This window comes from Cryptomeria japonica, chromosome 11, assembly GCF_030272615.1.
Source record: "Cryptomeria japonica chromosome 11, Sugi_1.0, whole genome shotgun sequence".
NCBI lineage: Eukaryota > Viridiplantae > Streptophyta > Pinopsida > Cupressales > Cupressaceae > Cryptomeria > Cryptomeria japonica.
The window spans coordinates 577,528,711-577,653,291 of record NC_081415.1 but is presented as its reverse complement, the minus strand read 5'-3'; the positions used below and the strand labels follow the sequence as shown (position 1 = coordinate 577,653,291).

The window sequence follows — 124,581 nt, the reverse complement described above, 5'->3', positions numbered from 1 at the left end:
AAATACAACTTATCATATCTTGTATCATTCAAAAGACAAGTTGCACCTTTGTCTTATCCCTCCTAAATCGGACTTATTTCGATTATGTTGCTCCTCATTATGTGACATTTACAACTCTATATGGGGGTTCATTGTCATTCATGGTGGTACAATCTCAAGTGCAACCATTATTATTCTAGGCTAAGCAACATAACAGCTTCTAGTGTGGTTGTACTTGTTGGACAACTTGTTTTTAAGCGAGCAGCCTTGTTAAAGGATCCCCTCTCCTCTTTTGTGCGTCCTTGTTTCAAGATCCCCTCCTTTGTAGAAATAGGTATCCTTAGACAAGGATCCTTTTCTCCCTTTGCCTCTTTTATAGTTATGTATCCTTAATAAGAATCCCTTTACCCTTCTTGCAAGATGTTTGTTTTACAATAATCTCTTCCTTGTTTGAAGATTTGCATCCCCTATAAAGATCTTCTCCCTAGCTTAGAACACATGCATTTTTGAAAATAATATATTCTTGGTGTTGAATGGATTTCCATCTTCCTTAAGATGTCAACATAGAAACATGTTAACATCTTACAAGGGAATTATGAGGCCCCCTTGTTGCTCGTAGTCATTCATTGATGTACCCACGAAGCAGTGGTATTATGTCGCATAACACCCCATAAGGTGTGGTTATCAAACTATTTCTAGCAACTTAGTGGCATATACCCTTTGTTTTTAAGCATCTAGTATAGTGTGGTTTATTAGTTTGATCCCTTGAAGCGTCAATGATTTATGGATCATCTAGCATAACACAACTTGCTATCTTGATCCTTTGATGAACATGTGTTTACGCTTCCTCTGTCATTGATCACCTAATATAGTAAAGTTGGTTAATTATGATAATTGTTTGCGCCTTCTCAATAATTGGTCATCTAACATAGCACGATCATTGTTGATTATGCTTTCTCGGGTGGTGATTAAGTAGTATAGTGAGGCTTGTTGGTGTAATAATTTGTTGCACTACATGAATCACCCAACATAACACAACTTGTTTGGCCAATGGAATTCATGTCATCTTTATGGACATCTATATAACAAAACTTGCTGGTTGTTGGACCATGTAACCTCCCTGCATCCTAATGATGTTTGCTCATCTCTATAAGTCCACTTGTGCTCTTGCATTAACAATATTAGAATGATAATGCTTAAGGCAACCTTTTACATCGAGGTTTCTTCACCTAGTTGACTTAGACCTTTTGTTTGCTTTAGTACTAACATTGTTTGTTTTGTATATATATCTTACTTTGAATGGTTTATGTGGACTGATAGGATCCTATGCTTTCTTTAGAGCTTACACATCCCTCAACTTACGGTCATCATATCCATTGTATGTCTTGCTCTCAACTCCTCTATATCTTTATCTCTACTTTATCATGAGTATGGGTGTAAAGTTCATATTCCCCCTAAAGTGAGGGCTAAAAATGTAGTTAAGAAAATTGTATCCCTTTACAATTTCACGCTACATTTAGGCCCCTACCTTATTGTTTTTTTCTAGATCATTGGAAGCCTATTTAGTCCATATTCTACAAAAAAAAATGTATTGTTAATCCTATAACTTAACTGTTGTCAAATACTCAAATTCCCTTTTGTGATCGTGTTATTGAATCAACACTTGAAGACTTGTCTAAAGAGTAATTTATCAACTTTATGTGAAGCTCCATCAAAGTGTTTCTTACCTAAAGTATATCATTTCATTTCAGCATTTCCATTATTACAAGCACTCTTTTTACATCATCATTGTTGTTCTGAGGTGGGAACACCAACACAAGGTTTGACTTGGGCAAACCTCTATACAGCACAACCATAATTCACTGTTTTCATATGTGCAGATTCAAATTCGACGACAGAGGAGGTTACAAGAGTGGAGAGTAGACTGAGATATACAAATCTAGATTTTGAACAAACAGAAAAACTAGGACTAGGGCACCCCCCAACAGTGTCTAATGCTTTTTGGCTGAAATAGGAAACTGGCTTGCAAGTCCTCTTGACTGTATTTACCTTTCTATCAGCTTGGACACCCTTAAGACTAGGGCACCCTCCAACGAGGAAGCAGTCTATACTTGTCACGTACCTCTTGTGCTGGCTTATATCATGTTCAGCCATTTTAATCCACACAATAACTTAACAAGCCTTGACCAAGAGACCAATTGAAGATTCATCAACGAAAATTGAATCTCAGTGGTTCAATATGCTTCAGGGTTTATTCAAGTTAACACGTCATAATTTTGCATCACCCTAATAATGAGAAATATCTCAAAAATGTAAACTGAAATTATTCCATGACCTTTTAAGGTTTAACAAGCCTTGGGAGAAATGCCAGGAAAATGAAAGATGAAATCTGTAAAGAGTCTCTAAAATAACCAAAACAGAGTAGCTACATAGCCTTTAGAGGCTGAAAAAGTTCACTAGTTTAAGTTTAAGGTCAAGCCTTCACTAAAAATATTCGTATCATGGAAACCTAATGAATCAATGAGTCATGTCTTTAAGAGAGAACACGTATTAGGCTCAGAACTGTAAGCATATAAGTGTATTATCAATCATACATTGTTTTGAATAAACATGAACAAAATTAACATGCCCAGAAAACAATTTCAACCTGCTGTACAAAATGCCAGGGAGAGCCAACTTGATATTTTCCTTAAACAAAGTACATAACCCAATTCTTCACTCCTTGATACTGTAGCAAGCATGCAATTGCAACAAAAGCAATCTGAATTTTACCCTTGGAGAATCTGCTCTATAATTTTTTCTTGATGCAGTAACATACCCAGTTAAGTCTTAATTGATTTCACTTAAATGGCCCATTATCATTTATTTTCCAATAGTTTAAATTTTAAAGGTACAAAAAATGAGGGTCAAAAATATTACTAGTCCCAACAGGCAAAGAGCAAAATTTGGTTTTCCTTCAATCTTTCAATATGAATGTATTTCATCCGACAAATGGTACACTCTTAACCCATTAATGATACAGCATACCAAGTAATTCACAGTTTTTAACTGCAAATGTTATGGTTACCAAAAAGGGATTAAATATATTAAAACACAAATATAAACTGAAGGGTCAGACAAGAAATAACCCTAACAAATGTGTGCCGTTAAAAATGGACCAACAAATACATGAAAAAGCCAGCACAAAAGATGGCTTTTTGATGAAAAACAAAGATCCATAATCTGAGCTCTCTACCCCTATGAAACCTTGCAGAAAAATAACAACAATCTCCTATGCAGCTGAAAAACAAAGGAGCAGGGACAAGAAATATCATGCTGCCTTTGGCTTGCGTGAAGGAGGACGACGAAAAATACTGATCAGATCATCCAAACCCTGTTTCAGGAATGCAAGACAATAGAAAAATTTAGCAATCATCAAAGACTGTAAGCTTCACAAAAGATGAAAGCCAGATGCAAAAGGCGAATTTCAAAACTTACCCTTGTTGTAACAACCAGGAAAATGAAAAGAACACTCAAATATGATGCCACTGCCAGCAAAACAAATAGGTCAAAGGTTACACTGGCTACCTGCAATCAAATAGAACTCAAAAATGTCAATAATCATTATAACACTTTCAAATGCTGGCCACCAAAAACTGGTATTATTCTCATATTTTTGGTTGGAGCATAGTTAGAAAACTCATTGAATTCTGGCCTGACTGGAACAAACTTGCAAGGTATTTTCACAGCTACAGACTCGCAAGTTCAGACTACAGACTCACATTAGTTAACACTGAAGACTTGCAAAGAGTTCTATACAGAGACCCACAAATATCGAGCCCAGGCTCAGCTGCATGGAAAAAGCAGTAATGGGAGTTTTAAAACCCAATTTTTTCATGTTTTCCTTATTTTGTGAAAACTGAGCAGAGCGAAGTGATTGTTTAGTGATTAGAGATCCAATTTGAAGATGAATCAATAATTAGTGTGCACTGGCAAAGGTATTTAACTTTTTTCTAATTCTTTTTTCCTTTTTATCAAAAATGCAAATGTTAAATGAAGCTGTACAAAACTTTATCCTTGCTGTTATGCTGCTAAAACTGCTGGTTGCGATGTCAAGTTGTGTCTTTCAGTGCTGAAAAAAGTGAAGAAAATCAATGCCCTACTTTCCAGTTAGAGGAAAAGAAAACTGAAAGGAGGACATTGGACAAGGATGAATCCCATGGCGAACCCAAAATTATCTGGAAATTCTTTTATTGGTCCATAGATTTGGCATCCCACAAGTTAAGAGAGTTATAGCATCTACATTCTCCACCAAATTTCCTTGATCCTCATAATTTCTCCATCTACAATATTAGTCCATTTTTTAGGAGCACAATTTCTGCTTTAAGCTACTGCTTCAAACCAAGGGAAAACCATGAGGCTACAATGTAAGCGACAGATATTTTTGGTACAAATATAACATACCATTTAATGTGGCTAACAGAAGATATTGGGAATTGTTGGTAAATGCATTAACAGTTGCTGGCGTGGGAATCAAGATCCAACTGCTAAGGACTTCAGTGTGGCACAAAAACAGCTGCAATATTTTGCCAAATGGCAAGAATATGACACCTATTAAAATTTTATGGCTTTGAAGGGATACCGGTGTTCTTCAAGGCTGTAGATGCCTCACACAAAATCAAGAATGATAAGACATGCAATCTGTTAGAGGGGATGATCCAAGAGGTTGGGGTGGAGAAACACCTTTTAGAGCCCTTGTGGTGGCAATTGCCTAGATTTAGCATTTGAGAATCTTGGTGAAATTGGATGGATAAGCAAGTGTTATTGAAAGATACTAAAGAAAGGAAACTTGTACAATCCAAAATTTTCACTGTTTTGTAGAGCCTTGTAAGTAAGCAATGCCTAGATGGACTCTCCATGTTCTAAGAAAAACAAAGGGAGGGAGAAAGCCATGAAAACAAATTTTGATGAGGCGTTTGTCAAGAATGGAAAGGAATCACTCAAGCTAAGTAATGATTACAAACTCAAGTTTGTTGACATGATTTCCAGAGTCCATAATGTTAGAGAAAAGAATTGAATGATTGTTAGCAAATCAGGCAAGATAAAAAGGAGAGGGTGAGAGGGTACGAAAACCAAGGTAACAGGAGAGAGGGTAGGTAAAGTGTCTATGGTTAATAACAAACTTCTGAAATAGGGAAATCCTAATGAATTAGAATAGAAGAATAGAATGGGAGGTAAAAAAAAAATCAAGCATGCAAAGAAATTAGGAAGAGAGCCAACCAAACCACTAAAAAAGAATCCAAATTAATAATAAAATTATAATAAAAAAACAAAGAAAAAGAAGAAAAAAAAGGGGATAATGACAATAAAAGAAGGGTCAATATTAAAGAAATAAATATATATACTAAAAACATTAAATTATAAAAGAACAAAAATTACTAAATTTTACTCAAAATCACTAAATACATAAAAGAATTAAAGAATACATTATAATATAATTCAAACATACATCTTAAAATTATACTAAGAAATACAAAAAACAAACATACAATATAATATATATTATAAAATAATTCAACCATAAATCTTAACATTATTATATATTTAAATTACTAAATTTTCAAAAATACATGCGTTCAATACTAAAAAATACTAAATACTATATATCTTTATTTTATTATAAATAATTAAACAATACAAATATACAATATTATAAACTAAAAATGTTGAATTAATAAAACACTATTATATATATGAATGTGAGAAGTGCTAACATAAATCTTTATATTATCAATTAATTGTGTGCGTGTGTGTGTGTGTGAGTGAGAGAGTGAGAGAGAGAGAGAGAGAGAGAGTACTAAAATAACAATAAATGTTATCAATTAATTAATAAAAGGTCACTAACAACAAAATCTAAAAGGAAAAAAAGGATAATAAAAATTGCTATAAATATGTCGAGGAAGAAGGAGAATGAAACCAAGAAATTAAAAGAAAAAAGGAAAGAAATTACTAAATTGAGACAAAACAACAAAAAGAACCATGGCGAAGGGAAATGGGATGCCAATGAAGAAGAGAGGAAAGAGAAAGGGGACAAAGCAAAGGGAAAGAAGTAAAGCAGGAAGCAAAAGGATGAGAAGGTGCAAAGCAAAAGTCAATAAAAAGGAAACTCAAGGTGAGGAACCCAAATCAAGCAGCAAGGATGGATCAATGGGTGGGAAAAGGAAAAGGATGGATTTTCAGGTGGGTTAATAGGGGTTTCTAAGAAAGACTACAACACCAACCAACATCACTGTTGAGGTTGGAAGTATGTTGGCTGATTTCAATGGCCTCTTTGAGCTTTCTCTTGAAGAAATTGCCTTCCTTGGCCAAGATTTGTGTTTCTTCCAAGGGTATATGGTGCTTGGTTAAAGAAGAATGTTTTGCAAGTGCCAACTTAAGAATACGCTCATGTGTAATGTTGACGTTCTGTTCCTTTGATCCTTGTGTTGATAGACCGCCTTGTTTCACCAATTTATGGTGCCATGAGAGCAGGTTACTTTGTAGATACTAGCATAGTGGAGATGATCAAGAGGGTCTTTCAAGGAGGGATGCAATGGCGAAGGGCACGAACATGCTTGAAAATGCAATGAAGGTCCGTATTTTAAAGAATCTTAGAAATTTTGTAGGAGAGACCTTCAATGAAGGGAAAGGAGGTGATGGGTAGGTCAACAGGGAAAGGTTTCATGGGTTTAGAAAACACTTTGGCTCTAGCTTGTTTGATTGCCTTTCGGATATGCTTTCTTTTGTACCCATTTAGTTCAAAGACTGAGGTAGGCAATTTCTTGGTTGATGTTGACAATATCACAAATCCTAAAGGCCCTAGTAAATAAAGTTTTGAAAAAACCAGTTTTTGTGCAAGGTGATGATGGGAGGAGGCATGCAAGTAGAGGTCAGTGTGGGTGGCTTTATGAAAGACCTGACAAGCAAAGGAACCATCAAGTTTTCTGGTAAGCACATATCAAGGAGGGCAAGTTGTTTGTGGGATTCTAATTCTTTGGTAAAAGAAATGCAAGGAGGCAATGTTTAAATGAAAGTGGAATTCCTCCAATATCTTGAGACCATGGGGCTAGCAAATGATAGCTTCCACCAAGCTTAAGGGGAAAGGAATTGAGGGCAATGCCTTCGAAATGTTTCATGTAAGGTTGGCTACCACGAGGGACAAAGGGGAACCCATGGCAAGCCCATCAACTTGCTCATAAACAATTCCTTGGAAGGTGAAGAAGGTGGATCTAAGGCATAACTATACCAAGGAGGCAATTTCACTATTGGTCTTCCACTTAATAATCTCAATTGAGTCTGGGATAGGAACATTAGTGAAGAGAGACACAACATCGAAGCTAACTAAGAGATCATTGTCATCTAACATTTTATCATTGATGAATTTCGCAAAATGGGTAAAATTATTGATAAAGAGCTAGATTACCCAACAAGGAGGTCAAGAAGTTTGGGAAGGAAGGAGGCTATTTTGTATTTGCTTGTTTTTTTGTTAATTCTCTTTAGTTTTCTATTAATTTAAAATTTTATATTCAATTTTTTTGTGACAGACTTTGATCGAGGTTCTATATTTGGTCAATTGGATGGCATGTCAACGGATAAAGAGGAGGCCATTATCCATTACTATGATGGTAACAAAAGAAAATATAATAGCATTTACCACTCCACCAGCCAATACATGATATGACATACTAAATAAACCCAATGTTCTACATCTCTAATACATTTAAGGAGGCCATCACAAACCTTGCTCATGCATAGAGAAAATCCCACCAAACGAAAAACCTCAGAAACACATTGTAAGACGAAAAACTGATACCTGGGTCTGTCTTTTAATTGCACATTTTTTGATATACACAATTTTAAATCCTAGCTTAATACTAGAAATTTGAAAATTTTAAGTTAGACATTTATAATTTTTTAAAGTTACATTTGAGATTTGTAGTGTACGATTTATCTTTTTGTCCCATCAAATCCTCAAAGGCCAGCTATATGTGTTAAAGCACTTTTAGATGTTAGCACAATTAGAACCTATTTGAGAGCATCAAACCATAAAGAGATATAGATTTAAACCAAAAGCACCTTGATGACCTTGTCTATGTCCATTACAACATTTGGCTTTGAACCAAAAAGTTGAAAGATGCCATCATCTTGGGTGACATTGATTGAATTTCAAATTGGATTGTCAATAAGGCACATAAAAAGTTTAATAATGAAGATCTCATTGAAGTGGGGAGAGATTCCAGTCCAATAGAGGCATTGGAGGAAAACATGCTTGAAAAATCATTCACTATTCATAATGATTCAGATTTACATTTTAGGTTGAGGACAGATAATACTAGTGCTAGGAAGGGGAAGATGTAGGGGGTGTTTGGCTATTAATGACATGTTGTACAATTATTATTCATAATTTTATTCAATTCTTTACTTTGAACTTTTGAATTTTGAGTGTTTGGGGGACATATGATATGTAATGTTTGAATAATGACAAATTTTGATTCATAATAGACTCATTTGTCCTCTAAATTCATTTTTTGTGCTTCTCATGCATTAATTAGTTTTTTCTGTAATGATGTATTTTTTGTTTTTACAAAGTTTTTTTCTGTAATCTAGTTTAAAATTTTGGGCTGCCGAGTCCAAGTTTCCAACTATAAATTTGAGTCTATGAATATATTTTCATGCCAGTTAATTGAGAAAAAAAATGAACTACAAATGATGTGCATGTGTGAATTCCTAGCAGGTTTTTATTGATGGCTTCACTTCAGACCAAAACTTGGTCAAAACATTTCTAATCGAATAAAAATGTCATGCTAATCTTACATGAGAGAGCTTCCACGATTTCAGTTACGGTGGAATTATTGTTTCCTTGACAAAAGTTGAAAAGCTTTTATCTCATTTCACGATTATGAATGATTCACAACAAACGAAAAGAACAAAATATCAACTTATCATAGTTCCTCTCAGCCTCTTCACTTTATCACAATCCTCTAAGTAGTCATCCAATGAATTTATGAGCATGCACCAAGAAGTTTACTACTGGGGGGAATCAAAGAAAATGTGCATAAAAGAGTAGAGGCCATTACCTGATATATACTAAGTTTGGCCTGTGTGATGTCATAGAAAGTGAACATGCCATCCAGTGATTCATGTTGCAAAGTGACATCAATGGTATGGTCCGACAATTCCTGTCATCAAAATCAGTTGTCTGTTAGACAAGGGAATTATAATTCTACAACTTTCAGTAAGCGACTTCAATACTTGCCTCATTGCATCCCAACATGAATATTAAAACCACTCAGAAGAATATGAATTTGAAACATGATCACAATACTGTAAGGAACAAAGTTAGTGGCAGAAATCAAGTCGAGAATTACAACAGACCCTTAAATAAAGCTCCAGATTTTACAAATGAAGGATATAACAAGATCAATATGGTACGAGAGAAGATATAACAAGATCAAAAGGATCTACAGGATATACTAGAAACATATTTTAATGTAGAATTCCCAACTTAGTTAAATAAGTGCTATCCTGGGAGAATTGATGAAACTCCATCCAGCATTTTTCTGTGCTACATTGCAACTTGGACATTTCCACACACAGATTTCTTGTTAAGTGCATGAGACATCATATTATCCAGATTAAATGGCATTTACAATGGCAAACTCTTGAATTCCCCCATAGAGTCAAATGCAAACAGGTTAGTTTTCTGGAAAACCAATTTGTTAAATGAATAATATCCTGAAGAATGGAAATCCAAAATGATTAAATTCCTTAATTTGACTATTTTTTAAATATGGATCAATCATGCCCCTCAAAGTAGTGAGAAAAATGACCACAGCCCACAAGAGCCAACGAAGTATGAGAACTTATTGATGGAAGAACACAAACAGTAGTAAGATTGAAATTTATATCTTTATTCTATGTTAAGTCACAGACAAAGAAGAATACAACACATCAGGTAACAGTTGACTCTGAAAAGCATCTTAATCTTTCATCAATAGTTGGGAAACATTTGTCTTCACTGCAACACTACACAACTCATGTAGTCCTTACAGTGAGCCACTCATGAAAAAAAGCAATCCCAAGATATCTGTTGTCCTCATAACCAAAATATTTTATATTCAATATGCCAAAGAAAAGAACTAACCATCAAATAAGTGAAGTTTTGTTGTTGGTGCACAAAATGTGAGCACAACATTACTATTAATGAAGAATCCAATCGATCAAAAAAATTTATCCTGTTATCATTGCATACAAAAGATACAAGCTAAATAAAAAGGAGAAAAAAGAATCACCAAATAAACTTTCTGCAATGAAAAGCAATGTCAATATGCATGAGAACTTTTTCATAAATAGAAACTGTTTCCAGTGTCCACAACTTCATTCATGAGCACATTGTATAGTTCCATATTATTGTTCTTGATTTTTAAGTCTAAGAGAAATACTTTGCCACATCATTGACATCAAACTTATAGAGCACTTTAAACCAAAAGCTAGGCATTCAGATCAATTAGGAAAAGATACAATGTTCTGCAATGAAAAGCAATGTCAAACCACATGAAAACTTTTTCATAAATTAAAACTGTTCCATGTGCATGTCATGTAGTTCCATATCACTGTTCTTCATTTTTATGTTTAAGAGAATTACTTAGCCACATTATTGACATTAAACGTATAGAACAGTTGAAACCAAAAACTAGGCATTAAGATTAACTAGGAAGAGAAAAATACTTTTACAAGCTTTGAAACTCAAAGTCATACAATTACATAGAATGCTATTTTTGCGTGCTTTCTTAGCAATTACAATGAATATAGACAGGAAAAACACCAACCTGAGGTTGTCACAAAAATAACTGACCTTTTTCAAAGCAATAATTATGGCATCATTCTTTGTGAGGAAAGGTGCAACTCGAGGAGTTCGTGAAAGTAGATCCAACCAAAGCTTCACATAGGAAGGATTTACAGCCAAAGTACTGCCATCTGCAAAGATGTCAATCTCCTTTCCATCATGACCATAAATATGCCTCTGTAAAAAAAATCAGATATATTACATTAGGATTCATAACAAAGTAAACCAACTGGTATAATTGTAATGAATAGAAAACATAGTGAAATAGATTTAGTTAAACATTTTTTAATCTCCCCAGCTAAAAATATCATAGAAGGAATCACAAAATAAAATGTGTTCACAACAAATAATAGGTACACAACAAATGGTTGTTTTATCATTAGCAGCATATTGGTACCAATATGTACACAACTGCAAATCAAATCTCAAAAAAGCTTCACTAGCTCAAAGAAGTCATTTTGCACACTAATAAAATGAAACGGGATACATGCAACAAGTGGCTTAAGGGAAATGCCCAAAGCATCAACAATTGCAAGAGGGAAGAAACACGACCAAATGATTTTATGGTTTACAAAACAAATGCAAATACAACCCTCCTAATAAGTTACAAGTCTCCATAAAAATAAACTAATATTTACAGAAGATCAGCCTTTATATACAGCAACCAACAACTTTACTATTCTCCAGTAGGAGAAAAGGGGATAAAATCTTAAGTGCACATGGAATCATAAAGTCACTATTCACTATTTACTAAAGTGACCATGGAAGTAGGTTGGCAGGATGTCCCAACTATTTGCAGAGGTAAGTCTATTTTGCTTTCTAACTTGTTATACAAAATCTGATATTCACAGGGAGTATCAGCTGTGCCCCTGTGCCAATTACAGATTCCACCAATAGTTTTGATTTCTCATGTATTATCTGTCAATATTGGGGATAGCACAAATCACTCTCTGTGACAAGGTTCGGCAAACTAGTGACATAATCAATCTTGAAGGCTTGGGAAGCCCTTGTGGTGCCCAATACCTCAAGTTCGCCATTTCCTAAATGTAGACAAGGGGCTGCAAAACAATTAACTATCATGTGTGATTAAATTAAGCACACCAAGTATGTAATCAATCTCACAGGCTTTGGATTCTTGGAAGGCAAGGCTCTCGCAGTGTCTAATACCTCAGGATTGTTATTGGCACCATATATGAAAGACTTGTTGAATAATTGACGATTTTATTTTGCTTGCCGACTTATTCAGGCAAAAACTTATGAGAAAATCTCACCAAGATTTGCCTGAAAACTCATCAAATTTTTGGTGAGCCTATGACAAAAACTCAGCTGCATCAATTAAAAAAAGCCTAGACGCCTCGAAAAATTATCTACAAAAAATTTGGGGATATAGATCCCTAACATTCACTTCCTACCCGCAAGGGAACGTTCCCTATACCCCCTCAATTGTTGGGATCTTCTCACATCTAACACCTTGTGCACCTTGCCATCACTGTCCCTCAATTCCATTGGGCTCTCCAATCCCAAACTAGTTATTGGGATCTCGTCATATAAGAAATTAGAATGGAGCTAAATCTACTCTCAATGATTCAGATTATGCACCGCTATCCCAAGTTGGACATCATCTTCAGCACACACAAGTGCCATATTGTTGACAAGGAGTCCAAGAAAACCATTGCACTTGGCATAGAAGATCATGGTTTGTATCGGCTTGTTAACACTAGCAAGGTTCGGGAGAATGCATTGACTACAAAGAGTTCATCTGCTATCAATACTTTTCGGCATCAACATTACAGGCATCTCAACCTTTCTTATTTCTCTCAATTGGACCAAAAGAATCTGGTTGAGGGTTTACCTAAGATCCAACAAAAAATTCAGGATGTTTGCAAAGCTTGCCAGGCAAGGAAGCCGCACAAAAATCCCTTTACAGAAGGACCTCAGGCTTGGAGAGCATAGAAGGTCCTTCAGCTAATTCACGCAGATGTCTATGGACCAATGAATATAGCATCAGTCATTGATGCCATGTATTTTCTCTTGTTTGTAGATGATTACAATAGGAAAATGTGGATGTTTTCCTAAAAGCAAAATTAAAGTGTTTAAAGAATTTCAGAAGTTCAAGTCATTAGTAGAAAAAAAGTCAAGATGTGCAATCATAACTCTTAGGTTTAATAATGGGAATGAATTCTATTCCAAACAATTCATTGACTTTTGTGTTAAACATGGCATCAAACGTCAATTCACAACACCCTATACACCTCAGCAAAATAGCATAGTTGAGAAGAGGAATCGTACAATTACGGAGATGGCTCGGTGCATGTTGGAGAACGGAGAGTTCCGAAGAAGTTTTGGGTGGAAGCAATTTACACTGCAGTGTACCTTCTCAACAGGTCTACAACAAAAGCAATGAAGGAGAACACCCCAAAGGAAGCATAGTCCGAGAGAAACCAAGAGTGAGCCATCTTAAGGTTTTTGGTTCTACTATGTACGTCTAGATTCCAAATACCAAGAGAAACAAACTCAACTCCAAGAGTCTAAAAGCTCACAAGCTACAGTGACAACCATAAAGTCTATAGGCTGATTAATGTGGACACTAACTGTTTGAGGTTCAGCAGGCATGTGGTGATTGATGAAGTTGGACCTTTTCAACTATCTTCTGACATCAAGAATTCCGAAGATCAGCCTTTTGAAGGCTAAAGATTTAGGTGTCCATCCTAACAACTTAATTGACCATTACAACTAAATATTACAATATTATTTTAATACCCTCCCTTAATGGTCAATCTCTGAACTACATTGAGTTTATCCTGAAATTTAACAAATTTGTTAAGACTCAAAGACTTAGTAAAGTAAGTATGTCTACAATCTGGTCCTCGGTTGGAACGTATTGCAATATCGCTTATCCATCTTCTACAAGTTGTCATATGAAATGACAATGAAGCTCCACATGTTCTGTATGCTCGTTGAAGACTAGATTCTTAGCCAACTTTAGCACTCCTTGTTTGTCACAATACAAGGGTGAAAGCCCTACTTGAGACATTTGCATGTCTGAAGGCATCCTATGTAGCCATATTGCCTCACATATTCCCTTGGCTATTCCCTAATGCTTTGCTTCTAGTCGAGGAAAGAGCCATTGCCTGCTACTTCTTATTGTTCTATGTGATTGCACCCGTACCAGCACTGAAAACATATCCAGAAGTGGACTTCCCACCACCAACAAAACCTACCCAATCTGAATCTATGAACCAAACTTGCCTAGGATATTTGCTTCTGTTATAGACAATGCCAAAGTTGAGTGTCCCTTTCACATATCTCAGCACCCTCTTCGCTACAACCCAATGTTTTGCTTTAGGTACTATCATGAATCTAGAAATGTAACTCACAACATAGCTCAGGTCAAATCTAGTGGTTGTAAGATAGATAAGGTTGCCTAGTAGTTGCTTGAATGCTAACTCATTGATCACAAGTGTGTTTGTTTTGGCTTAAAGCTTCAGCCCTTTCTCCATAGGTGTAGATAAGATCTTGCAATTGGTCATTTGGAACTTGTTTGTAAATTCTTGGCACATTTAGACTGAGAAATGAATATACCACCACCTGTTTGTCAAACCTCTACACCTAGGCAATAATGTAGGTGGCTTAAGTTTATCATATCAACCAAATGTGCCTCACTCCCTGTTATGATGATATCATCCACCTAAGCTTTCGATGTACAAGTTAGGATCTGAACGACTTCTTGAAACCCCTGTTCATCCAAATATCTGTCAATCTTTAAATACCATGCCCTAGGTACCTACTTCAAGCCATAAAGAGCCTTTATCAATCTTCATACTTGATACTCCGTTCCTGCAACCTGAAATCTTGCAAATGGATTGTAATATTTAGTTATGATGGTCAATTAAGTTTTTTGGATAGACCAGGAATTTTTTTTATTCTTTTAGTTTTTATCTAACGTTCTTAGATGTTGCTCTTATCCTTACCAGATAAATAATTTGTAACTATTATTTAAGGAGACTTTCACTCCTTTGTTAATATCAAGTATCTTAGTAATCATTCTCTGTGCCATTACTTTTTGTAATAGATCAAGGGCCTATTAAAGGCCCTTCTTTGTGCTCTAAGGCCCCTTTTAGAGCAGTTTTATGAAATCAGACATATCTTTAGACATATGGAGTCAAATTTTGCAAACAATTTTCGTCAAAAAGCTGATTCTGAGCTCTACGTAGTCATTCAATCCATTTTTCCATATTTTTTACTAGACAACTATTATTTATATCAAAAACTGAGATTCTTTTTTTGGTTTAGTTTTTAGAAATATTGCAGTAAGAGGGGGGAAATGGAATGAAGGGATTATTTTCTTGCAATGTGAGAGGTCTAGTGCTATTTCTCCTTCCATTTTTTGTATTTTTTAGTTAAACATCATGGATCAAAACCAAATTACTCCACTCAACCCATACAATTATTATGGGTGGAGAAAACAAATGGAGATATATCTAAAGAAATTAGGGTTGTATTGAATCACCATGGCTACAAAACTCAAACCAATGGCAACAACAAAAAGAAGAAAATGGCATAATATGTGTGATGAAACATGTGAAGCTTTATGCATGTCCATTTCCCCTTACCTACTTTTTCACACGGAGTCTTGCACTGCACCGGATTAGATATGGACCCAGTTAGAGAACTTATTAAGGAAGCAAGGTACTTTGATTTGAGAGATTATTAATTGGAAAATAAACTTTATTGGTTTGAATCCTACAAACATTGACAGCATCCAAGACTTTTTATTGCAACTGAAATGGTGTGTCATTGAGAAATAGAACCCCCAATTAATTCTTTCCATCACTTCAAAAACTTAGTCCTAACTACTTAATTTTTGTTTCTACATTCTATGCTATTAGAGATACTCTTGGTATTGCATTTGCGATACCTTCACTTGATGATTTTGCTAGATCACTCACCAGGGAGCAAGCAAAGTTGGTATAGATGGGCACCCTTGATGTCTTCCAAACCACAAGCTCTTATCGCTAATCAAAGCACAAAATATCAGAAGGCTTCAAACGACTAAGGAAAGAAATAGAAAAATAAAGACTTCGAGAACAATGAGCAAGCAAAAGAATCAGCACTATAGACTACAACCAAGTCCTCTTCCTCTTTTAAGGGGGAATCGTCTAGGAAGGTGAGACCAAAATGCATATTGCAAAAAGCAAGGACATGATGAGCATCAACGTTATGCACAACAAATTGATGAACTGAAACACCTTCAAAAGAGCAATATCTGATTGCCTTAGTCTATGTCATATGATGTATCCTCTTCTTCTTCGACATCATCATCACCTATGCAGTCAAGGATAGCTAGAGTTGAAAATGGAATAGAAAAGATGAATGGCAATGCATTCATTGCATCTACTAGTCTTCAATCAAGGAGATGATGACTTCTTGATTCAAAAGCCTCACATCTTATGGCTTCACCACAAGGTATGTTCTCTTCAGTTGAGCCTTGTACTTTACCACAAATCCTGATGGGCAAAACACAGATATGAGTGCAATAGGGTATTTCTCTTGCCTGGTAGGGTATTTTAATTGCAAGTGATCCTTGGATCACCATGGGAGCTCAATCATCAAATCCAACACTCAAAGCATCTAAAATTCAAACATTCAAAGTAAGTTTAGTGGTAAAGAACAAAGAGGACTTTATTTCAACAATTATCAATGTTCTCATTGTGGTAAATTTGGTAATATTTTCGACAGCAAATCAAATTATGATATTGCTATCAGGATTCAACTATGTAGTTTTTGAGTCAAACTCATTGACCCATGTTTCACAAGAACCCATCTCTCATGAGAATGAATGGTACACTTAATACTCATGGTATCTAAGTGATGCTTGCAGAGGTGAAGCATTGGGCCTTCCCAGGAGGTCACCCATCCCAATACTACTCCAACTCAAGTCCGCTTAACCATGGAGTAATACTGGGATGGGTGACCTCCCAGGAAGGCCCAATGCTTCACCTCTATGAGCATCACCTAGATGCAATGAATGCCAAGTGTACCATTCATTCTCATGAGAGATGGGTTCTTGAAAACCACTACTCATGAAACATGGGTCAATGAGTTTGACTCAAAAACTACACAATTGAATCATGATAGCAATATCATAATATAGAATGGTTACAAAAAAAGAAAAAAATTTAAATATTCAAGCCTTAGTAAGTATTTCATTTCTAATGGTTTTTTATATGATAAAGACAATAAAGCTTTGTTTGTTCAAACTTGAAAACATATCTATAAATGTTTTGTGCATTGCTTGTTTGGTCTCCTCAAGTAGAAAGGTAATATCATTGCTTTTTGCATTTCTTCCTAATCTAATTGATGAATGATCAAAGTTTTTTTTGTTAAATGTTCAAGTACATTACAACTTCTGCAGATGACTTTTTGGCTGCTAACAATGAGCTTCTTCTGCCATAGATATATAATAATATCCTTTACTTTGAGAAATTCCTTTGTTCCATGAGATAGCATCAAAAGATCATTAATAGACAGTAAAAGATAATTAGAACTATTGCAATGAGAATTAACGTGCATACAAACTTAAGGCAATGCAGAAGCATTAAAAAAATATTAATGGCATACATAATCACATTAATACCATAATTTAGAAAGTTTGAAGTGGTCTCCTATTGGCGCTCATTATAAATCATCTCATGCAAATAGACAAATGAAAACTAATTCCATTTAGCTTTTTTTAGCACCAGCAAATAACTAGAACTCACGTATATCAAAATAAAGCATAACAATATTTACAAGAACAAGCAATTGTTAGAAAGCTTACAGCAAGACTTTCAGCAATCAACTTGATGCTCTTAATAACAGCATCATCTTTCACATTCTCCCTATTAGAATTAGCACAAATAAGATCATCTACATTTGGAGTAGAAAGAATGCAACAGAAATTTTTAAGACTTAAAAAGCTGACTAAGTCTGGTGCATAGAAAATTTCATAGTTGTTATGATACATATTTACCCCTACCTTCCATCACATAAGCCACCTGTATGCTCCAAAAGTTCTGGAGGTGAGGAAAGTTCTGAAAGAGTGACAGCCGTAACTCTGTGTCTTGAGAACTGTTCATGCTCCCATGCCACCTGAACCATTTACGAGCAACATTAATACAGTAATTGGTTAAGTAGAAGCTACAGAACAGCTATTCAACACAATGAAGACAATGATATTAAAAAAAATGTGAAGTTCCTTGAGAAGAATCAATAACAGCTAACTATATTCTAGTATTGGCATGTTGTAATGGTTTAAATGTGGTGTTGATGTTCTTGCCACCAAGGTGAAAACCAGTTGGGGTGTTATTGTTGAGTGCTTATGTTGGGGATGAGGTCCCCCATTAGTGACCTCACTAGTTCATGGCTCTAGGTCAAAAGCATTTATATTAAATAATCTTGTAATATTTAGTTATAATGGTCAATAAAGTTGCCTTCTGCTTTTTCTTAGTTCGTGATCTTATCCTTATCAGATAAATTGTTTGTATCTCTTATTGAAGGAGACTTTCACTCCTTTGTTGATATTGAATATCTCGGTAATCATTCTGTGTCATTACTTTTTGTAATAGTTTACCCCTCTTTTAAAAAATAACAGCTTCAATATTCTCAGTTAATTATATATTAGTTCACAGCTAGTCAAAAGATGTGTCATAAATAGGAGCAAACACTTCATGTCATGCTTCTCTCCACGTAATCCTTTGTTGTTAGATTGTTTCAAACAAAAATGTGGACCTTTAAAAGGGTAAATAGGATGCGTGATTTTAAGATTTCCAATAAATAAACATTTCAAATGGTAGTCTGTGTGAAAATCATAATAAATTTGTGCCTTTCAAGTGTACGAGGGATAGATTTTTGTCATAATTGATGTGATGAAATAGTAAAATAAATCAAGTCACAGACTCACAATACTCTTCCTAAGTAACATAGCACCACAAATTTGGCTTCATGCGCCCAGGAAATGAATAGTCAATTACCTGATAATTTATTTAAGTTTTTTGACACCTTATTTTTACTCTTTAACTTCTCAAGTCATTTTAAAGAATGATTTGCATGACCATCATTTATAAATAAAAACATAAACACAATAGAATGTACAAAAAAGGATAATATATTTGTTTTGATGATGTGCTTCTGTATTATTGATGTTTTCTCATTCAACACATGCTTTTAGTTTTATTTGTAATCTACCAAGTAAATTTATTGTGGAATTAGAATTATCTCTCCTCATGAAATCTTGAAAATTTTCAAATGTTTAGTTTACAATTTTAAAGAGATTTTTTCCTGCATTTTTGTTTGCGAATCATGATTCATAATCAAACTGTTTCCCTTCAGTGGAATCATTAGTGATTCCAAATCATGTAATTTTCTCCAAATAGGATATGCATCTATGCTTGGAAGTTGAATAATAAGGTCACGTTGGTAGTTGACGTGTCAAGTGAAACCTCACAAATTGAACGCAAGTATGGCTGGAAATTGAATACTAAGTGTCAACTTGGTAGTTGAAGTGTCGAGTGAAATCTTGCAAATTGAATGTGAAATGTGGGGGGTCAAAGAACACTATAAATATATTGTTCTTCACATTTCAAGTTAGCTGGTTGTTGAAAAGTTATAGCTTGCATAGTGCGTATCTCTTCTCTTTATTTAAGTTGATGTGACATTGTGCTAACTTTGTAAAAATAAATAATTAAGCCAAAATATATTAATAATAGAGAACATTAACATCGCAAAGAATTCTACTGGAACAAAAACAAGATATCCAATATTCATTGTTGGATAATGCATAGAAACTATCATAAAAAGATGCAGCAGCAATAATCCATGAGGTGAAGCTCAGCATCAAAACAGAACATGATCACAACAGTACTAGTCCAAGTAGGCATCATTACAGTAGTCACAAGTAAAACTATCTAATCTAGATAAAGCTAAACTTCAATTTATCAAAGTCACCATAATGATAGAGTTAGTTGCAGGGAACAACAAAATTTGCTTGTGAAACAAATGGAATCTCATAATGATAAAAGTGAACGGTCCCGATAGTGCCATGTGCATGTTTAGATACAGTGAGAAGTGGTGTCATGTCCCCTCTTTCAGATTAAAATAATTAATAATATTATTTAAGTTGGACCTAGTAATTTCTAATTTTAGCGGTAACTTAAAAATACTGTCATAATTAAAATAAAAGCTATGTTCCAACAAGTTTCTGGGACACGAGGATGGGGGGACACGTTTTGAGGACAGGATTTTTTGAGGCCATTTTTTGGGACAGCAGGGGGCAGCAAAGGGGATGGCTGGATAACAACATACATAAATTATAGAATCATTCATCATATTGACATATACATTTAAAACCCTTTAAAAACAACAATCTTCATGTTATCAAACATTGGATGCATTCTTGTGAAGACAAAGTCTATATACTTACATTGAAACCTCAATAAATCGCTCAAAGAATGTATTGTTTACAGTGTTAGAACCCAGGACACATCCCCAAGCTGTCTTCGTCCCCAAGACGTCCCCAGTACAGGGACACGAGCAAAAAAACCCAGGGACATATCCCCATGATCATAGAATAAAAGGACTTTTGTTCACAGTGTTAGACCTCAGGAAACATCTACAAGCTGTCCACGTCCCCAAGACATCCCCAGTACAAGGACACAAGCAAAAAACCCTAGGGACATATCCCGATGTATCATAGAATAAAAGGTGTTTTTAAACACTACTACTAAAACTAAAAAGATATTAAATACTTAAAATAAAAATTGGAAAATAAGCATATTTTTACATACTTGGAGGGAAATTGAGGACCCAAGGGCCCATTTTGAAAAGGTATCAAGAAGGAACCTCACTCCATTTGATGAGCAATTTGTTCAATCTAAGGCATCTAAGAGCAAAATTTGGGGTTTGGGGGGTTGAAAACCTTCTTGGCTTTTGATTTCCGGAGGTGAGGACAAGAACTAACTAGTAAATTCCAATTCCACCTAGGGTTAGAATGTTGAGCTAATTCAGCAATTTGTGCAAAATTCCAACGATCTGTCAATAGGATTTGCAAGCAAATAACTGTTCATGATTTTGGAGATTTTTCTACAAAGGCAAATTGCTGTTTTGACATCATTGACGGGTTTATACACCATTTTGGTGATCACCTCAATTCACAGAAATTCAGAGATATTTTTCAATAGAGGACAAATCATTTTGAAGACATTCGTTACTGATTTTTTAGGGTTTCAAGACCATATCACTTTCCAAAAATTAAAGTAAACCTATCACCCAAGAAAACTCAGATCTAGGGTATTTCCTGTTATTTGAGATGGTTTTCAGGGCTGTACATCATCCATGAAATTCAGAAATAATTTTGTGAGTAGAGCAAGTTATAGATCTGAAGATTATGGAAAAGTTTCTCATGCATTTAGGGCAGCTGCATCATCCAATATTGCTGCAATTAGTTTCTGCACAAAGGCAAATCAGTTTGGAGGACTTAGATAGAAACCCAGCCTATATGTCAGGCCATACAGCTGTTTATAGGGTTTGTGAGTGCATTTACTGATTTACATCATTATACTTAATTTTCAGCAGTGAAATAAAATTTCAGAATTTATTTGTACTATCCAATCTGCTGCTACATCATTTATATGTTCAGATCTGAGTGAGTATCGGTCATAAAACAAGTATACGAGAGTTTGGTAATGTTTGCCATTAATTTTCAAGCCCTAGAAGCCATTTTATTTTGCTATTTCTGGTTATTTATTTGTTTAGAAATGAAGTAATACAAAAATCAGAATATTGCAAAAATCCTTGATTGGGGACATTACAAGCAGGACCACCATTCAAGCATTTGACAGATTACAAGCTTGGACATGCATAAAGGGAACTACATGTTCCCGGTCTTGGTCAGTGCTTCTGCAGAATTATTGGTTGAACAATGTGTGGGGTAAGAAATTGGATATATATGTTAGCTTCTGCAGAATGATTCACGAGGGAATCTAGGACAATCAATATTTAGAGCCATTCCTTGGTCTATGGAGTCCACACCAAAAATGGTTTTGGCTAAAAACTACGTCACAAGGTTTCTCGAATTTTCGGCTTCATGTTCGAAATTCGGTAAAACTATTAAAAAAATCAGATTTGCCTTCTAGTTCAACGCTTAATAGTGCTAGTACCAGGAGCTAGAAGAAAATGTTGCAGATTGCAGTTGGCTGTTACACAATTTACAGTAGTAGAAACTTTATTATCTTGAATTTTGAGCATTCTTTGTGTCGTATACATTAATTTGAGTTTTATTTTGTGTAATTATGTAGTCTTTTTTGTCGATTTTTTGCTGAGATCCGAGTCCAGCTCAACATTTTGAACAATGGTGCAAAGTAAAGAAGATGCTTTTCTTGTACGAGAAAGTGAGGAGGAACTTATATAGAGTAGCTAATATTGAGATGTTTCATTTTGGTAAATGATATAGGTAGAGTCCAGACAACCAGACTATAAACTGAATAACAAAGATGGATATCTATAGACATGAAATTGAACGTTTTGAAATGCATATTGTAAATGGCAAAGTGGGACCTATGCCTTATGGCTGGAAGAGTGTGTTGTCATTAGATGTAGGGGTGCTAAGTCACTTCAAAATGCAGAATGAAAAATCAAAAATGAAAGAGATTGAAGTATGAGGGGTAAAAACAAGAAAGATAATAAGCAGCAAAATGACAATTTGATAGGTTGTAACAGTGTTGTATCACAAAGGTTGTGACTATTAAGGGTCAAGTTGATAGGTTAAGTCTGGTCATTTTTTAAATAATGTTTGAAACTGTATTGACATATATGAAAAGATTATAAAAATCAGAACTCGGCAGCATTGCTAGAGAACTGAAAGATATACATCTCATAGAAAACTAACATCAAAGAAATCTAGGAAAGATAGAATACAGAAGCCTGAGACTCGAAACAGAAAAAAGCACCTAGAAACTATGCTAAAAAGGAACTAGGAGTACTAAGAATAGTGTACTTATTTCTGTCTTGGAAATTTTATTGATTGAAGGTATATGTAGCATTTCAAAATAGAGAACCCTCTTAGAAATTGATTGTCAAGTTTTGTTTTAAAAATGCAATGCAGTATGTTGGGAGTCAAAAGAAACAGTAAATACTGATGCACACAGCATTTCATTTCTACCTTTTCAATGAAACATTTCTGTTTGTATGGTACGTAATTCTATTGTTTATCCGTATTAGTCATTTGTATTAATTTAAAGCACCTATAAAGTTATCTTTTGTGATATTTCATTAGTAGTCTAGAAAATTTCGACAATAGAAACCTCATAAACCAAATTTCAGCAGATTTCCCGAGTCTTAGATTTGCCTGTTGTGTCAAATAACACTGTGGTTGGCTTTTGAAATAAATTCACAAACTGCAATTTCAAAAATCTTGAACTCCTGTAGGCTCAGGATTAGTAGAATATTTTAGCATATTTATTTATTTAATGGTCAATAATGTATTTTTGGTGTAATATTAGTTTATTTAGATTGTTTCTAATTTTGTTCTCAGTGAACGATTGTTTCATTTGGAAACATCATCTTTGTAACTGCCTATATATGTACTTTCAATTCCTTTAATAAAATATGCAATTACTTCGAAACTTTTTTGTTTCATGGTATTAGAGCAGGAATAAATAATTTTTTCTAGAAAAAAATTTTAATCCTAAAAATTTTCAGAGTTTTCCTAAGCTCGAAAAAATTATCCCTTGTGTTGGCATCTGTTTGTGAAGTTTTTTAGACTATAATTTGCGATTTTATATTGCGTGAGATTGAACACGTGCAAAGAAAAGTTTGGATTGCGTGTTTTTTCATCTTTCTGCAACTTGTGCGACGTCGTTTCTGCCGCCTACGTGTTCGCGGAAGGGTTTTGTGGCCTTTGAGTTTTTTCCTCGCAACACATTTTTGTCTGATCACGGGCTATGTTTCTCTCTTTGCAACAGCTTCCACGTGACCCTGTCCTCACGACTTTTCTCTTCATCTGCAAATCAGAGCGACTTCTGTCCAACCCGTGATGTTTGCATTTTATCCTGTGTTTGTGGCTTCATTTTTTTCACGTTTTTCAAAACAAAAAATGTGCAACAGCTCTCTGTTTTCTGTCGACGGTTCTTTTTTTGTGACATCATTTTTAGCGACTCTGTATTTTTGCGATGGCATTTTCTAGTTTCTGCAGATCAGAGGATGCGATTTGCAGACGTTTTTAAACCCAACTAGGGTTTCTGCATCTCAGCGACCAAGGGTTTTGGATTCTACACAATTTTTTTAAACCCTCTAAAATTTACAACGACAACTAGGGTTTTTGAGGCTAGGGTCTCTAATACCCTCTATTTCTGAAATTTTTGTACCGCATTTGAATCTGTGCCTCTATGTTGCCATCTTCAATGCATTAGGATTTGTGCCTTGAATTTCGTGCACTCAGTATTTGACTGTTTTTTCAGTTTTCAGCCTCTTTTGTTCACCTCATTTTGCATGTCTCGAAAAGCGTGCAAGATGGCATCTTTGACCAACATAATGTTGGAAAGCAATCAACGATTCAACGGCAGAAATTATAATACCTGGAAGCAACGAATGATGACCATTTTTTAATATCGCCACCTTGATGCTCTTGTTCTAGGTAAGGAAACTCATCCTACAACACCTAGACAGGACCTAGACAAATTTGATGAGCGCAACCGAGAAGCCGTGATGCTTATAAAACCCCCTGTTACTGATGATCAGCTACCGTAAGTGTCGTCCGGCAAGACAACTGCAGAGATCTGGACCTATCTAAAGGATCTCCATGAAACATCAGACAAGAGTCGTGCGTTCTTTTTGAAGAACCAACTGTTTTCTGTCATGATGCCTAAACAAATGTCTTTACAAGAGCATCTCACGAAAATCAAGGACATTTGTGATCAGTTGGAAGCGACTGGCCAGAAGATGGGGGAAGCAAACATGGTGATCATCACCCTGAAAAGTCTACCAGTCTTATGAGCACTTTATTGAGACGCTCAACATTACTTCAACTAATGTTGACTTAAATTTCCAAAGCTATGCAACAAACTTCTGCAGCAAGATCGGTGGAAACAGCAGTTCAAAAGAGGTGCCAGTTCATCCTCCACAGAACAAGCTTTTGCAGCCAAATCCTTTCACAAGGATAAATTCTCAGCAGAAGAACTCTGCTCCGTCATCAGAAGGCTCAAAGAACATTCAGTCAACTATTGTCACAAGTATGGTCACATGAAGAAAGATTGTTGATCACGCTTCGCTTCTGAAGAAAATAAGTCGGGAGGGTCTCAACCAAAAGCGAATGTTGCCGAGCACACTAAGCAGAAGGAATCTGCCTTTTACGCCTTCATGGCTAAAAGACCTGCAGATCATGTGAAATTCTCTACTTGGTATATCGATTTTGGTGCTTTCTCGACACTTCACTCATCGATGTGACTAGTTCATAGAATTTCAGCCTTTCATTGATTATGTGATCTTTGGAGGAGGGGAAGAGTATACCGTTGTCGGAAATGGCAACGTGCAGATTCAATCTGGTGGGAGGAATTTAATTTTCTTCAATGTATACTATGTTCTCGGCATGGAACTTAACCTTCTCTCTGTCAATCAAATTATGAGACTCTCTCCTCGATTTGATGTGGTTTTCAGTTCACACAAATGCAGCATCACTGATAGGGAGACTCGCATTACAGTTGATGTGGGTAGCGAGGATCACGGTCTTTATAGACTTGTGGATACTAGTGATTCTCAGGAGCACGTCATGGCAGCCAAAAGCTCTTCAATCCGCAATCTCTGGCATCAACGGTATGGGCATCTAAACATACACTATTTCTATCAGCTTGTTCGAGAGGATCTAGTTCATGGCTTACTTGAGATTCAAACTCAAAATCAAGGTGTTTGCGGAGCTTGTCAAGCTGGAAAGCAACATCAGACTCCATTCAGAGATGGTCATTCTTGGTGAGCTTCTAAGGTATTGCAATTAGTTCATGCTAACATTTGTGGTCCGATGAACACTCCTTCAATTATTGGTTCCAAGTATTTGTTGTTATTTGTTGATGATTTTAGTCGAAAAATGTGGGTGTATTTTCTTTAATAAAAATCAAATGTGTTTAGCATGTTTCAACAGTTTAAGGCCTTTGTAGAAAAAGAGTCTGGTCAACAAATAATCAATCTTAGGTCAATTACGGAGGGGGATTTTGTTCTTCTTCTTTCTCCGACTTCTGTGTGAAATATGGCATTAAGCGTTAGCTTACCACACCTTACACCCCTCAGCAAAACGGTGTTGTTTAGTAGAGAAACCACACAAAAATTGAGATGGCTCAGTCTATGAGCAAACATAGAAATGTTCCAAAGAAGTTTTGGGCAAAAGCCTGTCTATCTTCTAAATCAGTCTTCCACAAAGGTTGTTACGAACAAGACTCCAGAGAAAGCCTGGTCTAGCAAGAAGCCCAGAATTAGTGACCTGAAAGTATTTGGCTCTTTTGCATATGTCTAGATCCTAGATGCCAAGCGCACAAAGTTGGATTCTAACAGTCAGAAACTCATGTTCACCGAGTACAGTGATAACCACAAAGCTTACCAGTTGATTGATGTAGACACTGATCGTCTCATATTTAGTCAATATGTTGTTTTTGATGAAGAACGATGGCCTTTTTAGCTCTCTTCTCTTGTTTTGAGCCCTGAGGATCAGCCTTTAAAGGCTACGGATTTGGGTGTTCATCTTCCCTAGGTCCACCTGATGGGAGGAATTCAGCAGACTCTTGACTCTGAAGTTGTGGAGTCTGCTAGACAGGTAGTTGCACCACCCAACTTTCCTCAAGAAAAGCTTGAGCAACATCCTGATGACTTTGTTATTGACATTCCTGGTGATGTTAATCCACCTGTTTTAGATGTCAGTACTTCTACTCTCTGGCCTAAGTGGTGGGCCAAGACTATTGGTAATCTTCATGATGATGAGCTCATTGTGGGTAGATTGTCTTGCAACAAGAGTAAACAATAGCATACAATTTATTTTGCTCTCATGGCCAACATTCATAGCATTTGTGAGCCTCAAACATGTTGTGACATTTTCACACATTGCCCCATTGCAAATAGGGACCCCCTACTTTTTTGGTCCTCTTGGTCTTTTGGTTGTGTTTCTTTGGGTCTTTTCGCAGCAATCCCTTATTTGAGCTTACCTTCAATATAATTTGCAAGTCGTTTGAGCAAATTTGGCTAAGTTTGGAACTCAAACTAACTATTTTTAGCAATTTCTATTTTTAGTAAGTTTCTATTTTTAGTGAGTGTCATCTTGCCCCGCTTTGCCCTAATTTTGACATTTTGAAGTACTTACTATTTCTAGTAAGTCTATTTTTGGCAGATTCATCACAAGCAAAGGTCTCGACATTGAAGACAACGTTCCTGAAAAGATTTATCTAAATCCAGAAAGTTAAAAAGCAAGTTGTTGTTCACAAAATAACTAAGTAGAATTGGAAAAGCTTGAAAAATCTTCTAAGTCTAGCAGAGAAAATCACTTCAATCCTGAAATGACATCCCAATCCGGAAATGAGGAAAATTGGTTAAGTCTAGAGAAGAATCATGAAAATCCTTGCATTGGCAAAATGTATACCAAATCAGGATGGGTGCCAAAATGGGGTTTTGGAGGATTTTTCCTTCCAAGACCAAAATCCTCCACATGGTCTAAATGGCGCTCATTTATGGGAGTTAGGCACAAAATCGGGGTTGTGGAGGAATTTTCATCCCAACCCAAAAATCCTACACTACATGATTTTTGCACCCAAGTATAGGAAGAGAGTGCCAAAACTATGATGTTGAGGAATTTCCTCCTCCATGCACATTCCTCCACAGCATCAAATAGCGCCCATGTCAAGGTGGAGAGTGCCAAAGCTAGGTAAGGAATGATTTTTCCTTCCAAGGTAAAATTTCTCCATGCCTTGCAATCAACGCCCAGGTCAGGTATTAGGGCGCCAAACTGGGGTCCTGAAGGAATTCACTCCAAAGCCAACTTTCCTCAACAGCATTGAAACTCTGCCCAAGTCATGCATCAGGGCACCAAAATGGTGTAAGGAATTTCCTTCCAAAGGCAATAAAATCCTTTCCGCCCAATCCAGGAGAGGGGCGTCAAATGGAGGTCAGTCAACAAAAGTCAAATTGATCCATGAAAATGAATTAGCACCCAGTCAGAGAAATGGGACGCCAAATGAAAGTAAGGAAGGAATTGTCCTTCCAAGAAGAATTTCCTCCACCACATGAAATTAGCGCCCAAGTTGGAGATGAAGTGTTGGACAGGGGTAAGGAAGAAATTTCTTTCCGGATGAAGAATTCCTCCACAACATGAAATTAACATTGGAAGAGAAGCATGGAAATCCCAATCAAGAAAGAAATTTCAAAATTCTTTCTCAAAGAAGAAAATTTCGCCTAGGATGAAGAAATTTCAAGGCACAAAAAAATAAAATCGATCAAAGAGGGAATTTTCTCTCTCCTGGATTTCAGAGCTCAGAAATGAAAAAATTCCTAAAAAATAGGAAAAGTGACAAATTGATCAAAAACCTCCTTCAGAACAAGACGAACACAAAAACATGAAAAAATTCTTTCAAGATAAAATTTTCTCCAGAAATTTTCTCTCTCCAAAATCCAAGCGTACAGGAATCCTTCGGAAGTGGAAAAGATTCTTAAAATTCTTCCAATGCAAGAAAATCTTCCAAAATGTCTTCTGTGAGCCCAAAATGGAGAAATTCTTGTCAAGGATAGGCTGGTGACATGCAAAGAGAATATTCCATATTAATGAAACACAACCCGGAAATTATAGAAGTTCCTATGACAATAGGGTCTACTTGCATGGCGGGAATCAATCAAACGCATGGTGACGCATTCATTGCCGGAATATTTGACCAAATGGTGGCTGACTCAATGCATGGTGAGATATGGAGCATTTATTGCATGTGGCCAATTCTGGAGATGGTGGAGCATTATGGGCAATTTAATGTAATTAATTGTAAGTGGGTATGATGGGCATTTAATGTTTATTCCCACCTTGTTGCATCATATGTGGAATCTTTTGGGTCAAACCCTAATTAGGGTTTGCATGTAATCAAGGCCGAAGGCCTATATAAAGGGGTGACCCCTTCATTTCTAAAGAAGGGAGATTTTTATGAAATTGTTGTGATAAGTTATTGAGATAATAACAATGATGCATTGTTCTCTGATGGTGTTCACTTAAGTTATTTTTCAAAACTTGCATGGTTTCACCTTCCTCACTTAGCATAGATTTATTTCAAGCATTTAGACGAAAAAAATTGATTGTAGTATTTTAAGGTGAAGATCAATAGCTCATACCTTTTGTTGATAGATGATTTTTATCAACAATGCAAGGTAGGACTAAGCTATTTTATGTGTGCATTTAATCTTAATCATGGGATGAACATTGTTCTTTGATGGTGTTCATCAATGATTTAAAATCCTTCGAGAACAACCTTTGAAGATTGCACCCGCTTCATGTAGTTGTCTTCTAGTGGCGAAGTGAAGTGTGGTTGATCTCATCCAAAACATTGCTATCTATTGAGTTCTTAGATTTAGCTTCGGCTTCCTAAACCACCCTTTCTCCTTTAATTTCAATTAATTCCAATTGAGCTCGTTTGAAGCAGAAGCATCACAGAATTGCTATATCCAATGATGAAGTTACAGCCACAGTACAAAAGTGAAAGAACGATCCAAACGTAAGTACCCTTGGATTACCAGCAACATCACCATACAAGCCTATATCCACATAAAGTCTCTAGTACGCAGTCAAAACATTGGAGTCATCGTATGATCTTCCTGCAATCTTAGAATATATTTGACTTTGATCAAGAGAGGATAAGGTAGCCGTTGGGAAACTTTGTTCTGTGTTGGGTGTGGTCACAAAACACACGTCAACAAGACATATGCAGAGGCTAAATGTATACCTAAGTGGGAACAAGCTATGGAAGCTGAACATCATAGCCTTCGCGAAGAACAACACTTGGGTTCTCTCTGATCTTCCACCTCGGAAGAAGCCCATAAGCTACAAATGGGTGTATAATGTTAAGTATAAGGTTGATGGAGCCCTTGATAAGTACAAGACACATTTAGCTGCTCGGGGGTTCTCTCAAAAATAGGGCATTGACTATTGAGTACAATTCGGCTTGTCCTTGCCATGTCAGCCCAGTTTGGTTGGAAAGTCCATCAAATGGATGTCAAGAGTGCATTCCTCAATGGTGAGTTGCAAGAAGAAGTCAATATGACGTAGCCTCCTAGTTTCAAGGTAGCCAATAAAGAACACCAAGTATGCAAACTGGTGAAAGCACTCTATGGCTTGAAACAGGCTCCTCGGACTTGGTACATAAAAATTGATCAGTACCTCAATGATCAAGGCTTTCAAAGGAGTCCTTTTGATTCCAATTTGTATGTCAAAACTACTAGTGGTGATATTCTTTTGCTTGTCATCTATGTTGATGATTTGATTATCACTAGTCGTCCAGCACTTTTGATCGAGCAGATCAAACAAAGTTTGTGCCAATCCTTTGACATGACAGACTTGGGACTTCTGCATTACTGTTTAGGTGTTGAGGTTTGGCAAACTGATGACAATATCTTTATCTCTCAGTCGAAGTATGCCAAGAGTCTACTTGATAAGTTTCGGATGCGGAATTGCAAACCTAGCTCTACACCTATGGAGAAATGGCTGAAGTTGTCAGCCAAATCAGATTCACCCATGGTGGATGAATCTTTGTTCAAGCAACTAGTGGGTAGTATCATCTATCTCACCGCCACTAGACCTGACTTTAGTTATGCTGTCAGTTATCTCTCTTGCTTCATAACAACCCCTACCTCTGAACACTAGGTTGCAACAAAGCGTGTGCTGAGATATGTGAAGAGCACTTTTGACTTTGGCATTCTGTATGGCAGAAGCAAAGGTCCTAGACTCATTGGTTTTACAGACTAGAACTGGGCTGGTTTTGTTGATGACAGGATGTCTACATCTGGGTATGTCTTCAATCTGGGAACAGGTGCAATCACATGGACCAGCAAGAAGCAGCAAGCGGTAGCTCTTTCCTCGACCAAATCAAAGTATCGAGAAACTGTTAAAGCAACTTGTGAGGCAATTTGGCTTAGAAGGATACTTTCGAACGTGCAAATGTCTCAAGCAGGTCCTTCACACCTCTAGTGTGACATTCATGAGGTGCTCAAACTGGCCAAAAATCTAGTCTTCCATGAAAGAACAAAGCATGTTGAGCTTCATTGTCATTTCATCCAGAAGCTTGTTGAAGACAAATCAGTTCAGTTGCAATATGTTCCAACTGAGGATCAGACTGCAGACATCCTGACCAAGTCTCTAAGCCTGGACAAGTTTGTAAAATTTAGGGGGCAACTTGGTGTAGTTGACAGATTGACCATTAAGGGAGAGTATTAGAATATTTTAGCATATCTATTTATTTAATGGTCAATAATGTATTTTAGGTGTAATATTAGTTTAGTTACGTTGTTTCTAATTCTGTTATGAAACAATCGTCTTTGTAATTGCCTATATATGTACATTCAATTCCTTTAATAAAACATGCAATTACTTCAAAACTTTTCTGTTTCAAGGATTCACATTGCTGTGGCAACCTGCTACTTGTCCAAATTTAATACTTTCAGGATCATGGTTCATTGATTACAGATTAATTTATCCAAAATAGGTTCAACTACCATAAAGGGAACTTGGTGAAGATAGAAAATACCATACTAACACAAATGATATCTTATATTATGATCTAATTGAAGTTTGGTTTTGAGAAAGCATGAGTTATAGGATACAGTTTATTAGCTTTTAATCATTGAACATGCTTTCTAGAATGCTACACCATTTCATCTACAGTGTCTACTAATTGTATTTGAAAGAGAAAACACAAGGGTGAGGATTGCTATATAAAATGGCATTTATTGTCCAGACTAAAACTAGATATGGAAAATGAACAAACTTACACGTGGATTTGAAATATTTATTTTTTTGTGCTTAACACCTACAGTAATTCCTAACTCCTCTGCAACATCAGAAATACCCTGCATTAGAAGACAATTGTCAATTAGCTTGAAAAAAAACATCCTGCTTGTGAGAAGCAAAAGAAACAACAAAGAAATTTGCAAGGGGTGTTAGTTGATAAAAAACACTCATAACATACATCAAAAATTTGTTTTATGTAAACATTTTCAGGAGGCTTGGAAACATGAAGCCAGAGTTCATTATTCCATGATCCAACACTGTTTAAGCAAATAGCATAATCAATGCTTTCCTTAAGTCGTTGATCAAAACTCCCCAGCCACTGAAAATAGAACCACAAAACTTAAGTTCATTATTGTCAATTTGGATGAATAAACAGTACTTTTGAAAGGTCAATAGAATAGAGGGAACAATGCAAACTCGGGCATCACTCAAAGATTAGCCAACCTTGAATGTCCCATTGTAATTATAAGGTCCACCAGAGGTCAATCCGAACAACAAATTATATCTTCCTCTTGTTTTTGGATTTGCGTAGAGACGAGAAAACAATCTGGCCAGTTCTAATATAGCTACTGTTCCACTGCCATTGCTGTCAGTGCCCACAGACAAAGCCTGCAGCCAAAATAAATGTTAAAAGAATTACAAAACATTAAAACCTAAATTAAAGATTAGAATTTTGAACAAAACATACTGGTGCTGCACCAAATGTATCGTATGACGCCACAATAGCAATAGTTGGAAGTTGAGTTGAGTCTCCATCTCCTCGAAGTCCTGGCAACCATCCCTGCATTATAAAGGGTTTGTGGGATTCAAGTTCAATTCAAGTTAAGATGTCCCAGAAACAAAGATGTAACTTTAAACAAGAACTACCAAAATTGTCAAGCTAAACTATTAAAAGAAAAACAAATACAACAAAATTTCTAAAATGCTTCAGAAATTTATCATAAAATAATATGTCAACTATAATTACTTGTTTAAAAAACAGAAGCAGTTTTCCACTACCATCAATAGATTGCCATATATTTGAATGAACTTTGGAGCTCAAACTGTAGAGATAAAATAATAAAAACAAACAAATCTATGTTCTTCACCTTCTGGGAATGAAAAGTGGCTAGAACCTTTAAGAACGAACTAATAGAAGATAAAGCATGTTTTGAAGGCCTTTTGAGATTAAAAAGAAATTTACTGTTCTTTGGAAAGAATGTAAAATATATTTTTAGCAGATTGTTCTCCACTTCAGCTAGGCAAGTTCAATTCCCTTAGAAAATATAATGAATTTTTACAAGTGCAAAAGTGAGGGTCCCAACTCTCCTAGCATGGATTTTGAGAGAACATGGTATCAAAAGCAATTCCCAACAGAGAGTCCAGGTATCATGTCGACAGGTGCATGAAACAGTAAGAAAATTGTCAAGTGTATTACTTAAATAAACGTATCATAAACTAGGTTGATGGGGCTAGAAAGGAACTGAGCAACTACTCGACAAGGCTTTATCATAAAGCAACACACTGCTTTCCTTTGTTTTCGCAAGGACACAATCAGATTTTAATGGTGTCTCATTTTGGACCAATAAATACTAAATTAACCATGGTGTGAATTACCTAACACCTATCTAAGGGTTAGAAATATTGTAAAAATAAAATGAAAAATCTAATATAAGAAGTTGGGATAAACAAATTGAAAAGAGATGGGAAGTTTAGAATATTTGAAGTTTATTTTGATTCTTAGTTAGAAAACAACAGATTTTATCTACGTGGGCATTTAATTCACTGTGACAAGAAATTTAACCTCCCATAATAGACATGACAAAAGTCCAAATCTTTAAAAATCACTGGAAGAATCTAAATCAATGCATGAATCATTTATTTTATCACTAAATAACAGAAATTCAAACAATAATTGCAACTAAACTTCTCAATTGAATCACATATACTAAATCAAATAGCAAAAGCTGAAATGGTTAAAACTGTAAAACCCAAAAGATAAATGCATTGATTTACATGCTATGTTCCACAGCGTTTCAGGGATGGGGGGACAGCAGCGTACGACTTTCGAGGATGGCAGTCTAAGGCCATTTTGGGGGGACAGGAGGGAACGGCACAATATATATATATATATATATAGAGAGAGAGAGAGAGAGAGAATTATAATGATGCCCAACAATATCTGTAGAAACCTGTATGCACACAGTACAGCACTATACCAGACTATGGCAAATACACCTTTAATACATATCAAGAATTTTGAAGTTTGCAACTTTTTTTAAACAATGAAATCAGAAATCAAAATTATGCTTCACTGGCAGGTTATATCGTTCACCAGCAGTGATGATAACTTGTTATCATCTGGAGATCATTTGGTTATGTCGAAGACATGGATTGGATGTTTGGATCTGTTGTTTTGCTTATTGGTCTAATCAGGTTGACAGATTTGCTTTTACCGGCAAATAGGTCTAGGTTATGGACCGGTACATGATATCTATTCCAAATCAGCACGGCACGTTTTGGAAATGGTTTATTGATTTGTGTAAATGTATTGAGCCGACATATTGTATCGCATCAAGACTTATTTGTAATTGATTTAATTGTAATATCCTTAGTGAGATGACCTCATATATAGGTCTTAGGTTTTGTATATATGATTGTACGATCTTATTGAAGATTGATCATGATGAGTGTGTGTGAATATTGAAGAGCGAAAAAAAGTAGATCCTTGTGCGAATCACGCAGACATTATCTGAAGGTTGAAGGAAAGGTTATGAAGGTGTTTGACACTCATGTTCAGAGCTTAAACCGGTACTGAATCCAGCATTGCAGATGCTATTCCGAAGCAGTACATTGTTATTAGATTTAACCATCCAACTGTAGTCAATGTGACTCCTATTTTGTGATTGAGCAATGAGCTCTAGGCGGTTGGCCTTTCTGCATGTGCAAACCTCAATTGTATACACTTACTATCTGCAGTAGTATCATCTGATTGTGGGTAAGGTTTCCCACCGTGGTTTTTCTCCTTACAGGGTTTCCACGTCAAAATCTCTGTGTCATGTGTTGTGGATGTTGTTTCTCTTTCTGTTTCATGCATTAACTTAAATCGGTACTGCTATAACTGTTAATCTGTCTCACTGGCATTTAAGTTTGGTTTACCGGCACTAAGTTTCAAGCTGGATGAATTGGTTTTGATTTGTAATTTATTGATAACTGGTTGACAACTGACTCACCCCCCCCCCCTCTCTCAGTTGTCCTTCCCGGTTCCTAACAATGAGTGGCCACCAGGAGGCTCTTTGGAGGACCAAGCTGAGCTTTCTCAAATTCTTGCTAGAAGAGGTTGCAATTCCATGAGGAAAGATCTCTTGGCTTGGAGCCTTGATCCTAGGAGGGTTTGTTCTGTGACTATTAAGTATCAAGAATTGAATAGGCAAAAATATGGGAAGAATGAAGTACCTTGGTAAAAAAGTGTGTAGAACAAGATCGCCTAGCCGGAATGCAACTTTTTCCTTTGGCTTGCTACTCATAATAGGTGCCTCACCTAGGAGAATCTTCCGAAGTGGGGCTTTCAAGGGCCATCTATTTGTGTCCTCTGTGGTAAGGATGAGGAATGTGCTTCCCATTTGTTTCTTCAATAATCTTTTTCTAGATTCCTCTAGCACCAACAGTGCAGTGTTTGTTAGCAAGTTTGTGTTCGGGCTTCCTCTCTTATTCACCTTTGAAGGAGTCATGGAAGACCACCTGCTAAGTCTTTTTTTCTTCAAGTGGCTTGAATTATCAGTCAGGCATACATCCTTTGGTACATCTGACTTGAGAGGAACAGTAGGATCTTTCAGGATAGGAAGATGGGAGATCAGAAGGTTTGGCAGGGAATTGTTGGTATGATTCAAGATACTATCCAGACTAGATGTGAGATGGATATATCCTTGGAGCCTTTGGAGGTGGAGGTGATGCACTGGTTGAGTTAATCTGAGAATGGGATTGGGTCTTCTACTTTGAGGAGGTGGCTTCTTAACCGAAAAAGTCCAAGAGCTGACAGATGGTCTTCACCTCCTACTAGGATTTTCAAGATCACTATGATGTTTTTCAATTACTATTTGACATCTTGCTGTCCATGTAAATATATGTTTTGCTGATTGTATGATTTCAGATTTATGTTTTTCCGACACAATTCATAATTGCCAATGCGGGTAATATTTGAAGAGTACTCAGAATGGTAGACCGTAGAAATAATATGTGCAATAACTTCGATTCACAGAAGACATACAAAGAGCAGATTTGATTTAAATTCACCAGTTTATTAATCAGCAAAACTCATAATTTACATAGATCAAATTATAACCAGTTTGCTGCAAGCAGATGATTACAATGTGCACCTTAGCTTGTGCTGAGCTCAAACCTTGAATGCAGAACCTGAGGAAGGATTTTCTTCTCAGGTCGAGCTATAACAGCAAACAATACGCCTTCTTTAAACTTCACGCCCCCTCTCAGTCTTTCCAGCAAATAAGTAATGCATCCAAGGGAAGATTTCCAGCTAAGTCCAAATGATCTGATACCACCTTATACCATCACCAATCTACTACCGGAAGCTGAACATACCACAATGAAATTGCTTTAACAATACAGGACTTTTATTTGCCAAATATAATCTTACACAAATCTGACACCAGCTGTAGCCATATATAGATGTAGCAACAATACTATCAATGGTCAAATGCACAGATTTTCAGAATTTGACAGCAGCAGCACCCTTCTGTTTTCAGATGGAAGAATCCCTTAATCACTGAATCCATACTTAATTTGTTACAGCAGCAAGCAACTTCTTTTCATTCCAAATCAACTTAATTTGAGAACTCAAGGAAGCCTACGCATAGATGGAATTTGTGCCAAGAGAACTCCCTTCCAGTTTCCACGCCAAAGCTCAACCTTTTCTCACACCCATTGCAGCAGAACACCAAAATATAGCAGGTATTGCAATGGACAGGGTTAGAGAGCAAAAATGATCCTTATTCTCCTTCCACATGAAGTGAAAACACATTCCACAACAAGCTTAGTATCTCACAACTTCAAGAAAAATACCATGGGTCCCTCAACCACTGCAGCCAGACTTTGAAAAGCAATTCGCCCAAATATAATTCTCCAATATATTTTGAATTGAATTTCCCGGCTGTGCCCAGCAATGTCTTATTATATTTGAGTCTTCTTTCAACTATTAGCGCCCATATTAAAATATTGATCTTTGATTGAAAAGCTAAACATAAATAAATGGCCCAATATTTTGGCCTCCATCAAATAACTAATCTTTATTAAGTCCCACAATTTTTCCATTGTCCATGGCAAATATATTTGCCCAGCAATTTAACCTTATATATCCTTCATCCCCAATTCTTATTCCAAAATACAAGGCATCCACATAAAATAATATTGCCCCCAAAAATAAAATCAATTCAAGTGTTCACTGGCAAACTGAAGTATAAAAAAAAAATAAACCACCTTTCCTAAATAATTTTGCAAATAATCACAGCCCCACAAATTTGTTTCTAAGAGAGACAACACAAATTTGACAAAACTTATCTGTTAAAACCCCTATGTTAGATCTTCGGTTGAAACCTCCACAAACTGAACAAAAACGTGCAACTGTGAATCCTGAATTGAATCCACACCACAAATGGAATTGATTTTTCGTCCAACCCACCAAAACCCAAGGGTTTCCACCCTAGGCTTGCTGAACCGAAAGCCAAAAGCTCTCAAGCCCTCAAAGAGAAAATAGCAAAACCAACAATATCTGAAATGAGCATATCATTGCTCTTTTATAGCCAAGTGGAGAGACTCTTCAAATTCTCCTTTTAATTTCTTTTCACATTTCCCTCTCCTTTAAATTGTAACCTTAGCCAAGGAGATAATATAGTGGCCTTCTTATCATTTTCCATTAACATAAAAGAGGTCACTTAAAAGATTAGGAATTACTTAATTTTATGACCTCATTAAATAATTAAAATTAGTCATCATAACATTTACTTATTTTCGACAACATAATTTTAATCGTTTAATTATATTAAGTCAAATAAAGGGGGACATTACAAATCCTAGTGTTGGAGGTGTTGGAAGGGATAGTTCCGGTACTTCTCTCTTCTTCTTCTCCATCTATAAGGGTTATCAGATCAATAATCTTTTGGAAGCTTTGGCTATTCTTATTGCTTTGGAAAGGAGTTGTGCACTTGGATTAATTATATTTTAATCAAGATGTTGACTAAGCAAAATCTTGATGATGTAAATTGGCAGTTCACTTTAGCGGCTAGGCAGATTCTTTGCTTGAGTAGTTATTTGGACTTTGTTTCCATTGTCCACATCCCAAGGGAATGGAACAGTGTTGCTCACTGTCTAGCCAAATGGGCCTCAGATCGTATGGACGACTAGAATGTTGATGGTTGCGAGCAACTTTCCCTTGAGTGTTCCCATAGGTTGGAGAGGATGATTCTTGAGGATACGCATGGCTAATGTAGGGTGGGTTTGTTCTCTTGGTTGTTGGTTCTTTCTTCTTGGTTGGTGGGTTTCCCGCTTTGATTTAGGTTAGTTGGTTGTTAACCTCTGCCCCCTGGTGGCTGGAGGATGGTACTCTCATATAATGCTGGTTTCTTTCGACCAATAAAGTTTTACCCTTTTTTCAAAAAAAAAAGCCCCCGATGCATTATTTTGCCCTAATTTACCCCTATTTGTTGTTTGCAATTCATTTCACAAACTGAAAACACCAAGAACACCATTTTTCCCCCAAGCTGCCATTGTTGGGTTTTGAAGGTTGCCTCGTTTCTCTTTGAAGGTAAAGGCTATGAAGGAGTAAGATGCACACCAAAAGTTTAGAAATCATAGGACAAGGAAGATTTAGCCATCAAAGGTGAAGAAAATCTTTCATTTTTTTCAAGTTTTGAAAAGTTTTTTCAAGGTTTTTTTTAATAATTTTTAGGAAGTTTTGAAAAAAAAATGAACCTTTTTTGCATAATAAGGGGTTTCAATGCCATTTTTTTTTAATATTTTCACATAATGGCTGGAACTAGAAGTTCTAGTTCGATTGCCTGAGGCCGAAATGAAGAGACTCTTTTTAGAAGTCATTCAAAACCGCCTCTTTGGCGAAAAGAACAAAGATTAACAAATGTCTGGTGGTAAGAGTTACTATGATGGTGGGATCTCTAATTACTGAATTAAATAGTCTAACCAAATATTACTCAACATCCTATTTACCTTTCCATGCATCCAGAGATTCTGCCCAATCCTTTAATATCTCATAAGTATTCCTCCTATTTGACCACTGCTTGATAATTACACTCATATAATTAAATTTAGGACCAGTTGAAACCTAGCAAATTCCTAAAAAACTGAGCCTGAAAATTCTACTATTCTTATGTCATTTGGGGAAAAAAGGATTCTGGAATCTACCAAACATTCTTTACACAAATCCTTAATGGTATTGGAGCAGAGAAATACTTCTAGGTATGCTACAACACAACATGAGGATGCTCTGAAATTGACAACTTGTCGTGGAGTACAATTCTTGAAAGAGAAATATCAGTTGTTGTAGTTCTTGGCCGCAAAGAGATTAGGTAAAAATGAAGTAATTTTGAAGTATTGTTGTAGTTGTAGGCTTTGGGTGCCATGGTTGCTTCTTGTATGCTTTGTAAATTTGATGCTTCTGAAAATCAAAAATCTCTAGAATCTAAAAATGCAAACTTTTCACAATGCCTGATGACTTTGAATGCATACAGTATCATAATTGAGCCAGACTGTACACTAACGTCTCCTTTATATTTTATCCATTTAATAAGTTAGCACATCTGAAAACTTGTGCTCACCTATGCTTCATAACTCAAAGAATTAAATTACTTCGTCAGGAAATCATTACTACAGTGATTTATTGGTACCTGTGTTAATATTAGAATTTCAAGAAAATTAAGCTACCTCAAAATTTCAAGAAAATAAAAAATAGTTCCTGAGATGATGCCACATAGTGAAATCTCAGACACTGGGAAATTGGGAATCAGAGGTTTAAGGAATTGGAATAGTTTCAAGCTATATATTGCAAGCCAAATGAAACAAGTGCTTAGCTATTGGTAAGCATTTTGCTATTTAAGACAATTATTTAATCATTACTTCAAAGAATGTGATAATCATATGTAACTCGGGAATCAGAAATAAGATACTCAATGGAAAAAGAAGAAACACATCATGGGTATCAAAGGGTCCAAAAAGCAACTATAGCAAGATGACACCACATAGCAACAACTATAGAACATAAAAGCTCAGAAGAATGAGTTAAAGACTGCTATTTATTCTCCACCTGATCATATTTTGGATGAACAGTCAATGTCTGATATTTGTATTTGCAAGCCCAAACACAAACAATGACTTTGTCATTCATATCTTCTATGATAGAAGAGTCAGCTACATGTAAACCAGTGGAAAACAATGCAAATTCCATGTCTTCTTATACTCAAGTTTAAAGCGGAGTTGACATGTTAAAAAAACTTGAGGATTTGTTATTACTGAATATAAAACTGGAATATTTTTGATAGATAACAATAAATCTTTTCATGTGCTAAAGAAACATTGGCAAAGGAGTGGTGCAAGCAATCATAGTCAATTGTCAGCCAACTCTTCCTAACCAACATCAGCCATTATATAAATCCATATCATTGTTTCAGACGACAGTACATCTGTGTCACTGGTCCCACTACCAATAATTGTTAATGTACATAGAATTTCACAGAACAATAAATCATATTTCAATTTATCCATGATAACCATGTGTAATGTGTATGTGGTTCCTTTCCTTCTATCACTTACAATTGTGCAGTACAACACAAAATTAAAAAAACATTACATTGATCTGCTACAAACTAAAAAGTTCTTTATCCTTGTTCTGAATACTAATGCTGTCATCAAATACATAGTTGGCTTGCTTCAGTAATCCAAAGCCAAAAGGTGGTCAGACAATGAGCAGCAAAACAATGAATCTATAGAAGAACCTCAGAATAAGCACATTCTTTGCATGCCTTTTCTTCAGACATTAAATGCAATCACCATACTCATCAGCACGCATTATATATTAACAAAGTTACGAGCAGTGTCATATGCAAATTACGACCAATCAAGATAATCAAAATTCTCTTAAAATAACATAGCTGTTACATAAAATTTGATTTGAAGTTGAAAGAGCTGATTAAACATCATAACTATTTAGAGCACACAAGGCCAAAATTAAACTCCTCCAAAGGGGCCAATGGCCATGATGATTTCACATTTCAAAACAGGCAGCACATTACAAATATCTAATCTTCAATGCATTTAATTTTGAAGAAAGATATTGATGGAATTGCTATCTTGGAATAGAATTACCATACAAAGTCCATTTATGACTGCTGAATTCATGCATGATAGAACCAAGAGGATAATGATGTAACCTGGATGTTTGTTAGTGTGGGAGATACCAGCTTTCGAGGTTCGTGAGTTGGCAATACAAGCTTGTATCTGCAACGAATATCCAACGGATAAAAATCATTGAGTCAGACACTAACAGTAAGGATACATGTACATTTCCCAAATTCAAGATGAAAAAAACTATTTTAGCACACTCTGAGATGATGAACCTTCCATAGATATGTAAGATTATTAGTATGTTATAAATGCAAGACTACAGCGTCTCCATCAAAAAGTAGAAATACAAAAATAGAAAAGATGTCTCAACAAGTAACTAGCATCTGAGAAGATGAGCCCAGAGAATAAAATGCCATGATTCTAGGAATACTAAACATTAAGACTTTGAAGCTACAAAAAACATGAGAAAACATGCCTACTATATATTGACAGACATTGATTTTACCCACTTCTATGTGGGGTGTGATCTCAACTTATTTCTTGGTCTTTTACACTAGCCATTAAACTATTGTCACTCACCCACCATTGTCCATATTACAACAAGGACTAACAAACCACAGAGAGCTTGATCAGATTCAAACAAGATTTTGTATACACTCAAAATTGAGAGATCATACAAACTGCACATAGTGATTTTTTTAGATGAGCCATAAGAAAGATCAGTTAATATAATTATATTGGTAATGTGTCTCAACAGAGAGGCCGCCTTCTCAGACATTAGGAACCATACCTCAGAAGTTAGGAAATAAATCCAAAGAGTGGAAGTCTAAGCCCCAGGCACATCAAGAGATATACAAGCTACTTGTATATGGTTTCCTTGAAGTGGAGCATGTAATTTTTTCAGTGATCCAAACTATTAAACATTCAGTAGGTACAAACTATTAAAGTGCAAAAAACAAATGTCATCACTTCCATTCAATAAATGCCAAAAAAACTAACCAAATAAATCCCTCCTTCAAGACCATACAGCACCATGAGAAGGTTCCAGAACCGACTTTCTAAGACACATACATGATACAACAGCTCCAACAATAAAAGCGGCAGTTCTATTGTGAAACAATAAAAGTCCACTGAGCTATAATTTGCATTTATGAATATGCGCTTCCAGTCATGTCCAAATTCAATATTTTTACAGAGAAAAATATAAGTAATTCATTTAACAAGAAGCACAGATTCTAAAGAACCCATTATATAAGATCAATAGATTGAAAGATCCCACACAAAATGCAGGAAGTAGTTCCCAATATTAATCGATGTTAAATTCAAATATAACTAATTCCAAGTTCAAATACCATAATACAAGCAATTTTAGTATGCATTACACTCCACCTGAATGCCTTGTCATAACTTAAATTTATCGTGATTGGAGGTAAACAATGTATATCTAAAAACAATAAGACAAGTAAACAACTAACCCTCCAGTTGTTGCAGTTGCAACCTGTCCAACAGCATCATTCTGTTTGATATCAGCTAAAATGGCATTCAGCTTCTCCTCTTCAAATGCAAAATAAACAGGATACTGCAATTATTTTAAGAATGATATTAGCAAAACCCAAGTTCCCTTGCATTATCAGTCACCAAGATGCCCACAAAACTAACTAAAACTACCAAATGTTTAATGATAAAGAAGAATTTGGTAGAACATGGTAAGATTCATACATAACTAAAACACATAGACTGCAAAAACACATAGATATACAAGTCCTATGGCAAGTTCCAGTTGAAAATACTGTCAACTCCAAAATGGTCGATTCAAAGGAAAGCTGACTTGAAAATATATTACACATGAAAAAATGTTTATGATATAAAAAATATTTATGCAACAATCTCATTAATAGCCTTTGCTCACCTAGTTATCTATAAAAGGATATTAATTGGATTGTAGTGTAAGCTATTTTTCATATCATAAGCCTATTAGTGCATCTTCAGTGAGGAGTTTTCAAAACCAAATTTTATAAAAATACAAAAAAAGCTTAGAAATGGAGATATGCTATCTGGCATTTAATGTTGGAAAAGAAAGTGCAAGTGAATATTTGTAATCTTGTACATTAAAATAAAACAAATAACCCCCTGAAGTATTGTGAAAGGACATTATGGTATCAATTACTCACGTAATAACATTAACAACTCAACTTGCTATTTTGATCTTACATGAAGTGGCAAGAAATGAGGCTTTCCCTACATACTATACAGTATATCCAATTCAGTTAAATTGACTAGGGGCCAGCATATATTCACAAACATAAAATATAATCCCCATTCAAATATTTAACATGAGTCAAGGTATACATACACATATATGGTCAATAAATAGACATAAATATTAAGTGGACATCTCTTGCTTTGTTTTGAATGTTTGAATGTTTGAATGAGGATTATCTTATGTATATGAATATTTATTGCTTTGCTCATAACATGTGAATGGGGATTATCAGCATTATAAATAAGATAATCCCAATTCAAAGGAAAGCAAGACATTAATTTGAGTGTGTGTGTATTCAAAAGCATAAGATCATCCCAATTTAGAGATTCAAAACAAGCAGGGAATATACATATTAAATTTTCTATATCATGGTAAACAGATTCTGCAGTATAATTTGATTCCTTTACAGGAAACAATAAAAGAACAGAAATTAAAAGCCTATCAAGACAGTTTTGAATGATAAATGCAAGAATCTATAAATGTATACTATGGAAAACAACAAACAGCACTCGTTGGATGACTGTCACAACCTGTCACTACTTTTCATTAACTCTGAACATAAAAATCTGCTACAGAAATAAACTAAACTGCTATCTGCTAGACTAAAAACTCCACATAAATTTGTACCTCTGCAAGACTAGAACAGAACCTCAGTCTTCAGCATTATAAATAAGATAATCCCAATTCAAAGGAAAGCAAGACATTAATTTGAGTGTGTGCGTGTATTCACAAGCATAAGATCATCCCAATTTAGAGATTCAAAACAAGCAGGGGTAATACATATAAAGACATATACATATTAAATTTTCTATATCATGGTAAACAAATTATGCACTGTAATCTGATTCCTTTACAGGAAACAACAAAAGAACAGAAATTTAAAGCCTATCAAGACAGTTTTGAATGATATCTCTAAATGTATACTGTGGAAAACAACAAACAGCACTCGTCAGATGACTGTCACAACCTGTCACTACTTTTCATTAACTCTGAACATAAAAATCTGCTACAGAAATAAACCATACTGCTATCTGCTAGACTAAAAACTCCACATAAATTTGTACCTCTGCAAGACTAGAACTGAACCTCAGTCTTCATTAACTGATGTTGTACCTTAATGGAATTGCTCTTGTAGAAAACTGACTGCTACACCCTAACTGGAACTGTCGTTACTGTAGAAGACTGAGGTACACTACATATTCTAACAACACATACATGTGTGTACATGTATATTTGTGTATGTCTGTACATATCTATTTGTGTAAATCTGTACATATATATTTGTGTATGTGTGTGTGTGTTGACGTGTATTTTGTACACTATCAAACACAGAATAAAATACCTAAAGGTACCTTATCCTCTCTTGAGTAAAGCCTTCCAATGCTGAAGATGTCGCGAAAAGGATCAATCGGGATGACTTCAAGGTTCTTGTATGTAGGGTCTCTACGTGTGGATAAGCTCTCTGTGGTATGACGTGATTTGTTGGAATCACAAGGGGACTTACATTCGATGATTGAACGTCTGATTTGCTTTGAATATTGCTGGAACACAGGCTCTTACTAGCTTAGATTTGAAAAAAGGAAAAAAGATGAGGGCGAGCAAAGGATCTAATCCTAACATTAAGAATGTAAGAGCAATGATTGATCTTTGATGAAATTCTAACTAAGTCTTGTTTTGACATCTCAGGACCATCTCCACAAGGCTAGTGCGATCTTCGAAGGAAAGCTTTATGATGTTCAAATCATCACTGCGGGCATAGACACCATCAAGCTGATGCATATCAATGAAGAAGCGACAATTGAAGTTAAGCTTAAGCTGAATGATTCCAGTTGACTACGCAAGGCAAGTCTGCAATCAACAAACTGCTAGTAGTATGGATATACAAATTTCACCATCAATCAAGCACATTTCTTCCACTCATCTAATAGCATGAAATCAAACACGAGAAGTATAAAGACCATGCAAATTGTCGAATCGACCCATAAATTTCACCATTTCTTCAATGAAGTTACAAGTCTTTTACAACAACATCTTGGCAACAATCTTTGCCTTCTCTCTCTACTCTACTCTAATTGCTATTCTAATTCTATCTTCTAACTGCTTCCAACTATTCCTAACTATTCTAACTATTTTCAACTCTCTAACTATTGCCTTTACAAAATGAAATGCCAAGGCTTATATAGTGCCTTCAATACAATTCAATGGCTTAGATCAATTCGAGATCAATGGCCAAGATTCAACAATGAAAACCCTAATTAGGGTTTGTTACAACCATTACATAACATTTAATGCTTGACCAATGATAAAATTGTATTGCTTGGACACATGTCCTCTCTAGAAAATTCCACCAATGGATAGCTAGGGTAGGTACATCGGAGTTTGTGCCACCTTCCATGAGTTAGGTACATTGAATCTGGAAATGCTGAGGTGGACCACACTGACTAGAGAAGTGATGACTAGGATGCCACCTCGTCTGACACTTGTAACTTGGTAAATATTCAACTTGATGTTGTTGAGAAGCTAGCTTTAATTAATTCATCTGGTACTATCTGCTTCTTCAACGAACCCTTTGCTTTGACTTCTTGTGTCCTTGATTTGCAGGACGATTGATGTACCTGGCCTTGGAATACTGGATTGGAGAAGTCGCCCTTGATGACGTTAGTCCAAAGAAAGTCGTCCTTGTCGATGCTAGACTGGATCGAAGAAGGTCGTCCTTGTCCTTGCTTGATCGTCCTTGATCTGGCTTGATTTTCCTTGAGGAGAGTCTTCCGACTTGTAGATCCTTCGAGTTTGGGAGTCGCCATCTTGATACCTACACAACATTCCAAAATTAGTAACATGTTTTGCAACGTGGAAATATAGACTAGAAAGAGGATTTAAGTTTTAAATTAGGAAACCTCATGATAAATCTTTGAATTATCATTTCCTAAATTTAACTAAGCCACTTGAAATTCAAAATTCAAAATTCAAAATTGAGACTAGGAGAATCTCGCCATACCTCCACTTGAGAACTAAATCTAAGAAAAGAGGCAAAATTAAGCAAGTTTGCTAGGCAAAATGTGGATCGAAGTCTTCAAAATGTGCTTCTTCTATCAACTTCACCACCTCTAGCCTTCAACGCCTTGAGGAAAATTCGCTCCACCTCTGGCCTTCAACAAAAATCGCTCCTTCCTAGACCAAATTTCGCACCTTGTTGCTCTTCTCCAAATCGCATTTGAGTGAACGAGTGAATGATGGATTAACATCGCTCAAGATGCCCCCACTATATAGGCGCTTACCATTGCAATTTCCCATAGGCCGACTTGGAAAATAGGCCAAAAATAAATAAAAATTTAATAAAAGAAGAGGCCGACTTTATAAAAACATTAAATAATACCCCAAGCGCCCCAATTTTATTTTTAAATTAATAATAATTAATTTTAAATGCCTTTATAATTAAAATTTTGATTTTTTAAAGGCATAAATTAATTATTAAATGTTTTGCGCACTTATTAGATGTCAATTTAATTTCAAAAATATTTCAAGGTTTTATCGAAATTGGCATTTAATGTGTCATAGATGATATTGGCGCCTAGGCATGGCAAGATAATGGACATCAACAAGATCGCTCTGGTCCCTGGGAGAGGGACAGGAGCGCCCTTACACTTTAGCCTTGCAATTCTTGTTTTTCACGTTCAACACTTCATCCTGGACGTCCAAAATGGCATTTTACTTGAAATCTTGAGTTTGATCTATTCAATTTTTGGAACGAATGCTCCTTAGAACCATTTTCGCCCTGGTCCCTTGGTGAGGGACAGGAGCGATTTTGCCTTTTGCCCTTTGTTTTTGTCTTTTCCAATCGCCAATGCAAGTTGTGAGGTAGGCAATGGTCATTATTGTTCGTCCTATGCATGTTCAATTCGCCTTCTCAAGACAAAAAGAGCTCTTCTAAGGATTTTCGCCCTGGTCCTCCAGTAAAGGACAGGAGCGATTTTTGTATTTGAGCCTAAGATTATTGATTCTTGGGGTAATTTCTTTGTTCACCATCTTCTTAAAGGCATTTCTGACTTTGCACAACCTTGCCTTGGTGTGGTCTTGGAAGGAAATGATTGTTTTAATGAATATCGCCTTGGTCCTTGACTGAAGGACAAGAGCGCCTTTTAGTTTATTGCACAAATTCTTAATCGTATCAACCTTGAATCACTTTCTAGACGTAGAATATCATTCCCCCCTTCATCTTGAGTCCTGGAAGCAAGAAATAGTATTTCACAATGCTAGGTAATTAAGTATTTTGAAAATTTCACTCAGGTCCCTTGGTGAGGGACAGGAGCGCCCTAGCCATTTTTCATCAACTTGATGGTCTTTGCAACTTCATACCTTCTTGAAGCATTTTAAGTATCATCGCCATTTTGTGCCTTGGCCTGGATTCGTCCAAATTTGGAGGGGAAGACTTGACAATGTGTTCTTCGCCCTGGTCCCTTGGTGAGGGACAGGAGCGCCTTGGCCATTATGAGCTCATTTATGCCTTTCTAACTTTCAAAATTATCTTCAATGGGTTGATTACGCCCTCCTTTATTCATCTCAAACATGAAACTTGCATATCCCTCGCTAGATATTTGTCTTGTTGGAAAATCGCTTTGGTTCCTTGTTGAGGGACAGGAGCTTCATTTGAAAATCGCCCTGGTCCCTTGGAGAGGGACAGGAGCGATTTTGTCACTTAGGTTGGTTTTCTCCTTTGCAAGCCACTCAAGTTATATTCAATGGACAGAGCACACTTACTTTGGCATCTTCGAATCGTAAAATCACTTAAATCTTGCGAGGATAATGCAAAATTGGAATTCAAGCTCCGGTCCTTCAGTGAGGGACAGAAGCGATTTTTGCTCTCAAGGCCAAATCCTTTTACTTTTCACTTCAAATTTCCTTCGCTGAGGAAAATATCATCTTTTTACATGCCATGAATAAGAGCCCAAGTCCAAAAAAGGCCCAAGAAGGTGTGTACAAAGAAAATCGCTCTGGTCCCTTGGTGAGGGACAGGAGCGAAATCATCCTGATAGGCGATTTGTTCAACCTTTCATTGCTTTTTGACTAAGTCTGGATGCTCTATCACGTTCATTTTGTCCTCCATCACGCCTTTGATGTCTCAATTTGTCCAAACAAGGTCAGGAATGACTCCACTAAGCCTTTTCGCTCTGGACCCTTGGTGAGGGACAAGAGCGATTTGCCTTGGACCCCTGGAGAGGGACAGGAGCGCTTTTCGCTTTGGACCCTCAGTGAAGGACAGGAGCGCTTTTTGACTTTCTGAACTCTCTATCAGGATAATTTTTATGGAATACTTACTTATACTTTAAGTTATATTCCATATATACTTTCAGGGTGTTTGAGAGTGGTTTCAGACCTCCAGGAGTTATATTGCAAAATCTAGTTTTTTGAGGTTTTTCAGTTTCCAGACTTAGCCAAATTTCAGGACATTCCAAACTTAGTCAAATTTCAGGATCAAGACATCACTCAAGCCGGACTTGCTATCCATGTGATCCCCTTGGCGACACTCAAAATGCAAAGGCTAACTAACAAAACCCTAAAAGACCAAAAAAACAAACCCTAAAAAGCAAAAAAGCAAGGGTCCCCATTTGCAATGGGGCGATGTGTGAAAACGTCACAACAGTGTGTATATATCTATATATGGTAAGGAAAATCATCACATCCTTGCCTACTGAGACTGAATCTTAGATGACCTAAGTGAAGCCACGGCCTAGGCTCATGGAACCCAAGTCCACAATTAGCACTACTGAATCTGTTGTGCTAGCAGTTAGTTTTAATTTCAACCCTAAAAAGCAACTAGCTCTTTAAAACACTCATTTGTCCATTTTGACCTTCTTTCCACTTGCCCATTTACTTTCAATTTCCATTTGATTGTAACCATTGTCCACCTAGATTTCGTCGAGTTTTGAACAATATTCCCCCAACCACTTTGCCCAAAATAGCAATACACAATTGTGAACTTTGATATTTGGGATTCTACTTGGCAATCTCTCTTTGCATGCAATTTGATAAATTATGGTTTTGGCTTCTCCTATATTCTACAATTCTCATACGACCGTGATCTTCTTATGGCACTTTTGCTACACCAATACTCTTGTGAGCAATTGATATTGTGAGTTTTGTTATATTTTGTTGTCCATTATTCTAAAGGCTCTATGCTTACAGGCTTTTAGTGGCATTCACATTGTTGTTTTCTGGGTCTTTGAGGAGAAATCCTCTTGGTAAGTACTTCTATTCACATATTTTTTAAGGCATCTTTCCACAAACTTCCTAAACAAGGTGATATTTTCATTGTTTTATTTTAAGATCTCCTTTCATTTCTAATTTTATATATATGATTTTGGCATACTTTCTTCATATTGCCAAAATCTATTTTCTTTTGTGAGTTGTGAACATTTTGGTTATCTTGGCATCTTTATTGTGTTTTTACTTTCTTGGACAGCCTATCAAAACTCTGTCCATCTAAATTCATTTGTCGACATCACTAAATAACTATTTCATCTCTCATTTTCATTTCCATGCGCCTTAGAATACTAGTTTTCTGTAGACCTGGTTCATTAGTATTCACAGTTGTTAGTATTGTTGTTCTTTTTATTCTAAATACACCTAAGATTAAGAGCACACCCAAAATCCAATCTAGTTTCTATTTGAATGCTCACAGAGGTCAAAAGACCAAAATTGGGGCTTGACCACTCTGACAAGCTCCCTAGCAGTCACCCCCTTCTCTCTGTGTCCTGCTTGGTGGTTTTGTATGTCTAACCTTTCTTTGTCATTATTTATCATTTGATTTAGATAAATTTAGTTAAAACCAATCTTGCTATTATCCTGTGATTTACTAGTCATTTTCTTCAACTTTGCACCTGTATTTGCATTTCCTCTGTGTGCAAGTATTAGAGCTTCAGTTCTACTCTTTTATTTTTTGTTAGCTTTTCAAAAACGACACAATTGTTATATATCTAGCACAGTTGTGCTAGGGACTGATAAGCGGGATTTTGTCTGATTTAAATTTCTGGAAGGTGATCATCATTTTCAATTCTAGAAATCTGTTTTTACCATTTACAAGCATGTTTACATTCTATCAATAATTAGTTACCACAGTTACCATTTTATTTCATTCACAATCTTTCATTTTCCTACAAACATTAAAAAAATAATAGCATTATACATTGCTTGTTCTTATTAGATCAGATTAATACAAGAGTCTAATTAAAGCGTCAGAAATTGCATAAACTAATCTACTTTCTCATTTTAGGTAGTTAGCCTTACACCTCTTTCACCACAAGGGTTTTAGATACAAATGAGGAATTAGCACAATGGACTTGGCCAGGAATGATCCTGCATCTAAGTACATCATTGAGGATGACCATGCATGGGTTGATCATATGGACCATGAGGCAAAGTGTAATGTCCCCTTTCGGGATTAACCTAAATTTTGCCCTGGAATCACAAGTTCAATAAAAAGAAGGAACATAATATAGTTATGCATCAAATACATTATCATACATAATATAGTTATGCATCAAATACATTATCATACATACATATTATGGTTTATATCAATATGTGAGAAATTTTGCATTAAAGCCATTATCATGCTGTGTACATCAAGCATACATATTAAACATATATTCATGCACACCGCAATATCGAATAGGTTAAATATGGCTGTATTCTGAATTTGCAGGTCTCTTTCCTTTGTCTTCCTTCTTATTCAATTCCACTTGCTTGGTTCCTTGATTGCTATACATCCTCCATTACAGTACTGCATAAACCCCTTTCCAAATCTCCTTATAACATATCTATGCATCTGCTATTATACTCAGAGTTCTGATTTTAAAATGGTCTCATATATCTTCCTTTCTGCCTCTTATAATTAGATTGCTGTCTTACACTCATTAATTGTTGCCTTCATATTTTTTCTCTGCTATTCCAAACAATTTTCCTTATTTTCTGAATGCCTATCCCTTCCCCTTTAATTCCAATCTTATCTCTCTTTTTATACACTTCCAAATGGTGCGGTTATTCCTCAAAGGAGGCATCCACAAAGGGGGGTGTCTCTTCAGTCTGTCGTCCAGCATTTATCTCATAAGAACTATGAAGAAGGTTGGCGACTTCTAAGCACAGCCATATATTAATTATGATTGCTTTACTAAGTTCTAGCATTATGAGAGTCAGCCTCCTTCATATAACTAATTTCTCCCTGTTCCAATGCCCCTTAATACTAGTTGGACTTCCTTTAAATAGCCAATTTTAATTATTTATGTGTTAGGTTGGCCCTCTTCCATTTATTCAATTGCTTAAGGTTATTTGTAAGGTCAGCCCCTTGCTAATAATTGTTCTATTTTATCCTGGTCGGCCCTTGCCTGGGTTTATTTATAAGGTCTGCAATTTCTATTTGTAAAAGCAGTGATAATTTAAAGGCTGTGATTTCTTTTAGATTGGCAGGGGCATGATACAAAGCTTGCGGTGATGGAGAAGGAGGAGGATCAAGCCCATGCAAGTAGAAACAAATACATTGTCCAAGATGATGCTATTACCTCTTTTCCAGATAGAATGGTTGAAGTCACTTCTTTGACATATAGAAAGAGGTGCAAGATCTAGCAACTTGAATCTAATGTGGCCATGAGTCCCTTTCTTAAGCTTAGTTTAAATTTTCTATGTACATTTTTGCTAATTACACAAAATTCTAGATCCATTGTTTGTGTACAAAAAACAATTTTAAGCTATGTTACCAGGTTCCTCTAACCCAAACCCCAATCCAGGTGAGTACAGTTTGGGTTCAAGTTTGGGTCCCAGCCTGAGAACCTACGGTGCCCAGGAGGGGCCATTGGCAAACCAAAGCCAAACCCAAGCAAACCCAAGGGCTGCCCAAAAACAAAACCAAAAAAAGTTATTTTTTTAATACATTTTTATAAACAAAAAAAATCCTGCACACATAATTTTGCCCTATAGTGATAAAATTGTAAAAATGACATGAGTCAATGTGTCACGAAGGATTGTCATTTCAAAGGCCTTAATTTGTGATTGCTTTGCCCCTTGACCCTGCCCTGTATCATGACAGGGAACATGCCAAGGGTGTTGTCTCCCAAACCCATTGGGGGTATTGCCCCCAAAACCCCATAATGGGCATTACCCATTAACCCCGTTTCCCATGCAAAGAGCTACCCCTCAATCCCATTGGGGTCTTGTTGTGACCTATTTCACACATCACCCCATCACAGATGGGGACCCCCTGTTTTTTTTGCTTTTTAGGGTTTTTTTCCTAGCTCTGTAGTTTCATAAATCCATTTTCTCTGAGAGTTTTGAGTTAAGAGTTTTGAAGTCATCCCGAGCCAAATAGAGAAATCCTGCTCAAAATCATGTTTGAACGTTGTCAAAGTGCTTGAAAGGTCCAAGAGACGAGGATCGCAATTGCTTTGAGTCATTTTTGACAACTTTCTATTTTTAAGAATTTCTGCTTTTTTTGCTTTTTCTAAAAATAGAAAGTTTGATTTTGGCACTTTGGGCACATTCCAGGAAGCTGCTTTTTTGTCTTGCTTTTTTCTTTTTCTACTTTTTGGAAAGTAGAACCTGGGTTTTGTTACTCATATCATTTGAATATTGCCCATGTCTTCAGAATCGAAAAATTTTGCCTCTTAGTATAAAAAGAAGGGTTATGTTTTTTTTTGCTTTTTTCCAAGATTAGGGTTTTGATCCTCAGGCCATATCATTTTTGCCCATGTTATCAGAATTGAGAAATTTGGTCTCTAAGGGTAAAGAGCAACATGAAAACCCTAATTAGGGTTTTGTTCCAGAAGATTAGCCATATGATCAGTGCCCGTGTCCTCAGATTTGAAAAATTACGTCTTTAAGTGCAAAAAGCGAGTTGGTAACCCTAATTAGGGTTTTGTTCCAGATAGTCCAAGTCTAAACATGACAAGTCAGAAATGGACATAGCAGTTTGGATGAATGTGTTTGGAAAGAAGAAGAAGCATCAAGAACAAATTCGCTCATGACAAGAAAAGAAGGTTTGATCAACTTGGAATCATGTCTAAGCATAAACACATTCAAGAATGGCATGAAGTAAGCAAAGTCCGCCTTGAAGGTGAAAGCATATGACAAATGAACTCCGCCTTGGACATGTCCAACAGTCTTCCAAGTCTGCCTTGGCATAGGGTCTTTCAAGTTGGCATGGCAAAGAGAAGAAGAACTCCACTCATGCATACATGTCCAAGCATCTTCCAACTCCGCCTAGCCAAGGAAACAAAGTTGGCAAACAATTGGCAAACTCCTACATTTGGTTAACTAACTCATGGCAAGAGTTAGTCAAGCTCCTACATTTGGTTAAGATCAAAGATGTCCAAGCTTCTCCAAACCCCGCCTTGTCCAAGGAAGAGTGAAGTCCGCCTCAGAAGGATTCTCCAAGCATGTCTAAAGTCTGCCATGCCAAAGAAATCTAAGTGGCACATGAACCTTCAAGTCCGCCAAGAGCAACATGTCCAAAGACCTCCAAAGTCCACCCTAGACACATTAAGTGAAGTGGAAAGAGGTTGGTAAAGTCTGCCGAGGCAACTATGGAAGGAGACCATCCAAGTCTGCCACAAAGAGTAGAATAACACAAAACATGTCTAAGACTCTTCCAAGTCTGCCCAATTGGAAGAAAACAAAAAAGGCTAAGGAAACATAAATTGGCTAGACACCTCCAAAGTTCGCCCATGATGAGATCGAGATAGCAAGGCAAGGTTTGAAAGATGAAAAGCAAATAAAGCAAAAGATGGCAACACATTGTTAAAGTCCACCCATGGCAAAGACTATGCTAAGTCCGCCCTTGGCAGAGACTCTCCAAAGTCCACCCTAGACACAGGAAAAGATAACCAAATTTCGAAGTTGGCAAGAGATTTTCAAAGTTTGCCTTGGCATATAAACTTCCAAATCCACCTAAGGAAGAGAAAATTAAAGCAAGACAAGGTTGAGAAGAGTGTGGCAAGGACTAATCCAACTTCGCCCTTGGCTAATGCACTCCAAAGTCCGCCCAAGGGGTATGGAAGTATGAACATGGCACAAACTTCATGAAGTCCTCCTAGGCTAAAGAGAAGATAAAAAAGGTTTACCAAGACATGGCAAAGACCAAGGAAACTATCAACGTTCGCCAAAGAGAATTGTCCAAACAACTTGAACGACATAGCAAGAAGCAAGACATTGGCTAAGCACACTTCAAAGAGGAAATTAAAATTTACCAAGACAAACACAAGTAGTGAGACTTAGACATTACAAATTTGTCCAGGCATAAATGGAATATGTGAAAATGCCTAAGCCAAACAGTAAAATTCGCCCATGACCTATGGGTAAGACACGAAGAGAATCAACTTGCCACGACAAAAATAATTTTGACAAAAAAAAATTGCACATGAAATTAAGGGTTAATCAACGAACGGGTTGGAAAATAAATTTTGACACATGAATATTTTTAATTTTTTTCCAAACACAGAATTATTTTCGAAGAAAAAAATAATTCCAACACTTAAAAAGACTTTCAAAAACAAAATTCAAGAATCTTAGAATTTGGAAGAAAGTTCTAGAAGATTCCCTAGCCAAGGATAAAATTTTGAGAGAGGAATAAAACTTTCCATTTTGGAAAGATTTAAAACATAAAATACACAAAAAAATAATAAAAAATTAAAAAAACAAAAAAAGAACAAAGAAAGAAGCTTCTAAGTTTAAAATCCTTAAACTCTATATATTTTCAACCAGTCACTTTCAAAATTCACTATTCAGGTTGGAAATTTGGAGAGCAATTGAGAAGAAGTTTTCTCTCTCAGATTTTGGTGAAAATTGATTTTTAAAAAGGAATTGTGAAGGAGTAAAATTTTCTCTGTGTTGAAGCACAAGAACAAAGTGTTTTTCTCTGATTTTAAGATAGAATTTCAATCACAAAGAACAATTTCAATAATCCAAAATCTGAAGTTGACTGAATTCTTCTATTATTCTGTCTTATTTCTCATTAAATTTATCAATTTCTTTGACTAAATTCTTCACTTTCAATCTGCTTTTTCGCAGAAATTTAGCTTTTTGACAAGCCGAAAATGAAATTTTCAAGAAAAAGGATAAAAAATCAGAATTAAAACCTTAGAAATAATATTGAATTTTCATGTGTTTTGCAAGTTGATGACCACCAAAGGAACACCTTTTTAGAAAAGCGCCAATGAAGTTTGCCAATTAAGGAGTTCAGCCAGAATCAAAGATCAAATCTAAATGGAAGAATGTCACAGACACTGACCTTGGACATGTGGACTTAGAAGAATTCAAAAAGAATGGGCATGATGGACCCCTGCCGACACCCATTACTTGCCGGATGATGAGAAATGGCATCGCCCAAGTAGCTAGATTCCCTCCGGCTAAAGAATGTGTTGGGCTGATAGTTGAATGTGCTATCCACTGCAGTGCACAATCAAGGGAGATCATTGCACCTGATGGAAGGGTTTTAGCTAATATTTCAGAGTTAGCCATCCAAGAGACATTTGGAATACCAAACTATAATAAAACCTCCTCCAAGACTAAAGATGATACCAAGAGGATTTATAATAGCCAGTCTGAACTTTGTGCGCCAAATATTAACAAGTCATGGTTGGAAAAGAAAAGACCCCAAGGGTAAGGGCCAAAGAATCTATTGCGCCCATACTTCAAAGAGGAATATGGTGATATCATCCTACTACTGAATAGATTAATGGGCAGCCCTCAGGATGCGCCATTCGAGACATGGATGTATTACTTCATAGGTGAAATTACCTCGAGAGTCGATGTTCAATTGGTCCCGCATAATCAGCAACAATCCTCATGAACAGTTGATAAATTTGGAGAAGACAAAGACATTCTACATGAGCTCCTACATTATCTAATCATTGGCCAGAAATTTTAGATATTTCGGACTGATCTGCAGAGGCGTAGTTGGCAATGGAGAAAACGAATTCAAGTCCTATGACTATTACCCACAGCTACAGCTCAAGGAGAAGAGCCATTTCAAGCGAGCCAATGGTGCATTCCTGATGTACATCACAAGGACATTACAAGGAGGAACTCACCAAAGGTTATCTCCTGAAGCCAAAAGTTTAATCAGCAAGTATGGATCCTTGTTTATCCAATTTCCAAGATTTACCTACATAAGAATTCAAGGTTTTGACGATCGTCCTTACCGACTTCCGATCTATCCAATCAACAAGATGGTCCTACTTGAAGTTCTCAGACAACTAGAAACATATCACAAGATAGTCCTACTTGAAGTTCTCAAACAACTAGAAACATATCAAAGCTTCATAAGAATAAGACAAAAGGCAGTAATTACCTTTCCATTCTTTATTGGAAATATGGAAAAGTCTTGTCCAACAGCACAAGCAGCTGAAAGTGCCAAGCTAGAAATGCAGTGGTATCCTTTTACATTCTACCAATCCAGAGCTAATTATGATCCTTATGGCAATATTGGATCAATGAATGGAGAAAGATACAAACACAGAGTGGATATAAAAGATTTTTGGGCAAATGTTGCAGATGAGTTTGACACCAGGAAAAGACTATATTCCAGACTACCAGTAAGCTTGATCAGAACGAATGAACCTTTCCTTGTGCCTGATAAGCTGGAAGATAATGCAGAATATACTCAGCCTAGATGCAGAATATACTCAGCCTGGCTGCTTTGATGAGCATGCACCTCTTTCTCCTATCAAATGGTCAGAACCAAAGCATGCAAACTTGGCCACCATGATGTGGCCAGTTGTGAAATATTCCAGGTGGTGGGTTGATCAGCAGAGTCATAGATTAAGACGGAGAAATATAACCTTGACTTATGACCTGATGGGTCAAGCAAAAAGATATTCTTCAAATGAAGAAGCAACTCAAAGTGCCAGACCAATTGAAAATGCTAAAAAGAAGGGGAAGGCAATTGTGAATGAAGGACCTGATTAGAAGAAGCAAAGGATAGAACCATCTCATTCTGCCACATCTAGAAATGAAAACTATATATTAACTGTTGAAGAATCATTGGCTGAGAGAAAGATTCCTTCTCCAGTTCATGAAGAAAACGTAGAGATAATCCATCAAAAAGATGAGCAGCCTATGTCTCCTACCGGCACAGAAGTAGTGGAGTCGGACAATGAAATAGATCTTGAGGAAGGTGAATTTCAAGAAGGAATGATTTCCGCCCTTCAGGGAATCACATGTGAAGAAGGCAATCAGGAAATGGAAGGCATTGAGCAGCCCACTATTCCTGATTGGTTGAAAGAAAGATTGAAAGTAAATACACGAGAAATAGAAGTTCAAGAAGAGGACGATATGGCAGATTTCTTGGTGTTGTGACGTTTTCACACATCGCCCCATTGCAAATGGGGACCCATGTTTTTTTTGCTTTTTAGGGTTTGTTCTTTGGGTTTTTTTTTAGGGTTTTGTCAGTTAGCCTTTGCATTTTGAGTGCTGTCGGGGTGATCACATGGATAGCAAGTCCGGCTTGAGTGAGGTCCTGATCCTGAAATTTGGCTAAGTCTGGAATGTCCTGATCCTGAAATTTGACTAAGTCTGGAAACTGAAAAACCTCAAAAAACTAGATTTTGCAATATAACTCCTGGAGGTCTGAAACCACTCTCAAACATCCTGAAAGTATATATGGAATATAACTTAAAGTATAATTCTTATACTTAAATGTTATATTCCATAAAAAATTATCCTGATAGAGAGTGCGAAAGTCAAATTTCGCTCATGTCCTTCTCCAAGGGTCCAGAGCGAAATTCTCATAAAGGCCTAGATTTTTAAAGTTGATCATGTTTCAAGCGACCAAGGAGAATCAAGGGGACTTCATTTTACTCGTTGATAGCAATTACAAGTTGAAGAAGGCAAAGACAAGCTCAAAACCTTGAAGTTCGCTCCTGTCCCTCTCCAAGGGACCAGAGCGATGTTTATCATATTGGCCAAATCTCTCAAAAATCACGTGAAGTTAAGGTTTTGCAAAGTGGTAAAAGGTCCGAGGCATGATTAGAAGATGATATACAAAGGCTTCAAACGTTAAACGATCACCAATTTGTATAAAGAGCCTATATCGCTCCTGTCCTTTGGACAAGGACCAAAGCGATTTTCATTAAAATACCCATGTTCTTTCAAAATCATGACAAGGCAAGGGTAGGCGAAGTTAAGGACGTCCTTTGGAAGACAATGAACGAAGAACGAAGATCAAATGTTTGCAAATTTGAGCCAGGACACTAGGATCGCTCCTGTCCCTCTCCAAGGGACCAGGGCGATATCACATCTTAAAGACATTCCTTCGCACAAACAAGTCAATCAAACTTGAAGGACCCAGCTAAAATGCCGATTTGAACGTAAGGATCAAGATTTTGGACGTCAAAAATGCAAGGATCAAGACCAAATTGATGGATCGCTCCCGTCCCTCAGTCAGGGACCAGGGCGATGAGGTACGTATTATTTCATTTTCAAAAGTTTGGCACTCAAACACATTTCTTTAAATTTATTTTAAATGCTAAAATCGATGGATTGCAAATTTAATTAAAAATGGCATTTAAATATTGCGCTTGATATTATTAATTATTTTTTGCCTTGTGAAAATCGAATTTGATTAAATTAATTTAGAACGATGGCATTTAATAATTAATAATTAATTAATTAAAAAAAATCAAAGGGAGCACTTGGTTTATGAAGGTCGGCCTTTCTTATTTATTAAAAAATCGTTTATAATTGCTTTATTTACCAAAGTCGGCCTAAGATCAATATGAAGGTAAGCGCCTATAAAGGGAAGGTGGTTTATTCATTTCAAATCATCATTTGACATCCTTCATTAGCATGCGATTTGGAGAATACAAAGGAGGTGCGAGCTTAGTCTCAAGTTGGGCGAACTTGCCAAAGACCACGTCAAAGATATCCTCAAGGGTGATGAATTGATAAAGGGATTGTTCATTTAAAGAAGATCACGTTGAAGCCATCTAATTTTGATTTTGCCTAGGCAAATTCCTTGTTTTGCATTCTAGAGTTAGCTCTCAACTGAGGTATGGCGATATTTGTTTTATTGATTTTGAATTTTGATCGTCATAGCCTTAAATTTTGAAATTTTGAATTCATAGCTCAATAGTCGTTTTTAGGAAATGATTAATAAAGGACTTATCATTAAGTTTCCTAAAATTTGCTCTCTAATTTATGTTATGTATTGCAAAATCATGGTACTAATTTTGAAATGTTGTGTAGGCATCAAATGGAGATCTCTTCAAGGAAAATCAAGCCGGATCCAAGACGGTCTTCACCAGGACGGTCTTCGCCAGGACGATCAAGTAAGGACAAGGGCGACCTTTTTTAATCCAGCGTTCCAAGGCGAGGTACATCATCTTCCTGCACATCAAGGACACAAGGAGTTAGAACAAGGGCTCGTTGAAGAAGCAAATAATTCCAGATGAATTAATTAAAGCAAGCTTCTCAACAACATCAAGTTGAATATTTACCAAAGTTACAAGTGTCAGATGAGGTGGCATCCTAGTCATCACGTCTCCAATCAGTGAGGTCCATCTCAGCATGTCCAGATTCAATGTACTTAACTCATGGAAGGTGGCACAAACTCCGATGTACCTACCCTAGCTATCCATTGGTCGATTTTTCTAGAGGGGACATGTGTCCAAGCAATACAATTTTATCATTGGTCAAGCATTAAATGTTATGTAATGGTTGTAACAAACCCTAATTAGGGTTTTCATTGTAAAATCTTGGCCATTGATCTCGAATTGATCTAAGCCATCAAATTGTATTGTGGGCACTATATAAGCCCAGGCATTTCATTTGTAAAGGCTAATTAGCAATAATTAGAGAGAGAGTTGTAAATAATTAGCAATTGTTAGAGATAGTATGTAAATAGTTAGAATAGTTAGAGAATAGAATAGCAATTAGAGTAGAATAGGAGGACAAGGCAAGAAATTGTTGCCATTGATTGTAAACAAACTCCATTTTCATTGAAGTAATGGTGAAGTGTGTCGTTTCTTGCAATTTGCATGGTTTCTTGTTGAGTCTTCAATCCTAGATGGTAGATGATTAGATGAATGGAGGAAATGCGATTGATTAATGGTGGAATTCGTACATCCATACTACTAGCAGTTTGTTGATTGCAGACTTGCCTTGTGTAGTCAACTGGAATCGTTCGGCTTAAGCTCAATTTCAATTTGTCGCTTCTTCATTGATATGCATCAATTTGATGGTGTCTATGCCTACGGTGATAATTTGAACATCATAAAGCTCCCCTTAGAAGATCGCACTAGTCTTGTGTAGATGTTCCATTGATGTCAAAATAAGATCTAGTTAGAGTTTCATAAAAAAATCAAGTCATTGCTCCTACATTCTTAGTATTAGGATTAGATCCTCTCTTCGCCCTTATCCTTTTTCATTTTTTTTTAAATCTAAGTCAGTAAGAGCCTGTGTCCAGCAAAGCAGATCGGAAGTTCAATCATCACATGTAAGTCCCCTTGTGATCCCAGCAAATCACATCATACCACTGGAGCTTGTCCACACGTAGAGACCCTACATCAAAGAACCTTGGAGTCTTCCTAACTGATCCTTTATGCGAATCTTCAGCAGTTAGAGACTATTTTCTCAAGAGAGGATAAGATGCCTATTGGTATTTTATTCTGTGTATGATGGTGTATAAAATACACGTCAACACTTGGCCAGATTAGAACAGGTTGCCACAAAGAAGCCAACCAGAAGGTTTTCCACCATCCAAAGAGATGAATCCGGCTACAGGACAGTACAAATTGTTGTGCCAAAAGTGGACAAGGCAAAGGGGGATATTGGTCCCCATGAATATGAAGTCACTGCAATCAGTTTAGGACCAACTACCAAGAAGCAGGAAGTCGAAGACTCGGATAATTCAGTTGCTTCCATGAAGACAAGAGTGGACAAGGAAGTAGAAAAGAAGAAGGAATGTAAGAAAGAAGTTGAGCGCCTAAGGGAATACATTCAGCACTTGACTAAGCCACTTAACCAAGCCAATCCAGAAGCTCCTCCACCCTTGAATCCATAAGAAACTATCAGAAGTTCTGAGGAAGAAGTAGTAACAGCCAGAGAGACCAAGGCATGGATGGAAAGCACAAGTAAAGAGGCAGCCACATTTGTGGAAAGGTTAGAACTAACATATGGACAAACCTCATTTTACTCTCCAAGATTGCAAGCATGGCAGAAGCATGGGCTAATCTTCAGGACATTCAAGAAAGAATCATTCCCTGGCTTAGAGAATTGAAAGGAGTTTCAAAGCAAGAACTAATTGATGGAAAAATAATTGAAGCAGGAGCCGCATATGACTTCAACGGTTGGCACTAGAAATTGGTTGCATGCAGTGAAGTCTTGGAAAAAGTGAAGGCAGATGCTGACAAAGCTAAGGAGCAGATAAGAGAAATTCAAGACAAGATTTACCTTGTAGCTGCAAAGATACTTGAAAAGGAAACTATCCGAGAGAAGAATATGAAGTTGGAAAATCTAAAGACCAAGACACAAGAGATCTTCATAACTGGACCACTCCTGAAGCAAAATCTGGCTAAGGCATCGAACCTCCTGTCCATCAAAGATGCTTTCCAAAAACAAGAATTAGATTGGGAAACTAGTTTTGTTGTATGTGCAGATGATTTGGAAGGATCAGAATTCAGAGTTAGTATGGTGCCACATGTCACAACGGAAGAGGTTGATCAGATTGTGTCCAGGTTAATTGAGCTTTCTGCCTCTCAACAGGAGAAAGAGGTGCAATCCTAAAAAATGGCACCTTGTGCCATTTGTCTTGCATGCACTGGATATTAGTTTTATTTTGGGAAACTCTAATTAGGGTTAGGTTGTCTTAATCTTGACCATTGATCTTAGATTGATCTTGGCCATTCATTTGTTTTCAGAAACTCTATTTAAACTCTTCTCTCATTTCATTTCAGTGTGGAGAAATTTGTGAAATTGTTGCGTAGAGCTACTTGGGTAATAAAAGGTTCATTATCAATATTGTTTTGAAGTCTTTCTTGTTATCAAGTGGTTGCATGGTTGCATATTTTCTTCAACACTTAGAATAGTTTTGCTTTGAGTAATTTGGTTTGAAATTGTTAGATGAATGAAGGATTGATAGTTTAAATAGGTGAAACTTTTGCTCATACTTTTTTTGAATGGATGATTTTCATTCAGCGTGTAAAGTTAGCCTAAGCTTTTGATGTGGATGCTTAACTTCTATTTTGAGTAATATTGTTCAATTGTTGGTATTATTCATAAGTGTGAAAATCTATGTGGCGAAACAAAGTGTCGTTACCAGTTTCACGCAGTCTTTATCGTCTCTTGAGTTCATAGGAATAGCTTAGCAGTAGTTAGAATTCCTAAACCCTCATCCTTTTTTATTTTTTTGAAATCCCAAATCAGAAAATCCAAAAAAACAAAGAGCATTAATTGATAAATTTGCCTAAGTCTAGCTTGTGAATGATCCTAGTTGCCAAGCGTAAGTCCCCCTTGTATTTCAGCACATGCTACCCAAGAAGCTATCCACATAAAGTCGCCCGTTTGCACATATAGACCTTGGAGTTGCCTCGTAGTCTTTCTCGCAATATTGGCACAAGTAGTGATTTTGTTCAGGAGAGGATAGAGTATCATTGGATATTTTACTCTAAAAGTTCAGTATATGATAAAATGTACAACAACAGGTCTCCACTCCCCAAACCCCCTCTAGTAATTAGGATCTCTTGTCACATAAGAAACTTGATTACGATGAGGGGTGACGAGGAATTGGGATCCAGCTTTTGAGTGTGTTGACTTAAACATTATTATTGCACAAGTTGCCAAAAAATATCTTTTGATAAGGCAATTTGTACGATACATGGCTAGCAGAAGTGGCATTGTAACTCATTGTGGCTCAAGTGAAAGCGAACCAAATGTTAAACTTTGATGCTTTTGATGAAGAGCAATATGAAGAATATTAAATATTGATTATAATTCTCATTGTGTACATTTGATTATAATTCTCATTGTGTACATTGTGTATCTTCCTTTTTGATGCAATACAAGGAGGATTGTCGAATTTGGTTAAAAACCCTAACTAACTAGGCAACCCTCGTGCAGAATCTGCAAGGTCTTAACTATTCAGAATTTTAACCATCGGCAAATGGAAGATAACCAACAACTCTATACCTTCACGTGGTCACATAAGAAGTTTGAATCCATACAGCAATCTTAAAAAAAAAAAAAGAACAAATTGCATAAACACAGCGAGTTGCAGAAAATAAACTTAAAATTTTGGTGCCAATGATTTCAAAGTTCAAAAATCAGTTGTACATTCCTGAATCCCCTCGTTGCTATACAATTTATACCAAATTTATGCATTCCCATGGTCACAATGGACCCTTGGGTTCCCTGACTATTCGACTTCCACAATTGGAAAAAATCAAACAAGACATCTGCATCGGAATAACAATTCCGAAATGACAAACCTCTACTGGACACCGACGTCGGGATAGCAATCTCGAACCGAAACCTGAAACACCCATCAGAATAACTAGAACCGACAGAGTAACCATTTTGTGTAATCCCAATGGAGTTACTTATTCCGATGTCTAATTTCGGTATAGCTTATACCGAACAAGACACTTAAGGGTCTATCGAAACAGCCATGTAAGGTCGTGTTGTGTTTTTATGCACATGCGAACACAAAATAAAATACCAAGATATCTTATCCTCTCTTGAACAAAATCTCTCGGATGCTGAAGATTTGCTTAAGGATCATTGGAGAAGACTCCAAGGTTCTTATATATAGGGTCTCTACGTGTGGATAAGCTCTTGTGGTATGATGTGATTATGCTAGATTCACAAGGGGACTTGCATTTGTATGCCTGAAAGCTTGATTTGTTGGAACTCAAGTCCTATCTACTAACCGAGGAGAATAAAGAAATAGCAAAAGGTGTAGGGTTTAGAGAGTCTAATCTAAGACATAGAATGTAAGAAGATAGATGAACGACTACGCGGAGTCCTACTGGGCTAGGTCTCACCATCAACTGAACAATTTGACACCAGCTCAATGCAATCTTCTAAGGGACACTTCGAATATGTTCAAATCTTTACACCATCAGGCACTGATCACCATTCAAGTTAATGCATGAACAATGTACGTATGACAATTCGAGATTAAGCTCATTCAATGCCAGTTGACCACACACGACACACTTACAATCAGCAAGAGGCTAGTGGTATGGACTAGGCGGATTCCACACGAGTGTATTCAACAATTTTCTCCATTCAATCTAATTATCTACCATCTAATATGAAGATTCAACGAGAAACCATGCACATTGCAAAGAAACAACATATTTCACCATATCTTCAATGAAAATGGAGTCTTTTACAATTAAGGCAACAATGTCTTGCCTTCTCTTCCTACTCTACTCTAATTGCTACTCTATTCTCTTTAGACTATCTATTGACTATTAACTCACTATTAGCTATTTTCTGACTATTAACTATTAACCTTTACAAATGAAGAGCTTGAGCCTTTTATAATGCTCTCAATACAATTCAATGGCTCAAATCAATTTGAGATCAATGGCCAAGTTTTTACAATGAAAACCCTAATTAGGGTTTGTTACAACAAACTCTCCTAGGCCAATGAGAAAATTACATTCCATGCATGAGAACCAATAGGCAACAAGGGTAGGCACATCGGAGTTTGTGCCCGCATGTGTAAGCGTGGTTCATCGAATTTGGACATGTTGATGTGGAGCTTTCTGATTGGAGGAATAGTGATTGGGATGCCACCTTGTCTTATCCTTGCTCTGTGATGACCTTAGTCGATCCTCCATTGTCCTTGATGTGCCTGAGGAATGGCGTACCTTTCCTTGACTCTCTTGTGTTTGTCTATGAGATCCTCTTGAAGAGGTCTCCTTTGACCTTGATGTTGAAATATTCTTCTTGAGATCCTCGTTCCGATCTCCCTCCAATCTGATCCCTCTGACTGCTGCAAAACAAATAAGTGAATATCAAACACATGTGATATATAGTTTATACAATTTCTCAATTTGACATAATCTCTGATTTTATGTGATTTGCAGGTCTGATAGGTGCAGGTTTAGGAGAGATTGTCCTTTGCTTGAGCAAATTTGCTCTTGCTATGATGAATTCAGTCCTTCCTTTGAATATACTAATGAGATCGCTCCCTCAAAGGATCAGATCTGCACCTTAAATATACCAAATTCACCTTTGTTGGATCGCTGTTCTGCAAGCTTGCATTTTAAATCTAAATTTTGCCTCCTCAATCATCAATTATATTCATTGCTCCTTAAATTGGCACTTTGGAGAATCAGGTCTAGGCTTAAAGATTGTTGAATTTGTCTAGACCTGCCTTGTTAAGTTTTGAAATTCACCTTCAAATCAGCTGCTGCAGTTTGCTCTTTCCAGTTTGTTCTTTGTAGAATTCGGCTCATGAAGATTATTAACCTTCCTTCTTAAGATCTGAAATTGGCTTCTTTAATAGATGAAATCTGCTGATGAAATTCACTTCCTAAGTCTGCTTCTTAAATTCGCTCTAGAGAAGAATGTGTTTGAATGGATGATGAATGACTAAGATGTGTTCTTTCTTATATAGGCGCCTTCACCTCTCTCTTGAAAAGCCGACTTTGTTTGAATAAATAAAATTAATTGTATCTTCCCCAAGCTGGCCGACTTCTTCATTGGAAATTCAAATTTGAACTTGGCGCCAAAGGTGAGATTGGTTTATTAATGCATCAAACCGCCTTGTTTGCTTCTAGGCCGACTTGCATTTAACCTTCTCTCCAATTCTTTTGTTCTTGTCATGATTTCGCTCTTGTACCTTCAAGAGGTACATGCCTCTATCACAACGTCGCTATTGTACCTTAGAGAGGGAGATGAGCGAACTAGGAGCTGCTCTTAATTCTCTCGTCTTTTAAATGAAAGCACACTCAATACTCATGTCCGAAAGTCCTTCAACACGTTTTACTAGCAAATCCGTCCCTCTCAAGAGGTTTTGCTCCTGTACCCTTGGAAGGGACATCAGCGAACCTCTTACTTAGCTCAATTCATCTCTCATTTCTCTTCACTTTGCCTTGAACTTGGTTTTTTTGAATTATTCTTTCGCCACAATCAAGTTGATTTGCCTTCAATTTTTCTACAAATGGGATCCATTTAATGGTTTGGGTGAGATAGGAGGTCCTTTCAAGAATTTCGCTCTTGTACCTTTGGAGGGTCAACAGCGAATTTGGCTCTTAAGCTCAAATTCTTAGCTTCTCTTCCAAATTTCTAAGTCCACTCTTGTTTAAATTCATCTTTAAGGGCGAGTTCAAGCTAATTTCCTTCCAATCCATCCCTTAGAGTGAGGGTTTTGTCCAAAATAAGAGCCAAGTGGGAGCCTTAGAACAATCCGCTCATGTACCTTTGAGAGGATCAGGAGCGAATTTGGTGTTCTTACTCAATTTCTCCATTTCCTTTTCAGTTTTCACGTCTAAACCTCATAGCCTTGCTCCTCCAAAGGGAAAATGAGTTTAAGTTTGCATGAGGTTAAGTGCAAGAATTCATTCAAATTAAGGCAATGATCTCTTTCTTGAGGAATTTGCTCCTGTACCTTTGGAACGGTCAGGAGTGAACTATGAGTTGCTCTTAGTTTTCTCACTCATTTACTGAAAACACACTTAATCTTCATGATCATTAGAAGGTTCATGATGCGGCAAAGGCTTAAATCACCTCCAAGGAGGCTTGTCTAGATATCTTAATTAGCAAAACACTCCTCTTCAATAAACTTCACTCTTGTACCTATGGAAGGTACATGAGCGATCTTGACAAATATGTCTTAGGCTTTGATTAAACACTCACTTCTCTTCCTTGCTCGTGCCATTTCAGCCTTGAATCATCCTGAGAAGGCACCTTGGGGGCAATTTTGTTTGGGATTTGGGAGCAAAGTCACTGTTTTAGCAGATTCGCTTGGGTACCTGTTGATATGTTTTTTATGCACATGCGAACACAGAATAAAATACCTAGGGTACCTTATCCTCTATTGAGTAAAGTTTCCCAACTGCTGAAGATATCGCGGAAGGATCAATCGAGGCAACTCCAAGGTTATGTTATGTAGGATCTCTACTCGTGGATAAGCTCTTCGTGGTATGATGTGATTTTGCTGGAATCACAAGGTGACTTACACTCAATGACTTGAACGTCTGATTTGCTGGAATCACAAGTCCTATTTACTAACTGGAAGACAAACAAATGGCAAAAGATGCAGGGTTCAGGAAGTCTACTCTACTACCTAGAATGCGAGAAGATGGATGAACGACTAGGTGGAGTCCTACTGGGCTGAGTCTCACCATCAGGCTTGAACAATCCGACATCAACTCAATGCGATCTTCTAAGGGATGCTTCCAATACGTTCAAATCGTACACCATCAGACACTGATCACCATTCAAGATAATGCATGAACAATAGACGTGTAACGACTTAAGATTAAGCTCATTTTATGCCAGTTGACCACGCAGGGCGCACTTACAATCAGTAAGAGGCTAGTGGTATGGACTCGACGGATTCCATACAGGTGCATTCAACAACTTCTTTCATTCAATTTAATTATCTATCATCTAAAATGAAGATTCAACAAGAGACCATGCATATTGCAACGAAACAACACACTTCACCATAACTTCAATGAAAATGGAGTTTGTTACAATCACTGGCAACAATTTCTTGCCTTGTCCTCCTAATTTACTCTAATTGCTATTCTATCAGCTGACTATTCACTATTAGCTAACTATTCATCTACTATCAACTATTGACTAACTATCCGCCTTTACAAATGAGGAGCCAGGGCTTACATAGTGCCCACAATACAATTCAATGGCTTAGATCAATTTGAGATGAATGGCCGAGATTTTACAATAAAAACCCTAATTAGGGTTTGTTACAACAAACTCAATTCTGACCAATGAAATAATTGCATTATTTGGACACATGTCTTCTCTAGAATATTCGACCAATGGATAGCCGAGGTAGGTACATCGAAGTTTGTGCCATCCCCAATGAGTCAGGTACATTGAATCTAGACACGCTGAGGTGGACCAATCCGACTAGAGGAGTGATGACTGGGATGCCACCTTGTCTGACACTTGTAACTTGGTAGATGCTCAATTTGATGACGCTGAGAAGATAATTTTAATTAACTCTTCTTGAAACTATCTGCTTCTCCAACGGACCCTTGCTTTAACCTCCTTTGTCTTTGATGTGCAGGATGGATGGTGTACCTTTCCTTCAAATGCTGGACTGGAAGAGGTCGTCCTTGATGATGCTGGACTAGAAGTGGTCGTCCTTGCCCTGGCCTGGTCTTGAGGAGGTCGTCCTTGATCTGGCCTGGTCTTCTTTCATCTGCAAGACAAACCATAAGATGATTAAGGACGCATAATATATTTATTCTAACATAGCATTTTATACCTTAAATCACAAACAAGAAGACATCAAAATGAAGTTTACTCAAGATTCTTTCCAGGGACAGGCTCTATAAGAATTTCGCCCTGGACCCTCTGGAAGGGTCAGGAGCGAAATTTGCTATTTTGCCTAATTTAGACTTCTCTTCAACATTATCTCACAATTAGCTCTTCGCCTAGCCCAAACAAGGTAAAAATAGGAGTTTCAAAAGATTTCGCCCTGGACCCTCTGGAAGGGTCAAGAGCAAATTTTCTTGGTTAGGCCTCAATTACCACATTTTTTCACTCCAAAATCCTCCAGAAGGTGAGCATATGCTTGTTTTAGTCCAACAAAGTCTAGGGATCCATCCTTTTAGCTTCTCACATGGGCAAATTAGGTGATAATGAGAATTTCGCTCTGGACCCTTTGGAAGGGTCAGGAGCGAAATTCCTTCTTTAGACTTTATTTTACACTTCCTTTACTTCAATTCACCCTACAAGGCAAGAATATCTCACTCCAGCCTCAACCATGCCATAGGTATCAACATTTTACCTTCACTCAAGGGAAAAATGGTTGATTTGGAGAATTTCGCCCTGGACCCTTTGGAAGGGTCAAGAGTGAATTTCTCTCTTGGCTTGTTTTCCTTCACTTCAACTCATCTTGCAAGGCTTAAATAACCTCTCTCCAGTCTTTTCATGCCTTAGGAATCAAAATCTTGTCTTGACACAAAGAGGAAATAGTGACTTTGATGAATTTCGCTCTAGACCCTTTGGAAGGGTCGGGAGCGAAATTCACTTTTTGCTTGCCTATTCACACTAAATTTGACTTTCTTCACTTCACTTCATCTGGAATCCCACATATTGAATCCACTTCTCAACTTGGCAACATTGGTTTGATCTTCACAAGGCCCAAAAAGTCAAATTCGCTCAAAAACCTAGCCAGGGACAAGACCTATCCAGAATTTCGCTCTAGACCCTTTGGAAGGGTCAGGAGCGAATTTCTTCCTCTAGCCCAAAATCATCACTTTTGGAGACAACAATCAATTCAAGGGCAATCTTAAGGGCATCCCTCACCTTGGTCTAGGCATGGCTTTATTCAAAATTTGGAGAAAAGGATGGTTTTAAGGTTTTTCGCTCTGGACCCTTTGGAAGGGTCAGGAGCAAAAATCCTATTTTAGGCTCTTCTTCCTCCATTCTTTCAACATTAATTAACTTCAAAAGGGCAAGAACACCAATCTTGACACTCATCCAAGCTACAAAAACCCAAGTTTGACTTGACTTTGCTAGGAAAATAAGGGTTTTTTAGGAATTTCGCTCTGGACCCTTTGGAAGGGTCAGGAGCAAATTTCCTATTTTGAGCTTATTTAGCTACTCCATTACCTCAATCCAATATTCAAAGGCAAGAACACATCAAAGTCCTTCTAACCATGCCATAAAACTCAAGAATTTGACCATCTCCAAGAAGAAAATATGAGTTTCCAAGAATTTCGCTCTGGACCCTTTGGAAGGGTCAGTAGCGAAATCCATATTCTTGATTGATTTCTCACCTCCTTCATCCAATCCATCTTCAAAATTGATCTAACTCAACTCTCCTCTCCACAATCAAGCCCACTCACCACCAAATTAGCTTGAAAACTTCACCTCTCAATGCCTTAGGCAAAATAAAGGGGGGGTAAATGAGGATTTCGCTCTCGACCCTTTGGAAGGGTCAGGAGCGAAATCCATGTTCTGAGTTGATTTCCACCATTTCTCAAGGAAAGAACACATAAATCTACCTTTCAACACGCCTTAGAAACCAACACTTGGCCAAAACTAGGAAGGAAATAAGAGCTATAGAGATTTTCGCTCTGGACCCTTTTGGAAGGGTCAGGAGCGAAAATTACTTTTTAGTCTTCTTCCTCCATCCTTTCAACTTGAATCCACCTCAAAAAGGCAAGAAAACACTTCTCCTCACTCATCCAAGTTATAGAAACCCAAGTTTGACTTGATTTTGCTAAGAAAATAAGGGTTTTTAGGAATTCCGCTCTGGACCCTTTGGAAGGGTCAGGAGCGAAATTCACTATTTGGCTCAATCCCTTCACTTTCAATGATTTCCTTGCGCTTGAAGTCATTCCTAAGGATCTCTTTCACCTCAATTCACTTTAGTCTGCAATTGCATTGGCACAATATTTGGAAAAAAGGTGGTTTTGAGAAAATTCGCTCTGGGCCCTTTGAAAGGATCAGGAGCGAATTTCTCATTCTTGACTTGATCCTCCATCTTCTCAACTCCAATCCTCTCTAGAAGGTATCTAAACATCATTCCTCACCCAAGGGACAAGGTTTGTGGTCTGAGCAAGGTCAAAAAATAGGTGTGTAAGGAATTTCGCTCTGGACCATTTAGAAGGGTCAGGAGCGAAATTCACCTTCTTGGCTAAAATCCTTCACTTTTCAACGCTTTCAAACATTCCCAAAGGCACAAAACATGTCAAACACTTCCATACATGCCTTAGAGACCAACACTTAGCCAAAATTAGGAAGAAAATAAGGGTTATGAGGATTTTCACTCTGGACCCTTTGGAAGGGTCAGGAGCGAAAATCTTGATTTATCCAATTCTCTCTCAAACTTGATCAATTTCAAGGTTCTTTCAAACTCTATTCATCATTTTAGGCAAGATAGAAGGTCAAATGGAAGATTTCGCTTTGGACACTTTGGAAGGGTCAGGAGCGAAATTTCCATTCTAGGTTGATTTTCACCATTTTGTAGTCTTAAACCTTCTTTCCAAGGCAAACATGCATCAAGTCTCCTCAACTATGCCTCAAAATCGAAAACTTGGCCATATGAAAGAGCAAAATAGAGGAAAAGGTGAATTTCGCTTTGGACCCTTTGGAAGGGTCAGGAGCGAAATTCATGCTTTAGACAAGATCCACACTTTCAAACACCTCAAATCACTTCCTAAGGCAAGAATATGTCAATTTGCCCTTACCATGCCCAAGGAATCAAGGTTTCCAGTGCAAACAAGGAGAAAAAAGGTGTCTAGGGAGAATTTCGCTCTGGACCCTTTGGAAGGGTCAGGAGCGAAATTCACATTTAGGCTCAAATCTTGATTTCATTTCTCACTTTTCTTCATCCAAACAAGTGATTTGCCCTCAATAATGCCTGGGAATGAGTTAGTTCTAAGTTTGGGTCAAACTAGAATGTCTTATGGAGAATTTCGCTCTGGACCCTCTGGAAGGGTCAGGAGCGAAATTCGCTTTGGACCCTTTGGAAGGGTCAGGAGCGAAATTTGACATTTTGGTCTCTCCGTCAGGATTCATGTATGGAATATAACATTTAAGTATAAGAAAGAAGAATGTCACTTATACTTTAAGTTATATTCCATATATATTGTCAGGATGTTTGAGAGTGGTTTCGGACCTCCAGGAGTTATAATGTAAAATCTAGTTTTTGGAGGATTCTTTAGATTTCCAGACTTAGTCAAATTTCAGGATCAGGATGCCATTCTAGACTTAGCCAAATTTCAGGACATTTGAAAATCAGGATGACATTCCAGACTTCATCACTCACCAACTCGACCTAACTCAGACCTTCAAAGATGATATTCACTCACCAAGCAAGACTCAATTAGCAACAAGAGCAGAACCAAGCCCTAAGGAAGACTCTCAAAGAAACCCTAATTCTGGGGCCCCATGGACTCACCCTGGCTCAAGCAGAGCCTGCCATCCTAGTGATCCCTCTGGCAACACTCAGCATGCAAAGCCTAACAGACAAACCCTAAAAACCTAGAAAGCAAACCCCAAAAAGCAAAAAAAAGTAGGGGTCCCCATTTGCAATGGGGCGATGTGTGAATACGTCACAACAGTACCTTAGCAAGGTACGTAGTCTCTTAGGTGATTCACTCCTGTCCCTTTGAGAGGTACAGGAGCGAATTTAGCATTTTGGCTCAAATTCTCCCTTTTCCATCATTGAACTTTATTTCAATTCTCTTTCAAAGACATGTATAAGTCAATTTCTCCTTCATCAAAGCTTCGAAGCATGAGTTTGATCCAAATTGGAAGCAAGAGGGAGGCTTTGGAAGAATTCGCTCTGATTTGAGAGCAATGTACATGGCTTAGGGTGAAAATCGCTCCTGTCCCTTTGAAAGGTACAAGAGCGAAATGCCAAATTCCTCATTCAATCTTTTCACTTGCCTTTGCTTCATTGAATCCTATCTTAAGCATTTAAACCATTTGAATGAGAAGACATATTCACTTGACCCTTGAGAATGCACAAAGAGGAATTTCACTTGGATCTTAATGCCAAGGACCTGAATCTAATGAAATTCAGTCAGATTGCTCTAGTTTGTATTTAGCAATCAGAATAACCTCCTTTGCACTTCTCAACTTGATCAGTTTTTGAACACACCCCTTTGCAACACTTGATCTAACTTTGTTTTTTGGAGATGGTTTTTCAACTTTGTTTGTAGATGAAAGCCTAGCCAAGGTTTTAGAAAGAACTTTGTAACTTTTGATGTGATTGGTTTTCTGAGCCATCTCTGCACCTCATGGTATGATCAGTCATTTTGACTTCCTCTGCAAACCATAACTTGGATTGGTTAAATTATATACTTGTCATCTTGGGTCTGATTGACTGCTTGTAGGTCTGATTTTGAGCATCCATTTGTTCTATTGTTGGAGTTGTCTCTCAATCTGCACTATTTGATGTTTGAAATGAATAACCTATTCTCCTTTTCCTAGCTAAACATCAAATCAGAACTTGGAAATTCTCATTAATGTCTGATCCTTGCTCAAACTTGCTGTTGTTTCTCCATATCTGACAATACAATGAAATTCCTGCCCTTTTGCTTTTACCTCTAATTTTTTGTGATTCTTCACTAAATCTGATCAAGAGAAGGATAATATCATTCAATAAATTCACTGTAATTGAAGAGATTTTGCTCTGTGGAAGATGAATATGCTGCTTTTTGGAAGAGTCTGGGCTGTTCAATGATGTAATTTGCGTTGGATATTAGGGTCTTTCTGACTCTATCCCTATCAAACTGACACATCTGCACTCAAAGTCCAGCAAAGTGACACATCTGCACTCAAAGGCCAGCTCTGTATCCTTTTATTGCCACACCTTGCCTCATGGTTTAACGTGGATTGAAGGGGCTTAGGCATGTGCTGTGGATGGTGAGGTGGATGCTATCTGTTTTACCTTTTAAATATGCCTTAAGAAACTTTTTCTCCACTCCAAAATTTCGGTGGGGCCATGCAATGCCAAAGACCCGAAAAAAATTACATTTTCAGCCAGTGGATGGTGGGTCCCAGAAATTATGTGGCAAAGACATGTGAAAACTTTTAAAATTTCCATCTCTGATTTTGTGGGGCCCAGCAGGAGAGTCCTTAAAAGACTTATTTAATTCCCCATTTTGGAGTGTGTAGTGCCCAGCAGGAGAGTCCTTAAAAGACTTATTTAATTCCCCATTTTGGAGTGTGTGGGGCCCAGTATGTGTGAAAGAAATGTGAGGAAAGTGGCTACGAAATGTTTAAGGGGAGCAGCTACGTGGAGAAAGAGGGGGGAATGGGATGTTGGAGGAAAGGGGGACATAAGGGATATAAATGATGGAAGTAGGAGATACGTGGGGGGGAATGAGGTTTAGGATGTGGGAGGAAGGGTTGGAGTTAGGATATGTTGGGGAATAAAGTGGAGTGGGAGGTATAAGGGGGTAATGAAAGGGTAAAAGGGATGTGTTGATGTGTTTTTTATGCACATGCGAACACAGAATACAATACCAAGGCATCTTATCCTCTCTTGAACAAAGTTTCCTCGAATGCTGAAGATTTCGCCTAAGGATCAATTGAGGCAACTTGTTGTGACGTTTTCACACATCGCCCCATTGCAAATGGGGACCCATGTTTTTTTTGCTCGTTTTGCTCGTTTTCGCTTTGTTTTTTTAGGGTTTTGTTAGTTTGTTAGTTGTCTGGATTTAGGGTCAAGCCTTAGGGTTTTAATTACTGTCTTTTCGGACCAGAATCCAGTCGGATTTGGGAGCTTTTTGATTTTCCTTTTCTAGAATGCAAATTTTGAATGCAATGAATTCGCCAGAATGGTCTAATTTTCAATTGGAATGTTGATGCAGAGCTTAAATTTGTCTAAGTGTTGAAGATGAAATGTGATTTTTTGTCCAATTGAATATTTTTGACCAAATTTTGACATTTTTGATTTTTGATCCTAGGCATCTCAAATGATTTGTTTTCGCCTTGTGAAGTGTTAAAATGTGTAAAATCATGTTATTTTGGCCTGTAGGAGCAAAATCGCTCCTGTCCCTTAGTGAAGGACGGGAGCTCGTTTTCAAATATTTTACTATTCCTGCAGGGTCAAGATGAATTACGAATTGGAAGTGATGGAGAAAGGCGAGATCTTTCCATTGAATATAAATTGAAGATTTTCATGAGCACAGAAATGCCTCCAGGGGAAAGATCGCTCCTCTCCCTCAGTGAAGGACCGGAGCTACAAATTCAATTTCGCCTTGTCCTTGCAAGATTTTGATGACTTAATGATTTGAGGACGTCCAAAGGAAGATGCTTTGCCAAATGAATATAATTTGAGATGCAAAAACGAAGGAGAATGACCTATATTGACCAAATCGCTCCTGTCCCTCTCCAAGGGACCAGGGCGAGGTACCTTGTAGCTCTCGTCCCTCTCCCAGGGACCAGAGCGATTTCCTTCATTATGCAAAATCCAGACAAAGGTCAAGGCAAGTTTACGTTCAAAAACAAGGAAAAACATGAGATAAATGCGTTGAATATAAATTGAAGATTTTTGGGACGTCCATAACAGTGCTAATTGCCTAAATCGCTCCTGTCCCTCAGTGAAGGACCGGAGCGACAAATCCAATTTTGCTTTGTCCTTGCAAAATTTTAACGTCTTGACGATGTGAGAAGGTCCAAAGAGGTACATTTTATCAAATGAATATAACTTGAAGTGCTGTCGGGGAGATCAACAGGGTAGCAAGTCCGGCTTGAGTGAGGTCCTGATCCTGAAATTTGGCTAAGTCTGGAATGTCCTGATCCTGAAATTTGACTAAGTCTGGAAACTGAAAAACCTCCAAAAACTAGATTTTGCAATATAACTCCTGGAGGTCTGAAACCACTCTCAAACATCCTGAAAGTATATATGGAATATAACTTAAAGTATAAGAAAGAAGAAACATAGAAGGAAATGTCACTTATACTTAAATGTTATATTCCATTAAAATTGTCCTGATCGAGAGTGCGAAATGTCAAATTTCGCTCCTGTCCTTCTCCAAGGGTCCAGAGCGAAATGCGCTCGTGTCCCTCTCCAAGGGACCAAGGCGAATCGCTCGTGTCCCTCACCAAGGGACCAGAGCGAAAATGCTTAGTTGAGCCATTCCTGACCTTGTTTGGACGAATCGAGACATCAAAGGCATGGTGAAGGACGAAATGAGCATGATAGAACATCCCGACTTGATCAAAAAACAATGAAATGATGAAGTTTTGCCTAGAGGGTCAAATTCGCTCCTGTCCCTCACTGAAGGACCAGAGCGAAGTTCTTCATAAGGTACGATCTGGGCAAAGATCAAGCAAATTTTATGTTCGAAGGCAAGAAAGGAGGTCAATCGAACCCGTTGAAGACAAATTGAAGATTATCAAACGTCAACAAAGGACCAAAATGCTTAAGTTCGCTCCTGTCCCTCAGGAAGGGACCAGAGCGATTTTTGTTGTAGATGATTTTCTCGCCAAATTTCAACCGATCTCAAGGCATGAATGAATGAAAGGAGGCATTGCGAATCCGTTGAATATAATTTTCGAAGGTGATGAAGTGAAATGAGGCCCACAAGAGCAAAATCGCTCCTGTCCCTCAGTCAGGGACCAGGGCGATGAGGTACGTATCTTCCCACTTTTTCATTTTTGGGCGCTAAACAAACATTTTTTAAATTTATTTAAATGCTAGAAAAAAATCGATATTTAATTAAAAGCATTTAAATAGCGCATGGTATGTATTTATTAATTATTTTTTGCCTTTGTAAAAAATCGAAATTTATTAATTAAAAATAAAGGCATTTAATAATTAATTATTAATTTAATAAAAATCAAAAGGGAGCGCTTGGGTTTATTTTGTCAAGGTCGGCCTTTATTATTTATTTAAAAATCGTTTTAATTGCTATATTTTGCAAAAAGTCGGCCTAAGGTCAATATGAAGGTGAGCGCCTATAAAGGAAGGTGTTTATTTCATTTTCACATCATCATTTATCATCTCTCATATGCAACTTGGAGAAGGCAAAAGAGGAGCGAATTTCATACAAAGGAAGGGCGAAATTATCATTCAAGAAGAGGAGCGAATTCAATCAAAGGTGGTGCGAAACATCTATCCAAAGGAGAGGCGAACTTGAAGTTTCAAGTTAGGCGAACTTGCCAAGGACATTGAAGAACACATCAAAGACTTGAAGGGTGGCGAAGTTGATAAGAGGAACGTTCTTTTGAAGATCACATCAAGACTATCGAATTTCAAATTTTGCCTAGGCGAATTCCTTTATTTTGCATTCTAGAGTTAAGCTCTCAAAGAGGTATGACGATATGGATTTATTGTCTTGATTTTGAATTGTTCATCGTCATTTCCTTAATTTTAAATTTTGGAATTTTGTTTTGCCTTAGCTCAGTCTTTTTTAGGAAATGATTAATAAAGGACTTATCATTAAGTTTCCTAAAAAATTGCTCTCTAATTTATGTTATGTATTGCAAAATCATGGTACTAATTTTGAAATGTTTTGTAGGCATCAAATGGAGGTCTCATCAAGGAAAATCAAGCCGGATCCAGGACGGTCTTCGCCAGGACGATCAAGCCAGGACATGGACGACCTTCTTTGGACTAACATCATCAAGGGCAATCCAGCGTTCCAAGGCGAGGTACATCATCTTCCTGCACATCAAAGACGCAGGGAGTTAGAACAAGGGCTCGTTGAAGAAGCAAAATAGTTCTAGATGAATTAATTAAAGAAAGCTTCTCAACAACATCAAGTTGAATATTTACCAAAGTTACAAGTGTCAGATGAGGTGGCATCCTAGTCATCATTTCTCCAATCAGTGAGGTCCATCTCAGCATGTCCAGATTCAATGTACTTAACTCATGGAAGGTGGCACAAACTCCGATGTACCTACCCCGGCTATCCATTGGTCGATTTTTCTAAAAGGGACATGTGTCCAAGCAATACAATTTTATCATTGGTCAAGCATTAAATGTTATGTAATGGTTGTAACAAACCCTAATTAGGGTTTTCATTGTAAAATCTTGGCCATTGATCTTGAATTGATCTAAGCCATCAAATTGTATTGTGGGCACTATATAAGCCCAGGCATTTCATTTTGTAAGAAGAAATTTTTAGATGATTAGAGAGAGTTGTAAATAGTTGGAAGAGTTAGAATATAGTTGATAGAATAGCAATTAGAGTAGAATAGGAGGACAAGGCAAGAAATTGTTGCCATTGATTGTAAACAAACTCCATTTTCATTGAAGTAATGGTGAAATATGTCGTTTTCTTGCAATTTGCATGGTTTCTTGTTGAAGTCTTCAATCTTAGATGGTAGATAATTAGATGAATGGAGGAAATGTGCTTGATTAATGGTGAAATTCGTATATCCATACTACTAGCAATTTGTTGATTGCAAACTTGCCTTGTGTAGTCGACTGGAATCGTTCAGCTTAAGCTCAATTTCAATTTGTCGCCTCTTCATTGGTATGCATCAACTTGGATGGTATCTATGCCTGCGGTGATGATTTGAACATCATAAAGCTTCCCATAGAAGATTGCACTAGTCTTGTGTAGATGTTCCATTGATGTCAAAACAAGACCTAGTTAGAGTTTCATCAAAAATCAATCATTGCTCCTACATTCTTAGTATTAGGATTAGATCCTCTCTTCGCCCTTATCCTTTTTCCATTTTTTTAATCTAAGTTAGTAAGAGCCTGTGTCCAGCAAAGCAGATCGGAAGTTCAATGTAAGTCCCCTTGTGATTCCAGCAAATCACATCATACCACTGGAGCTTGTCCACACGTGGAGACCCCACTAAAAGAACCTTGGAGTCTACCTAACTGATCCTTTACGCGAATCTTCAGCAGTTAGAGACTATTTTCTCAAGAGAGGATAAGATGCCTTTAGGTATTTTATTCTGTGTATGATTGTGTACAAAATACACGTCAACACAACTCCAAGGTTCTGGTATGTAGGTTCTCTACGTGTGGATGAGCTCAATTTGGTCTGATGTGATTATGCTGGAATCACAAGGGGACTTACATTAGAATGCCTGAGCGTTTAATCTTTTGGAACTTAAGTCCTATCAACTCACTAGGAAATAAAGAAATAGTAAAAGATTGAGGGTTCAGGAAATCTATTCTACGACCTAGAATGTAAGAAGATAGATGAACGACTAGGTGGAGTCCTACTGGGATAGGTCTCACCATCAAACTGAACAATTCAACACCAGCACAGTGGGATCTTTTAGGGTAGTTTTGAAGATGTTCAAATCATCACCGTTAAACATTGATCACCATTCAAGTTACTGTATGAACAATAGACGCATAACAATTCGAGATTAAGCTCATTCAATGCCAGTTGACCACACAGGGAGCACTTACAATCAGTAAGAGGCTAGTGGTTTGGACTAGGGGGATTCCACGCGAGTGCATTCAGTAACTTCATTCATTCAATCTAATCATTTACCATCTAAAATGAAGATTCAACAAGAAACCATGCATATTGCAAAGAAACAACACACTTCACACCATAACTTCAATGAAAACGGAGTTCATTTACAATCAAGGCAACAATTTCTTGCCTTCTCTTCCTAATCTACTCTAATTGCTATTTACTCTCTATTGATCACTAGCTATTCTAACCTCTATTTACTAACTATTAAACCCCTATTTATTAGAATATTTAATTATATTTAGTTCCTTGTTTAAAGGTCATTTAGCTTTTTAGTTAAATAGCTTTTAAGCTTTATTTAGCATTTAGCTTTTTCTTTTTAGTTAATTAGCTTTTAAGCTTAATTTAGCTTTTAGCTCTTTAATCTTTTACTTTAACGTTATGTTCTAATTATAGAACATCGTCTTGTAACCTCTATATATACGTGTGTATATCGTTCAATGTAATCATCTGATTATTGAATCATTCATTCAATTGATTTTTCATGGTATCAGAGCATGGAAATTAAAAATTTCGAATTTTTTGTTATTAAAATTTTTCGAAGTTTTTATTGAAGAGATTTTTTTAAAACTTTTTTTTTTTTTAAAAAGAGCAGATTTATTTTTGCAGGTTGAAAATTTTCCTAGGGTTTCTGCAATTTTTGACTAGGGTTTTGACCCTTCAGTTCCAGTCGAAATTTTATTCTGGTTACAGATTCTTGGTGGGTTTTTTGAGACCTCAACTGGGTCATCGTCAGATTTTTTGGGTGCATCGTTTTTCGTGCCTCAATTTTTGAGTTGTCGGATTTGCATTCTGTTTTCAGATTCTTGGTGGGTTTTTCGAGAGCTTCTTTGGGTTGGTCTCAGATTTTTCTGGGTGCCTCGTTTTCCGCACCTCAAATTTTGTGCCAGCAAATTTGCCTTGGAATTTAAAAACAGTTCACAATTTCTGCTATTTCTGTGCACGTTGGGATTTTTGCTGTTTCTTTTTGGGCACCATTTATGCTGTTTTAAGTGTGCAGAAAATTTTAATTTTGGGGTTTCATCCAAACCTCGAAATTCCTTGGAATTCGTGCCAAAATTCTCCTGTAGGGTTTCAATTTTTTCAGCAGCTGCTTCTATTTTGATTTTTTTTTTAAATTAGATTCTTTTGTCTCTTGCTTTCACTCAGTTGACCTTGATCAACATCGATTTCCATGATGGCATCATTAACCAACATCATGTTGGAACACAGTCAGAAGTTCAACGGCCGCAACTACAGCACCTGGAAACAACGTATGCTTACCATCTTTGAGTATCGTTGCCTTGATCAGCTTGTTTTGGGCAAGGAATCTCGTCCTACAACAGCAAGTGATGATCAAGACAAACATGATGTGAAGAATCAAGAGGTTGTCATGCTTATCAAACTCTCTGTCACAAATGATCAACTCCCACAAGTGCCTTCAGGTAAAACAGCAAAAGAGATCTGGGATCTTTTGAACGATCTTCATGAAACGTCCGACAAGAGCTGAACTTTCTTTCTGAAGAATATGTTGTTTTCTATCATGATGGACTAAAAGTCATCTATCTAGGCACATCTTACGAAGATCAAGGACATCCGTGATCAGTTAGAAGCTATAGGCCGAACCATGGTGGAAGAGGATATGGTAGTGATCACACTGAAAAGCCTTCCCAGATCCTACGAGCATTTCATTGATATGCTCAATATCTCCTCTACTAGTGTTGATTTGAAGTATCCTGATCTTTGCAACAAGCTGCAGCAACAGGATCGATGGAAGCAGCAGTTTGGAAGCAGCGCTAGTTCATCCACTGAACAGGCTTTCACAGCCTCAGCTTCACATAAGTACAAGGGTAAAGCTCCGTCCTTCCAGCAGAAAGGACAAGGTCAAGGTCAACCTCAGCAGTCTTCCAAAAAGAAGAGCTTACAGTGTTCCTACTGTCATATATATGGCCATTTGGTGAAAGATTGCCGGAAATTGATAGTATCCCAGCAATCCAAACAGGGAGGGTCCAAGCAGAAAGCCAATTCTGCCACGCATCCTGATCAAAAGGAATCTGCCTTCTATGCGTTCATGGCCCAAATCTCCTCTGATGATGTTCAATCATCAGCCTGGTACATTGACTCTGGAGCCTCTCGACATTTCACACATCGTCGGGATTGGTTTACAGAGTACATGCCTTTCACTGATTCAGTGATCTTTGGTGGAGGCGAAGAGTATATTGTTGTCGGCAAGGGCAACGTTCAGCTTTTATCTGGTGGGAGGGATTTAATATTCCTCAATGTATACTTTGTACCTGGTATGAAGCTCAATCTACTGTCAGTGAGTCAGATTATGCAACATTCACCATAGCTAGATGTCGTCTTCAAGTTGCACAAGTGCAGCATTGTTGACAGGGAGACTCGCACTACAGTTGCAGTTGGTATTGAGGATCATGGTCTTTATAGACTTGTTGATTCTACTGGTTCTCAAGAGCTCGCCATGGCAGCTAGGAGTACTTCCATCAGTACTCTTTGGCATCAACGATATGGGCATCTCAATGTCCACTATCTCTCTCAATTGATTCGAGAGGATCTAGTCGTAGGATTACCTGAGATTCAAACTCAGAATCATGGAGTTTGCGGAGCATGTCAAGCTGGAAAGCAGCATAGGACTCCGTTTTCAAATGGAGACGCTTGGAGAGAATCCAAGATGTTGCAACTCATTCATGCAGACATCTGTGGTCCCATGAACACTCCATCAGTCACTGGATGCAGGTATTTTCTATTATTTGTTGATGATTTCAGCAGACGCATGTGGGTTTATTTTCTTAAGCAGAAATCAGAGGTGTTCATGTTTCAAATGTTTAAGGCCTTAGTGGAAAAAGAGTCTAGCTGTCAGATAGTCACTCTTTGGTCCAACAATGGAGGGGAATTTTGTTCCACAGAGTTCACCAACTTTTGTGCATCACATGGCATTAAGCATCAGCTTACCACACCTTACACCCCACAACAGAACGGTGTTGTTGAGCGCAGGAACCGTACAGTCACTGAGATGGCTCGGTCTATGTTGGAGCATAGAAATGTTCCAAAACACTTTTGGGTGGAAGTGGTCTTCACTGCAGTCTACCTTCTGAACCGGTCTCCCACAAAGGTCGTTAAGAAGATGACTCCAGAGGAAGCTTGGTCTTGTAGGAAGCCCAAAATCAATCATTTGAAAGTTTTTGGCTCTACAGCTTATGTTTGAATTCCAGATGCCATGCGCACCAAACTGGATCCAAAGTCAGAAATTGATGTTCATCGACTACAGTGACAACCACAAGGCATATAGGTTGGTTGATATCTACACTAATCACCTCATATTCAGTTGAGATGTAGTATTTGATGAAGAAAGAGGGCCTTTTCAGCCTTCCTCTCTGTTGACGTGTATTTTGTACACCATCATACACAGAATAAAATACCTAAAGGCATCTTATCCTCTCTTGAATAAAGTCTCTAACTGCTGAAGATTCGCATGAAGGATCAGTTAGGATGACTCCAATGTTCTGGTTAGTAGGGTCTCTACGTGTGGATAAACTCCAGTGGTATGATGTGATTTGCTGGAATCACAAGGGGACTTACATCTGATGATTGAACTTCCGATCTGCTTTGCTGGAACACAGGCTCTTACTGGCTTAGATTTGAAAAAATGGAAAAAGGATGAGGGCGAAGAGAAGATCTAATCCTAATACTAAGAATGTAGGAGCAATGATTTGATTTTTGATGAAACTCTAACTAGGTCTTGTTTTGACATCAATGGACCATCTCCACAAGGCTAGTGCGATCTTCTAAGGGAAGCTTTATGATGTTCAAATCATCACCGCAGGCATAGACACCATCAAGTTGATGCATATCAATGAAGAAGCGACAAATTGAAATTGAGCTTAAGCTGAATGATTCCAGTTGACTACACAAGGCAAGTCTGCAATCAACAAACTGCTAGTAGTATGGATATACGAATTCCACCATTAATCAATCGCATTTCCTCCATTCATCTAATCATCTACCATCTAGGATTGAAGACTCAACAAGAAACCATGCAAATTGCAAGAAACGACACACTTCACCATTACTTCAATGAAAATGGAGTTTGTTTACAATCAATGACAACAATTTCTTGCCTTGTCCTCCTATTCTACTCTAATTACTATTCTATCAATTTCTAATTACTCTCTATCTACTAACTGCTTTCTATTATTTACAACTTTCTCTAATTCACTTTACAAAATGAAATGTCAGGGCTTATATAGTGCCCACAATTCAATTCGATGGCTTAGATCAATTCAAGATCAATGGCCAAGATTCAATAATGAAAACCCTAATTAGGGTTTGTTACAACCATTACATAACATTTAATGCTTGACCAATGATAAAATTGTATTGCTTGGACACATGTCCCCTCTAGAAAAATCGACCAATGGATAGCCGGGTAGGTACATCGGAGTTTGTGCCACCTTCCATGAGTTAAGTACATTGAATCTGGACATGCTGAGGTGGACCTCACTGATTGGAGACGTGATGACTAGGATGCCACCTCGTCTGACACTTGGTTGATACTCAATTTGGTAGCGTTGAGAAGTTATCTTTGATTAACTCTTCTAAAATTATTTGCTTCTTCAACGAGCCCTTTGCTCTGACTTCTTGTGTCCTTGATTTGCAGGATGATGATGTACCTCGCCTTGTAATACTGGATTGAAAGAGGTCGCCCTTGTCCTGGCTTGATCGTCCCGGCGAAGACCGTCCTTGATCCGGCTTGATTTTCCTTGATGAGATCTCCATTTGATGCCTACACAACATTTCAAAATTAGCAACATGATTTTGCAATGAATAACTAGATTAGAGATTAAATTTAGGAAACTTCATAATAAGTCCTTGAGTTATCATTTCCTAAACGACGATTGAGCTATTAGAATTCAAAATTTCAAAATTTAAGGCTATGACGATCAAAATTCGAAATTAAAACAAGGGATCTTGTCATACCTTACTTGAGAGTTTAACTCTAAAATGCAAAACAAAGGAATTCGCCTAGGCACAAATCAAAATTTGATGGCTTCAACGTGATCTCTCTCCAAATGAATGTCCACTTTAGCAATTCGCCACCTTGGGGGAGGAGTCTTCAATGTCTTGAAGATAACAAATTCGCCTTACTTGAAACAAACACGCACTCCTCTTTGATGATAATTTCGCACCTTGTCTTCTCCAAAATCGCATATGAAAGAGGATAAAATGATGATTTGAAAATGAAATAAACACCTCCCTTTATAGGCGCTCACCTTCACATTGACCCTAGGCCGACTTTGGTGAATAAGGCAAAAATAAACTTAAAGGCCGACCTTTGTAAAATGAAACAAATTTTAAATCAAGCGCCCCATTTTATTTATAATTAATTAATTTAATGCCTATAATTTTAAATAAACTCGATTTTTAAAAGGCAAAAATTAATTAATAAAGACCCATGCGCTAATGTTAAATGCTAACTTTAATTGGATTTCAAATTTATCGATTTTTTCCTAGCATTTAATAAAATCTAAAGAATGTTTTAGCGCCAAATTTGGAAGAGGTAAGGACACAAACCTATCGCTCTGGTCCCTGACTAAGGGACAGGAGCGAATTTGATGTTTAGTCTTGATTCTCTTGCCTTTTATGTTCAAAACCTCCATCCTCACGTTGAGACTGGCATGTTTGCCAAAAAACTCGAGCTTGATCATCTTGATTTGGTGGATGAATGCCCTCTAAGGTGGGTATCGCCCTGGTCCCTTGGTGAGGGACAGGAGCAAACTTCATGCTCTGGCCAACATTTGCTATCTCTCAAGCTTTACTCCTTGTTCATCACCTTGCAAATGATATCCTTGATCTTGCGAACCTTGACTTTGACGTGATCTTGAAGGAAAACAAATGATTTAATGAAAATCGCCCTAGTCCCTTGATGAGGGACAGGAGCGATATAGCTTCCTTGTTCAAATTGATAGTCTTTTGACGTTTGAAACCTTTGCATATCATCATCTTAAGACGCCTTAGACCCTGTGCAACCATGTACAATCTTGACTTGGCATGAATTTTGAATGAATTGGCAAATATGGTGGATATCGCCCTGGTCCCTGACTGAGGGACAGGAGCGAACTTCAATGTCCTGGGCTCATGCTTGCTTTCATCAACTTGCCATTGCTTTCATCGTGTAAAATGAAGTCCCTTGGTCCCCTTTGGACACTTGAAACGTGATCAACATTCAAAATCTAAGCTTTCATGAAGATTTCGCTCTGGTCCCTGCCTGAGGGACAGGAGCGAATTTGTACTTTCAAGCTCAACTACACTTTGCCAACTTCCAAATTTATCTTCAACGGTCTAGTTTCACCCTCCTTTCTTGCCTTCAAACTTAAAACTTGCTTTCTTTTGCCTGAATTTTACCTTATGAAGAATTTCGCTCTGGTCCCTGGGAGAGGGACGGGAGCTACAATGGATTTCGCCCTGGTCCCTGACTAAGGGATAGGAGCGATTTTGCATTTTGGTCTATTTTTCCTCATGAAGGCACTTCAAGTTATATTCAATTGATAAAACATATCTCCTTTGATCTCTTCAAGTCGTCAAATCGTTCAAATCTTTCAAGGACAAGGAAATTTTGGATTTCAAGCTCCGGTCCTTCAGTGAGGGACAGGAGCGATTTTTGCCCTCCAGGCCCAAATGCTTCACTTTTCACCATGAAATGTCTTTGCTAGGGAAGATATCATCCTGCCTCATGCTATGAATAAAAGTTAATGTCCAAACAAAGTCTAAAAATGTGCATATGAATAAAATCGCTCTGGTCCTTCAGTGAGGGACAGGAGCGAATTTGACCTTCTAGGCAAAAACTTCATCATTTCATCGTTTTTGATCAAGTCTGGATGCTCTATCATGCTCATTTCGTCCTTCACCATGCCTTTGATGTCTCAATTTGTCCAAACAAGGTCAGGAATGACTCCACTAAGCTTTTTCGCTCTGGACCCTTGGTGAGGGACAGGAGCGCTTCGCCTTGGTCCTCCTGGGAGGGACAGGAGCGAAATTCGCTTTGGATCCTCAGTGAAGGACAGGAGCGAAATTTGACTTTTCGAACTCTCTATCAGGGCAATTTTAATGGAATATAACACTTAAAGTATAAGTGACATTTCCTTCTATGCTTCTTCTTTCTTATACTTTAAGTTATATTCCATATATACTTTCAGGATGTTTGAGAGTGGTTTCAGACCTCCAGGAGTTATATTGCAAAATCTAGTTTTTGGAGGTTTTTCAGTTTCCAGACTTAGTCAAATTCAGGATCAGGACATTCCAGACTTAGTCAAATTCCAGGATCAGGACTTTAGACTTAGCCAAATTTCAGGACATTCCAGATTTCACTCAAACCGGACTTGCTTATCCATGTGATCCCCTGGGCGACACTCAAAATGCAAAGGCTTACTAACAAAACCCTAAAAGACCTAGAAAACAAACCCTAAAAAGCAAAAAAAAACAAGGGTCCCCATTTGCAATGGGGCGATGTGTGAAAACGTCACAACACTCTCCTGATTTGAGCACTGAGGATCACCCTCCAAAGGCTGCAAGTATGGGTGTTCGTCTTCCCTTCGCTCCACCTGATGGGAGGAATTTAGTTGACTCTGAAGTTGTGGGGTCTCCCAGGCATGACATTGCACCCCCTGACTTTCCTCAGGATCTTCTCGATCCACATCCAGAGGAGCTTGGATGCAGATATTCCAAGCACTCTTCATCCTGCAACAGATGTTGGTACTTCTACTCTCCGGCCTAAGTGGTGGGCCAAGACCATTGGTGATCTTCATGATGATGAGCTCATTGAGGGTAGATCAATTAGAGGTAAGAGCAAGCAACACAGTTAATTTTGCTCTTATGGCCAACATTCACAGTATTTATGCGCCTCAAACATATATAGAGGCTAAAGGTGTACCTGAATGGGAAAAGGCTATGGCAGCGGAGCAACATAGTCTTCTGAAAAACAACACTTGGGTATTGTCTGATCTTCCTCCAGGAAAGAAGCCCATTGGCTACAAATGGGTGTTTAAAGTCAAGTATAAAGTTGATGGGAGCCTTGATAAGTACAAGGCTCGATTGGTGGCAAAAGGGTTTTCACAAAAGGAGGGCATCAACTATGAGGAGACATTTGCTTCCACAGCCAAGATGAGTACCATTAGGCTTGTCCTCGCTCTCTCAGCTCAATTTGGATGGAAAGTCCATCAAATGGACGTCAAGAGTGCCTTTCTCAATGGTGATTTGCAAGAAGAAGTCTACATGACGCAACCTCCAGGTTTCAAGGTTGTCGGTAAGGAACACCAAGTATGTAGACTAAGTCAAAGCACTCTATGGCCTCAAACAGGCTCCTCGTGCATGGTACATCAAAATTGATAAGTACTTGATTGATCAAGGCTTTCAGAGAGTCCTTCAGATCCCAATTTGTATGTCAAACATACTAGTGATGATATTCTATTTCTAGTAGTCTATGTTGATGATCTCATCATTACTCACAATGCAGCACATCTGATCATGCAGGTCAAACAAAATTTGTGTCAGCATTTTGATATGACAGATTTGGGACTTCTTCATTATTGTCTCGGTGTAGAAGTTTGGCAAATTGATAGCCACATATTCATTTCTCAGTCAAAGTATGCCGAGAGCCTACTAGATAAGTTTCGAATGCTAGATTCACCTGTAGTGCATGAGTCTTCATTTAGGCAACTAGTGGGCAGCCTCATCTATCTCACCGCCACTAGACCTGACATCAGTTATGCTATGAGCTATATTTATCGCTTCATGTCAGCCCCAAAAGTTGAACATTGGGTTGCAGCGAAGCGTGTGCTTAGATATGTGAAGGGCACTCCTGATTTTGGCATTCTGTACAGCAAAAGCAAAGATCCTAGGCTGGTTGGTTTTACAAACTCGGATTGGGCAGGTTGTGTTGATGACAGAAAGTCAACTTCTGGGTATGTTTTCAGCTTGGGTACAGGTGCAATCACATGGGCCAGCAAGAAGCAACAAGCAATAGCTCTTTCCTCGACCGAAGCAGAGTATCGGGGAACTGTTAAGGCAGCATGTGAGGCAATTTGGCTACGTAGGATGCTTGCAGACATGCAAATGTCTCAACCAGGACCTACTCCCTTGTTTTGTGATAATCAAGGGGTTCTAAAATTAGCCAAAAATCCAATCTTCCATGAGCGGACAAAGCATGTGGAGCTTCATTGTCATTTCATCCACCCACATGTTGAAGATGGATCAGTGATACTGCAGTACATTCCTACAAAAGATCAGACTGCAGATATCCTCACCAAGTCCTTGAGCCCGGCAAAGTTTCTCAAATTTAGAAGGCAGCTTGGTGGATAGCATGACCATTAAGGGGGGGTATTAGAATATTTAATTATATTTTAGTCACCTATATTTAGTTCCTTGTTTAATTGTCATTTAGCTTTTTAGTTAATTAGCTTTTAAGCTTTATTTAGCATTTAGCTTTTTCTTTTTAGTTAATTAGCTTTTAAGCTTAATTTAGCTTTTAGCTCTTTAATCTTTTACTTTAACGTTATGTTCTAATTATAGAACATCGTCTTGTAACCTCTATATATACGTGTGTATATCGTTCAATGTAATCATCCGATTATTGAATCATTCATTCAATTTATTTTTCACTATTATCCCTTACAAATGAAGAGCCAGAGCTTTATATAGAGAGCTCTTTACATTTCAATGGCTCTGATTGATTTACAATCAATGGCTAGGATTACAAGATGAAAACCCTAATTAGGGTTTGTTACAACAAACTCTCTTTAGCCAATGAGAAAATTACATTTCATGAGCGTGGACCAATAGGAAACCGAGGTAGGTGCCTCGAAGTTTGTGCTATCACTGGTGAGTCAAGTACATTGAATCTAGACATACTGATGTGGACCTATCTGACTGGAGGAACAGTGAATAGGATGCCACCTTGTCTTGCGTTAGTGCTTGGTCAGGGAACTTTGTATTTCTTGATATTCAATGAGAAGCTTAACTTTGATTAACTCTTCTGAAACTATCTACTTCTACAACGTACCCTTACACTGACTTTGGTTGATCCTCCTTCGTCCTTGATGTACTTGAGGAATGATGTACCTCTCCTTGACTCTTTTGTGCTTGATGAGAACTCTTCACAGTCAAGTCACTCCTCCTCTGGTAGCTCACCTCGCCTTGAAATGTTTATAAGATCTTTCTTCTCTGACATCCTGTGGTTTCTCCATGTGGTAGAATGAGGTCCTTGAGGATGGTTAGCTTTACTATTTGCAACTCCTTGAACACTTGAAGTCCTTCAACTTAGAAGCACTTTGAGTCCTCCTCCATGCATTTGAGGTGTCTTTAATGATGATGGAACTTGAATAGGTCCTCCTTGTCCTTGTTTGTTCTTCCTTCTAGCCCGGTCTTGTTGATCTGCAAAACAAGCAAAAGATGATTAAGAATACATGATATATTCATTCTAACATAGCATTTCTTACCTTAAATCATCAACAAGAAGGCATTAGGATCAATTTCGCTCTAGACCCTCTCCAAGGACAGGACCTATAATGAAATTCGCTCTAGAGCCTCTCCAGGGACAGGACCTATAATGAGATTTTCACTCTATTCATCTTCCATTCATAATCTCTTTGCCTTGAACCTAACTTTTCAAACCTCCTCCTATCATGATCAAGTCAATTCGCCATCAATTTAGCTTAAAACAAGGTTCTTTTAGTGCATTAGGTGAAATAGGGAGTCCTTCTAGGGATTTCGCTCTAGACCCTTTGGAAGGGTCAAGAGCTTAGATAAATTTCGCTTTGGACCCTTTGGAAGGGTCAGGAGCGAATTTGCTCCTTTAGGCTCAATTTTTCCATCATTGACTTCATTTTCAACCTTTCCTCGTCAAAACAAGTGTTTTGCCTTCAAAAATGCTTGGGGATGGATTAGTTCAAAGGTATGAACAAGGTACAATACTTCTTGAAGAAATTCACTTTGGACCCTTTGGAAGGGTCAGGAGCGAATTTGCTCTTTTTGGCTCAATTCACATCCTTTTTCACTTAGCTTTGCTTTAGACTTGACTTTCGAATCCTTTTCTTGCCATGCATGACCACCATTCAATATCTCTGGTGAGGAATTAGGTCTTTTGGAGGATTTCGCTCTAGACCCTTTGGAAGGGTCAGGAGCAAAATTTGACAATTATGCTCAAATCCCTCACATTTAGTGATCATGACCTACTCAAATGCATGCCTAAGGGTGCCTCTAAGTTCAATCAACCTCAATTAAAGCTTTGGAACCTAAGCTTGATGCAAAGAAGGGAGATCTAAGGAAATTCGCTCTGGATCTTTTGGAAGGGTCAGGAGCGAATTTGAGGAATTAGCCTTATAGATATCATTCAAACATTCAATACTTCACCCTCACTCACATTGCTCTCACCTTAGGACATGTTAACAAATCACCCTAAGGAGGTGCCTAGTTCAAAATGTTGGATCAAAAGCACATCTTAACAATTTCGCACAAGTACCCTTGGAAGGATGGGACCTAAAGAGGAATTTCGCTCTAGACCCTTTGGAAGGTTCAGGAGCAAAATTCATGTTTTAGGCTCAATTTCCTCATCCCATCTCGTTCCAACCTGCTCACAAGGTATAGATGGGTCATTCCTCACTCAATCAAGGCATAGGAGCAAGCTTTGAGGTCTAAACTGGGAGCAAGAGAAGAGTCTAAGGAAATTCGCTCTGGACCCTTTGGAAGGGTCAGGAGCGAAATTTGCAATAATGCTCAAATTCTTGACCTTTTCTCCAAATTTTCAAGTCTAGTTTGATCAAAGGCATCCAAAAGGTTAATACAAGCTGATTTCCTCCCAATCCACTTCTCAAAGTGAAAGTTTTGTCCAAAATAGGAGTCAAAAGAGAGCTAAGGAAGATTTCGCTCCCGTCCCTTTGGAAGAGTTCGCTCTTGTCCCTTTGGAAGGGTCAGGAGCGAGTTTGACACTATCACTCAAATTCCTCATTCAACTCTCAAGTTTTCATGCTCAATCTTCATGTTCTTTGCTCCTCGAAGGGTAAATGAGTGGAATTGGTATCAAACAAGGCTCTAGACATAATGCAAAGACTCTCCCAAACTCAATCGAGGCATAAACCCAAGACTAGAGCAAGGCCTGACCTAGAGAGGGCTTTCAAAGAGACCCTGACCTAGACCACCTAGTGACCCACTTCAATTCAAGCAGACCCTGCTATCCTAATGAGCCTTCTGGCAACTCTCCAATGCAAAGATTAATAGACAAAACCCAAACGACAAAGCCAAGAAAACCAACCCCAGAAAGCAAAAAGCAGGGGTCCCCATTTGCAATGGGGCGATGTGTGAATACGTCACAACGGGATGTAGGTTATAATGGGAGTTATAAGGGGCAAGGAAAAATGGTAAGGGGGTAGGGTGGTAGGTTAGGATAGGGATAGGATATGGGTAGGCTAGGGTGGGGGTAGGTGATAAAGTGGAAAGGTGTGGGTAGGAAGAAGGTAATTAGAAATAAAGGTGGGAAAGGGGAATAATTAAGTAGGTAAGGAGGTTAGGATGTTGTGGGCTAAGGGGTATGGAGATAGGAGGGTAGAAGATGTAGGTGTGGGCAAAGGTAGGTGTAAATGTAGATGAACGGTAGTGGATGAGTATACTAGGATGGGGAGAGGGTTGGGTAGGTAAAGGTATAGGTTAGAAGATGGGATGTAAGGTAAGGGACATGGAAGTGGTAGGTTATGTAGAGATTTAAGGCATGGAGTATGAAAGGTGGATGGAGGGTAGGTGATAGGAAGGTAGGTGAGTTAGAAGGTATGGTAAATAGAAGTGAAGAGTGTTAGGGGAGGAAGAAATGGAAGGAAATGAAAATGGGAGTGATTGGGTTTTGGGCACCCACTGATAGGATCGAGAGAAGTGGAAGGGATTATGCCTTGGCTGGGCAAAGGGAATGTTAAACCTCACTTCATCTCAAAGAGAAAGACTTGGCCAAATCCTGAGCAACTACGAACAAAAGGCTAATAGCAAAGATTCGACAACAACTTAACAACTAAGCTAAGAGGACTAACCTAGAAAGCGAAAAAAAGTGGGGGTCCCCATTTGCAATGGGGCGATGTGTGAATTCATCACAACAGGTTGGCCGAACAGATTTGTGCAATCCCAATAGTATAGATTATCCCGATGACACTTGATCGAGATAACTACCTCGATGGCAAACTTTGACAACTTTCTACAACAGAGACCCTTTATCGGGATAACTATCCCGATGACCATTTTGACAACTTTTTGCAACAACACTTTATCGGTATAATTTATCCCGATAACAACATTTTGACAATTTTTTAATAGCATTACAGATTTGCAAATTATGACTCCAAATTCGACATATCCATTACAAATGGTCTCAATAGACCTTATCGAATCAGAATGACATGACCCCTGACTCCCAAGATTCAAACACCTAATTGGCATAGTAACTAGACTCTAGGTGCTCCTACACCACTTTTTGCAAATTATGAGGTATTTAAATTTATTTATTGCTAATTATGAGTATCGTTGTTTTATTTTCTATATTTTTTTGTTTTATTACATATATTCTATATGTATATATGTATGTATGTATGTATGCATGCATGCATGCATACATACATACACAGACATACACACACACACGCATGCATACACACATACACACACACATACATATGTACACACACGCACGCACACACACATGCATGCATACACACACACACACGAACACATTCCTGTATCTGACCAAATGAAAAATAATAAATACAAATTGTTGTACTGCCATACCAGAATCCAATACCTGTACACACTCATACCAAAACCGGTAACTTAGATTTTACGAATATCAAATCAATTTTGCTTTTGTATTAGATTTCAAGTATGAAGCTTATGGCACTTTTTCCTTATTTTGCTGTTTACACATGTATGGTAAATCTAACCGATTGATTTTCAAGTGCAGTTAAAATTAGTTTGATATGAGATGCAATACTATAAACATTTTCCTTAAAATTTACTATTTCTCAACTTGCCAAGTTTTAGCAACGAATCCAACTCCAACTTCAAAAAAAGCTTGCTGAATCCAAGTGTGTGTGTGTGCGTGTATGTGTGTATAAAGTGAAAAGGTTCCTTAATACTATAAGCATTTTCCTTAAAATTTACTATTTCTCAACTTGCCAAGTTTTAGCAACGAATCCAACTCCAACTTAAAAAAAAGCTTGCTGAGTGTTTGTGTGTGTGTGTATAAAGTGAAAAGGTTCCTTTGTCCCTTCTCATGCACACAAGAGGCATAAAGCTTAGGTTAACATAGAATTACACCTTTTACCTATACATCATTCCATACATTTATTCCATTGTACATTAAAAAACAACTAACTTTTCACAATTTTCTATCTTGATGGCAGCCCTGCAGAGTTAGAGAGAGTTTGAGAAATAGCTCTACACATACAGGTAAATTGTTATGAATCAGCCATTGCTCCAGCTCAGCCAGTCTGCTCTTTGCATTCTCATCTGGATCTTCTGCATCATCTCTCTCACTTTCTTTGCCTTTCATGCCTGCAGGTTTTCCAGGAAGTAACAGCAGTAGACCTCCTAGAAGGTTCTTGTTCACCAGATAGTCTGTTCAAGGAATAATCCGATATGTGAGTGGCATTAACCACTCAGAACAATACAATACTATAATATTTTAGGCAACAAAAGGATTCGAACTTCCAAACTCAACCAGTCTAATATTACAAAATAAAAATAAAAAAATTCAAAACACTAATTATCATTACTGAAGTGTGCCCCTTTCATGTTGAGTGACATTAACCACCCAGAACTATACAATACTAATACTATTCTAAACAAGAAAAGATATCCGAAGCTTCAAACTTGAACAGTATAGATACAAATGGAAAATACTGGTGAATATCACTTGATGTACGGAGTTTTCATGTTGGTGAACCCCACAAAATAAATTTCTTAAACTACTTGTGTGTTTTATCCAGTGTGACAGGCAAGATGAGATGCTGATGACATAGAACGAAATACTACCTTGATCAGCTTATGCACATCTTTTCATTGACTTCCAGGAAGTCTAATTCTAGGTTAAGGCAAGGAGTTGCCCCACTCCATCTTTCTTTTCTCATGGACTGATAGACTTTTATTGTTCTATTAATATTCTTCATTGTATATTTTGACCATCTCACATATCTATATATGGATTTTGAGTTGTAAAGATGCGACAGTATCATTTGAGCCATGTGACTTTGATTTCACCATGTGCGTAAATGAGTTCTCTACACATATCACCAAACTATTAAGGTTATCTCTTCATGCACTTAGAAATTGTGATACATGAACGATTAGGAATATATGTGACAGAGATTGTTAGTAATATAATCTGGATAATGATTAGATGTGTGTTGATGCTACCTTTGCGTGATATGATTATTTCGTTATCCAAGTATGATATGTTCAGTGTTACACGGGCGTTGGGGACGGGGGGGACGCGTTTCCGGGATGGGGGGACCAAGGGCCTAAATTTGGGGACGGCGGGGGGACGGCAGCGGGGGGTTGGTGGGGTGGTGGTGCTCATATACTTGTACATATACATATAGTACTTGAAAAACTAGTTTTGAAAAGATGAATGACAGTATTACAGTGTAAGAATTACATTTCAAATGAGACTATAGGAAATTTGAAATACTAAATCTAAATACCAAGATTTCTAAGTTGTGTTGTTATATGGAGCCTAATCAAACTCGGAGGTTAGATTTTCCCTACTTCTATCCGCGCAGTTTCCCCCTATATTTTTCAACGGGGGTTTGGGGGCAGCGCCCCCAAGTTGGGGTCAAGGGGCATCGCCCCTTGCGGGATCGAGGGGCAGCGCCCCGCGAGGCCAAAAATACTTTTATTATTTTCTAAAGGCATCGGGTGTTATTTTTCTATTGGCCCACGTCCAATTAGAGTTACCCCTTAACCCTCAAAAAACTTAAAAACTCCCTTTTTTTTTAAATTTTAATTTTAAACATTGCATATAAGTGGGGGCGACAGGAGACGTCTGGGTGTCTCCCCGTCCTTGGAGAGACGTCTGCACGTCTCTTGAAGGACGGGGAGACGCCCAAACGTCTCCCAAGGAGACGTGGAGGCGTCTCCATGTCTCTTTGGGAGACGCCCAGACGTCTCCCAAGGAGACGTCTCCACATCTCCACGTCTCCTTGGGAGACGCGGGGACGTCTCCGCATCCCGGCGGCGCTTGGGTGGCGGTGGCGGGACGGCGGGGGACGTCGCGTCCTCGTCCCCCCGTCCCCGAGACGTTTCTGATGGGGGGACGCACCCAAAAAGGGGGGGGACGCGTCCCCGTGGAACACTGGATATGTTCAACATATGTGGTGATATCATACTTAGAAATATGAACAGAATAATTCAATATATTATAGGACTGATATATGTGTATATTATCTTGCAAGACATGCTGCTGAGTGCAATGTGTGCAGATTACAGGTGCAGAGGAAGAATGAAGAGGTGATAAGGACATCCCCAATTTTCACCTTGTGTTCTCAATCACTTCCATCTTTATTCTTAAAAACCTTATTAGTGACTAGTCAGCTAGATAGTTAATGGTTAGGATTTAGGAACCTAGGGGACCATTTAGATATAACCTTGTAACCCATGTCTCAGAGAAATAAAAGCATATAAAAGTGTAAAATCGGATTTCAACTTTGTCCTTTTTAAGGTAGCGTGTAGAGCTAGAAAATGCTCCTAAAGCGGAAGATGAATACAGGTCCTATAGCTTTTTGGTTGGAAGGGACCTCTTAACCATGATTTAAGTCCCTAGGAGATTGGTAAACCCAAAGTGATGTAAAAGCATCCAGGTCCCCAGGCAATCTTGCATAACAAAAAAACAGTGACCATTCAACTTTTGCTGTTTTGGCTCTAATTTTGTGTTGTGTTTTCAGGTTGTTTCTTGTCCAATTCTAATTTCTACCTTGCAGGTGGTTGTTGGGGACCACATGCTTCCTATGGAAATTCAATCTGCACAATAGTTGTTGCCTGCACATGTTAGACTGGGGCCCATGCCCTTATTTGAAGCTGTTGAATTTTGCTTTGAACACCATTGTCTTGTGTGGGGTCTGCCACCAAGGATGTGGCATTTTCTTTGGCAAGTCCTTACATATCCTTAAGGCATGTGTGATGGATCTTCTGTTTGAGGTGTAATGTTGATCTCTTGTAATGGTTTGTCTTGCTTCTATTTTTCTTGAGCTCCTCCACTTTGAATTTTAATGGTTTTACTGTTTTGGATTGTATGCTGATTTTGAAAGAGGATGCAAGATAAATCGGAGTCATGGAAGCTGTTTGCTAATCCCATGGTGCTTAATACTATTGGACTTGGGCACTTGGGAGAGTTGTCTGCTAGTCCTTGGAGGAAGTTGGTGTTGGTATGTTTGCCCTTGGGCCAAAAGCTCGAGCTATCAACGAACGTCACAAACACCAGACTTACCCAGATCCACGGGAGGCCGTTAAGCCATGTCGCGAACCCCGAAGGAGGTGCTGACCACCAAGTCAACAATCTCTCCCTCAGCACCGACTGAGGGTTCCGCACCGACGGAATGAAGGAGACCTCCCGGGATTCGAACCCGTGACCCAAGGCTCTGATACCAATTGTTGGTATGTTTGCCGTTGCATCAAAAGCTCGAGCTATCAACGAACGTCACAAACACCAGACTTACCCAGATCCACAAGAGGTGGTTAAGCCATGTCGCGAACCCCAAAGGAGGTGCTGACCACCAAGTCAACAGTTGGAGGAATAAGGTCCACAAATATTGAAGAATGCTGAGATGTTTTCAAAAAATACAAATTATGTGACTGTAAACATCCTCTCCTCACCTTGTTGTCTGCATAGGTGGCAGAAACTTCTGTTTACTTTTGGGTAATTTTTTTTTGCTGTTATGGTGATTTTACTGTTGCAAAAGTGGGGAAACCCAACATGGCTATGAAGTGGTTTCATGGGTGTGTCATCCAAATAGGATCATTCTTAGACCCTTTGTGTATCCTTGAGAGAGACTGTGGGAAGCGTGTAGTTCTTTGATCTCCTTAGGCTTAGGGGTTGGCTAGGGTTAAACACATAATGATGCCATACAGCTGGGTGGTGGGCAATCCCTCTTCATTTTATGACTGGTTAGGTGGAATTCTTCTCTGTTCTTTTAGGCAAGCATGCAAGAAATTTCAATTTGTGAAATATTATATTCAGAATGTCTTATTTACTGAAAATAATGTAATTACATTAGGGACAAACTAATATTTGCATTACACAAAAGCGAAATGCATGTATTTGTGAATAAATTCCTTCGATTTGCAAATTCAAAACGCCTGCTTGAATAAAAGAAATTTGAGAAATATTTGACTATGTTGTCACAAAATTTAAAACAGAAATGCAGACTCAATGTTACTTTGAAATCATTTCCAATTGTACTTTGCCTTATTGTTGTTAGAAATAAATGTCATTGAAAATTGTAAAGACAAGACAAAATTATCATATTATGTCAAAATAATTTACATAAAGACAGAATTAAGGAAAAACTCAATATAAATACAAATTTATTCTGCTGTTTCAATGACCTACTAGGTGATCTTACACATATCCTTTGTTGTCATTGTCAGGTAGGAATTATGTTGCCATGTAAGTCATCACAATTATGGGTTATCTTTGTAATAACATCTAGTTGTCTTAGTCTGTTGCCGAATTTTGTTCCATCAGTCCTTAGCATGTTGAGAGAACCTTGGTAAATATAGATCAAAAAAGGGTTAGTAAATTATCAAATTGGCAGGTGATGAAGATTCAAAAGGATCAAGGCTCAAAGGACTGCAGTAGAGGAAATTAATTGGTTCTCCCTTTACAACCTTAAGGCTTAAACCAATAAGTACCTGGAAGGTGATGATCATGCCCACGTTCAAGAACAACCCCATCTAGAAAGTCTGCAGATTCAAATGCACAGTATGTTGTCAAACTCAACTGATTCTCCCTGTCTTGCTGCCATATATGTATTCCTTCTACTCCAGAGGCAGAAAGCCCGTTCAAGAATAATGGTGAAGCATTCTCCTCTCCCTCAAGAGCTATTCTTATTCTAAGGCCTGGAATTTAATATTTGGCTAAAAATGGAAAGAACAAATGATTTTCATATCTTTGAGAGCCAAAAGAAGCAACCTAGACATGGGAAAACTCTTTCCTCTTATGAATTGAGTGGTTCCAGGACTTGAGACATCTCACCCAGGAATTTTTAGCAACTTTCACATGGAAAAAAAAAATCAGCAAATCCACACCCCTCCTCACAGCCTTGCTCTTATGCTCTAGCAAAGTGCGTTGAGTAAAGACCAGATATTACTTCTATGGCATTTAGTTTGAAAGAGGTATCAAAGTTTACTTGATTTCTAACTCTAACCTTGAAAAAATGGGAACAGCATCACTTAAGCAATTTCTACCATCACCTCTGACTGGTCTCTTCAAGGCTTCTTTTAAGTGAAATTCAAAGGTTCTAAGGATAAACAAAATGTTAATTCTTGTAACGTCAGTCGTACAATTCCATAAATTCCGATGCATAAATTGATTACATGTTAACATATTCGTATATACGTTAACAATAAACAATAAATAAATCAAAATCGAATTATGGTGTTTGCCACCAGTTACACCCCTTCATGTTAACAGGCTGGGATTAAACGATTTATAATAAATCGCCAACAGTCAAGCAAGCGATATGTTTGTTAACGTGCTGTGATATTATGAGTGGTACGTAGGGAAGAGATGTGTCTTCCCACGTGGGAAGACATATCTCTTCTCTACGTACCCTCTCATTCACATATATATAACATGCATACAATGAGGAGAACAATACCGAAATTAATAAGTGTTGTGCTTCCTTCCATTCACACTACTGCAGTTCAAATTTAATTCCAGACTATATCTTCATCTCTTCTATCCTCTTAATCACAGAATTTAAATAAACTTAACACAAAATACTAGAAGGGAGGCTGTGGTTTTAGGGAAATTCCAACTATTTTAGCTCAGAAAATTAATCCCGACTCTCTTTCTCTCTACTTTAGCTCACATTTCTTTATAAATGCATATGCTCGCTAAAGTCGGGGCAAAATGTAACGTTGTAAATTGCATCCTATGCAATTTCACATTACATGAGCCTTCTCTTTAGCTGAATTAAAGACAATTGTGAACTTTAAACCTTTATCCCTGATTTGACAAGGATCTATGCCACCTTCCACACCTGACTCCTTGACCATTAGGTCTGGATTGCACTCAGATGCATGCACACCCTGGACACATTTACATGCCGCACTAGCGTCCTGCAAATATCCACGACTGAGCTGGTCATTGGGGCGTTACACTTGCTGATGTTGGGCACTGTAACACCTCTCTACGATCACACCAACATCAGGGACGACTAGGTGTTCAATATAACTTACCTTTTTGGCTAAATTTCTTCTTCTTTTGGCTCTCTTAGCTATTCTCAAATCTCTCTTGCATTTTCTGAACTTCTTAAACACTCTCACAACATACCAGTGCTCCATTGTTGCATTTCTTCCATTCACAACTTCAACACCTTGCTATCCACTATTGCTGAGACATCCAACAAAGCTCTGCTATCTCGAAGGTTGTTCTTCTTCATTCCAACGAGTTACATTGCTTCTAGTTTCAAAGGAGGGTAACTCTTTGGGTTTTGCATTTGATCTATTGTCTTTCTAATAGCATATCATTCATATTTTACTTGTGTTTATTTGTCTACAATCCTATCTAAGGTTGTTCATGGAGATGGGAACACCAAAATGGGGGTTTGACTGAGGCAAACTTCTTAACACAACCGTCTAACCATTTCATCTCGATCTTATGTGTGCAGGTTCCAATGGAGAAGATCATCACCTTTGTTGGAGCTTCATTCATGATTTCTTGGTGATACTCCTTTGCTTCCTCCTTGTCATTATATTGCTTTAGTTATATTCAATATTTTTTGTTTTTTGTATTTTGTATTTTCATAGTACTTAGTTCTCAGAACGGGATACAGTTCGTTATGTACTTTCCTATGATAGTCTCTTTGTTCTATTCATACAAGACGCTTGTGTGTCCCACTGTCATTGTAGACCCACGCATTCGTTCTAGACAAAGAGCTAATGAAGTTGTCCAAAAGGTCTCTATGGCCTATATTTTCGTATTCTGAGATCAAAATAGTTTAGTTAATTAATACAGTTGATTAAACGATCATTCTCTTGAACAGTAAACAAGCTCACAGGTCATAGTTACATGAGGGTATGTTCTGAGTGGAGAGTTGAGACTGGAATCTCGAGGGGTTTGATTACCTTCATAGAGGTTCGTTTTTCAAGCTCTACACTTGGCTTGAGAGCTGATACATTTCAATGCTTGATTGTATGTCAACAAAATGAATTCTCTCTGTACCAAGTAGTGCCTCCAACTATTTCATTGTTTGGACGATAACATACAATTCTTTAATCTTTATCATAAGTGTCACACCCCTTCTTGGCATCATTTAGTTTCTCAATAAAATAGGCAATTGCCTTGCCCTCTTGACTTAACACGTCCCCATTGGCTACTACAGAAGCATCACATTTAACTATAGAAAAAAAGTCTAGTGAGGCCAGTATAAGGGCTTCAGTCACCTTCTCTTTAAGCTGCTCAAAACTTCTTTTAGCTGCTTGAGTCCAAGAAAAAGACTTTCCTTTAGTACAACCCATTAAGGGAGAACTTTTCAATAAAGTTTCTAACAAACCTCTTATAGAAGTTTAAAAACCCACAAGAACTTCTTATTTCTGTAATACTTTGAGGGTTAGGCCATTCAGGTATAGCCAAAATATTTTCAAGATCCATGCTTACTTCTTCTTAAATCACATTTCCAAGGAAAACCAACTTGTCTCTACAAAACTCACTTTTTTCAAGATTTACAGCCGACACCTCTGTTAATTTTAAGCAATCAGAAGTTAATCTTCAATAATCAGGTTATAACAGAACAGTAACAGCAATAAAAACACAAAACAAGACACACCAATACCCTGGGAAAACCTCTCTCTTGGAGGTGAAAACCCCAGCCACAAAGTACAATGTGTATTATCTCAAATGTAGGCAATTACAAGGCAAGTGTGCTTATTTCAGATTGCTGTTCAACCAGCAAGATAGCAGATCTGAATTCCACTTTATATGATAATGGAGATTGCAGCCCTTATCATCAGCATCAAATTCACTCAAGGCAAGTCTTCATTAGCTTCACAAGATCTTGATAGCATCACCTAACAACCAGCCTTCACACAATGGATGAGGAGCAAGTTCACACAAGAGAGAGAGAGAGAGATCGCCAAAAATTGGAGAGCAGATTACATGTGTTGACAGTCTTAAGAATGATTTGCCTTGTACATTAATTGATTCATTATGTTGTGCAAATGACTTGCTTATATACTTGACTTGTGGTGTCAAGTCTCAAGTCGGCCTGCCTTGTTAATTTAATAATAATATTATGTACATCGTCCAAATAGGTCTTGACCTATTAAGACGTTATTGCTTGATTGCCTTTACCACACGCTACATGAGTTTGGGCCCAGCCCAATTACATAATCGCTCAAAATACATATTAGGCCTACCCTATCTACAAGTTACATTCAATATAGGACCACAAGTTACATCGCTCAGACCAAATTACAAGTTACATTTATAGGGCCTGTCCTATCCACAAGTTACATTTATAGGGCCTGTCATATCCACAAGTTACATTATATATAGGTCTTGCCCAAGCAAGACATAATTACAAGTTACATGTATTTGGGCCCAGCCCTAAGTTCGATTTACATGATAGATAATACATGTGTATTTTAATTGCCATTGACAAGTATCCGAGCTAGCTACTATTTCAACACTCTCCATTCTAACTGTATCAAAAATAACTTAAAGATGCTTCAAATATTCTTCCATGCTCTTGGTGAAAATCAAAGTATCACCAAATTAGATTATGACAAATTTCCACAGTAGGATCTTAATTCTTAATACCTAGTTCATGGCGCACATGCAAGTAGTAGGGCCATTAGACATTCCAAAAGACATCAACAACCATTCATATAAACCATCCTTGACCTTGAATGTTGTCTTACATTCATCCCCTTCTCGGGTTTGAATTTGATGGTAACCGCTTCTCAAATCAACCTTGGAAAAAATCTTACCACTTGCCAAACAATCTAACATGTCATCCATTCTACAAAGGGGATACTAATACTTTACTGTGATCTTAATAATGGCTCTAGAGTCCACACACAATCCTTATTTACCTCCTTTTTTAGGTGAAAGTAAAGCTGGGGTGGTACAAGGACTCGTGCTTTCCCTTATGAACCCCTTTTTAAAGATTTAGAAATGACCTCTCCATTCTAATTGTATCAAAAATAATTTAAATATGCTTCAAATATTCTTCCGTGCTCTTGCTGAAAAAATCAAAATATCACCAAAATAGATTATGACAAATTTGCCACTGTAGGATCTTAAAACCTAGTTCATGGTCCACATGAAAGTAGTAGGTACATTAGACATTCCATAAGACATCACCAACCATTCATATAAACCATCCTTGACCTTGAATGTTGTCTTTCATTCATCCCCTTCTCAAGTTCAAATTTGATGGTAACCACTTCTCAAATCAACCTTGGAGAAAATCTTACCACTTGCCAAACAATCTAACATGTCATCCATTTTAGGAAGGGGATACCGATACTTTACAGTGATCTTGTTAATGGCTCTAGAGTCCACGCAAATTCCTTATTTACCTCCTATTTTAGGTGAAAGTAAAGTTGGTGTGGCACAAGGGCTCATGCTCTCCCTTATGAACCCCCTTTTCAAGATTTATAAATGATCTCTCCGTTCCAATTGTATCAGAAATAATTTAAAGATGCTTCAAATATTCTTCCATGCTCTTGCTGAAAATCAAAATATCACCAAAATAGATTATGACAAATTTTCCACTGTAGGATCTTAATACCTAGTTCATGGTGCACATGAAAGTAGTAGGGACATTGGACATTCCAAAAGACATCACCAACCATCCATACAAACCATCCTTGACCTTGAATGTTTTCTTTCATTCGTCCCCTTCTTAGGTTTGAATTTGATAGTAACCACTTCTCAAAACAACCTTGGAGAAAATTTTACCACTTGCCAAACAATCTAACATGTCATCCATTCTAGGAAGGGGATACTGATACTTTACCGTAATCTTGTTAATGGTTCTAGAGTCCACACACATTCCTTATTTGCCTCCTATTTTAGGTGAATGTAAAGTTGGTGTGGCACAAGGGCTCATGCTCTCCCTTATGAACACCTTTTCTAACAATTTGCAAATCTTCCTTCTCATTTATTCACTTTCTTTCAAACATAATCAATATGTAGCTTGCTTAGGAAGCTTGGACCCTAGCACTCAGTCAATAAGGTGTGTAGTACCTCGTGAAGGAGGTAAACCAGCTCACAGCTCTACTAGAGTTATATCAGATTATTTTTTCAACTTTTGCATCTCTGGTGGAGGTTGGAACCTACTAGGCTCCCTTGCTTCATTTGGCCATAACAAGTAACAACTTGATCCCTTGTTCTCATTGCAAAATTTCTTATAGCTGGTTGAAACAAGAGACAAGGCTGCCATTTCAAACGTATCCTCTTCTTTCCATGGCTTTAAGAGAGTCTTCTTTCTTTTATGTTGAATCTATAAGGATTTTCTCTAAACTAGTGGACTACATTTCAGTCATACTGCCAAGGCCTGCCCAACAACAAATGACACACACCCATTGGCACTACATCACAGAGCACTTCATCCACATAAGGGCCAATTTTGAGTGCTAGGAGACAAGATTTATCCACCAGAACACTATGATTCTTTTTGAACCAAGAAATCTTATAGGGGTTAAATTTTGGGAACACAAGCAAGTTGTAATTTGTCAACCATTTCTATACTCACCAAATTATTAGTAGATCCACCATATATGATTGCCTTAAATACCTTGTCCTTACATTTGCATTTTGTTTGAAAGACACTTTTCCTCTTCCAATCATTTTCAGATGTTTCTTTGTACCCAAATATTAAGATTTTATCAGCATTAAGTTCTCTTCTTATTCAGCTTCAACTTCTTCTTACCAAGGATTTTCTTCTTCTTGGGCTACCATCACCCTTTTTGAGTCTTGAGGGCAAAATATAACCTTGTGGGCATCATCACAAATAAAACACTTCAAAGGCTTTCGCTCCCTTAAAGGCAGTTGTCCATGTTCTCTACTTCTAAAGCTTCCCCTTCCCCAAAAATCTAACTTTCACCTAGGTCTTCTTCTGTAGTAGGCTTGGAGGAACTCCCTTTTCCTCTATTTGGTAGTTATCAGCTTTCTTACTCAAAATTTAGCCCTTTCGATTTCGCTTCTCCTCTGCTCTTAATGCATATTCACAAGATTCATTAGGGTCCAAGGCATTAGCAACGTTTCTACAAAGGCAGCATTCCTCCCGCCCCTTCCTCTCAACTTCACAAAAACACCCCTCTTGGCCATGGCAAACTACTCTGACACCAGTTTGCCTGTTGCCAGGGAGATGATCTTCACTGTCTATTGGTTAGGTATAAAACTTCTACCTCTTCTTCACCTTTAACCTCTGATGGCAGCCAATCTTTTAGTGGCTAATTCTTCTAACTTCTCGATTTGAAGAAAAAAGCACACTTAAGCTTCTAGTTCACCACAACATTCCATCTTTGGGTAGTCATACACTATTGTACTCTTAAAGTTTCATCTTTACAAGTCATTTGGTTGTTATATGTTGTATGGGAAACAATTTTCCCTAGTGAATCTCTCTTCCTTCTTTAAATGAGGTTTAATATACTTTTGCTTATTACAACAAAAGTATCAAGTATCAACACTGAATAAGCACCAAGTTACTGGTTCGAGTAGAGTTTTGGGGTTTGGGTTCACCGGTATGACAATTTTTTTCCTAGATTTAGTATGATTGAGTTCAGAAATACAATACATAAATACATTATAAACAAATAATTATAAATAGTAAATACAAATATGTTAATAATATATATACAAACAAATCAACAACTACTAAATAAGGTATATAATAAATTACTTATATAGATTTGATATTATTAATATGTTTTATAAATATATGAATTGGTTAATACATAGTTTTTGTTAAAGATTTTTGTTGTTTAGTCCTAACAACTAAATAAGGTATATAATAAATTAATTAATATAGATTTGATATTATTAATATGTTATATAAATATATGAGTTAGTTAATACATAATTTTTGTTAAAGATTTTTGTTGTTTAGTCCTAACATTCACTTGGTACAATCCTTCTTCGTCACATTTAATTCATGGGTTTGACTGAACAGCCATCTGGTAGCCTTTTTCCCAGAAAATGGTAAAGACGATTCAATAGTTTGCAAACATTTAAGAAAATTTACAGAGCTCAACCACGTCTTAGCAGGAATCTTCTTAGCAAAAATGCTGTCTAAAGGGCCTCCTGTGAGCTGAACAGTTAATGGACCTCGTCAGGCCTGTTAGGAGCTCATTGCAATGGTCAAGCAATGGGCCTAAGGGAACAAGACAAGAAGCCAAGCCAGTAGGAAATATCAATGATAGACAAAATGAAAAGGATGAAGAGTAAGAGAACCTAATCACAGGATGACTTTTTCATGTTTTATGGTTGTAGCTTTTTTTATGTATTTTGTTATCATGTTTTCAAGCTGTTTAAGGAGCTGCACCCTGTGGATTCACCCTAGGCATAGCCAGAAAATCCGAGTACCCTCCAGGTACAACTCAGTAAGAGAATCAATTTTTCATGTTTCACAGTTTTATGGATTTTTTTGATATCAGTTTTTCAAGCTGTTCAAGGGCATGTATCCTGTGCATTCACCCCCAACACAGTCAGGCAACCCAAGTACCCTCCAGGTATGTTGAGTCATCTGGCTATGCCCAGGGCAGACCTGTTTCAGGCCAGGACGGAAAAACCCATTAACACAAAATAAATACAAATAAACTCTCTCTGCTTGACTACTGTGTTTATGTGACATGATGCATATAATTTAGTCTTGTAGCTTGTTAATGTGATTCTGCTGCGTGTTTTCATCATTTATAACACTCCAAATATGGAACCTCATAGACTAATAACATACAATTCCAGCAAATACTGTATATCCAAATTGCAAAAGCAACTCGCTTGCTGTTGATTTTATGGTGGTGCTCGTTAACTGCAAGCAAACATCAGATCTGTTGCCTTCCCAACCATAGACGATAAGCTCTTATCGTCACCCCCGAGCACACTACATGTCCTTCATGTTATTCAATTCATGACCTTGCATATATATGAATCAATACCTCCTAATGGACCTCAAGTCGGCCATATACTTTTGGCGCCAAGGATAGGGTTAGACCTATATATTACAAGTTACATATGAGTCTCCCTTAGTTGCAAGTTACATTTAACTTAATCACAAGTTACATATGACGCCCAATTAGGGCCCGACTATTAATGTCTTCTAAGGCTGGCAGGACCACATGCATGCTAGGCGAGCTAGGTCGGCGACCTAGCTACATACATCAACACATGCTACTAGGAACAATCAAATTGCAAAAATGATGAAGTGATCACACTGTAACAAAGAAGCAACAAAGTTTCTTATAATAAGCAAGGGTGACTTTGCAACTACACTGATCTACAAGTTTTGCCGACTATAAAGTGATTGATAAAAAGGCATTCGTGTCCTCTGTCAGTTGCATCTAACTTTATGGGATCACCTCACTTGGAATTTGCACACCACCCCTTGATAGACTTCTGAAAAAAGAAAAAAAAAACATCACTTGTTTGCACCTCCTGTGCAGCAATTCATACATGAGTTTATCTTCGTTGTTTGTCTATACTGGACTGCCTCTACGGCATATTTTTATGTTTTTTGGTGGGGAAAGAATCATTTAATAGGAAGATTAGTACTTATCTTCCAGTTACGATTTGAACTTATTATGCAATTCAAACTTCTTTATTAGACAATTTTTTTAACTTATCTACTTGAGAGTTATCAAGTACATAACTATTTGCCTTTTTTAGTGTATAATGTTCAGTTGTACAAGTATTTGGCGTCAATCAAGCCTAGACAATTTGGACAAAGATCTGCAGATGCACTTCTTCACCTTCTTTTTCCATTGTAAACCTTAGTCTAGTTTTAGTCTTCTACTAGCATGTCCACGGATATATAGCAAGGCTGCACTCTCTCCTGGCTTAATCATTTTGGCCCTTGGCATCTGAGAATCTGGATGGCCAGCCTGCCTGCAGACAATATTGGGCCAACTGACCTGAAACAATAAATAGGTTTTTTTCCGTATCATCTCACTCACTAAATCAATTTCCAGTTAGTTCGTGTCACTTTTATCTTCATAGAAGTTCACACCATTTTCTACTGTTAATTTCCAGCAATTTGGGTTTCACGTTGTATGATAATTAATTTTAATAAACAAAATACTGGCTCAATATTAAACACATAATGTTTTCACAGTCCATGTAAATATGACACAAGCTCATAGAATAAACAATGCAATAGACTTATAATCAACATTTGGGATCACACTCAGTGATCTGTCTCAGGATGAAATGGATATGTTAGATGTTTATTCTCCATAGATTTTTCTGCTCCCTACTTATCTCATAGTAATCAAGCAAATTAAAAATTAAAAAACATTAGAGTTTATTCAATAGAAATCAAGAAGCCACAAAATTATATAACAAAAGTTCAAGGGCTCACGGTGTAACGATAACAAGGTTAGTAGAGCTTGATTTCAAATCCTGCAATGATTTAAAGAATATAACTTGACAACTAACAAAGATAAAGACTTCAAGCTTCCGCAATGATTTAAGGAATATAACTTCCAGAAATTTGTGATCAAAATGAATAAAAAATATCTCTGGACCCGCATATTGTTGTTCAATGTCAGGAATGGGTAACAAGGTAGAAAAAATTATGTCGTAAATTTTAGGGTGACCCAAATTTACAAATATTAAGGAAGTACTCCATAAGGTAAATTCCAAAGGGACCCATGTGTGTGAAAATGTGATCCATGGATTAAAGGCCGCCATAGCCTCACCAAAAACCTGACAGAAAAATATTAAAATGCTCTTTCTTTTCTAAAGATATAGTTGGATAAAAGAGGAGCTGACCATTGAGAAAAGTGAGGTTGAGTTCTCTAAGAGGCATTATGACCACGGTACGCGAGAGATCCGTCCCGGGAGCAAACAGCATCGATCCAGCGTGATGATTGACACCGGCACGACGAGAGCCGAAGGGAATACCTCCCAGATCATATTGTATTATTCTGTACACATCCACCACAGCAGCAGCATCCCCCAGCTCAACGCACGCTGCCATCAGGAACACAAACGCCAACACGAACTGTATCGACTCCACCATTACTCTTTCCCCACTCTTCTGCAAAGCCATCCTTAAATAACCCTCCACTCTCTACTCCACACGATTCAATATAAATAAACTGCCACTTTCTTCTATAGAAAAAAAATTCTTAGTTCTCCTGCATCGTACTTTCGACTATCTAAAAAGATCAGCAAAATAGCTCAATTTCACCAAATTTTTGCCTCGAAAAAAAATCAACAACCACGATAGACTAGCGAGAGCGAATGATTGAAGAGTGCAGAACTCAAAATAGCGTAAATCTGAATATTTAAACTGTTGCCCTGCTCTATAACCCAAGTTCTGCTGTTATATTTGCTGTGAAAATATTTTTGCGGACTTGAAATGAATATGAAAGACTGTTTGGTTTGGTCGTTTCTTGGGTTTGTCTACTGCATTAAATTTGTATCATTGGCTGTATGTTTGGGTGCGTTGAAAATATTGCCAAGGGTTTGGAAGGATGGGAGAACTTTTAAATGCTTCGGCGTCCTTCGATTGGTAATGGCTCCTTGAAATGACGACAGTTTTGGGGTTCAGCAAAATCTTTTCTGAAGTGCCTAAAGCGGCGCAATTTTCGTGTCAATAAATTGTACGGACGGTGTAAACACATGCCAAGCACTATGGAATGCGCTCCAAGACCACTGGAATGAATCGGCGTCTTACACGTTTTCAAATTTTTGCCACTTCAGAGAATGCCGTTTTCTTTTTATGCCCGTAGTGGATGTGAAAGATACTTTTGAGCGGTTATTTTTTCACTCTAGGTTGGGATAAACAATTTTCTATGACGCCGGCCAAGGTCCCTTTGAAGTACTGCGTGTGAGTACAATAAATAGAACAAAAAAACAATGTACTTCAAGAAGTTTTAAAGGGTAAATAGGTTACAAATAGGGGAAGGGATCTACTTATAGTCTATTCTTCTGTTCACTTTTTGTTCATTCAATTTTTTATTACTAATTTTAAAAAAATAAAATAATAATAATTAAAAGTTAATTAAAATATTTCATATGTGCTATTAGTTGTCTATTTGTATTTCTAATAGTTAACATTTTTAATGTTTGATTGGAAGAGTTGTGCAACTTTATTAGTATCCATAGCATACAAATAGTGGGACATTTGTGTGTGAGTATTGATAAAAACAGTTATTAGAGGAAAATGTATTGGTTCTTATAAGAATATTTATTAGATTAGTTGTGCAAATTTTTGAGGTGATTGTAGTGCACAGTTATTGGGGCACCTTTAATTAGGTAATGGTCAACACCTCTAAATGACCACTTGTTGACCTTTGTGCGCATAACGAATCATCCAAGACTCTTCATAACTACCTAGAAGCTTAAACAATAGCTTTAAGCTCTTAAGTCACGTATGAAGACAACCCAAAAAAAATTCAATATCCAATGTACCATTTAGGAGCTTAGGGTGCACAAATTTAGCTATAATGACTACTCACATACCCTTCCCCTACTCTATGAGACAAACCGCCTAATCAAACTAGCCTCTACATTTCATTTCTTTTCATATGCAATATAATAATGAGCACCCCCAACTTCTCAACGGTCCCCTCATTAAATAAATTATACCAAAATCCAACTGTCAAAATATTTACATAATTGTCTTTGTTGTCCTTGAAGGCATCACACTCTAAAATGAAAAAAAAAAAAATTATTCCACTTTCACAAAAGTGCAAAAAATACACTCTTTCTTCCCAAGCTTCTTTTGGCATTTTCCAATGTCTAGTTTCATAACAAAGTTGATGAGAGTTAGTTTTTGACTAGGCAATTATATGTTCCATGAAGGATGAATTAGAGTAAACCTAACATCTAAGACCCAGTGTTCTTTATGAATATGAGGTGGTGAAGAAGAGTAGCCTCATGGGAGGATTTTGACGTTGAGGAAGTGGGTGTTGTCACAATTGTAAAAAAGATTTTAATAATGTAGTGGCATAGTTGAATGGTTCCACGTGAGTGGTGATATTTGTTATGTTTATCTATAAATTTTATTATTTTCCTTGGTTAAGTATAGGGACTTTGTTATGGAGGATTTTTCATCCACAAAGTAGTTTTAGCTACTCGATATGGGAGCACGAGCCTTAAACTAAAACATCTTCGGCTAAGAGCCAAGGACTAAGAGGTACCCATTCTGTCAAATTCGCCCAAGACACAATCCCAACCTCATCCCTTATGATGTCAGAGCCTTGCACTCAACAAGACTTGATCCCTACTAGCAAACACGCTAGAAATTACTTGTGCAAGACTAAGAGTTGCCACTTAGAAATCCATTTTTATTTTAGAAACCACCTCCATATTAGAAGCCATTATGGAAGACCAAGAGTCGCAACTTAGAATTCCACTTTAGATGTCCCTATGGAGAATTGAACTTAGGTCTCCACGATGAAAACCCAATGTTTTAACCAATTAAGCTCAACCCCTTAGACTTTTTTAGTTCTTTGTTGCAGTTTTGATTCTTTCTATTCATCTTGTTTTGGTTTGTATCTCATTCTCCAATTCCCTTCAGTGTTCTTCAGGTAACACCCCTTTTTGAATCCTTTTGATTAGTCCTAAGTTCTCAAAGAAACCTAAAACCCTTAACATTTTTCACAAAGATTAGGCCTCAACGAGGACTTTGAAGCTAAAGTTCCAGTTTCCAAGTGCTCCTTGATTTCTACAACCCATCTTTTATTTTCAATTTGTCTTAAGTTTCCTTGGGAGTTTAGACTCCAAAATAATTTTGGAAACTTGGACCTTAGGTTCTAGGTTTTAAGTTTTTTCCACTCTTCACCCTCCATCTCAATTAGTGTTCATGTTATATTTCTTATCAGACCATGGACCTCAATGAGAACTTAGAACTTAAAATTCCAAATTATAATTCCCTTTTGTGACACAAGACCCAAGTAGTTGAGACCTGTAATGGTCCAATGTGTGAAGTAGGTAGCTCTATATACTCGTTATCTCGCTTTTTCCTTACTTTTGCATTCAAAAATCACTCATTTTCTCTCCTTGAGTTCATTCATTGTTTATTTATTATGATCAATCAAACATTCGAGTCTATTGATTTAAAATATTGTAGAGATTTTTATATATGGACTTGCCTAAGGTTTGTGGACCTTGACCTCCTTGCACACTTTGTTGTTTCATTGTTGTCATTCTCATTAATCGTTCTATGTAGGTTTAAAATCTCTTTGCTTTTTGTAATAGTGTATGTTGAGGATGTACATATTTTAATTTTTCTCATTGTGATTGATCTTTTCAAAACATCTAATTTAATTAAGTTTTTGTTTCATTCAAATCTAGTTCAATTATTTTATTGTTTTATTTCTATATGTTTAAAAAACAAAATTATGTCTCATGTATATTAAATCCTTTCCAATTTGGCTTTTGCAGCTTAGAATTACTATTTTAGATGGAGATTCTTTTAGGGGTTTGAGCTTGTAACATCTAGGTCACATTCTCCTTTTAGCTTGATCCAATTGATGATTGTTAAAAACTCTTCTGCATCAAACCTTGGATCCTAAGTTGTACTTGGTACCCAATACTTTCAATCCAAATTCCTAATTACCCTTTTCCTAAACTACATTCCACAACATGTTTTGAATCATTATGGGAATCAAAATTTGAGAAGAACTTGGAACTCGAAACTCAAGTTTCAAGTTCAAATTCTTATGCACCCTCCACTCCCGTGTTAAGTTCTAAAATTCTCATTTCTATTTCGACCTAGAACTTTGAGTTCCAAGTCCTTGGTTTCTTCTGGCTCTCAAAACCTATAACACACCTCAAAACAGATTGTATAATGGACCTCAAACTAGATTTGGAACCTATAATCCTAAGTTTCAAGTTATAGTTCCTTTATAAAACCCAAACTCAACCTAATCAACTTCATACCTAAGTTCCAAGTCCATTTTCCACCCAACCTCTGAACTTGCCAAGGCCTATAAACTTGAAATTTTTATGATAATTATAAAAGTTGTATAACCATCTGAACACCTTCTTGAGGATTTAAAATTTAGCTTCTTCTACAAAAATATAATTATATAAGATAAGTAACTAAGTAATGGATATGTTTAGAGTTTATGATGGATTATTTATACTTAATATGAAATCTTGCTAACTAGTCTAATATCTAATTAAAATTGATAAAGCTAAGAAACTTGATAAGACTAATAAGCTCACTGCCATTGTTGGTGTAAATAAATATTCATTATGAATATTATTACACTTTACTTAAGTTAACTTAGGATAATGCATCTCTTCGTAGTTTGGATTTGAGACACTTAGGGAAGTGTGCACATAGGGATATAGCTTGTAGGAGAAATTCCACCTTTTGTGGTCTTATTTTGCTGTTACACTCCACATTCGGTGGGTCATCCACCTCTTGTGGAATATTATATTATTTATCCTACCTACCCTTGTTTCTCATTGAGCCACATGTCATGATTGTGTGCTCGTACATCCATATGGCCTTACCTATATACGTAGGCCTATATTCATCGTATTGGTTAATCCAGTTGATCATTTGCATATTGATGAGAATACAATTTGTTCTTGTCATACTTTTGTCTCTCTTTTATACTTTTTCATTGTGCCCTTGATCTTAGCTAAATCTCACATGGTATCAGAGCCTATAGGGCTTCATTGATTAGTCTTTTGGAGGCATTTTGGAAGCTTCAATTTTTGGATTTGGGGATCTTCATTTTTTGGGGGCATGCTACAACAATTTGGACATCATGGGTATGTCCGGGAGGCCATTTCCATAAAAATCAAGTATAAACTCGACCTATTTTGGCGAAAATCAAATTTTGGGTGTGGAGGATTTTTTTGCCCAATTTGGGCGGTACGGTACGGTACGGATTTTATTTTTATTTTTTAAGTTTTTTTTTGCAAAAAAAAATTCTATTATTCTGCAAAAAAAAAATTCAAAAGGCGAAAGGGAATTTTTTGAAAAAATAAAAAGGTTTTTTTAGGTCCGTAGACCCCCCCTGCCCCACTGTACTCGCAGGTTGCAAGTTGTCGGCCATCAGCAGCTCCCCACTCCGCCACCAGCAGCCCCCTCCGATGGTCTCCGCAACAGTCACGCCACCGCCGACAGCAACGACCCCGTGCAGTGCTGCCCCTCCGACGGTCTCTGCAGAGCCTCCCGCGACCCCCGACGACCGCTGCTACACCATCGGCGCCTCCGCTACCCCAGCCACGACCTCCGCTGCCCCACCGCTGACAGTCCTCTTTCCGGCTGCCGTCTGTTAGTTTTCCAGCGACCGACCGACAGAGCCTGTCTGCCTGCCACATCAGCAAGCCACATCACCCACCTTTGCTTGACACGTCAGCAGTAGGTCCAATGACCTGCCACGTCAGCAGATCTACCCAGTTAGCGCCCAGTCGGCATTTTTTGAAAATTATTTTTACACCCCTCTCCATTGAGCAGTTTGGATTTTTGAGTCAACTTTGGAGGCTCATAACTTGCTCAATTTTGCTCCTTTTTTGGTGCATTTTTTTTTATTTGGGCTAATTTTTTGTGCTCTTCGCAGTGGTGTGGTTATTTTCTAATTTTGGTGCACAAGTTTTTCGGAATTTCGGGTTCTCTCAATTGAATCCGTCCAATCCTCAATTCTGCAACTTCAAAGGCTTCGTTTTAGCTCATATGACCTCCTTTTCAGGTGTCGATTTTTTGAAAGTGCATGTTTTTTTGTCTACTTTCATAATCTATGATCAGTTTTCAGATATTTTGAGTGGAAATTGTACTTTCAGATATTGGTCTTATTTGGCCTAATTGGTACTTGTAATTTGCTTGGATCTTAGTTTAGATCTCTTGCATTATTAGTTTTAGTCTCTTTTGGCCTTATTAAAGCAGTTGTAAAATTGAAATCAGATGTCCACTTTGCCATTTTTTGCAAGTGGCCCATTGTACACAAACTAAGTATAAAGTGTTAAATCATCACTTTTGGGGGGGTTCTTTGATTGAGTGAATTTGGGGGGTGTCTTGTGTGCTTGTGCCTCTCTTTCCTTGTGCTCTTTCATTTTTGTTGCAATGAGTCCTCATAAATTTCCACCTTTAACTCCACATAATTATGCATCATGGAAAATAAAGTATGGAGCAAATTAATGGAAAAAGGTCTCACGCATTACATAGATGGAACAATAGCAACACCACCTGATCCTAAGGCTAATCCAAATGCTCAGTTAGAATGGCTCACTAAGAATTGCATAGCTCTTGGAACTTTGTGTAAGTATGTATCAGATGGCCTCATAAAAATGGTGTCTCAAACTTGTAACAATAAAAGGTATTATCGATAAAAGGTTATTGTTGATGTAGTGTCATAAAATTGCAACCCTAGCAATTTTAACCACATTTGAGGCCCTCACCGTGGTGACGACATCTCTTTCCTTGACCAAGACCTCTTCCTGTATTTTCACCCCATGAACCTTTCTTGTTTGAACCCTCAAGTAGTCTCAGGACCCTGTCTGGGCCCCAAGATAGGGCAAGACAGGGGCGTGACGCCCCTGTCCCCCTAGGACAAGGGCATGGTGCCCCCCCTATCCCCACCTCTTAGGGTGGCCCTGAGATAGGTCTACCTGACCCCTTTTGCACAATTTGTTCTTCAGGGATTGCACTCATCTTTGTCGGCCTTCAGAGGATGAAAATTAATCCTCTAAGCATGTATAAAAGGAGATTCAATTCCCTCATTTGAAAGAGATGATACATGAGTAAGATAAGGATAATAAGCGAAATTTGAGCAAAAGGTCTTCATCAAGCCTTCAAGCATCCATCAAGTCCCCTTCTTCATTCATCCATTGGAGCAACATTACAACATTCATTTGCAAGCATGTGTGTGTGTTAGGGTTTTGTCATGTTACATGTCATTTCATGCAACACTTGTGATTCCATTCAAGAAGCAAAGCGATCATCATCAACAAAATGCAAATCTACAAGATATACATTTCCATTGTTTACATTCAATCATTTTCAACTACTTTCTTTCAAGGTCTATTCCTCAACCGAGGTTTGACTGAGGCAAACCCTTATCCACAACCCTTCTTCCCTTATTTTCTGTGTCTAGGTTGCAAGTGCGTAGCTGTATTTTTCAGATCTGGACTCCATTTACAGAGGCGGAAAAACCCTTTTCATTTCGCGGATTTTTCGGAGGACCCTGTGCACTTTCAACAGGGTCCCGACGACTTTTCTCCAAATTTGCAGGGTAGATCTGTATCAGTCTAAATATCTCAAATTCGAAGTTACAGCACGATACCAAACCGGTAGCTCCTCATTTCACCTATTTTATCTATCCTTCATGCATAGTCAACAAGTTAACTTTCCCATTTGCAAAAGAGGGCAAATTACACTTCAACTCTTGAAATCCACTTGGAATTCACATCTTTGGATTTGGATCTAGTGGATTCAAGCCCCTCTTTTGAATGTAAAGTTCCTGCAAGTGAAAATCATCCTAGTGACTTCCTTTCTCTCTCCTAGGTGGGGAGTCACTATGGTTCAATTTTCTACTTCACATTTTGGTGAACCTGATGTCTTACACATTAATTCTGATTTCTCATCATTAGATTTGATTAATTGCAATTTGAATTTCAAATTTTCATTTCCAAATTTGACCTTTTACAAATTTTAGAGATTCTTTGCATAAAAACCCCAATCTTTCATTTTGAGGAAATTAAGCTTGTGAAGTACAAAATTTTAAGTGTTTGTTTCAAAACTAGTTTTTATTTCAAAATTGCAATTCAAATCTGTCTTTTTATTCTGAAAATTCAGTGGTTAAAAAGCAAAACCCTAATTTTTAAGATACTTCTATTTTCGACCTTTGACTGCTCATTTGACCGATCTAGACATCTCCAAATCGACTATTTTTTTGGATTCTGCATTAAAATTATAATATCTATCATCCTTGAAAATTTCAAATAAAGTTGGTTGGACCATGTGCACTTTCAACACGATCCCTAGCTTTTTTCCCAAAATTTCGGGAGACGGAATTGACTCTATTTTTCTGCTTAAATCCATAAAATTGGCCTACTTTATTAATTTTAACACCTCATAAGGTCGAAAGCAAATTCAAATTTCACTACTTTCATCTTTTAAATTAATTTTCATAAAAAGGTCCTAATTTTAGATCTTCTTTTCCAGCAAATTAAGATTTTAATTAAGAGACTTTCAATGGCAATTAATAAGTTGGATTTACTTGCTCTTTCGCATATGATTAGATTGTTGTTCACATATATTTACTTAAATCATGTGTTAGATAAGGGTTTCTTTCATTTCATGTTCCTTCTCTTCATTCATAGCACTTGGTCATATTGTGTTGTTAGAATTTCCAAATTATTCTCTTTTCAAATAGATCTCAAAGCTTTCATGTATCATTTATGTTGCATTATGGTGACGTTGTTAACAAAATGCATTTCCTATGTTAATTACCTCAAAGCTTTTGTAGACCCTAAACCTAGCGATCCTAACCCTTGTACCTCTCCTAGGGTACCTTGTGTGGATGAGATGAAACCTGATTCTTTGACCAATGATCTTTCTAAAAGAGAGCAAACATTGGAATGTAAATGGACCCATCTTCTTCTTCTCCACATACCCTTGAGCAAGGGGGGAAAAATCAAAACATTACCTTTCTTACATCTTTAGATCCTCTTTATTCTCCTAAGACTTATCTCCAACATCAAAGTATATGTAGGGAGGATGATGTTATGCATTTTATTCATGACCTTTCCCCCCACATAGAAATAACTAAAAATGATCTTTTAGGTGATGAAGATGTTCATCCCCAATCTTCCAAAAAGGATAATCTTGATAAAGGAAAAGAGATTGTCATTTCACATGATACTCCTCCTTCATCTACAAATTCTTTTCTTCCCCCTTACACATCAGATTTCAAAGAAATCCAGGATCTTATTCCTCCATCTAGTCAATTGCAACATTCTTATAGTCGTGGCTTTCATATACTAACAAAACAAGGTTTTAGAGGACAAGGACTTGGGAAATTCGAACAAGGACTTCATGTCCCTATAAACCCTCCTACACAAACTGCTAAAAAAGGCCTAGGAAATGATACTCCTCTTTTTATGGATGAATTCCTTAGTCTCCAAAACTTTAAAAACTATCTTCAAAAACAACAAATCAAAAGAGCCCGCAAGAATGCTTCTTCTTCAAAATGTCCTTTTTGTTCATTTAATCAAACCCATGACCATAATGTTGATGATTGCCCTGATTTTCAAAAATATATTCAAGATGGCATAAACAGTGGCAAAATTAGAGTTGTGGATGATAAATCTTCCTCTTCTAACAAACCTTTTGTATGTCAAGACCATATTTATCACCTTGAAAGATTGGTTGCAAGAATCTATTGGAGATTGAAGTATGATAAGAACATTTCCTTCCCTCCTCAAAATAAAAAACAAAAATCTTAAGCAAGTGGAAGGAGTTGAATATTGCCTTTTTCATGATTTACATTCACATTCTCTTGGTAAACGTTATACATTTAAGAAATTTGTTCAAAAGCAATATGATCTTGCACAAATTTCTCTAGTGATAGATCTAGATGTCTTTCTTGACATCAAAATAGTGCCTTAGCACTTTCTTTCTGTTCATGATTCTCCTCACCCTATTACATAAATAGTCAACTTAATTGGGGGATTTTCATCATTTGTGGTGTTGTTGTTTCAATTTTAAATACTTTGGGGTAGCAACATGAAGTCTACTTTTCTTCTTCTTTCTATACATTTATCTCTATCTTGGTGAATTATTCATTATTAAATATCATTTCTTACATAGAGTTATTCTTATGTGAGCATATAATTATTCTTTGGTTTTCCTCTTTTCTTGGAGAGGGGCATCTTTAATGAGTAATGCACTTCTTATCTTGTCTCCATTCTCTTGGAAAACTTACCTCTTTTATGATTTCAATTATTTGCAAGTATGATATGCCCCTTAGCATGGAATGACCTCTTGAGAAGTACGCATCCCTTCCTTGAGAGGATTTGTTCCATTAGGAAGGTATATCGCTTGGAAATAATCACCATCAAAAGATTTGTAATGTTTCTCCTTGTTCTCCTCACTTGGGATGCAAGGATTTTCACTCCTTCTTTCTTTCTTTTTATCTCATGCATCACTATTTCCTTTAGGGGCTGCATTTTTCATATGTGATTATCATTTATTTTACAATGGTATGCTCTTGTGATTAATACCCCTTGGGGAATATGTGGTACTCTTTCTCTCTTCTCTTGGAAGATTACCACTTCTTGAGACATGTATTTTACATATATGAATGTCTTTTCTTGCATGCAAGTACATTATGCATTTGATTATGTTTAATCTATCTCGAGAAGATAGTGTATGTTCTTCTCATTGTCCCTAAACTTGGGGGGAAATGATCCCTCTCTCTCTCTTTCTCTAGGGATCCACTTTGCCCTATTATGTGGGTGGTGTGAGTTTTATTACTTGATGTCATTCCTTGTGCGCAGTTGTTGGCTGTTGGCTCAAGGATTCTCTCTTATACAAGAGGTGTAAGTCCTTGACTACAACCTCTTTCACACTTGGTAATGAACATCTATAATGAGATCAACCATCCCTCTTGGGAGCTAAAAGTGTGTCATCCTTAATCAAGAACCCCTTTCACTTAGCAATTGGAGGAATGATTGAATTCTTGCTCTCTTCTTTGCTTTGTTCTAGAAGATGTTATATTTGTCTAAGACAACTCACCTTGGAGGGAGATGTCTTTTGAACAAAGATCTCTTCTCCTCGAAGGATCTCCTTTACACTTACAACAAGATATCTCTTTTCAACTATCTTATCCTGGCTTGAAGAGTATTCCCTCTCTTGCTTGGATTTATGACATTGTTGCATAGCGGATATCTTCTTTGTGATGAAGGTAGGTATCCTTGTTCTACTTTCCTTCAAATATCAACATCAACCTATGTTGACATCTTAAGGGGAGGGCACCCACACTGCTCCTTTGTACTATATTTCTCTCATGCATCGTACAATGGGATATTCTTGGAACCAAAGGGCAGCCTCTTAGAGAAAGCTATCATCACTTTTCTTGTACAGTGGGTCATTCTCAGAACCAGAGCACAACCTATTAGAACAAGATGTCGCCACTTCCTATCCGTTGTACAGTGGGTCATTCTCAAAACCAGAACACAGACTCTTAGAGCGAGATGATGCTACTTTTCTCTTGTACAATGGGTTATTCTTGGAACCAAAGCACAAACTCTTAGAGCGAGATGATGCTGCTTTTCTCTTATGCAGGGTGATTATTCTCATAACCAAAGCATAGACTCTTAGAGAGAGATGTCACGCCTTTCTTGACATTTGTACTATACATATAGGTTGTAGCGTACTCGGGCATAGACTCCTATGAGGCGCTTCGAACCTCACTTGCACACACGCACTTAAGGTTGGGTGGAACTAACAGTGTTCTCACTATCCTCCCTTGCATAGATCACCCAGATAGACTCTAGGGGCTAGATTTACATGTCCTCTCCATGGATCACCTAATTTTAGGGGCGAGATGTCCATGGTCTCTTTCTTGTTCGCCTTTCTTCTCATGGATCACCAAAGTGTGTATTCATGTTCTCTCTCTTCTTCCTCTCATGAACTCATAGTTTTACTATTGATGGTTCATGGATGATGTTAGATTTTCTCTTTTATGTGATCACTTGTGTTTATGTAGTGACATTGGTCCTTGTGTTTCAGTCAGTTGTTGAGACATTTGAGTGTCGAGGCCTCTTCAGCTAGTTGGTTTGTCATCTTGTATCTTATTTTTGTCGTGTGTATTTGTGCTTTGTTTGTGTGCCTTGCTCTTTATTTGTTTTGTGTGCTCTTGCATATATTTGAATGAATTAAGATCCTCAAATTGGGGACTTTTTGTTCCTCAAAATTAGTGACGTCTTATACTCCTTGTGGTGTTGTTGTGTCTCTCATCTTCATCTCTCTCCTTCTTATACTTTACCAACAATATTGGCGCAATCCATACTCCTGCTAAAGTGGGGGCTAAATGTAGCATCATAAAATTGCAACCCTAGAAATTTTAACCACATTTGAGGCACTCACATTGGTGACGACATCTCTTTCCTTGACCAAGACCTCTTCCTGCACTTTCACCCCATGAACCTTTCCTGTTTGAGCCCTCAGGTAGTCTCAGGACCCTATCCGGGCCCCAAGATAGGGAAGGACAAGGGCGTGGTGCCCCTGTCCCCCTAGGACAAGGGCATGGCACCCCTGTCCTCACCTCTTAGGGTGGCCCTAAGATAGGTCTGTCAGGCCCTTTTTGCACAATTTGTTCTTTGAGGATTGCACTCGTCTTTGTCGGCCTTCAGTGGATGAAAATTAATCAACAAGGCATGTATAAAAGGAGATTCAATTCCCTCATTCAAAAGAGGCGATACATGAGCAAAATAAGGATAATAAGTGAAATTCAAGCAAAAGGTATTCATCAAGCATTCAAGCCTTCAAGCATCCATCAAGTCTCCTTCTCCATTCATCCATTGGAGCAGCATTACAACATTCATTTGCAAGCATCTGTGTGTGTTAGGGTTTTGTCATGTTACATGCCATTTCATACAACACTCGTGATTCCATTCAAGAAGTAAAGCGATCATCATCAACAAATTGCAGATTTACAAGGTATACATTTCCATTGTTTACATTCAAGCATTTGCAATTAGTTTCTTTCAAGGTTGATTACTCAACCAAGGTTTGACTAAGGCAAACCCCTATCCACAACCCTTCTTCCCTTCTTTTTTGTGTGTAGGTTGTGGGTGTGCAGCTATATTTTCAGATCTAGACTCCATTTACAGAGGCGGAAAAACCCTTTTTGTTTCGCGGATTTTTTGGAGGACCGTGTGCACTTTAAACACAGTCCCGACGACTTTTCTCCAAATTTGTAGGGCAGATATGTATCAATCTAAATATCTCAGATCTGAAGTTATAGCGCGATCCTGAACCGTTAGCTCCTCATTTCACCCATTTCATCTCTCTTTCTTGCATAATCAACAAGTTAATTTTCCCATTTGCAAAAGAGGGCAAATTACACTTCAACTCTTGCAATCCACTTGGAATTCACATCTTTGGATTTGGAACTAGTGGATTCAAGCCCCTCTTTTGAATGTAAAGTTCCTCCAAGTAAAAATCATCCTAGTGACTTCCTTTCTCTCTCCTAGGTGGGGAGTCACTAGGGTTCAATATTCCACTTTACAGTTGATATGCAAGCATGAGGCTTGCAAGGGGGCGTACCCCCCTTGCAGGCTCTGGTCATAAATATAATGATGGATATTTTGTGCACTTTGTTTCCCCTAGAAGGCAACCCTATTTTATGAGGGCATTGTATTATGGTTGTGTATTGTGATGTATTCTAAGAGTCTGATAATTGTTGAGTTGCCTTTGGATCTATGTTGGTGATACTCCTATGAGAAGGTTGCTTTGCATGTTAGAATCAGGGATCACTGAGATGGGGGATGAATCAGTGATCCACCTGATAACAAATCCACAAACTTATTCTTTATCCAACTAGTAGCAAAGTATATAAGAAAAGAACATAAACATGCAACAAATAAACCATGGTTCCACAACACCATAATTTCTACATGGAAACCCGGAAAGGGAAAAACTACAGTGGGGCTGGAACCCACAATATTCATATACTATGGCCAGTAGTACATAAATATTACATAGATGGGGAATGCATTTGCATTTAGGCTCATTGCCTAGAGCTCACTTCTCAAATATAGTTGTCTGAAAGGCTACAACCTTTAGGTAAGTCTCATTGACTTACTATTTGATTACAATGATAAAATAAAATAAAATGAACTCTCAAGTAGCATCTGATAATTCAAGAATGAGTTCCAGTTAAGCATTGAATCTTTGACTGTCGTAACTCTAAATACTCTATTTCTGTCTCGGTCAACTACCGGATTGTCTGTGAATCAAATGCGCACGTGAAACTGTGCTCAATCGCACCAAAAATGATTTCCACAATGCTAATGCACCAAAAATCAATCATCAATTTGATCTTATATATCTAGTCTTAACACAAAAGTAATCTTCTTCAAGTCGGCTTCAAGAAGTGTAATGTGTAGCTTCAAGTCGGTTTCAATCTCGAACAAAGCATAGCACTTGACCAAAAGAATATAATCACATGCTTCCTAAGGATCTTCCCATTCACCGAGATCATAAAATCAATCACCAAAACACCGCAGTCATCAAAAATAATTCTGGACCAAAATAATACTAAGATGCCATGTTTTACCGGTTAACTGCCTACTGGTTAACTCTTACTTCCGGATAAGATGAATCATGATCACCAGATCGAATCACCAGGAAGCGTTGCCATCAATGACAACCCTAAACCAAAAATCAGTCACTGGATGCCACCAGAAATCACTAGACGAGTGTCAATTGCCAACACTGCAAGTATATTGTAATTTGTTGTTAATTTTAGAATAATATATTGGGTGACTTTTGGAGTGTGGGGATTTTCTCTAGAAAGGGTTTTCCCCATGTAAATCACAATGTTGTGGTATGCATGTTATTTATGTCTATTTTTGTTAAGTTTATGTAACTATTGTAAATATCTGCAAAAGTTTTGCATTACCCTCCTCTCAAGATTAATGTAGGAAGTTGTTCCACTAACATAACTTACTTACATTTTGAAAGCATCTAAGATAACTTCATTGGTCTAGAACATTATTAACATGAACTTGGGCCACATAAGTTTGTAAGATTTTCATTTTACGGCTTTTGAGGATTTGATATATCTTTGATCAAGAATCATAGTAAACTCAAGATTATAAGTTATTGCAAGTTTTTCATTTATAATGCAAAGTCTATATTAAATCTTAGTGTGTGCATAGGCCTATGACCCTATCTCAAGAAGATTTGGGGACCGTTATAGAAATATCATCTTGGATATTACCTCGTTAATGATTTACCATGTCTTCTATGTTCCATTTGTCTTAATTAACTATAATGACAAAGGCATAAACACTTGAAGAAACTAAGAAAGCTAAAACAAAAAATATGAGACATTTAAAAGAAAGAAAGGTTGTCACCAAGATACCCAAGAATATGACTAAATCAAATTTATAGCCAAAGTTTGGAGATATTATTACCCCACTGAATAGATCTACGAGGAAAGATGATTCCATGCTTTATCATGCTTGGATTTTTTAGTGTATACAAACTATCTTCCAAGAAAAAGAGTACATTAATTAGGCCAAGTAGTCAATTGTAATCTTCATGTCCAACTAACCATAGTCATGGCTAGTAAAAGGTCATAATGACATCATGTTTAATTTATGTGTTAACGAGATAAATAGTCTTTCTTGGCTTCACTGCAAAAGGAAGACTCGAGGAAGTTGATGGCCATAGCAAGGTATAGAAATATCAGCCACAATTAGAACATGAAGAATCTCAAAAGCATTATAAAAGGGTGAATGGTGTGTTTATCTTCACAACTATTTTCAAATATTCTCAAGACCAAGAGGAAAGACTCTCCTCAAAATCAA

The 124,581-nt window shown here is 37.4% G+C and overlaps 1 protein-coding gene across 1 annotated transcript; it reads right to left on the bottom strand.

The window, feature by feature from the left end:
- Positions 1-2,915: 2,915 nt before the first annotated feature.
- On the bottom strand, positions 2,916-109,666 carry LOC131029496 (uncharacterized). Its single transcript, XM_057960000.2, has 14 exons — positions 108,841-109,666; positions 94,072-94,241; positions 42,707-42,810; positions 41,318-41,384; positions 32,575-32,667; positions 32,331-32,495; positions 32,065-32,205; positions 31,868-31,945; positions 17,862-17,974; positions 17,664-17,724; positions 10,853-11,020; positions 9,075-9,176; positions 3,457-3,546; positions 2,916-3,352 (listed from the first exon to the last, which is right to left on the bottom strand). Exons 1-14 carry the CDS (start codon positions 109,118-109,120, stop codon positions 3,290-3,292), a joined length of 1,695 nt encoding a protein of 564 aa, XP_057815983.2. The 5' UTR covers positions 109,121-109,666; the 3' UTR covers positions 2,916-3,289.
- Between the last annotated feature and the right edge of the window lie 14,915 nt (positions 109,667-124,581).

Excerpts from the sequence above, each read along its gene's own strand:
- LOC131029496 (XM_057960000.2), bottom strand. The coding sequence starts at position 109,120 with ATGGCTTTGCAGAAGAGTGGGGAAAGAGTAATGGTGGAGTCGATACAG. Across the intron at positions 9,177-10,852 it reads TAATTATTGCTTTGAAAAAG|GAATTGTCGGACCATACCAT; the intron begins GTCAGTTATTTT and ends TTTTGATGACAG. Across the intron at positions 3,547-9,074 it reads CCAAACTTAGTATATATCAG|GTAGCCAGTGTAACCTTTGA; the intron begins GTAATGGCCTCT and ends ATTTGATTGCAG.